A 122,077-nucleotide genomic window follows, 5' to 3' on the forward strand; every position below is an offset into this window, starting at 1 on the left:
TGTACCCTAGAACAACAACATATTGGCGGCAAGCATTGTTGTCTCTTCTTATACATTTTACATTTTGACATATCGGTGCCATTGTGGCCCTCGCCACAACTGTCGTCCAAACCCGGTGTACAATACCTCCACTTGGTTAAAGTGGGTCGATTGGGTTGCAAAAATGATTAACCGCATCCCGTGAGTAGAACGGCCACCAGGTCATCAGGATCCGTTGCAACAGTGCAACCAAAAACAAAGACCAAGGTCAAGAAATCTTTTGCCAAACCCATGCACGGGTGGTGCGGTATTTGGCAAATTCACATGGAGTTCCAAAAACAACTCCAACATTCAGCCGGAAGCAACATTAACAGGTTGTTGATCCAGCTATATGCTGGATAGGCCAGCATCACCAACGTGGTGATTCACGGTTTCAATCAGCCGAACATGCTGTGTCGACGTCATATGATCACCGAACAGATGTGGTCCATTTGCAGCCTACGCACCACTGCTCCTCAGCCCCGTGCATGAATGTATAGCAGGGCCATATGTGGTCACAACACAAATCTACGTGTTTTATTTATATATATATATATATAATTTAAGCAGCCCAAACAGGAATTACAGGTCTGTTTGTGCACCTTGTCGTTGTTGTGTTTTTTTTTTTTTTCAGAGATTCTACCAAAGTGCAATATATACTAAGAACATCATGTTCCATTATTACAAAAATTTTCATGCGAACAAGCCTATAACATACATGTAGGACAGATATATATATATATATATATATATATATATATATATATATATATATATATATATATATATATATATATATATATATATATATATATATATATATATATATATATATATATATATATATATATATATATATATATATATATATATATATATATATACACACGTGAGAGCAAATGCATTCCATAAAAGAAGTGTACACATTCTGATTAATAACTAATGATTGTTATAAAAAATCACATAGACCTACAGAATTTCCAAGTAAAAATCTCATTCCTCTTATTCATAATATAATATGTAAGCATTTTATGCTAATTTCTATTAGGGGCCAAAAACAATTACATGCAGAATAATAGTACGTGTATGACAGATTTTTGACCATGGGTAAAAAAAATGCAGTCATAAACTAATATACTTGAGATGCAACAAAAAAAAGAAAACATCGGTTCAATGAAGAAAAACCCACGCATATATTTTTTTTCCAGTTTCAAATAATGGTAAAATAAAACGTGGATCCCTATTCATGGACTTAATACAAAAATGTTTGGTTGCCAACACTTTGACCGTGGTTTTTTTTTTTTCTTTTTATCTTCCAGATTTTAACTACCAACCATCCACATAACAGATTTAACGTTTTAAGAATAAACTCAGGTCTTCACGCATGACCCTTTACATCACAGTTTTAACGTTTGTAAAGAAGACTCAGGTCTTCACGCATGACCCCTTTACGTAACAGATTTAAATAAACATTATATAGCCTTATTTAACAGAAAAAGAGAGCATTTAATAACTATCAAGATACATATATAAGGATACCTATTTAGGTATATCTATATACGTCTATGCATAACTGTATATATATATTTCTTTTTGACAATCTTGGCTAATAGGCTATCATTGACGGTGGTTGCACTGGCCAACACTTTGTTGGTCGTCCACACTCAAACACTTTCATCAGCCGTTTGGACTGAACTGCACCCTATCCTCGTCACCTAGTTCTTCGCTTAATGATTTTTTTCGTTTTTTATATATATATATATAGAGAACCCGCGTTTAGTCGTGCTTGGTTGGGAACTCATAAACCAACCACGGTGGGTATGGTTTCATACTGGGTTTTGGCGACCACCAGCCTCATAATCGTACCACACGACAAGGAATACAACATATAAGCATAACACAACTTACCTCGTTCGAAGCTTTGACCGGCAATGATGGTGGTTTCTTCTTCACGTTGGAGCCCACTACGATGCCAATGGAGTCCAGTCGTACAACAATAGAGATTCACACTATCAGCAGCAATGGAGGTTGACCCTCACAATGGAAGAGAAGGAGGAATAGGAAACGTTGAGAGAGAGAGAGAGAGAGAGAGATGGGTAGTCTCGTATGGCTCCCCATCATAACTTTCTCATTTAATTCCCCCTTCTTAGGGGAGTTTAGGTTTTTCAAAAACTCAACTTTCAGCCCACCTTTTTAGTGGGTTCTTGGAATTTCCAAAATCGCCCCCTTCCTCTCTTTAGAAAAATTTTCTCAACCACCTATACTTGTTGCTTTATGGGTACCCCTTCATCCCATTTGGTGGGATTCCACTACAAATGTGGAAACGTGGAATGAAGAAGCCTAAGTAGTAGGATTGGCTAAGATCCCACGTTTTTACCCTCTTCTTTATTTATTTATTTTTTTTATTTTTTTTTTCCACTAAAGTAAAAATTATCACTTTTCTTGTGCAAAAAGGAAAAATCCGTGCACAGAGGGTTTTGAACTAGGGTCTTCAACCTAAGAGGTAATGAGCCCCACCACTTGTGCTATGTTGTTTTCATTGCAAAGGGCGTGAATTAAATTGTATATAACCCTTTCAATTTTGTTCTGGATTTCATAAAAAAAATAATGTTTTTCACTTCTACGTGGGCGCACCATGAGTTTTGAACTTGGGTTGTGACTCTAAACAACCATGTGCCCTACCACTACACCACACCATCACTTGGTGTTTACTTTTACAAGAAAATTTTTTTTATGTCATATTTGGACGTTTTACCTTGTTGATGGATTTCTTCCATTTTCAAGTGGGTTTTTCACCCGTTGGTTCTAAACTTGCACTCTCGCACCATAAACGTGCTTCGGATCTCACGCTATTATCTCGAAACCATCGGATTTCTCCACTTGGCCTCGTGAACCGGGTCGGATCATCAAATCTCACTAAAGTCCGGATCCAAGTACCCTTTCTAGTATTCGTTACCGGGTTCGCTCTACTGGCCTGCAAGCCTCAAAAATCACATTGAATATTTCATAAACCATATTATTTCCCATAAACACACGTTTTTATTTCATTGAAAATTCCTTAAAATTCATGGGTTTTACTTTCTACCCTCCTTAAAAAGGATTTCGTCCGCGAAATTACAAATATCAATCGACACAAAAGTTATGGTATTTCTTAGTTAATGGCACGTCTTTTCTTTCAATGGAGTCGAATCAGCTTAAACTAAATTTTTCAGTAGACTTCTTCGGGCAAAACTTAGCAATATGTTCTGGTTGCTCACATTTGAAATACTTGCCATTATAAAGAGGGCAAACTCCAAAGGGATGATCCTCATTGCACCGTCGACAAATTTGTTGAACCTTTGGCTGTTGCGATTTCCTTTGTTGTTGGCGGTTCGGGTAGCCTCCTTGCCGCATTTTCTTTTTTGTAGGTGGTGTGAACTCCCTTTCATTAGGATTTTTCTCATTAGTACTCACCTTGATCTGTTGCTTGGGTTTATTCCATTGACTCTTTTGCTCTTTGACCCAGTCTTCTTCCAATAGGGTCGCTACTTCGATGGCCTCATCGAGTGATTTTGGCCCTCGGGTGAACACCTTGTTCCTCAAAGCTGGCTTCAATCCACGAGCAAACTTCATTGCTCGATCCTCTTCCACGGTGTATACATTTGGGCAATATCGTTCTAGACAACGAAACTTAGTGATATAATCCGCCAGTGTTGTTGCCCCTTGTTGTAGGTCTAAAAATTCTTGCATCTTCTTACTACGTTCATGCTTAGGAAAATATGCAGAGTTAAAAACCTCAACGAACTCGTCCCAAGTAACCTTTTCATTCTGGAACTTGACCGCAGAGATCGTGTTCCACCACTTCTCAGCGTGGTCCTTCAAACGATAAGTGCCAAAGTTCACCTTGTGTTCCTCTGGAACATTCAGAACACGAAAAATACGTTCTATCTCGCGTATCCATGTCTCTGCAGCTTCAGGGTTTGTCTTGCCTTTAAAAGCAGGAGGATCCATTTCCATAAAGCGCTTGTAAGTGACTGCACCTATGTTTTGCCTATCTTGGGCCACCTGTTGGAGGTTTGCACCCACTTGTTGCATTGCAACCACCTGCTGTTGCACAACCTCGGCAAGGTTGTTCACAATGTTCATGATATCATTGCACCTGGCCTTCCATGCCATCTATCAGGACAGAAACATAATAATAGTTAATCGTTAGGTTACACAATTATGCTTGCTAAGTAATATCCCTAGCAATCTTTCATAGTTCTTAAATGCACGATGTGCAATTCAATCAGTGCCACAATAAAATTTATTGGTGCAATAACTCATTCTATACATATATTCTTCAAACAACCTCAAGCGACACCGCATAAGGCCGCTATCGTCAGAAAATCACCATTCTAGATGACCCACGTTAGAGAATTTCCACTCTAACACACTATCAGGAAAATTACCACTCTGATATCATAAATAAGGAGTCATCACTCAAATGACATCGTTAGAAGATCATCATTCTAACGGCATTGCTGAAGAATCATCATTTCATTAGAGAATCATCATTCTAATGACATCGTTAGAGAATCACCACTCTAATGTCATTGTTGAAGAATCACCACTTCAACAACATCATTAGGGAATCACCACCCTAACGACATCGTTAGAGAATCACCACTCTAACGGCATTGCCGGAGAATCACCACTCCAACAACCTTCACTAGAGAATCACCACTCTAATGGCATCGTTAGGGAATCACCACCCTAGCGGCATCGTTAGAGAATCATCACTCTAACGGCATTGTCGGAGAATCACCACTCCAACAACCTTCATTAGAGAATCACCACTCTAATGGCATCGTTAGGGAATCACCACCCTAGCGGCATCGTTAGAGAATCACCACTCTAATGGCATTGTCGGAGAATCACCACTCCAACAACCTTCATTAGAGAATCATCACTCTAATGGCATCGTTAGGGAATCACCACCCTAGCGGCATCGTTAAAGAATCACCACTCTAACGGCATTGTCGGAGAATCACCACTCCAACAACCTTCATTAGAGAATCATCACTCTAATGGCATCGTTAGGGAATCACCACTCTAACGGCATTGTCGGAGAATCACCACTCCAACAACCTTCATTAGAGAATCACCACTCTAATGGCATCGTTAGAGAATCACTACCCTAGCGGCATCGTTAGAGAATCACCACTCTAACAGCATTGTCGGAGAATCACCACTCCAACAACCTTCATTAGAGAATCACCACTCTAATGGCATCATTAGAGTATCACCACCCTAATGACAACGTTGGCATTACCAGGAATCACCACCTGAGCCAACACAACTCACCACAATCCCTTTCGACTGTGGTTGGGAAACAAGAATTCCCACAACGCTCTCTCAAAAACCATAACACCCAGAAGTCTGGTGTTATGTAGTCCCCAACTATGACCCTCTCAGGAGTCGATTGCCATCATCGGCAACCCAGAAGCCATTTGCTAAGCATATAACATCATTTATGTTCTCATCACCAAGAACAACTGGGGATCTACAACATCCTGCTACGAGGAACTCAAAAGTTCAACGAGCACAGACAAGGCTTTTGCCTTCTGTCCGAAAGATTATTCGAGAAGGTACCCTTCATCAATGATAGGGTCACTAACATCTCCAACGAAGTTGGAAAAGGAAAAACATTAACTTAGAGCCTAATCCCATGACTCTTATCAAAACAATCATCGTTTCTAATGTGATTGGGATAATAATTTTGAGACTCGTTACGATTCACCAATCATTTTTGAGACGGTAAAATACACAAGCAGTCTCTGAGTTTCGGTCCAGAACTTCAACTCTCACAGGAGTTTTCATAAAACTAGCTTGGGAAGCTACGTCCTCAAGCGCATCCATATTTTCCATCCAGAAAAAAAATATCTATACAATACATTAAGTGACACTCATCTTCTATGTATCCTCTAATGGGTCACAAGATGTAAATTGTCGCCCATCAGCTGCATTGCAGCAGCCTGCCGGCCTACCACTTCGGCTAGATTATGTCGCATCTCCATAATATCATTGCAACGGTTTGCCCAAGTCATTTGTTTGGGCAAATAAAAAGGCCGTTACAACCTTAGTTATAAATTTATGAAAATATAATATACAATTATATGTTTTTATCTCTACATTAAGAAAACAACATTTCTACATACTTATAGAGCCATCGCGGTCGCTGGAAGAGTCAAGATCTCATATTTTTCAGTCCTGCTCTGATACCAAAGCTGTAACGCCCCAACTTTTTATAGTAAAAATTTTGGAGTAAATATATATATTTTTTTTTAAAATAACGGAAGTGACAAGTCCAAGCGTCGGGCGAGTTACAGGTAAGCCAGAGAGGTACTGAAATCATTTCATTCATTTATTAAAGCATTAAGTACATCTCATTAATGGAAATACAAATCTAACTATTCAGAGTTTAAACAGGAAACACTGAAAAACTGAGATCTCTTGACTACTTCCAAATACGACGCCACGATGCTCCAACTATGCATTACCTGAAAAATTTTAATGCAGAAGGGTCAGACTCCCCTGTCTGCGTAAGAAGTATTATATTTATATGTTGTGCTCAGTGTCCTGTGTACAAATATGTGCAATATTTGCAAATATCATAATTGTAAAGTTTCAGGCAATATAACTTGCTAAGAAGGAAAATTCTACTAAAATAGGCATGCTTTCTACTTTGCTATGAAACTAGAAAATACCAAGTGTGTGTTCATTTTTACATGCACTATGTGTTTTTATCATCTACAAGATCCACTACAAGGATTACAATATTTATTCACAAACATCTACGAGAACAATGTAAACTTTTTATGTTTATCTTTTCCATTACCCTATGGGTACGCATAGGCATTCGACATCGTATCCGACCCTCTCCAAGGTAGATCATGGGTCCAGTAACATACACCGTTCTCTCAGGTGTACCCAGAGCCCAAAGAATCCAGTAACATACACCTTCTTTCAGGTGTACCCAGACTCCCAAAGGTTTTTAATATTTATGTATACTTTTAACATTTCTTTAAAACCAGGTGCGAGCTATCACACTACGAGGGGTCCGGTAACATATACCTTCTTTCAGGTATACCCAAAGCCTCAATATCTCATATTTGATTTCTCAATTATTTTCCTGTGCGAGTCATCGCACCACAAAGGGTTGTCAAAATCCCGAACCCGCCTTGGGGTTCACACACATTGTATGATTTTTTTTTTTTTTTATAGTCTGGGTGATATACGCACCACCCATGAGTGAAGTTTCCTTGGGATCGGCTCGACCCGAAACCCACGTTCAACAATTTACATTTATGGTGTACTCTTTTGTACCCTAGAACAACAACATATTGGCGGCAAGCATTGTTGTCTCTTCTTATACATTTTACATTTTGACATATCGGTGCCATTGTGGCCCTCGCCACAACTGTCGTCCAAACCCGGTGTACAACACCTCCACTTGGTTAAAGTGGGTCGATTGGGTTGCAAAAATGATTAACCGCATCCCGTGAGTAGAACGACCACCAGGTCATCAGGATCCGTTGCAACAGTGCAACCAAAAACAAAGACCAAGGTCAAGAAATCTTTTGCCAAACCCATGCACGGGTGGTGCGGTATTTGGCAAATTCACATGGAGTTCCAAAAACAACTCTGACATTCAGCCGGAAGCAACATTAACAGGTTGTTGATCCAGCTATATGCTGGATAGGCCAGCATCACCAACGTGGTGATTCACGGTTTCAATCAGCCGAACATGCTGTGTCGACGTCATATGATCACCGAACAGATATGGTCCATTTGCAGCCTACGCACCACCGCTCCTCAGCCCCGTGCATGAATGTATAACAGGGCCATATGTGGTCACAACACAAATCTACGTGTTTTATTTATATATATATATATATATATATATATATATATATATATATATATATATATAATTTAAGCAGCCCAAACAGGAATTACAGGTCTGTTTGTGCACCTTGTCGTTGTTGTGTTTTTTTTTTCAGAGATTCTACCAAAGTGCAATATATACTAAGAACATCATGTTCCATTATTACAAAAATTTTCATGCGAACAAGCCTATAACATGCATGTAGGACATATATATATATATACACGTGAGAGCAAATGCATTCCATAAAAGAAGTGTACACAGTCTGATTAATAACTAATGATTGTTGTAAAAAATCACATAGACCTACAGAATTTCCAAGTAAAAATCTCATTCCTCTTATTCATAATATAATATGTAAGCATTTTATGCTAATTTCTATTAGGGGCCAAAAACAATTACATGCAGAATAATAGTACGTGTATGACAGATTTTTGACCACGGGTAAAAAAAATGCAGTCATAAACTAATATACTTGAGATGCAACAAAAAAAAGAAAACATCGGTTCAATGAAGAAAAACCCACGCATATATTTTTTTTCCAGTTTCAAATAATGGTAAAATAAAACGTGGATCCCTATTCATGGACTTAATACAAAAATGTTGGTTGCCAACACTTTGACCGTGGTTTTTTTTTTTTTCTTTTTATCTTCCAGATTTTAACTACCAACCATCCACATAACAGATTTAACGTTTTAAGAATAAACTCAGGTCTTCACGCATGACCCTTTACATCACAGTTTTAACGTTTGTAAAGAAGACTCAGGTCTTCACGCATGACCCCTTTACGTAACAGATTTAAATAAACATTATATAGCCTTATTTAACAGAAAAAGAGAGCATTTAATAACTATCAAGATACATATATAAGGATACCTATTTAGGTATATCTATATATGTCTATGCATAACTGTATATATATATATATATATATTTCTTTTTGACAATCTTGGCTAATAGGCTATCATTGACGGTGGTTGCACTGGCCAACACTTTGCTGGTCGTCCACACTCAAACACTTTCATCAACCGTTTGGACTGAACTGCACCCTATCCTCGTCACCTAGTTCTTCGCTTAATGATTTTTTTCGTTTATATATATATATAGAGAACCCGCGTTTAGCCGTGCTTGGTTGGGAACTCATAAACCAACCACGGTGGGTATGGTTTCATACTGGGTTTTGGCGACCACCAGCCTCATAATCGTACCACACGACAAGGAATACAACATATAAGCATAACACCCCTTACCTCGTTCGAAGCTTTGACTGGCAACGATGGTGGTTTCTTCTTCACGTTGGAGCCCACTACGATGCCAATGGAGTCCAGTCGTACAACAATAGAGATTCACACTACCAGCAGCAATGGAGGTTGACCCTCACAATGGAAGAGAAGGAGGAATAGGAAACGTTGAGAGAGAGAGAGAGAGAGAGAGAGAGAGAGAGAGAGAGAGAGAGAGAGAGATGGGTAGTCTCGTATGGCTCCCCATCATAACTTTCTCATTTAATTCCCCCTTCTTAGGGGAGTTTAGGTTTTTCAAAAACTCAACTTCCAGCCCACCTTTTTAGTGGGTGCTTGGAATTTCCAAAATCGCCCCCTTCCTCTCTTTAGAAAAATTTTCTCAACCACCTATACTTGTTGCTTTATGGGTACCCCTTCATCCCATTTGGTGGGATTCCACTACAAATGTGGAAACGTGGAATGAAGAAGCCTAAGTAGTAGGATTGGCTAAGATCCCACGTTTTTACCCTCTTCTTTATTTATTTATTATTTTTATTTTCCACTAAAGTAAAAATTATCACTTTTCTTGTGCAAAAAGAAAAAATCCGTGCACAGAGGATTTTGAACTGGGGTCTTCAACCAAAGAGGTAATGAGCCCCACCACTTGTGCTATGTTGTTTTCATTGTAAAGGGCGTGAATTAAATTGTATATAACCCTTTCAATTTTGTTCTGGATTTCATAAAAAAAATAATGTTTTTCACTTCTACGTGGGCGCACCATGAGTTTTGAACTTGGGTTGACTCTAAACAACCATGTGCCCTACCACTACACCACACCATCACTTGGTGTTTACTATTACAAGAAAATTCTTTTTATGTCATATTTGGACGTTTTACCTTGTTGATGGATTTCTTCCATTTTCAAGTGGGTTTTTCACCCGTTGGTTCTAAACTTGCACTCTCGCACCATAAACGTGCTTCGGATCTCACGCTATTATCTCGAAACCATCGGATTTCTCCACTTGGCCTCGTGAACCGGGTCGGATCATCAAATCTCACTAAAGTCCGGATCCAAGTACCCTTTCTAGTATTCGTTACCGGGTTCGCTCTACTGGCCCGCAAGCCTCAAAAATCACATTGAATATTTCATAAACCATATTATTTCCCATAAACACACGTTTTTATTTCATTGAAAATTCCTTAAAATTCATGGGTTTTACAGCAACGATGGGTGGTTCTCCCCTCTCCCTCTATCTCTCCTTAGATTTTGAGGAAGGGGTTTCTTCCCCTTTTCATTTCATTTTTTTAGCCGATTCCGAAATTGTCCGGTGGAGGGAACTCCATTGCTTCCCTTTGTTGCTCCACTGCTTCTCAACCAAGCACTAGGACCCTGTTCCTTTGAGAGCGGTTGAGTGAGGACACAACGGGTGACCTGGTGGCCCTTGTCGAGGCACTTCTTCGGTTTGGGATCCCTCTTCTTAGAGGCGATGAAGGCATGATTCTTTGCCCTACAATGAGATGCTACATGCTTTGAAGCTGCCATGAGCACCACCGACATTGAGATCGACTCTCCTCCGTCATCCACCATCGGGCTCCTCCCCTTCTCCTCCTTCCCTTTCCGTTGAAAGACAGTCGATGGAGTTCAGAGTTCTGGTGGAGCCCTCGTTGTATGAACTCATGGTGATGTTGGCCTAGGAAGCGCTTGAGTTGAAGGTAGTGGCTCTCGAGATTAAGACGATGACGACGTTGACGAAGGTGATGACTATCAGAGATGACAACGATGACGAGGAGGATTTTACTGCACGGTCGGACTGGTCTCTGACTACAAGGAGGTCGACGAAGGATGTTGTCCTCTCGTTTGAGGAGAACTCTTGTTCAGACGAGAGGCCACCAGCGTTTGTATTGTTCAGCCACCGGAGGAGCGTGAAGGTGACACAGCGAAGATAGACACGAAGATACATGCTCACTCGATCTCCCAGACAAGGGCATGAGTTCTAGATTCTTCAGGCAGCAAATCCAGAGTGTTTTCTCAAGTGTTGACAACTGGTAGCACGACAATCAAGGTGCCCTTGACAGATCACGCCTTTTTATGTATCCTCTATTTTACGAAACTGGAGAGAGACAGGGGATTGAATCCCAACTGGATCGTCCCCCTGGTTTTGTCTCCTCATGCCTCTCCTCTGCAGTTGTTGGGTTTCTGCTCATCCATTGGGTGTGTGCTAGCTGTTGAGAATGTCGACGAAGCTCTGGTCATGGCTCCAAGTGTCATCCATCTGGAGGACAGTGCCCAAAGTCCAGCGTTGGCAGGATGGGACCATACCAAGATCTGCAGATGACTTGGTTTGTGGGAGACAGATTGCTCATGGGATGGCAGACTGCCCCGGCTACGCCATCGTCATCCTCTGCTTCTTCTCCAAGCCTGCCATTCTACCTCCGTCGTCTGCTTCGATGACGAGGATGTTGCAGACAAGGCAAATCTTGAATTCAGTGATGATCGTGAAAACACCGACAGCTCCATCCAACTTGTACACCATCAGGTTGGCGCCCATCCCGCACAAGAGCTGCCTCACCACATGGCATATGCAGCAGCGTGCGATCTGGTACAAGGGAGACTCCGACGGGATGAGAAACCGGTCTTGCATCTCAACGTGGGAATTGTCGAGACCGGTGGGGATTGAAGCCTCGACGTTTGTGGGTTGTTGTTGCTACTAATGGAAGCAGTGAGCTGGCCTAGGTTCGTGCACACTCTTGGATTCGGGCTCGAGGAGGCGAGTTCGACATCACCGTTGATGATACCAATGGGGGTTGTTCTTCATCAGGGTCACAAAGGATCGTGATGTAGACTCTCAGTCCGAGAGCGTTCTTTGCTATGGTCCTCCACCCACTCCCCATCTCTCTCTCTCTCTCTCTCTCTATATATATATATATATAAATATTTATTTATTTATTTATTTATGCAGAGCCACCAGGGAAGGGCGCCACCGCCCTTCCTTACACTTCCTCAGTTTCAGTTTTTCCGAAAGCGCTACCACTACTGTCGGCCGAAGCCCCGCTGCTCATCAGTAACTTTAGCGCCCTGACGCTGCAGCAGAGGATTCCCACCCGGGCGAGAAGGTGAAGCGTCGTGACCCATGCAATTTCCTTTACTTTGGCACTGCTTGTCCGGACTTTCGCAAGGGCAACTGCAAGCACAGTGATGCCTGTGAGTTCACCCATGGTGTCTTCGACTGTTGGCTCCACCCGGCGCGCTACCGCACGCAGTCCTGTAAGGACGACACATGTTGTTGTCGTAGGGTCCGCTTCTTCGTTCACACCCCTGAGTAGCTCCACGTCCTCCCACAGTCTCAAGCTGGTGAGACCCATCCACAATCATCCCCTCGTCTATCCATAAGACCCATTCGATAGAGAAGAAACCTTTGAACGTCGAGTCCACGCACAAAAAAAAAAACATAGCTCTGATACCACTGTAAGATCTCGGATCGGGGTGTACGCATGGAAGACTAGGGGAGAAGAGATGCGAGAAGTGATTATCGGCCTGCTTCAGGGAGTTTTCTCGATATGAACATCGAGTCATCTTCAGTGTGTTCTACAGAGGCAGGTCTGAAGAATTTAACCTCACCTAGGTAGTCGTTATCCCGCTCTAACTGTCCCATTGGATTCTCCAACATGCTGAAAATTTAATGTGTAATGGGCTCCACCAGTATCCTGGTGGTGCATATCTCAATAGCCCACTACTCAAGTGGGTCATTGGATTCCAAGTGAGACCCATTTGGCGACATTGGATCCATACTAGGATCGAATAGTCGAACACAAGAATTTGCAAAAGAAGTATCGAAAATACCCAATTCACATAGTAGTTCTCATGTTCTAGTCATTGTGTAACAACCATTGGAGGTATGGGTGGGCATCGGCTCGGCCCGCTAATGGACTCGGTTGTTGATCGGACCGACCCAGTTTTTAATGGGCTCAAGTTTGAAGAGAAGCCTACAGTGCAGCCCATTAGCCCAACTGGCCATTATGAAGGTTGGGCCCGCCCTGGCCCATTCTTAAAATGCATAAATACTTGATTGAAATGATGGGTTAATGAGAGAATAGCAAGTTCTCATGCAACTAATGAGGTAAATAATAATAGTTATCTAAGTTATTATGCAATAGTTAATTTTTAAATATATAACTCAGGCCCATCGGGCCGGCCCGAGCCCAACCCACGTATATAACGGGTTGGGTTTCGGCTCAGTACCTAATGAGCCCGGGCCTAATATCATGGCCCAAACCTGGCCCATGGCGGTTCGGGTCGGCTTGGCCCATCGGAATGTCGGGTCAGATGCCCACCCCTGATTGGAGATATCTTGAAAACATGACGATTTTACCATGATATTTTCAAAAGCACATATAATTCGGATAAAATTGTGATGTTTTAAAAGTATTGACTATTCTGAAAATATCACAATTTCATAATTTCATAATTTCACAATGTTATCCAAATTAATTATAATTTCACAGATCAATAGTTTTTTTACCATCATTAGTACAAAACTATTTACCTTTTTACAAACGTCATAATGTATGTGTGAGAGTGAGAGAGACCAAACCATAGTCTCAAATCTCATTATTGAAATTTTCTCGACAAGGGAAAATGTTGCCATAGGTTAAAAAATATTGTTTCTCTCGAAAAAATATCTGTACATCGAATACAAATATATAAAATATAAAAAACATTTAAAAATATAAAAATATCACATTAATGATGTGATAATATCACCCTAAATCAGAATATCTGCAAAATTGAAAATATTGCCCTTTTCAAGATTATACCGGGTCTTAAAAATATCAAAAATTCAAGATCTTTTTTTTTTTAAATGGTCGATATTTGTGAGTTGTGACGACGGTGCAAGGACATAAAAGAAAAAGCAAAGAGGCATCCCATTGGGGAGGTTGGACTTCTTATTATTATTTATAACCCAAAGAAAAAATCTACCCGGCACTTAGACTTGGTCGTTTTGTCTTAGCTTGCCATACCTACAATTTGTCATGCTGACGGTGTAAAACTTTGAGGCTAGGACCCTCGCCCCAAAGGCATATGCTAGGTGTTAGCTTGTGCAAAGGGAACCCATGAAAATTGAACCTTGATAAACACAACTGCACATGGTTGTTTTGGTCAATTCTATTAGGTAATGGGAAAGCCGAACAGTATGCTGCTAACCCCAATAAAACACAACTGCACCTAGTTCAAATGTGGTTGGAAGTTTTTCCTTTATCACTTGTTTCTGATCTTCTGATTGCATCTCCCACACGACCACATCATTTTTAAACGCGTAAAAATTGTAATTACGTTCAATGGAAACATTTGAAGTGGGGTTCATGATAACGATGTCTTGCTTTATAGTCAAGGAACCCATAAAGTGCAACGCCTTCATAATGAAGTCGCAAAACTCGTTTTTGGACAAATGTGAGTAACGAAAAAAAAAAACCCAAATATTAAACAAAACAGATTTATTTCAAGAAAAACTCTCTCTCTCTCTCTCTCTCTCTCTCTCTATATATATATATATATATATATATATATATGATAACTGGTACCTGCAAAATGAAATGTGTTAAATGAGTTTTTCAGTTTTTTTTGTTTGATTTTTAAATTCAAACCTTACAGATGTGATATATGTACTTAATTTTACAGGGATCCGCTCTTGAAGTGTTCTATTCCCGCATGAGTGGATTTTTATAACGTTCAAAAAATCAACGGTCCAAAATCTCTGTAAATGTTTTAGGCTCCAAATATCATTTTTTTTTATAAAAAACACACGATTCAGAGGTGGATTCCTCATAAATCAATCATGTCCAACACATTTATGGGTCCGTAAAAAAAATACAAAAAAGAGCAAAAAAAACCATTTAGCCTGTTGCATTTAGCACGTACCCATTACTCTCTCTCTCTATATATATATATATATAGAGAGAGAGAGTAATGCATAAGAATGCAATAAGTAGGAGTGCAACTAAAGTGGAATGTCGTTGAGCATTCATTTAGGGATGGCAGTGGACCGGGGGAAAGCGGGGCCCCGCCCCGCCTCGCCCCGTTTGGACCGGGGATGAAGGGTATGAAACGGGGATGGAGGCGGGGATGAAGGTTAAAATCCATCCCCGTCCGGGGGTGGAGGCGGGGATGGACTGGCACGTTCCCCCGCCCCGCCCCGCCCCGCCCCATCCCCGCCCCGGCCCCGCCCCGGCCCATCCCCGCCCCGCCCCCGGCCCATCCCCGTCCCGGCCCCGCCCCATCCCCGCCCCCAACTCAGATGAACTGTTTACTAACCCTAACTCCCTTCCCTAATTTCCTAACCCTGGAGCCGGGCGACGTTACTGTGCACGTAGGACGCCGGGTTCTCGATAGCGTACCGGACTCCGGCCTGGGCGGCGAGGTGCATCACGTGGGTGAAGGCGACGAGGTCGAAGAGCTTGGCCAGGAGTCGGGCGTCATTGATGTCGCCGGCGATGACGAAGACGCCGTGGTCGCCGAGGATTCGACGGCGGGCCTTCTTGAGCGAGGGGTCGTAGTAGTCGTTGAAGTTGTCGAGGCCGACGACACCGTCACCGCGCTTCCGGAGGGCGAGCGAGACGTGGGTGCCGACAAAGCCAGCGGCGCCGGTGACGAGCACGCTCATCCCGCGGGGTCGGGGACGGGGGCGGGGTCGGGACGGGGACGGGGCGGGGGCGGGGCGGGGACGGGGACGGGGCGGGGACGGGGACGGGGACGGGGCGGGGGTGGAGGACATGAAACGGGGATGAAGGCGGGGGTGGAGGATAAAATCCATCCCCGCCGCGGAGGCGGGGCGGGGGTGGAGGATAAAATTTTGAGGCGGGGCGGGGGTGGAAACCTTGTCCCCCGCCCCGCCCCGCCCCACTGCCATCCCTACATTCATTGATAGACGCTCAGCGCTTTTTCCGCAAAAAAAAATATCAATTTTGCCAAAAAGGAGCCTTTACCGGCGATTCTCAACCGCTGGTATTGCCTCTTTTTAAAAATGCTGCTCACATCTCTCTCTGGGGCATTAGCAGCAGTCCAGAACTCTGCTAAAGCCCAAAAAGCATGCAAAACAGTATTTTTTTGCACTTTTTTGGACCATTTAAGCCATGATGGGCGGCCATCCTCATTCAACCCATAGTTAGGTACCACTTTTTCTATATATACATACAGAGAGAAAGAACTTTTCTTTAAAAAACTAAAAATATGATAACTAATGTGCAAACCGTGAATTTCATGAATTTTTTATTTTTTCTCTTGAATCTAACTATTTTCTTGTAACTTACATTGGAACTTCATGAATCCGACGATGCAACACCTTGTTTCTCTGACAAAGGTAAGGAAGACTCAACTATTTTGGCTACAGGACGACCTTCTCGTGATAAAATGGGAATGCATCTTCGTGATGCGGTAGGAAAGCCCCCATCAAGAATTGCTTAAGAAGTGTCATAATACATTAGAGGTCGACCATCCAGTTCATGAGCGGACCTTAGCACACTTTGAGCGTGACTACTATTGACCACAGATGAGAGATAATGTGAAGTGGTATATACGAACGTGCCTCGTCTACCAACAAGACAAGGGGATCAACCAGAAGACAACTGGTCTCCTTGAGCCTCTACCGATTCCAGAACATTCTTGGAAAAACATCTCCATAGACTTCATTGTTAGTTTGCTGAAGGTAAATGACACCAGCTTCATCCTAGTGGTGGTAGATCGTTTTTCAAAGTATGTCACTTTCATCCTAACTTTTAAGAAGAGACCAACAAAGTTGTTTATAAAACATGTAGTGAAGCATTGAAGCATACCAAAGAGCATTGTGAGTGATCACGATGCTCACTTCACAGGCAAGTTTTGGCTTGAAGTATTTCATTTACTTGACTCTAATTTGCTGTTTTCAATAAACTTTCATCCACAGACCGATGGGCAAACAAAGCGCATCAACGGAATACTTGAGTAGTACCTTAGGCACTTTGTTAATGTCAATAAAAAAAATTGGGTAAAGTTCATTGACGTGACACAATTCTGTTACAATCTATAGAAGAGTGAGTCTTCAGGCCACAACCCATTTGAAATAGCCACATGGCAGCAACCGCTGACCCCGCACACTCTTGCCGCGCAAGAAAATGGAAGGTCATCCTTCGCCTAACAGTTTGTTTGAGAATGACATAATCAAAATTAGTTGATGAAGGCATTCCTACACAAGGCGGCCAAAAGAATGAAAAAGTGGGCGGGCAAGCATCGTCGACCTGCTGGGTTCCAAGTTGGGGACCAAGTGTTGGTGAAGCTTTGTCCTGGTTGTACAGGCATCTTTCGCGAAAGGCACCGCGGACAGATCAGAAAGTATGAAAGACCATTCACCATCACAAAGAAGGTGGGCAAACTGACGTACAAGCTGAAATTGCCTCTAGATTTCAAGGTGCACCCGGTGTTCCACGTGTGCAACCGCAAACAGTTTCATACAGATGACAGAGATATAAAACGTAGAGTGTCACAACGCGCTTCCATTATGCAGAGGACCCCGACAACACAACATGCTTAGAAGCACCACAATCAAATCATTCGCCACAAAGGTCAACTACTTGGGTGAAGCGAAGAAATACCTAATGCATTAAGAGGAAACAACGAAACCTACATGGAAGCCAACTTTTCGGATGAACAAACACTATCCAACTGAAGTTGGGGCTTACCATAAAACAGATGGCACTGAGGACGACACATGATTTGAAGGGGAGATCATGTTTCCTTGTGACTTACATTGTAAAGTTGCGTCTAGAGTCTGTTTTGCTTTCGTTGAGTCTGATGTAAGTTGCTCGGTTCAGGTTAATCAATACTCTCGAAGGGGCAGCCATATACTTGAACTATAAGAGGCCTACGAGCTAAATTTTGAATGAATTAAATGCGTTGAACTTTTTTTTGTTTACCCTCGTTGTGATTGCTTCTTGTGATTGCAATTCTTCTTCTTTTATTTTCTCTTGCTCTTTTGCACTCTGAATACAAGCTTCTGCGACTGGCAAGCGAACGATAAAAATACTTGCGACCGTAAAGAATGACAATCACACTTTGTTGGCCTATTGAAAAAAATAAACCCGTGACACTAACCATACAACGTGCTTGGTTTTATAAGAACCCACTCTTGAATCATCCAACTGTGATAACGAATTTCTTTTAAGGCTTTAAAATTATGACTCATAATCATCATAAATATTTAAGCATTCAAAATTTGCATTTTTTCCTCGGTTGATTCCTAGCAAATTCACCGTGACAAATACATCCACATGATTAATTTGCAAAACAGTGATGAAAATACTCATATTTCTAGTTCTCATATTCTATTCACGATTGGTGAGGCAAGCTCTATCTGGACGTTGCCTTAATCTAATATGGACCCGGTTCGCTGGATCGCCGTGTTAAACAAAATGAGTAGGGACAATGTCAAACCTGAACCGTTCATGGCCCCAACTGCTTGAATTCAACTTATATTGAATGTGTAAACCCTAGAAGTCAAACTCAGCCAACCAATGGGCCTATTTGTATGTGGGCTTGAACCTGCTCTCTAACCCACCTAAAGCCAGTCGCAGCCAAGGCCGACTTTATTGAAAAGCATTCTTGAAATTCTACATCTTGTTTTGTTATTCATTCTTTTAAAGCAGATTGAATATAAACACTGAAAAAGTCTTATTGGTGACAAGACTAAGGCAAACTATCGACATTTAAAAATAAAACAACGAACTTTCAAAGAGTTGACGATCATTCATGATGGGTCCCGTGGGGGCATTGGGGTACTTTGGCAAAATGTCCCCGTCAAGGAGATTCAATCAAAGGTACTATTCTCTAATTGAAACTCTGTGTAAAGTTGTTTCGATCAAATCTAACCACATGTATGTTTTCAACATTGTTGAAATAGGAAGAACGAACTATTTAATCATATTTTTATGTAAAAATACTATTTTTTTAGAATTGAAATTTTTAGTACACTAGGTTATTGATTTTTAAACCTCTTTAAAATCTTATATATATCAGGAAAATTGGTTCCTCCGCGTCCATAAATTATGGACAGTGCTGACTTTTTATATGTTTCAACCTATGTTTGGCGAATCTGACTCCCATAAATGTATTTCAATGAAAAAATGTGTTCTTTATGAGTCTTTAAATTTATAAAAATTTCGAGACTTCAATTTTTGAAACATAATAAAAACCTACTCACATTTTGTAACAAGATGATTTAGAAACACTATTTCTATTAAATAGAACTGCATATCACATTTATAATGTTAGATTCTAAAAAGAAACACCAAAAAGTTAAAACATAAGATTCTTTACACCTTCCTGCCTCTAAGAGGAACGAATTACTCTCTCTCTCTCTCTCTCTCTCTCTCTCTCTCTCTCTCTCTCTCTATATATATATATATATATATATATATATATATATATATATATATATATAAGGATGGCAGTGGACCGGGGGAAAGCGGGGCCCCGCCTCGCCCCGTTTGGACCGGGGATGAAGGGTATGAAACGGGGGTGGAGGATAAAATTTTGAGGCGGGGCGGGGGTGGAAACCTTGTCCCCCGCCCCGCTGCCAACCCTATATATATATATATATATAACCGTATCATCAAATGTGTAAAGTGTGACACAAATCATACTTTTTGCGCTGTTGATCAAGCAGGTAAAACAATGATATTTTTTTTATACTTTTTAGCGACCGCCACTAAAAGGTCATTTTTAAAACAAATTGGATGTGCAGCGTGCGTCCAACCCTTGTTCGTCGAAAATCACTTTGATTGATACGTTTTTTTTTTTTGTATATATATATATATAGTGGTAGCTGCGACGACCAGCGTAAAAACTGTTAAAAAATGCTAAAACATGCTTTTTGCACATTTTAGCATTTTTATCATGTCTTTTGACCGCCGCTAAAGGACCCAACGAAAACACAAAAAAAGTGTAAACTGTAAAGGATGAACTCCTCAATGCCTCATCGGACACACGGTCCCGCTGTGGACATCCATTTTGGATGCTTTACTATAGTTGCTGACCGTCGCTAAAGAAAAAAAACTGACGTTTTTAACGCATGCCGTGGATCGCGGTGTCCGATTCGCTTCAAACTTATTGGGATGGTGTAAAAGCATTAGTTTATAATAAAATAATACATAACCAACCACTGCGGGGTCACTCAGCTAAGTCCCAGAGTCTTGATAACATAGGCCACGTACGTCATGAGTTCAATTTTCCCCATGGTGAGACCTGCGGCAGGTGTGGGTAAGCATTCTGGGGCAAGGTTGTTAAATGCGATGAGGCGAAGCCTCTGAGGCATACGCCTCAGGTACTAAGGCGTACGCCTCTCACAACTGGACTGGAAGTGAAGCGGTGGGAGGGGAGGCAGTAGGAGAAGGACCACGCGCCCAGCTGGTACGGAAGCGAGGGGGGGCCGCGTCCGGTGGTCGGAGAAGACTGAGCAGCCAACGGCGAAGTTCGCCACCGGGGAATTTGTAACCGGGGAACTGTGATGAGGGGCAATTTGCGCATCACAGCAACGCCTCAGTACATTGAGCGTGCGCCTCGCCTCTGAGGCATACGCTTCAGGTACTGAGGCGTATGCCTCTCACAACACTGTTCTAGGGGCTCATGTTAAGACTCTGATACTTATGGCGCACGTCAATGCCACAAAAATCACTAAAACTTTCTTGTAAGGGAAAAAAATCAGTTTCTGCATTTCTTGTACGACTAAGTTCATTAATTTGAGCAGAGAATGTCATCAAGAATGAATATATGATTAAAAATGAAAAATTAATATATGTGCAGGTTTAATTTTATTTTAATATTAGAAGTTGAGGTTAGAAACGATATATATATATGTGTGTGTGTGTTTTCTTAAAAAAACAAGTCAAAGTATAGGAAGTATAAGATCCATATCCAAGACTCAACATGATTTGTACCTAAGATTCTATAAACTTGGATCCATGTTCTAGTTTTTTTTTAAATGTATTTTTTCCAATTATAGTTTTCTCCTGTTCTGATATTTTTCTCTCAAAATAAGTTTTTAGCCAGCATTTTGAAGAATGCAGAGCTCAATTTGCTTTTCTCTGTTTTTCAACTTTTCATTGAAAAGCTGCGCTTGAAATGGAGCTTTTATCATTACAATTCATGCTGTGCACCACAGAGGTGGCAAGCGGGGTCCTGTGTCAAGCTGAAGGCCCGGGATCGAATCCCTCTGTCACATTTGGCGCTGTTGTTCTGGTTAGGGTCCGCCTAACCCCAGCCTGCCTTTCAAAAAAAATAAAAAATCATACAGTCAACTGAGAGCAGGTCAAGTGATTTGACATCCTCACCGTCCACAATGTACACAAATGGACGGTGAAGAAGTCGACTCACTTACTTTCTTAAAGTGATCTACTCTCGTGTCAACTGGGACCTATTTTAAATTTCCCAATCTACTAAGTTATAGACAAGTTCATTAACAATAATTTCTAGCATGAATGGATGCACTGAGTTCATGGTCTACACCATCTCGTGCTCATAGGTATAAAATCTGCACATTCTCTTTGGGAGTACAACTAGCTTCCTGTCTTGGAGTATGGGCACACACTTATGGGCTTCGAACTTGTGACATCTCTTCAGCTTGGTAGCATTCACAAGTCGCTCCTACCAGATGAGCAGAACTCTGGTGGGACAGTTACACTACGTTTCAAATGATGCCAATAAACACAAAGTCAGCTAAACATAAATAACTAAGCATTGGTTATTCAAGGACTAGATAATCAATAGAACTGCCACATTTATTTAAAAAAAAATACCCAAAAAGCCGCACCGCGTTTGCATCTTGACCAAGTTACTCCGAAATTGGTGACAATCCAACATGATGTCAAACGTATTGAAAAAGTAATGCAATAAATAACTTATTCCATACTCATCCATGACGAATAAATTAATCATTAACACAATAAATAGTTTATGGCATATTTAATGAATATGAGAAATTAATTATTGAACCCTAATCTCTAAAAACTGTTTTCTATTGTTCCTTGACTATTCAATCAAATAACGTATTCAAAATCGCTTGGGATGGTGCTTTTGTGGCATCTTTTGTATTTGGTGGAGTCAAAAGCCTTAGTATGGCTAGGGTTGGGAAACAAGCCGAGCCGCTAGTGGCTCGGGTCATGTTCGGCTCGTAAAGAGCTCGTTCAAACTTATAAAATAGACTTGGCAAGCTTAATATGTACAATAGGTACTCTGCTCAGTTCAGTTGAAAAATATATTTTAGATATATTTTACATGGCAAGTTGAATATGAACAATTGGTACTCAACTCAGTTCAGTTAAAAAATATACTTTAGATATATTTTACATGTGTTTTTTTGTAACCTTATCTCTTTCAGCTCCAAACAAATGTATATTTTCTATAAACAGGACAGCTCGAACTTGGCTCGTTTAACTCGGGCTCATTATGAGCTCGAACTAGGCTTGGATCGCCATTAAAATAAAGCAAGCTTGAACATTTCAAGCTGGGCTTGTTCAGCACTTTTACCAACCCAAGTATGGCTTTGTACAAATCACCCAAGGATTCTGACTTGGTCAGGGTTGGAGATTATATATGGCCCATGGGGCCAATTAGTCCAAGAGGTGGGTGGGGATTGGACTTGATCAGGTTTGGAGATAACATCATCTCGCAAAAGTGGTGTTGAAATGTAGTGCTGGGCCTACCAACACCAGTCCCAATGCATTGCCAATTATACGTCTGGCATGATGTAAAAAGATAGCCAGGTCCTTGAATATTAAGGGGTGCTTATAGAAACGTCACAATTTCAGTCCACAAATATCACGATTTGTGATGAGTACGACCCCTAACAGTTATGCAACTATATCACAGGGATTCGAACTTGCAACGCCCCAACACAAGGCGACGTGCACTAATCGCTCCTGCCACATAAGCCGAGCCCTCTGGTGAGAATCGTGATATTTCCAAATGCTGATATAACACCAAAAACACACAAACATTGTTTTCAAAATGTCACAAAATATGAAAACATCTCATTTTATCGTGGTATTAGCACTCTAATAACACAATTAAGGCATTTTACAAATAATTTTCTTTAATTTATTTTAATTGATATTTTTCACATACTGTATAATTTTATATATTTTACCTGATATTTTTCCAAATTTTAAGGAGAAAATAACAGAATTTTTTAATATCACATGTTCCTATCCCAGTTCTCTCTCTCTCTCTCTCTCTCTCTCTCTATATATATATATATATATATATATATGTGTGTGTGTGTGTTTTGTTTGGTTCCACGTTGTAGGCTCATCCAATAGACATTGACCAATTTCGCAATGGCCCACATGAAATGGAATATTAAAATTTGCAATCCCACATTCATGTATACAAAATCAAATAACGAAAAAACGGGTGAATACTACATGCTAAGTTCATACAAAAATATAAAAGTTAATGAAGAAAAAATCATACATAAAAAATTTAAAAAAACGAGGAAGCATGTACATGAGTAATGCGTTCCTTAGGCCTCTTTTTTTTTTGTTAGGTCTAGTCAGGCTCCTTCAAAAATCACAGTTTTAAGTATTTTTTTCACATCTAACACTGTAGATGTGATCTATAGGTTTTGTTTAGTGAGAATCGACATTTGGATCACCTCTATAGGTTTTGTTTAGCGGGAACCAGTTTTTGAATCGCCTGAATCTGACCTGTATATAGTTTTTTCTGGTGATCCAAAATCAATGGCTATGAAGGTACCTGTTTTTTTTTTTTGCTCATAAAATCATATTTTATTTCAAAAAAACATGATCCAAGAGTCTATTCTCACTAAATCAATCATGTTAAACACATCTAAGGGTTTAGATATATCATAAAATAATTAAAACATACTGGGCAGAACAAAAAATGAGGCCTAGTATGTTCTATTATATATATATATATATATATATATATATATATATAGAGAGAGAGAGAGAGAGAGAGAGAGGACTTGTTTGGAGCATTTAAAAGGTCAGCAACGCCACTCCCCGCGTGTCCCGCCATAACACGTTCGAACAAAGCAAAAAAAACGACGTGGGCCATCGCTTTTATTGCCTTTTTTACCCTCACGTTTTCTTGATATGATGTTCACGCGGTTGGTTGTCGTAAATAGGGATGCCATTTATGTAAAATAGACATTAAAAGCAAGGAGGAGATTCTTTTCAGTTGATGGCAAACATGTCCCCAGGGTGTGCTGGTCCTCTGGAAATGGTTTCATTGTAGACAAAAATGTTACATCTTCCACTTTCCTTCACATAGAATGACAGAAATACCCTCGTCTGAATATTTGAAAAGTTTTCTGACCTTAATTAGTGATATTTTTTGGATAGATCTTAATGATAATTACTCTCCAAATTTTGCTGTGCGTGTGATGTTTTTTTTAGGGCAAGCACAAGGGTTCAAATCCGGTGGGATTCGAACCGGAGACCAGTCAGTTATGATAATGAGATATGACCATCCTGCTAACTCATTTGACCCTCCAAATTTTATAATATTGATGCTATGTTTGGCAATTGGGCATATGCTGGTCATATTAAGACTTTGGACCAATGTTATTAAAATCAATATTAGCCACTCGATTTAGATTGAATTGGCCCCTTAGTCAAACGAATCGGGAGTTGATTCGCCCATTTTGAAAATCACCCGTTCTTTTGCTGAATTGGTATTATCAGGCTAATTTTGCTTTAAATTAATTCACTTATATATAGGAAAGGGGATGGTCCTACCCCTTTTTTTTGTTAGGTCCTGTTTGGACCTTAAAAAGCCATACTTTTAAGTAATTTTTGTTTGACCTGTGTACCATTAGATGTGTTTATTATCGATTTACTCAATAAAGGATATGCATTTGATTAAGATTTGTATGCTTAGATGTATATTTTAGAGAAGTGAAAAAAAATCAATGATTGATATTATACTAAATTTTGATAATAAAATATTTATATGTTTACATTAATTTAATTTGAAAGAAGTCTGTTTTTTTAGTAAATAAGCAATGATAAACATATCTAATTATTCATATTGAGTAAGAAATGCTTGAAAGTATGACTTTTTAAGAGTCCCCAAAGGGCCTAACATAAAAGGGGTAAGACTATCTCATGTGACTTTTAAAGAGTCCCAAAGGGGCCTAACAAAAAAGGGGGTAAGACTATCTCACTTCATATATATATATATATATATATATATATATATATATAGGAAAACTGAAATATGTTTACCAACCAAATATGTTTGTTGGTATGAACCAAGATTTTTCGTAGTTTTTTTGTGAATCTAACCATGCAAATGCATTTGGCGTGGTCCATTTGCTAAGAATCAATTGTTGGGTCATCATAGTCCCATGAAAAAATGTGATTTTTTATGCTCTAATATTTATAAAAATTCTAAGCCATTGACTTTCAACCCTTAAAAGATCCTTCTTATACATCGTAGTTGGATGGTCTAAGAGTGTGTTTCTGTAAAACCAAATGTTTAGATCACATCCTTACAGTTTTATTTTTAAAAAAAGTAAAGAAACCTACCATTAAACATATTTGGTTAGTATTTCAGTTACCCACACACATATATATTAAAATGCACAACTCCAAATACCCGAATTGGTTATGGTTCCTTGTAATACTCCAACTGCCCCATCTCTTCCACAAGTTTAGTAACGAGCATCATCATCAAGCCTTATCCCAACTACATGGTTTTAAGTTTAGTAATGAGCATAACCGCCCTGTTGTTTGGATGAAGAGAAAAAACTATGACCTATTAAGAAAGAATTCAATTTAGATCAATTTTATCGCTTTTGAAAAGATGATTAACTTAATAAACTGATTTTAACATTGCTTTGGTCTTACTTTAAACTTGAGCCTAGTTTGGAGCTAAACAGCATGCAGTCTGGGTGAATTTGGATAAGTCAACAGGTCCATCATGATTAGATTGGGTATCGAAAAACTGTCAGATATAACCTAGCCTTGATTGATCTGGCTTTGTCATAAATCAACCACAGCCTTTCAGAGCAAGCCATAGTGTTTTTTTTTTAAGGCAAGCTTGTGTTAGGCAGACCCCACCAGTTATTATACAACGTATCACTAGAGTTTTGAACCAGCAACGTCCCACTACAGGGAGACGTGCACTGACAGCTCCTAAATCAACCATGATAAAGCAAGGACAACGCCCATGTGGGGCAGGATTCGATCTTGGGCCTTTAGCTTGACAGGACTGCTAACCACATGGGTAACCAATACTGTGGTAGAGCAAGACAGTGTCAAGAGTGAAAGTGACAATTTATTTATCAAGAGATTTCAAAATATAAAAAAAAAACTCACTTTTTCTGCAATTTGCTCAAAATAAAAAAATAGCATAAAATTATTGAATCTGAAAAGCTTATATTCAAACTATTGTTTTCTTTGGAAATTGCCTATAACCGTACATATTGTTTTTTGTGTTTTAATCATAGAATCATGATCCAATGTATTCCACTTTCATCTCCGTTTTTAGTGTTTCTTAAATGATCAATTTTTTTGTAATATTTTTAAAGATATTCATTTGAGAAGCCAAAGATTATTCTAAACTCGGACACGGAAAGAACTGGTTCTGATTCTTCTGATAATCTTAACCATTTTGAAATTACATATATGCCCTTACCAATAAGTAAATTACTATGAACGTGTTCATCGAGGGCGACACTTCTTAGTTCTTATCATTAGATTGTCAATACTTTTAGCAACTCTAAACTAAAAAGGATATGTCAGTCATTTGAAATTCATAAAAGGATAATAATGGTCATTTCAACTTTGGCGAAGGGCAATATCGACACTGACTGTGGAGCGTTGAGGGGTCGCACGTCTTACCCCAGAGTTCCTTTACCACGTGGCACTTCTCATTCGCTTGTGGAGACGTGGCAAAATTTTAATTTCTTCGATTATTATTATTTGTTTTCATTTTAATAAAAAACAAAAAAAAAATATTTCGTTTGCGTTTAGGTAAAAGTAGGCCAAACTTTGACGGGCGTTATTCTAATCGGTTTATACCGTATCGGTTCAATTGTAGGCGATTCGGCTGAAGAAACCGATATTTGATGAGGCCAAAATAAGCTCGGCTGAGACCATAGTAAGTAGGGCTGCAAATGTATCGGATATGTCAGGATATTCGATGCAAGTCCGATATGTTATTTTCCTATTTGAATCCTATAAGTAAAATCTGAATATGCATTTAGATCAGATTCGGATCGGTATTTGAAGTCATATGTGATGCATTTTTTTACATGTAAACAGCTTGTTTTTGCCCTACTTTTCGGATCCAATATTACCACATAAGATCTCATTCAGATCTGGATCTACTGTTTTGCACTTCGGATCAAATTTAGATCTGAAAATATCTCGCCCGAATCCAACTATTTGCACCCCTAATTTGACTTTTCCCGAGTCCTGCTGCAGTGCTAGCAAGTTGGTATTGTGAAGTCATCCAAACTTAATCGAATGAGTGGATTGTAGCACTCATATACTTATAGTCTGCGTTTGAATTCTTCGGATCTCAAATTTGAGCTTACGCGGACCTTATCCATTTATTCTTAGGTTTAGACTTTTTGAGCTTCACTACCGTTTTTTATGAGAGATCTAGTATCCTTGATAGGGGTTGTACTGCATGACCCTAAGCAAAATTTAGCCAAGTCAAGGGTTCAATCAATCGAGCCTTTATGTAATTCACCAATTATATAAACTCATCTCATATTTGACCAAGTCCGCCATTAAGGATATCTACAAGATTGACCCATACTTCAGCAGGATTGTGGGCCAGTGCAAGTCGCTAGGAGCTAAGAAAGCCTGGGCTTAAAACAAGACATAGCCAACTGAACTCAAGAAGCTAAGCCACGACCGGTTTAGCGTAGAAACCAAATAGGCTCACTGATATGAAGACTGAGCTCACCAAAAACTTTGACAGTTTGACCAGACCACCGAGACGATTCGCACTCAAGCAGAACCGATTCGAGTCGGGCAATCCCGCGGTTTTTTGACCCTTTTTTATTTTGGCATTTAATTTTCTCTTAAAAATAGAAAAGAAAAAGATGCAGAGAGAGAAAGAGATCTTAGAGAGAGAGAAGGAGAGCGTTTGCGTCATACAAAAACGCGGAGAAGAAACATTTCTCCGTGAAGCAAGACCCCCTCGGATTCTGCGACTCTCCTTGTTTTCCGTCCGTTCGCCGCCGGAATCCTCCATCTGATCGGTTTTCCGATCTCCGGATCGATCGGTCCGACGGGATTTCTTCTTCTTCTTCCTCGTTATCAAGAGCAGAAAAGAACGGGGGATTTCGCGATCTCTCTGGTGGAGGATCTGGGATTTTAGGTCATAGTTTGGGATCCGGGGTGGTTTTAGGGCTACAGATGACAATTCCATGTTCCACTCATCCGGCAGAACGATGAAATGGGCGGCATTGCTTAAGGACATCAAGGAGAAGGTAGGGCTCTCGCATTCCTCCGCGTCCTCGCTCACCGCTGCAGCTGCTGGAGAGCCCGCCCGCCCGCCGCGAGATGACTCCTCCGTCTCCGTCACGAGGTACGTTCTCCGCGCGCTATCGCGGGTTCTTGTTCTTATTTCTGCAGAGATTAGAGATTTTCCGTCCATTGCTCCGCTTTTCCTTTTGATGATATCTCGATTCATGCAGCTTACACTTGTGAGTTTTGTGGCTTGATGAGTTTGAAAGATGAATCTGATCAGTTCATCGATTTGAAAAAGCATCTTTTTTTTTTGTAGTTTCCTCTGGTGATGATCGGAAGTTCTGTACTTGATTGTTTTTGGGTTGTTATTAAGGTCGGTTTTATTAGAGAATATTTTTGCCAGAGATTTGGCTGTCAATAATTTAGAATCTTTTGTTCTGGATTTGACCTGACTGGTGGCACGCCATCTCGATGCAACATCTTGAAGAATTTTGAATTGGTTTTGATTAGCTCACTGTAGTAATCTTCATCATAAATGAATTGAACTAACTGGTGGATTAATGTGTCCTTGATCAAGTCGTTTTGATGCAAGTTTTTTGAAAATTGTGAACTGAATTATTTTAGTTTACTAGAGTATTTTTCATTGGAATTGAATTGATTATATTATTGGAGCTAGTCCACCATAGTTAAGAGAAAGGTCATTGCCATTTTGGAAGTGTTTTGATTTTAGAACTTTGATTTTGATCATCTTTTTGGAGAGCATGGTAGAGATTTGAAAAACTGATATTGGTGGCTGTTAAAGAGCTTCTGTTTTTCTTTGCTTTATATGGGACTCAGTAGCATGGATTGCACTTCGACATCTCCAAATTATGCATTTGTAGGTTTGAGTAAGAAGTGTGAATGGTAGATTTGGTTTTGAAGGGCGTGAATATGAGCTGTACTTTATAAGACTTCTAGTATCTTAGTTGTGGTTGGCACTGGGGCTTCTGTTTGTAGTCACTCATCCGAAGTCTCCAGCAAACATGTGGAACACTATGAGAGGCAGCTTTACATATTCTCAAGTCGAGAATATCTATCAGTTGAGTCTTCCCAGTGCTTAGACATCCACCATCAATTTCTCTACAAGAACAGATCTTTACATAGTGAAATTGTCCTAATATGAACATGGAGCCAAGAAAATGTCCTTATGGCATCATAACAGATCCTATGGATCATTATGCTCAGACCCAGCAAATAAAAAATGATATTTAGCGCCCCTCACAGTCACCAAATAAAAGGTTTATTGAATTGGAGCTTGAGCCACAGAAGACATATTTGGAAACTGTGGTTTTGGAGATTTCTTGTGGTGAGAGGCTAGTATAGAAACCAGGAGAATCTGTTTCCATGTTTTCTTTAATTTATTTTCTCTTTCTCGTTCCTTTTCTTTTTCTGTGCATGTGTTGGGAGTGTGTGTGTGTGTGTGTGGGTGGGGGGGGGAGCTGTATTCAGACTTTTTTAGCCTGTGTTTATGTGCATGCACTATGTCCATATGTAGTTTGATCTGTTGTTGGGAGGATTTGATTGTTATTTCTGTTGCGATTCTTTAATTTTATTCAACTAGAAGTTGTACTTTCATTTCAAAATGCTCTTTTTTCATAAACTCCAGGGGCTTCTAGGGCTATTTGAAGTTTTAAACAAACTATGTGAAGGAGAGTTGCTGGGCTTGAAGTTTCTAGATGTAGTGTGACAAGATTTCCATACACATTCCAGTAAACTTGTAATTAAAATTTTCTTTTCATGTCTTATCTTAGTCGCTCATTTTCCATAATTTATGTTTGATGGAAATATTAAAGTTTTAATAATCTATTTAGGTGCCAACTGCCAAAATGATTATACATTTATTTGTTCTTACATTTTGGTGAGTTTCTAAAAACTCATGTTTGTTCCTCTTGTTGGTCTAATAGTCCTTGAGGAAGATTAGATTATGAACATATATGTGTAGTTTCTATATTTATGGCCCTTATTCTGATAATCTTTCCCCAAGGTTTGTTTTTTTACTTTATGCATTAATTGTTCCACATGTAGATGTTATTTGGTGATTTTATATTTGAAAAGTACACTGTACATGTTTGAATTTGTGTTACCTATTGCTCATTTAATTCTATGTTTGTGTTATGCGGAAAACAGAGAAAAACATGAACTGGAGTTGGACTTCAAAAGAAATTGGGAGCTATTTCGCTCATCCAGCTTGGAAAAGGTTAAGAATTGATGATTGTTTCATGTTCTTTGAAACTTATTATTTGTGGTGGCTGATGATCTGTAAATTATTTTATGTGTAGGAGAAAGAAGATGCCCTTGATATGGCTATTGATATCTTCTGCAGATTAGTGAAGCGACAGACTAATGTTCCTCACTTGATTAACATGTATGCAACTTCTTGCCTCATGCTATATTTCATATATACATGCATTTTTCAAACTGTGTGAGGCATGCAAAATACTTGCTTGACGTATATGGGTTAAAGCTAAAGCTGTTCCATACATGTCATGGTTTTTGTTTCTAGATTTTATCTTAGTCAGATGCTTGTCTTCTGCTTGGAAAATTTGAACTTTTGAACTATGCACTACCAATGTTGTTCAGCTTCTTAGAAATAAATTGAGGTTAATGATTTAATTTCGATATGACCAAGATGTTGCAATTACAGTCATGCCTAAAATCAGCGAGAAATAGCCTACGCTCTCAACTGCGAATACACTGTAGTACTGTACATTCCACATGCAAATCCTCATGGCATACAATTGCAAATCCTCCGCTATTTTTCCCATGCATGTTTCAGAGACCTGTTGGTGATTGCATTTACAACAAGCTTGTGATCTCCTCCCCGAGCTTCTTTTTCTCTAACCCACCATGCCCGGAGCCTTGGAAAGTTTTCTTGGCCCTCTTCTCGAACTCCTGCCATCAGGAAAGCCACCTATTCTGGTGCTGCATTTACATCAAGCAGTTTAAGAGCCTTCTTTGTTTTTGTTGATATATCTCAACCTTGGAGTCCTAGAAACTGTTGTGAAGATGCTGCAGACTTTGCCAAGTGGATCTGCAAGGTTCCACATCTTCTTCCTCAGTCCAACAACCTCTTTTGCTAGTTGAGGTGACTTCTCAATGTCTCTCAACATCAAAGTCCCCTGAAAGTTCTACCACATTGCGCCAATACTCCTTGATCTACCACCATATTCTTGCATATGGTGATTCCTTTTTTATGCTGATGGTATGTGAGCCGTTCCTCCCTTTTGGAAGACCCAACTAACAATAATGCCTTTTAAAGGTCCCTCTCTTGAACTAGAATGGAGTCACATTACTCTCCTCCCAACACGTTGATCCTTCTCCTTGTGATTGTCTATGTTCTTAATGTTAGATCTCCCCTCTTGTCAAAGCATTCCCCAGGAATGGGCATGACAGATGTGAGTAGGCACTGTGGTGGGGAGGACAGAGGCCCCTCAATCACTTTGCAATAGGAAAACCTCTAGAGTCCTTGGCTTCTTTTTTTATTTCATTCAAGATGAGCACCAAGATGGCCTCACTAGTTAAAGTAGTTAAACATACCTATAAGCGCCCTAGGGTCAATGGTTCCCCTCCCATGTGTCTCTCTCTCTCTCTCTCTCGGGATTCAATCACTTGTTGACTTGTTTGTGTGAGAAGGGGATACTTCCTCCTTTCAAGATCCTCCCATGTGCTCCACCTTCAATTGTTATAAGTCACCAGGATGCACCCTCGAGACCGAGTTGTTCGAGATTTCTAATCCTAACGGGCATGAACCAACTTTTGTAATTTGGAAAACTTGAGAAAGGTGCTCGTATGATTTCGATTGTTGGAGTTCTTGAAGAACTCGCTAGTGTTGCTTTCACTAGAAAATTCTTATTCTTCAATTTAACTTGTCCTCTTTTAACACTTGTCTTGTTGTGTTTTTCTTGATTGGAATTCCAAAGCTGAGTCCTCGCAAATGCTTTCTTTTTATAGACTCTATTGCTAGGAGTAATGTGTTTTAGCAAGGCTACTATCTGAGTGGGTACATAACTGGACAAAATCTATTCTCATTTGTTAGCTTTGTTAGCCTCCTTATGCCTGTGCTTTATGTTTAGTGTATCAGTCATTGAAGATTGGTGATTCTTTACATGATTTGGCTCGATCCTTTTATTGTCTGTCAAAGAGCTCCTTATATTACTGCCCTTTCTTCAAAGCCTTGAGTTTTGGCACATGTAAACAAATTCGGATTATTAGTTGTCCAAGGCAAGGTTGTATGTATCGTATCGTAACCCATATCGTTTAGGCTCAAAATAAGATACATATCATATTGTAAAAAATCGTAAATTAAAAAAAACTAAAAAAATCTAAAAAATTCAGAAAAAAATTAGCAAAAATTATAAAAAATCACAACACACAAAAACAATTATTAAATGCACAAAATACAACTATAAAATCACATGTGAAGCATTTATGTCTCTATGAGCTACTTAACACATCACCAATCATCAAATCTCACAAGAACAATGCAAAATAATAATATTTTTAATTGGAACATGCCACTAGATTCATCAAAAAACAAAAAACCAAGTTTATGAATACTTAACAGTTACAAATTACAATACATAATCATGTTTTTAAGAAGTATACCATCAATAATCATTATTATCTTCATCTTCTTCTCCTCCTTCGACATTCAAATCATTTTCAATATACGTGAGGTCTTTGTTATCTACGTCCTGAGCTCCCTCCACGTTTATCCATTGAATGTTTTCTTCATTCAGGAGGTCTGCTTCTTCTTGAACCCATTCATCCAATACATCAAAGGTCTCTAAACTGGTGGGATCAAACTATTCTTTGTGCCTCCTTGATGACAAGTTTTGTATTTGCTTACAAAAAATAATATGAAAATTTAAAATTAGTTGAATTTCGTATGCATAAAAAAATATTACATGAACATGACAAATAAACTTTATAATTTCAAAATTACCTTTGTTTTAGTTGTAGGTTGTAACGAATGCACTGAGCCTTTTGTGCTCAAATCTGTTTCTTCGCTTTGTATGAATCTACTCAAAGACACTTCAATTTCTTTCTTATCCACTTGCACTGCATGTTTGACTTAGGATGAAAATAACAAAAGCTCTTAGGTTTGGAACATCACTTTCAAACCTAGTCCACCACATGTTTGAAAAAATAAGAAAAAGAGAAATTAATAAGATAATAATTTATATAAATCATACAAAACATCATAACTAAATAACAACATGAAATTAAAATTGAAATAAACAAATAAATTACCTAGGCGCATCGTGGTACGATTTTGAATTACTATAGGTCTTCCCATATTATACAATGCATTATCGTAAATTTTCATTTCCTTATGAATCTGATCTTGAATTCCATAATCAGGGTTCAACCTTTCAATGCAATCAAAGAGACACTTGTTGACTTCCCTGTCCATCTTAAATGTAGGGGAGTATCTAAATGCAGAATTTAAATAATACACTACAATATAAAGAGGTTGATGAAGTTGCTCAGTCCACTTATGGTCAATGATGTTTCATATAGGCAAATACAATTTTTTCTTTTCATTTAAATTATCTCTAATGATCTCTTTTACCTTATCCATAGCCGCATACAGATAATCTATAGTTGGTCTGTCTTCGCTGTCAACCAATCGAAGCACCTTCACTAATGGTATATTTATTCTCAACAACTTAACACATGAACTCAAAATTTACTTCTAAATACAATATCTACAATTTCTCTTGGTTTTCTTTTTTGGGAATGGGGATATGCATTCTACTTATCTGAAGAAAACATCTTTTTAAGTGCACTTCTATTCTTTACAAGACTCTGCTCTGTCAAAAAATTCATAGCAAATCTTGTAACTGTGCTACGAATCAACTCAACACCACTAATATACTTCCTTATTAAGTTCATAACCCATGTATGATTATAAATACATTTTGTAATTTCTTGGTAGCATTCAACTGTTTGTCGTATCTCATCCATGCTGCCAATGTCCTTAAGCATGAGCTTTATGCAATGGGTAGCACATGAGGTGTAAAATAATGACCCATAATTTTCTGTCAGTTGCCCTATAATTCGCTGCATTATTATTTATGAACTTTACACTGTTTTGAGGCTGAACCTCTTCCACAACCTGTTTAAAACCCTCAACAATACATCTATTATCTTTGGCGTATCAGACAAATCAATTGATTTTAAAAATATGGTTCCTTTGGGGCAATAGACAAGTAAATTTATCAAAGTCCTCGACTTTTTGTGTGTCCACCCATATACCATAATGTTACACCTAATCTCTCTCCACGATTGCTTTATCTCATCACAATAAGCCTTCACTTCATTCACATTAGCATTTAAAATCTTTTTTCTCAAAGCATGGTATGAAGGCATTTTGTATCCATACCCAATACTGGTTATGACATCTGCCATGATCTGAAAATGAAATGAATTTGCCACATTGAAAGGAATGCAGTCATTATAAAACCTTCTCCCAACCGAGACATTTGCCTGTTTGACTAAATGCTGAGGAGTCATAGCAGTACGAATGTCGGGTTGCGCCCTATGGTCAGTCATATGAGGGAAAAAGCTCCTAATAGAGCCTTTAACTTTACCTCCTCTCGAAGAACTCCCTCCTACTCTTCTTTCTTGTCCTTTTCTTTTTATGCCCGTGACAATGCTATTAGCACCGGTCACACCTTTTTCTTTCGTTGTAGAACTTCTTACATCTGATGCTACACTACGGTCTGTAAGATCAGAAGCAAAGAGCTCATCTTCGTCCTCCCAGGGATGCACATACCCCATTTCTGCGTCAATCATCTTTTTTTCTTGTCTCTTTTTTCTCAAACCAGTAAGTAATTGCTGGCAATGCCATTTTACGACATTCGGTTGAGTCCTTGACATGCAAGCCACAACATTTAGATGTGTCCCAGCTAAATAATGCTTCAACAAAGAGATACCACCCGAAATAACATTATGACAATAGTTGCACTCGATTTTTGACCAGTTTTCACTCGAGTGCCCCATTACCACACCGGTTTATTTGATGCAATCTTTAAAAAAAAAAAGCTCAATAAGAAGCAAATAATAGGTTTTTTTACCTTAACATACTTCTTTGAATGGAAAAATGGTGGAAATGCACTCTTGATGAAATCGCAAAAGCCCTCTCCCTTGCGCACGGATCGGCCTGCAAAACGCTCTCATGACTCTTAGGGTGCGTGGATACCTCTCTAGTGGCCTCTACACAAATGAGGGAATTGAGTCTCAAGAGGTCTTTAAAACCCAAAAATGAAAAATTATTTTTCAGCCCTTCTAAGTGCGCTATACTCGTATCATACGATACAAATACGCACTCTTATCGCGATGTATTGTATCATTTTTCTTCATAGTTACGATACGTATCATACCATATTTTATCATACGATATGGTATGATACAGACAATCTTGAGGGAGACATCCTCTGTTTTTTCCTTCTTTTATGTTACCAATACAATTTAATATGTACTAAACTGAAAGGGAGAGAAAGTGGGTTCAAATGTGGTGATGACGAAAGGGAAGGAGTCGGTCTACCGCCGTGCTCAACCCTTTGAGAGAGAGGTGTTGACAGGCCGAGCCCTTCTACATGGGAAGGGGGCCTACCAATTGGGACCTAGTAAAACAGATAAAGAGAGTAGGAGGGGCCACAGGTTGGGCCCACCCCCTTTTGGTGGGGTTGAGGCCTAACAAAACATCTCTCTCTCTCTCTCTATATATATATATATATATATATATATAGAGAGAGAGAGAGAGAGAGAGAGAGAGAGTATATATATATATATATATATATATAGAGAGAGAGAGAGAGAGAGAGAGAGAGAGAGAGTCGGGGAAGGGATACCGTCCAACCAAAGGAAGGTCCAAAATCTACAATCTATGATGATCAACAACATTCCTTCTCTAACTATTGAGTTTTTCATCGATTATACTTTACATATTAGAATTTTATCATATATTTAGTAAGCAACATGTTTTAGATTATGAATTTTTGATATTTTGATGCATTTTTTTAAAGCGCTAAAAATCAACAGCCCACAATACTTTGTATTGTAAAGTTTTAAATGCATTGTGAGCAGTCAATTTTTCATGTTTCGAAAAACTTGTCTAGATGTTGTAAAGTCTTCGTGTAAAGCATATTTCTTACTAAATAATTATAAAGAACAAATATATAAGGTCAAATCGATGAAACTCTCAAACATTGGAGAAGGGGAGCCGTCCAATCTTCTTTCGATGTAGATTTTGGACCTTCCATTAGTTGGATGGTCCCCCTTCCCTCTCTCTCTCTCTCTATATATATATATATAGAGAGAGAGAGAGAGAGAGAGAGAGAGAAGAAGAAGAAGAAGAAGAAATATATAAGTACTTGGTTCTGGCGAGGTTTCATGACCAGGTCTGTTCGACTCTTTGACATCTCCATGTATGAAATGATAGAAATGTAAATCTAAATAAGGTAGACATGAAGTGTTTGACATTGGACACATGCGCCTAAGACACTCAAAAGTGTTGGACACATGGCACTGAATGACCATTTTTTCTTGGACACTTTTACATTAAAAATAAAGTGCGCCCATGTGTTTAGGAGTGTTGGTGTTCAGACATGTGAGACACAGACGCCTTGACCCTCTTGAACTGTCAAGGTAACATAGAACACAGTATTTATTTAATTTTTACATCATATCAGTTTCATTTTTTTGGTGTGAGGCATGCTATTATAAGACAAATTTCTTTTTAATTTTCCAGGTTAAAGTGACATAGTGATATATTTGGCTGGAAGCAAGGTGGAAATTCCATTTTGAAATTCATTAAATAAAAGCACTTTTGTGAAATAGAGTTTTGTGATTGACTGACTTATGAAAGGAGGAGATTTTGGAACTCTTGTGCAGGTTTAGTAATATTTTGGATTTAGATCTTAGAGTGTTCTTTCTAGGGGATTTTGTTTTGATACACTCTTAACTTTTATTCCATGGTTGTCTTCATACGAATTCAGTTTGAAATTTAACCGACTTGGTTAAATTTTGTAGACTTTGAAACTTTGTTTCTTAAAAGGCGCTCTTGAAATTGTAATGCTGGTGCAAACTAGGTGTGACTTGTGGGTTGCTTATGTCAAACATGCACATTACCATTTCTTACCATAAGCCTATGTAACTTGGTGTGTTGAATTGATTGATTATGAATATGATTTTATCATTTTGGATCATCCACATATCTGAATCTGTTGTTAGGATTTAGTAATTGTTGTTCTGTCCTGTAGCATATTAGTGATGCAACATTTTTCTGTTCCTTGCTGTGTTTACTTTCTAAGATTGCTGTGTTTACTTTCTAAGATTCAATCTTTGGGATCTTGCAGGCTAGTTGAACCGCACATATTCTCTTTTGTCATCGGAAGAGCATTTGTTGCAGATGTTGAAAAATTAAAGATCTTAAGCAAGACCAAATCATTGCATGTTTCAAGCATATTAGATTTTTTTGCCAACATTAACAAGGTTCCCCCCCCCCCCTTTCCTGCATCTGCTATCTATGTTTTCCAATATATTCTTGCTCTTCTTATCTTAATGGTATAATTTTGACAGGAAGGCATCAATCCTGGTTTAAATTTATTGCATGCTGTTCAGGCTCTGGTTTCTGGGGTAAGTGTTTGTTATCCACTAGAATACTGGATTCTTATAAATGATTTTTTCAATATAATTCCGTGCTTGAACATTTCATACTTGGTATTATGCCATGCAAAGAGTCCTTCATTGAATGAACACAAAAACTTTCAGTGGCCATCATCTTTAAAGATTCTTTTGTCTCCTGATGTGGTATTAAAGTGATGCCCTAAGTTTTCAATAATGTGTATTATCCTTCTGTACTTTCATTTATCTTATCCAGGAATATGTAAAAAAGTTGATAAAATATTTCTTAATATAAACAGGATATGCTATTGAAGTGATGTTCTAAGTGGATTATTCTTCTATACTGTCATTGTCATGAAATACTAATGAGAAAAGATAATGTCACTAAGTGACTAAGAGATGCCCAAGCATACAAGCAATGGGCCACTAATGGGCAAAAATACAATAAGCCACAAAGTGGCAATGGACAAACAAAAATGAGTGAAAGAGAGCTACAAAATATGAGAACTTTTATTAAGAAAAGCTTAAACAAGCTTAAGAATTACATGGGGCAAAGCCCCTTATTTATACACAAAAGGGACCCAAGGAGGGGCTCCCATAGAGTCGTTGGAGCCCCTCCAACATCTCTATGGTGGACCCCTCCTGTTAGGATAAAAGGAAAAAGAAAAAGAAAAGCATATCCCTAATGGATATGCATGTTACATGTGAAAAAACTATTTTACCCCTAGTGGGTATTACAATATATATATATATATATGTATATGTCTCTCTCTCTCTCTATATAAATATATATGTAATAACAATATATTTTAACATATACTTCCATTTATCTTACACAACAAAGATGATGAAGTAATTTATAATATAATTATTGAATTATGAATGTCTTCTGCAGATTCCACCTCTACATTTGTGACTGTATGGGCATACTTCATGAGTATGCTTTTATTTTATACTACTACCAAATTGGAACTGTTCTTGGATCCAAAATGAAACCATGGTGTGGATCTTGAATCACCATCATTCTTTGCATCCATAACTGAGTCTAATTTATATCTCGGCTTCCTCTTGTTTTTCCTGTTCACAGCCTCTTGATAAGCAACCTCTTTTGGATTCTGGAATTCTCTGCTGTCTGATTCATATTCTCAACGCTCTTCTCAGCCCTGATAATGCAACCGATCAACCAGATACAGTTGTCTCTGAAGCATCGATGTCACTGGATATAGCTCGTGATGCAAATGCCATGAAAAACCACCAACTTGAGGTATCCAAAGTACCAGTTTAACCATCATTAAATACTTGTTACCCATCTGCATTTCTATATATTTGTTGTTGTTTCTGATAGTGCATTGTCTGAGTTGAGCAAATATTGGACAACTTTACATACGAGAACTATGTCTATAGGGAAATTTGTTTTTTAATTACATTAGAACCTGCACACGCATTTATAGAATTAGTAGGAAGTTCTAAAAACCGTGCCACCTATATATGGGCTGGGATAAACATGGCTGTGATGGGGTCATGGTGACCCTGCTTGGTCTAGGTGGGGTGGACGGGACTATTTCAGCTGGAGCATAGGTATTGGGTGAGTGGATACTCTATTGTGTTGATGACCCTAGCCAAGCTGTCGGCTACTTGGTTTAAGAAAAAAATGAAACAAAAACAAAACCGATAATAATCCATCAAGTTTAATTCCTTTTTGGGAGTTCCATTTTCATTAGGGCTTGGAACCTTAATTAGGGGTGTATTTGGGTTGGGTATACACACCCTGGCGGCCCAAACCGATTGGACCGACCCGACCTGATTTAAATAGACCCACGGGTTCGGGTCGGGTCCAAAATATAGACCCATAATGAAAATGAGTCGGGTCTTGGGTATTGCAAATGGAGTCCTGAACCTGTTTGGACCTGACCTGCTTTTTATACCCGACCCAACTGGTTCCCCATATTACAAAGCCCCAATCTGATTATGTACCTGAACCCGTTTTATTCTTGAACCGACCCGAACCCGCTTTGTACCTGAACCAGAACTGATTATGTACCCAAACCTGTTCTAAAATTGGTAGTATGGGGAAATAACTAGAATAATTGGTAAATATTTTGTTATATAATCTTTTAAATATTTAAAGATGTTGATAAACTTGAATTAATATGCATTTCCTTTTAATAATCAAAAGTTTAATTCATTTTTTTGTAGATACATCCTATTGCTCAGGTTGAAGTGAAGCCCAATTCTGAAGAATAATACTCAGGAACTCATTTATTTGATACATTTTGAATATGCTATATCATTACTGTCTTTTATTTCAACTTGAAATTATTGGTTGATATAAAAATATTCTTTTTTATATTTAAATTTTGGTATTATTTATAATGGTTAATACACTTCTCATTTCTTAGCATATAATCTTTTTAATGAATAGTTGATTCCATTAATTTACATATTTTTTATTGTCTGAAAATTAGGTCTAGGATACCAATTATATCAGGACCCAAGCTGAAAATTGAACCCGTTAAGACCTGAACCTGTTAACCCATGTGGGTCTACTTTTTTCAGCCATACCCAGACCCGAACCTGACTCGAATAAAAACGGATATATTAAAGACCCGAGGCGATGCATACCCGAACCCATCAACCCATATGGGTCCACAATTTCCAGCTGTACCCGAACCCAAAGTAGGTTGGGTCTGGTTTGGATCTTACTTTTAGGCCCAATTCAGAATCACGTCTCATAAGACCCAAACGGAACCTGACCTGATTACACCCCTAACTGTAATGACCATAAATGGCTTAAAATGAAAATGATGTGGAAAGATGAGCACTTTCTCTCTGCACCCAAGGCCACCTTTTATTATGTGGCAAGAGAGGTGGCCACGGATGGAAGAAACAGTAGCAACCAATCAGGTGGGTGGTTTGGTGGTATCCAGCCAAGGAGTTTACTAGGCTTGGCTATGTTGGGTTTGAGCATCCCTAGAACCTGACTAGGGCTGTCAATGGTTGGGATTTGTTTTGGGTATATGGTAAAAAAGAACACTAATCCAAATATATTTAGGTCTACCCAAACATGAGTCCGGGTAACATGATGGTTGGGTTTGAGCTATGATTTATGTTGCATATGTGACCCAACCTACCTGACCGAGTATATGTATTTTTAATTAAATGCATATTTTTAATACTCGAATTATACGGGTTAGATTTGGGATTCCATTTTTGCATTCAACTGCAGGCTACAAGAGAATAAAATTTAAAAAGGGAGAATGCAAGCAAAACAAGTTCATGCACATATTCTGCCCCTAAAATCTGTGTCAATGGATACTCTATTATGACTTCCGTTCCATATCCCCTTATATACTTCTGAGATTGGAAACTTCATAAAAATAGCTGATTTCCCATATCCATGTGACATAGCCTAAAGTTTATTGAAATCCCTTGTTGATGCTTTACACTAATTTTTACTGAGGGGTACTTAGTACTTTTCCAAAAAAAAGTTTAATATAGTTTAACAAAAGGTTTTTTTTCCATCAAATTACATCTATGCTTTAATTGTTTTGTGAAATTGCAATAAAACCATGATGTCATCTTCACCCAGGCCTTAAAAGGTTGTTAGACATCAACATTTTGGTGAAATCACTAACATGTGCTGAAGGTCTAATCCAAGACTTATGGATCCCATGATGCCCCCCCCCTCTCATTGCAGTAAGGAAAATGATTGAAGTGTGAAGGAGCAAAAGAGACTTTTTACATTGTTTTTGTAAGAAGATGAGCTCCTTCAAGAATGTTTGCTAGATCACCAAGAATGGATACTCAAAGAGTTCCAAAAAAAGTACCAAAATGAATACTCACAAGAACCAAGAAAGGTTCATACACAAATATCCAAAAATGGGTATTCAACAATAAGAGGAAAAAATAATGATATTATTGATTGTAATCCACACCAAAAATCCATACAAAGAGGGGGCAATGCCCCATATTTATACATAATAGAGGAGTTAGAGGAGAGTCGTTGGGCTCCCAACAACTCTATTTAGAGCCGTTGGGAATCCAACGATTCTTTGTATTTGACTTAGTCAAATGTTGACTAGTCAAATATAAACAAAAACAGAACTAAAAAGAAAGAAAAAATCCTATACAAACTAAACTAAAAAGAAGTAAAAATTCCTAGTTAGCCTAGTTATGATACATTATTTAACACTCATCTTCAAACTTATGGTTGGATAATCGAAAGTTTGTTCAAGAGAAAGTGAAATCTAGGAGCTGCGAGAGGTTTGGTAAAGAAATCTGCCAATTGATATTCTGAAGAAATATAAGAAAGATCAATAGTGCCGTGTAGGAATTTCTCTCGTACATAGTGACAATCCATCTCAATGTGTTTGATTCGTTCGTGGAATGTTCAGTTGCTGTCAATGTAAATAGAACTTTTGTTGTCACAACATAGTCATGATGCTCCTGTACTTTGAACACCCATGTCATGAAGCAATCTCCTTAGCCAAACTACTTCCATAGTGGTTGTAGCCATGACTTTGTACTCTGCTTCAGCTGATGAGAGAGACTTTTTGTTGCTTCTTGCACCTCTAAGAAATCAATGATTCACCTAAAAATACACATAAAACAATAGTTGAGTGTCGATTATTCAGATCTCCTCCCCAGTCCGTATCAGTATAAGCAATTAAATCTAAGAAGGAAGAAGCAGACAAAAAAAGTTCTTGAAAAATAGAAGTTTTAATATATCTAATAATACGTAAAACATCAATCATATGAACAGTGGTAGGAGCATACTGAAATTGGCTTGCTGTGTGGACGACATGCACAATGTCAGGTCTTGTAATGGAGAGATATGACATGTCCTGACAAGTTGTCTTTAAGGTGTTGGATTTTTAAGTAGTTCTTCATCATCAATCTTTATTTTGACATTTACAACTTTGGGAGTGTCAACCTTTTTCTCATTTGAGATACCAGACCTGTCAACAATATCTAGAGCAAACTTAGATTGAGTCAACAAATAGCTTCTAGAAGAATAAACAACTTCTATACCAAGATTTTTTAAAAAAAAACCCAAATCACTCATTTTAAAATATATTTTGAGAAATCTTTTAATGTTTTCAACTCCTTAATTATCACTTCCAGTGATGATCATGTCGTCTACGTAGAGAAAAATGATAATAATACCTGCATAAAAAATCTTAACAAACAAAACTGTGTCAGGAAGACAAGATTGAAAACGAAAATCAAGGATAACTTGACTAAACTTGCCATACCAAGACTTTGGTGCTTGTTTAAGGTCATACAAAGCCTTATTTTAACGAAGAGTCTTTCCTTTAGGAATATCAATGCTAGGTGGCGGTTTCATATAAACTTCTTCGGCTAAGCTTCCATTGAGAAACACATTTTTGACATCCATTTGATATGTAGGCCATTTCTTTACAACGGCAAGGGCTACTAAGGTTCTAATTGTGTTCATTCTAGCAACTGGAGGAAAGGTCTCCTCATAGTCTATTCCATATTTTTGAGAATAGCCCTTGACAAGTAATCTGATCTTATACCTTTCAAGAGTTTCGTCACTCTTGGTTTTAACTTTATACGCTCATCGACAACCTATTGGCTTTTTGCCTAGTGGAATGTCTTGAATAGTCCAGGTATTCGCCCTTTCTGAGGCATTTAATTCCACTGTTATTACTTTTACCCATTCAGGATGTTCTTTTGCTGCAACATAGTTGAAAGGTTCTATATAAGAATGTATTAGTGCAATGTAGGCTTGATACTTTGGTGAAAGACATTTTTTCTACGGATTTTTGACACTCTAGATGACCTTGTTTGTATTTCTTTCTGTTTTTCATTACGGGTATATTTTTCGAGAGCACATGGATGTTCTAAATTACCACACCTAGAGTATTAAATTGAATCTTCATTATTATGGAATGATTACACACTTATCATATCATTTTTATCTTCTTGGTTTTCATCAATATCACACTCATCAATCTTTGGAACTAAATGTAATAAAAAAGAATACTCATTTATTTCCTTAGAGTTCTTACTTTCAAAAAAACACTCACAAGAACCAAGAAAGGTTCATACACAAATGCCCAAGAAAACCCAAGAAATGGGTATTCCACAATAAGAGAAAAAAATAATGATATTATTGATTGTAATCCACACCAAAAATCCATACAAAGAGAGCAGGAAATGCCCCGTATTTATACACAATAGAGGAGTTAGAGGAGAGAGTCGTTGGGAGTCCAACGACTCTTTGTAGTTGACTTAGTCAAATATTGACTAGTCAAATACAAACAAAAACAGAACTAAAAGGAAAGGAAAAATCCTATACAAACTAAACTGAAAAGAAAAAGTAAAAATTCCTAGTTAGCCTAGTTATGATACATTATTTATCAGTTTCAACTACAACTGCCATTTGGAAGAAAATTATCTATCCCTGGGTGCACCATTCACTGATTGGAATTTGGAATTTGCTTTTTACATTTGAAAGGGTAGGCCTTAAGCATATTTTAACTTCTGATGACGCTGTGCTAATGTGTGGATGCTGTATTTTTATAGGTTGAAGGAATCATAGTGCATGTCATGAAAGCTTTGGCAAGCCAACCTTCAGCTGCACAGAGTTTAACTGAGGATGATTCACTGCAGCTGCTGTTTCATATGGTTGCAACTGGATCTTTAACTGTCTTTTCATGGTTCAGGATGGGACTCATTCCTTTGCATACTATTCAGCTCCATCGACATGCTATGCAGGTGCCATATTTTTATTATTTTTAGCTAGAACTTTGTATAACATAAAGCATTGTAAGATATTTTTGATCTACCTCTCGATCCTATTACCTATTGTTTTTACAGATACTTGGTCTTCTTCTGGTTAATGACAATGGAAGCACTGCAAAATATATACACAAGCATCATCTGGTTCGTTTTATTCCCATTTTCTCAAATTATGGTCGCTGTACACTTACAAAATAACATTTTAAAATATGGCTTTGCACAATGTAGTTAATGCAATTCTCTGTTCACTATTTATGATGATTGCTTAATAATGATTTGCTGAAAGATACTTTTGTTGGTTGGCTGGTTTTGATGTATGCTGTTATGGTTGATGCAACATTAGTGGATTTATATTTGCATGATTTTGCTTCATTAAAATGGACAAAACCTTCATTTCATAGCGGTGCAGTTGTAACTTGTGATCACCCTAAAGTGGTTGCTATTTTGCCTTATTTACTGATGGGCAGTTTGCAAAGTGCTATTTTCTTCCAGTAACTCCATTTTTTAATCTGAAATAACAGTTAAATCTCTAGATTGAAATGTTCAAAGATACTTGTCAGAAATCTGCTAGAAGTAGCTTATTTGATCTTTCCAATTGAACAAACTGAAGAATTCTATCATTAATGAGTTGCCATTGATGGTTAGTGGAAGAATATGACAAGGTGCTAGTATACCCTGATGCATGAAAGAAGAATAAGAGTGCCCATGTTTCGATGAGTTTCCTTGGATAAAAGGAAAAGTATAGGAGAGTGGAGGGAGTGGGAGAGACTGAAAATTGCTTGGATTTATTTTTTTAAACACATTCATCCATCTCTCTCAAGTAGGTGTAGAAAGATTCTGAGTGACTGGGACACTGTTGATCTTTTTGTTGCTTGTTTAGCAATGATACTATCCTTTCTATTGTCATTTCTATATGCCCAGCATTAGTTGCTCTTAATTGTGGCTTGATATTTATCAGTTATGTTTTAAATGGATGGGATGAAGTAGTCACTACAAGCACTTAGCTGCTTGTTTTGTCTGTTTGATCTGCTCCACCAACTCAATTAGGAATCATAGTAAAAAAATCATACTCTGTTTGCTCAGAGATTTTCTGTTGCTAGAAGTTTGAGACCTAGTGAAATTGCAGTTTCTTGGGTAGTTGTTTGTTCTAAGAGGTGCATTGCCATCACTGTTGTTGCTATGAGATATGTTTCATAATTCCTTTGTTGCTTATATGTTCAAGCTATTACTCTCCTAAAATTGTTTGTGTCCTTCACAATTGATTTGTTCTTTTGAGTTCTGTTCCATGATTTGTATGGGAGAAGGGATACATGAAGGGGCGTTTGATTGCTTGGATAAGATTGTGTAGAACAGTCATGTCTGGACATGTATGGTTGGGCACAGAGTTGTCTTGTACAAGGTGAGTGCGATGGTCCTTGTGTCTGGTGTTTGTCTTGATCAGACAAGCGCACAATTGTCCACATGTCTCACATTTGTTTGTTCAACGTGAACACAAGCACAAAATACAAGCACAAAATCCACAAAACCTCAATCTTAAAACCTAAAATCCATTCACAATGATCAAACCCTAAATCAAAGTGTTGGCCAACATGAAAACTACATGTTCATAAGCAAAATATACACAATGGAAAGCAAATACATGCATTTTCACACAAAAACCCTCAATCTTAAACCCTAAATTCCATTCATAAGCACAAAACCCTAAATCAAAGGATCAACTAACATGAAATTTGTATGTTTATGAGCAAAACATAATCTTTAAAGAAAAATCCGACCATGGGTGTTCACAAAACAAAACCCCCCAAAATTTTACCCTAAATTGTGCACGTCCAAAAGACAGCATAGGAGAATCATCAATCGAGAGAGAGGAAGACATAGAGGGCTACAGAGAAAGAGGTTCGAGATCGATCTCCCAATCGAATGAGAGAGAGAGAGAGAGGCGTCAAAGGCCGGGCACAAGGGTACGGGAAGATGCGAGATAGTCGGTCAGGGTTGGGGTTGAGGTTGAGTTGAGCGGTTTTCTTCTTCTTTGAAGCCTGTCCGCGGTGTTTTTGACACCGCTGCTCCAAGGGGGCTTGGTACACCCCGGGACACCACATTTCGGGTGTCCTGTGTGTCCATTGTTTGTGTGGGTGTGTGGGCCCATGCAAAGTGCAGACAATAACATCGTATGGATGCTGCTGTCCACACAACCAAATGCCCCTTGAAGGATTTGTTTCTTGTGATAGATTCCCTGATTTTTCCTTTTTATGCTGCTGAGTACTTCTGCAATCTAATTGGGTAGAAGTGTTAGCCTTATTTCTTCTAATCATTCTACATTCTTGATGTCTAATAACTTTGGCATGACCATAAACCCTCAAACTTGTTAATTATGCTTTGATATGTGCTCTTCTGTAGTATGATAGTATGTTTTCACTCTTCCCTTTGCTATTAGAGTCCATAAGTTTCTTGGTAAATTTTCCATATGCATAATGCACTCTCCTTTTATGAATATATTGTAAAAGTATCTTCAACAAGATACTATGATCAAGACCTTAATATTCTTGATAACAAATATGTGCACACATGCACAATAAGAACACTTAGAACACTTGTGCATAAAAGCAAAAAATCACAAACTCTCACAAATGCACCAAAGGCATAAAAATAAATATTCGAACTTTATTAGAAGCTTGGGCTTTGACTCAAAGCCATAACAATACAAGAGGGGAGAGGCCCCTATTTATAACCAAACAAGGAGCCACATAGGGGGCTCCCAAGAGAGTCGTTGGGAGCCCCCAACAGTCACATATGTGACCGTTGGAGGCTCTCCAACGACTCTTTGGGGAGCCTCCCTATGTGGCACAAAATACAAAAATAAAAAAGAAAGAAAAAGAAGAAAAATAAAAGAATTAAAAAAGTTACAATCATATTCCAAAATGGAATATGCGTAAAATAAGTATTTACAGAAATACCCTTTTCGGGTGAACAATGAGACAAAAAAGATATATATATATATATATATATATATATATATATATATATATATATATATATATATATATATATATATATATATATATATTTAACATATATATCCTCAGGTTTTCAGGTGTTTATATATATATGTATATCCTCAGGTTTTCAGGTGTTTACAAATACACATCAAACTTATCCTATTTTACATAATAGCATGTGGGTTAAGAAAGGGAATATCAATTAACTGCTGGTCATGGAAGATGACGGAAACCACCAACTATGAAGTTACTATCCTTAAGTTGTGACATGTCAAAAATAATCTTTTTATATTCTAACATGGCAAAACCACAAATTGTGAATAGTCAATTGCACATAGAATTGCCCATTGTCCATTTAATCTGTAATGAGAAGCAGCAAATTATGTAATGGTGCATACCTCTTTCCTACATTTAGGAGTATGACACTCTGGCGTCAAGTTGCTGATTTCCCGTGGTTGCCATGTTATCCACGGCATTAAGCACATATGCAAGCATTTCTTCTTCGGGTTAGGTCTCTTGGAACCACATTAGAAATATATTGGTGGGGGGATGTTCTGTGCTATGACAAAAGCATTACCTCAACCTTGATAATGTTTAGGTCATTCATATAGATGACTTATTGCATAAACTTGTGGTCCAAGTGCTTGTGGCCGATTGGATGACCATATTGTGATTCACAACATATTCCATTTAGGATGTTGGTGATTGAAACTATTTCTTGTTAATAGCATGACAACTATTTGTCCTTATTCCAGGTTTTGAGGGAAGGATGCTGTGTAGAAAATTGCAATTCCTTCCTCTTCTCCGTTGCTGAACATAATGAAAAGAGGTAGCATCTAGGGGTGTACCATGTAACTAGGTCGGTTCGGTTCGGGTTTGGTGAGACCTGATTCTAAATTGGGTCTAAAAGTTAGACCCAAACCCGATCCAATTTGATTCAGGTCCGGGAATGGCTGAAAATTGTGGACCCATATAGGTTAACAGGTTTTGGGTATGTACGAGGTCGGGTATAATTGGGTCAGATCTTGATAGACCCATTTTTTAATCGAGTCAAAAAATTAGACCCAGACCTAATCCATTTTGATTCTTGTCCGGGTTCGGGTCTTGGTATGGCTGAAAAAATATAGACCCATATGGGTTAAGGGTTCGAGTATGATCGGTTCTGGTGGGTTTTAGCTTGGGTATTGGTATGATTGGTATTCTACACACAATTGCCCCCTAGTAAAAATTTAAATATGTAAATCAATGGAATCGGCTATTAATTAAGAATATTATTTGCTAATGTTGCTTAACAAAATGGGTGTGAACCCGTTCCGAATTTGAACCGGTCTAATGGTGGTTCGGGACTAAATAGGTTTGGTTTCAGGTCAGTTCAAATACGAAACTGGTTTGGGTACTTAATCGGTTTGGCTTCAGGTCTGTCAGGGTATGAAACAGGTTTGGGTATATGTGAGGTTCGGGTTCGGGTTAGTTCAGTTTTACAATTTGTAGAACCGTATGAATCTTGTCAAAATGAGTTCGAGTTTACATTCATAGTACCCAAGAACAGACCCATTTTCTCTACGGGTCTATATTTTGGACTCAACCCAAACCCATGGGACTCCAAATATCGGGTCAGGTAGACCCAACCCATTACACCCCTAATAGCATCCTGAGAATATCCCCAATATCTATATTGTTGAATCACCACCAATTATACCAGTACCTTCAACACCCCAATAACAAGGCCTATTCACACCTTGACACGGTGTATCAATGTGTGAGATAGTCCTGTTCTTCTTCTTTCAAAGTGTTGGAGGTGGCAGAGGTTGAACCTTGAGGAAAAAGGGGTGAACAGAGGAGAAAAGAGGATTACAAGCTATGTCACAGGGACTCGGCCAACTGGGTGGCGCACCCGCGTCGATGTGACGCGATGCGGGTGCGGCACCCGGTGCGGTCAACCTGACCCTGGGTGTGGTCAACGCACCCATGTGACATAGATTACAAGTGAAATGTATTACTTTGATAAAATTGATTTTGTCTTTTGCTTGGTTAACCACAAGCTAAACATTAACTAACCGGAGATAGAGCGACATCTATTTGTTATAATAGAGCAAATTTAAGCTGGTGATATGTAATATTAAATAAGATGTGTGTGTATTTGTAAATACACATAACTTGAGCATGTATTTATAGTTTGCTCTTCTGTTTTCATAGTGTTGTTAATTTCATTCTACGGATAAGGGTGAGCAATGAGCAGAGCCTCTTGCTAGATGTTCCGCTTAGCTCTGTAAGAGTTTGGCTTGAGCTTAAGTAAGCAGTTTGAGTCAGGACCCATTAAGAGTTTGGGAAGCTCATTCAATGAGCTATAAGTTTTGTATAGTTGCAATATGTAAGACATTTGTGTATTGACTTCCTTGTGTGGCTTGCACTTCGGGTGGCTGGTTCATTTCCCGTCCCATCTCATCTACCAAAAGTAATCAAAACACATGTTTGAGCCTGGTACATGTACGGTGCTAGCTGAGCCAAGCTCGATTTAGCTAAGCTTGAACAGAATAGTTGAATCTTTGCTTGAGCTTGAGCTAAGTTTGAGCCTGGTACAACATGTACTGTGCTGAGCTGGAACACCCCAGACTCTGATTCTACTTGGCAGGGGTGCAACCTTAATAATAAAGTAAATTATATTTTGAATTTCATTTCTACTAGCTTATTTTCTTTGGCAAATGTTATTTAGGAATGTCATCTTATTTGGTGCTTTCTTGAAATGCTTTTCAGATAAAAGTTTTCCTGATGGCTGTGAAGGATTTTAATCCTGAGACTGGTGATTCTGCATATACTATGGGGATAGTAGACTTGCTTCTCGAGTGTGTGGAATTGTCACACAGACCAGGTCTGTTGATTGAGTCTGATTGTTGTTAACTGCCACATTGGAATTTGTTCTTGTATTCAATTACTTATATTTTAAGGAGTGTACCTTTCTTGAATTCTAATTGTTATTGACTTTGTCAATATTTAATTTCCTCAAACACTTAGATTTTGTGTAGAAGACATTATTTTTCCTGAATTGCCTCTTACTTTGGTTTGCTACTTAATTTTGTAGAAGCGGGAGGCATCAGGCTCAGGGAGGATATACACAATGCACATGGATATCAATTTCTTGTACAGTTTGCTCTGATATTGTCTGTCTTGCAGAAAAATCAACTTCATTCAGTTGATTGCAAGTTAACTTCTGATGGAAACTGTGCTTCAGATGGTGTACATGGATCTGATAGCATAACAGGGCAAGATTCTGGTGGCAGAGGAGATCTCTCACCACCCCATCTTTCACCTTCTCTGTCTAGGTTGCTTGATGTCTTGGTAAACCTTGCACAGACAGGCCCTGCTGAAAGTACTACAGTTGGAGGGAAAGTTCCCAGATCCTTAAATAGCAAGGCCACTGGACATCACAGTCAACCTTCTGCTGAGAGAATTGAAGATGCACGAGAGAGAGGCAGTACCAGAGTGAAAGATTTGGAAGCTGTGCAGATGTTACAAGATATTTTTCTCAAGGCTGACAGTGTAGATTTGCAGGCTGAAGTACTGAATAGGATGCTTAAAATTTTTTCTAGTCATATTGAGAACTACAAGATATGCCAGCGGCTGCGGATTGTGCCACTTTTCATTCTAAACATGGCGGGGTTTCCCATATTTTTGCAAGAAAAAATCTTGAAGATTTTGGAATATGCTGTGACTGTTGTTAATTGTGTCCCTGAACAGGAGCTTCTTTCTCTTTGCTGCTTGTTGCAACAGCCCATAACAACAGATCTTAAGCATTCAATTCTTTCCTTTTTCATAAAGCTCTTGTCTTTTGATCAGCAGTACAAGAAAGTGCTGCGAGAAGTTGGTGTTCTGGAGGTTTTATTGGATGATATCAGGCATCACAAGTACCTCTCTGGCATGGAGAGTTCTAGTCTTCATCAGAATATGTCTAGTTCAAAAAGTTTCAAAAAACGCAAAGACAGCAAAGATGCAATCCTTTCTTCACCAAGGATAATGGGACCTGGTTCAAGGAAGTTTCGAGTATTTGAGGATGAGGGTACAGTTACTGCTGCATGGGATTGTCTCGTCTCTTTATTAAAGAAAGCAGAAGCAAATCAGTCATCTTTTAGGATGTCAAATGGTGTCACTCTTGTTTTACCATTCTTGGCATCAGATACTCACAGGAGTGGAGTTCTGCGGTTGCTGTCCTGTTTGATAATGGAAGATGTTAGACAGGTTTACTGCTCTACTTTTTCTTGTTTCTTGGTTGATTAGACTTTTTTGTACTGCAAGTCTGCAATCATGCTTATTGTATGATGAACTAATATATTGATTTACATACCAAATGCCTAATATTGCTTTTCTTTTAAAGAGATTGAAAATTTGAAAAGTCTTGCATACCCTTCTTTTCAAAATGTTTCGAGAATGTTTTCTCTTTTAGTTATCCTGTTTTGTTCTATTACATTCTAGTTTTGTATTTTAAACCTTTTGTAATGATGCCATATTTAAATTCATTTTCTTATTCTTAATAATACAAAAGAAATGAATAACTGGTTGTTTAACTACAATATTGTGCCCCTCTAATTGTGTGCTGGTGCATTTAAAGGTTTGCCAGTAGTTTTTATGAAATTTCTTATCCTGATATGCCACCATATAGCCCAGCATTGCACTGAAATGGTGATTTTCAGGTTCTACCATGACCTTCCTATCGCAACTCTTAAGCATTGTGTAGAATATAGCTTTTTGGGATTCCCTTTTTGTTGTTGTGGGGTAGGGGTGATGGTTTTCTTCTTTCCAACTTCAGGCCAGATAATTAAAATAGATAATTTCATTAGAAAAATACTATGGAAAGGTCAAACTGGAATTTGGTTTCAAATACAGTTAATATGCGGCTTTGAACTTATTTTTTTCATTCTAAAAATTTAGTTCAAATAGTGTGCATGTAGCGAAAACATGCATATGTATTCACATGCATGCACGAGAAAACAAAAAAAGGAGCTTTTAATTGCAGATATTGTTTAGGCATGCCTTCGAATCCAAGTTTTTCATTTTCTTTACCTTGGAGTGCTAGCAGTCCAAAAGTCTCAATATGCAAGAATTTTCTAATGTTGAATATTGGTGACAAAATCTTCGCTAGTTTTATGCTTAGTTTTTGTGTGATTAAATATTACTAGTTTTACATTTAAAAGACTTTTTGTCAGACTGACTGATATGGGTCGTTACAGGCTCATCCTGAAGAACTAGGTGCTCTCATTGAGATTCTTAAAAGCAGCATGATTACAAGCATATCAGGATCTCCATACAAGCTTCATGACGATGCAAAATGTGATACATTGGGAGCCCTTTGGCGTATTTTGGGAGGTAGCCATTCAGCACAGAGGGTTTTTGGAGAAGCCACTGGATTTTCACTTCTTCTCACGATGCTCCATAATCTTCACAGTGGAGCAGGAAATGATGACGGTCAATCTTCTTCAATGATTCGCATGAAAATTTTTTGTTTTTTGCTGCGTGTTGTCACAGCTGGAGTGTGCAATAATGCTGTGAATCGGATAAGCTTGCATTCAATCATATCATCACAGACATTTTATGATCTTTTATGTGAATCTGGTTTGCTTTGTGTTGATTATGAAAAAGAAATTATCCAGTTGTTGCTGGAGCTTGCCCTTGAAATTGTGCTCCCACCCTCGTGTGCCAATGTGCTGCAAGCAGAAAGTGTTCCATATGAAATTGTTGAAGCTGGGTCATCTGGCTATCTTATCAGTTCATCATCTGCGACTTTTAGGCCAGAGAAAGAGCGAGTGTATAATGCAGGTGCTGTTGTAGTGCTGATCCGGTCACTATTGCATTTTACTCCAAAGGTGCAGCTTGAGTTGCTAAATTTTATAGAAAAGCTTGCTCATGCTGGCCCCTTCAATCAGGAAAATCTGACATCCGTTGGTGCGTAATAGTGATCTCCGGTTCTCCTTTTTTGTATCGATTTATAACAGCTATGTCTTTCTTTTTTCTTCCCTACCCTTCTGATTTACATCATAATTAGGTTGCGTGGGACTGCTTCTGGAGACTATCCATCCATTCCTTTTGGGTTCATCGCCATTGCTGTCACATGCTTTGAGCGTTGTACAGGCACTTGGCTCATATAGGTACTCTCCTTGGCTGAAATAAATTGTATTATCTATGAAATCTTTCAAGTTTTCCCAGAAGTGTTACTTCTGTGCTTATGTAATGTCGTAATGTCATTTCACTGTGACAGATTGTCCTCAGCAGAGCTCCGAATCCTTGTTAGGTACATTTTACAATCAAAGCTGATAAATTCAGGTCACAGTCTTGTGGGGATGATGAAAAGGTTGATCGATATGGAGGAAATGACTTCAGAAAATGTTGCAGTAGCACCTTTTATAGAAATGGATATGAGCAAGATGGGGCATGGATCCATTCAAGTATCTCTAGGGGAAAGAACATGGCCACCTGCTGCTGGATATTCATTTGTATGTTGGTTTCAGTTTACTAAGTTCATGAGAAGTCGTATGGAGGAAAAGGAATGGCTGCCTAAGACTAGCAGTGCTAAAAGAATGGCCACTGCAGGAGGTCAGAACATGGGAAAACATGCTCTCCGAATCTTTTCTGTTGGCACTGTTGAAGATATGGATACATTCTATGCTGATCTCTACCTTCAAGATGATGGTGTTTTCACTCTTTCAACAAGCAACTCTTGCTCTCTGTCATTTCCCAGTGTTGAGCTGGAAGATGATAGGTGGTATCACCTTGCTGTTGTACATAGTAAACCAAATGCCTTAGCTGGACTGTTCCAAGCCAGTGTTGCATACCTTTATCTCAATGGAACACTGAAACATACAGGGAAGTTGGGATATTCTCCATCACCAATTGGAAAACCTTTGCAGGTAACAATAGGAACTCCCATATCCTGCGCCAAAATTTCCGAGTTATCCTGGAGGCTACGGTGCTGCTATCTCTATGAAGAGGTTCTTACCTCAGGTGGAATTTGCTTCATGTACCTTCTTGGAAGAAAATACAGGGGGCTTTTCCAAGACACTGATTTACTGCAGTTTGTACCCAACGAGGCTTGTGGTGGAGGTAACATGGCTCTCTTAGATTTACTTGATACGGAGTCTCCTGTGGCATCTAATGGCCAAAGGCTTGACAGTGTTAGCAAGCAGGGAAGCTTTAAGGCAGATGGCAGTGGGATGGTCTGGGACCTGGAAAGGCTGTCTAACCTTTCATTACAGCTGTCTGGAAAGAAGCTCATCTTTGCATTTGATGGGACGTCTGAATCCTTTCGAACATCTGGCACACTATCATTGCTTAATCTTGTGGATCCTATGTCTGCTGCAGCATCGCCAATTGGTGGTGAGCACATTTTCTGAATTTCTGTGTTTGGCTTGTTTTACCAGTTCCCCCTCTCAATTAATTTACATTGTTAAGGTTTTTGAAATGGACATCTGCAATTTTTCTTACACACGATATTTGTCAATTGTCAGGAATCCCACGCTTTGGCCGTCTCCATGGTGATATATTTATCTGCAGTCCATGCATAATTGGAGACAGTGTTCGAGCAGTTGGTGGCATGACTGTTGTACTTTCTCTAGTTGAAGCTGCAAACACTAGGGATATGCTGCACATGGCTCTGTGTTTACTTGCTTCTGCTCTCCATCAAAATCCTCAAAATGTGCTAGATATGCAAGCATATCGAGGATATCACCTGCTTGCTCTTTTCCTGCATCGTAGGATGACATTGTTTGACATGCAATCACTTAATATCTTTTTCCAAATTGCTGCTTGTGAGGCTTCTTTTTCTGAAAAGCAGAAATCTCAGCAAACTCAGTGCATTTCATCCAATGGCATAACACCTTCTGAAGCCACCTATGATGATGGTGCTATGCCAAAATTTTTAGATGAACTTTCATCAGTTGGGTCTCATGGTGATCTTGAAGATTTTGTGGAACAAAAGGATCTACTCAGTAATATATCAGAGCTTGAAAATGCTGATCTGCAGCAGGAAAACTCAAACTGCATAGTGTTGTCAAATGCGGACATGGTTGAGCATGTTCTCTTGGACTGGACGTTGTGGGTCACGGCTCCTGTTCCTATTCAAATTGCTCTTTTAGGTTTTTTGGAGCATCTGGTTTCTATGCACTGGTACAGAAATCACAATCTTACAATCTTACGGCAGATAAACCTTGTCCAACACTTGCTTGTAACTTTGCAGAGGGGTGATGTTGAAGTTCCTGTGTTGGAAAAATTGGTGGTCTTGCTGGGAGTTATATTGGAGGATGGGTTTTTAGTTTCTGAACTGGAACTTGTGGTCAGGTTTGTGATTATGACATTTGATCCACCTGAATTGACACACCGCCATCAAGTTACTCGAGAAGCTATGGGGAAACATGTCATTGTCAGGAACATGTTACTTGAAATGCTTATTGATTTACAGGTGACTATAAAATCAGAAGAATTGCTTGAACAGTGGCATAAAATTGTTTCATCCAAGTTAATTACATATTTTCTTGATGAGTCTGTTCATCCTACCAGCATGAGATGGGTCATGACACTTCTTGGAGTTTGCCTTTCTTCTTCTCCTACATTTGCACTTAAATTTCGCAATAGTGGGGGTTTTCAAGGTTTGGCACGTGTCCTTCCTAGTTTCTATGACTCTCCTGAGATATACTACACACTTTTCTGTTTAATATTTGGTAAGGCTGTTTATCCAAGGTTACCAGAAGTTCGCATGCTCGACTTCCATACTCTTATCCCCAGTGATTTAAGTCACAGTGAGTTGAAGTTTGTGGACCTTTTAGAGTCTATAATTGCTATGGCCAAAGCTGCATTTGATAGGTTGAGCTTGCAGTCTATGGTAGCATACCAGGCTGGCAGTGCCTCCCTAGAAACTGAGCTTATTGAAGGAACAAAAGACATGGGAGGAGAGCTTCAGGGTGAAGCTTTGTTGCATAAGACTTATGCAGCTCGCTTAATGGGTGGGGACGCAGCGGCTCCAGCAGCTGCCACTTCTGTTCTAAGGTTCATGGTTGATCTGGCAAAAATGTGTGGCCCATTTTCAGCCATATGTCGACGAGCGGATTTTCTTGAAGGCTGTGTTGACTTGTATTTCTCTTGTGTGAGGTAAGTCTCAGATAAATGTATGGGCTTATGGGTGGGTTAGGGTGAATATCTGGTTTCCTTCTAATTTGCCCTGAAATTTTTGCTGGAGATGCACAATCTGAATGTTGTGATTTTATTTTTCTTGTTGCTTTTCCTCAACTGATTAGAATCTGCCTTCCAGGGCTGCTTCTGCATTGAAAATAACAAATAATATGACTCTGCGGACATTGGAGGACAAGAACTTGACTGATTCTGATGACACACATAGCTCTCAGAACACATTCTCCAGCTTGCCTAATGAGCAGGAACAATCTGCCAAGACATCCATAAGTGTTGGAAGCTTTCCTCCAGGCCAGGTAAGTACCAGTTCAGAAGATTTGGTTGGAGTGCAAAATGTCATGTCTGAAGATGATGGTGACAAAAGAATCAGTCTTCCCAATCTTAATTCAGGCTTGCCATCTGTGGGTGGTGATGAACATGACAATGGATGTATCCTTAAGCAGCCACCTAGGATAACATTTAACTCTCAAGAACTTGTTATACAGCTGAATGATGAGATACATAGTCCCATCCTGCCAGGAGATTCATTCAGTTCTTCATCTTTAGTTGTGCCTGATTCCCCTGCTTTGTCTGAAAAATCTAATTTCAAGATTGGTAGTTTCACACCAACTTCTTCACCAATAGTTGCATTGACATCTTGGTTTGGTAGTGCTGGACTTTCAGATAGTAAAGCACAGCTTACTGCTACTCCATCTATGGGTTCTTCTGGGAGTGAAATGGAATCATCACAAGACGTCAAATCTAGCTTTCAAGGATCCTTGGTTGTGAATATGCTTTTTACGGTTAATCCACAGCTTTTGTTGGAAATGGATGATGCTGGTTCAGGAGGAGGTCCATGTTCTGCATCAGCTAGTGCAGTTCTAGATTTCATTGCAGAAGTGTTTGCTGATATAGTGACAGAGCAAATTAAAGCTGCGCAGGTTATTGAAGCCATTTTGGAAACTATTCCTTTGTATGTTGATGCAGAGTCTGCACTTGTTTTTCAGGGTTTGTGCCTGAGTAGATTGATGAACTTTTTGGAGAGACATCTCCTACGTGATGATGAGGAAACAGAGAAAAAGCTTGATAAGAGCCGCTGGTCTGTAAATCTTGACACCATATGTTGGATGATTGTAGATCGTGTATATATGGGTGCTTTTCCTCAGCCTAGTGGTATTCTGAGAACTTTGGAGTTTTTATTATCTATGTTACAATTTTCCAACAAAGATGGACGCATTGAAGATGCTACACCTCCAGGAAAGGGTCTCTTATCCATTGGAAGAGGAAGTAGGCAGCTTGAGGCATACATACACTCACTCCTAAAGAATACAAACCGCATGATAATGTATTGTTTCTTGCCCTCATTCTTGAGCACAATTGGAGAGAATGATTTCCTGTCAAGAATTGGTTTCCAAATTGAACAAAGAAAAAATGTTTTGACAAATCCTGCAGAAGATAATGCCACCAGTATTGATGTCTCCACTGTCTTACAGTTGCTAATTGCTCATCAGCGACTTATAATATGTCCTACTAATCTTGATAATGATTTGGTTTGTTGTCTCACCATAAACTTGATATACCTTCTTCGAGATAGAAGACGAACTGCACAAAACATGGCAGTGGATATTCTGAAGTATCTGTTGTTGCACCGCCGTGCTGCCTTAGAAGAATTGCTTGTTTCCAAACCAAACCATGGGCAACACTTGGATGTTCTGCATGGAGGTTTCGATAAACTATTGACTGGAAGTTCTTCAGCCTTCTATGAGTGGCTTCATAAGTCTGAACAAGTTGTCAGTAAAGTCTTGGAGCAATGTGCTGCTATAATGTGGGCGCAGTACATCGCTGGGTCAGCAAAATTCCCTGGTGTTAGAATAAAAGGCATGGAGGTGCGCCGTAAAAGAGAAATGTTACGGAGATCGCGGGAGGTGTCAAAATTGGACTTGAAGCACTTTGAACAGATAAGTGAGCGGAGATATGCACTAGAACTGGTTCGTGAGGCAATGTCAACTGAGCTGAGAGTTCTTCGTCAAGATAAATATGGTTGGGTGCTTCATGCTGAAAGTGAGTGGCAAGCACAACTTCAACAGCTTGTACATGAGAGAGGAATATTCCCAATTCAGTCATCCTTCTTTACTAAAGAACCTGACTGGCAACTCTGTCCCATTGAAGGACCATATCGAATGCGTAAGAAACTAGAGCATTGCAAATTGAGGATTGACACCATCGATAACATTCTGAACAAGTTCCAAGATGTGATAGATGATGGACCGGCCAAGGAGAATGATGTTGATTTTGAAAAGAATCCAGAGCCATTTTTTCACATTTTATCTGGTGATGCGGAAGAGAAGTGTTTTGATGGGATAGACTATGATGACTCATTTTTTAAAGAAGCAGAGAAATTTGATGAAGGGGATTCCTCTTCTGCTCAAATTGGATGGAATGATGACCGTTGTAGCAGCAAGAATGAACAGAGTTTGCACTCAGCTCTTGAACTTGGTGTCAAGTCAAGCTCATTTTCTGTTCAAATGACAGAGAGTATTAATGCAAGATCTGATCTAGGATCTCCTAGACAATCTTCCTCAATGAGAGTTGATGAATCAAAAAGTGCTGAGGACAAAACAGAGAAAGAACAGTATGACAATGGTGAGTACTTAATCAGACCTTATCTGGAACCACTAGAGAAGATAAGGTTTCGCTACAATTGTGAACGTGTTGTTGGACTTGATAAACATGACGGCATCTTTCTAATTGGGGATCTTTGTTTATATGTAATTGAGAACTTTTACATTGATGATGCTGGATGTATATGTGAGAAGGAACGTGAGGATGAACTCTCTGTGATAGATCAAGCTTTGGGTGTGAAGAAGGATGTTACTGGCAGCTCAGAGTTCCAGTGCAAGTCTCCTGCCTCTTGGGAGATGACAGTTAAAGCATTGGTTGGAGGAAGAGCTTGGGCTTACAGTGGTGGTGCTTGGGGAAAGGAGAAATCATGCAATAGTGGGAATCTGCCTCATCTGTGGCGAATGTGGAAGCTTGATAGTGTTCATGAGATTCTAAAACGTGACTATCAGCTGCGTCCCGTTGCAATTGAAATATTTAGCATGGATGGTTGCAATGATCTGCTGGTTTTCCACAAGAGAGAAAGAGAAGAAGTGTTCAAGAACTTGGTTGCAATGAATCTCCCAAGGAACAGCATGTAAGTATATGTGTTAACTTATTCCTGTGCTTTGCAGAATCTGGTATTGAAACATGGACATCTCAAGTATACTGGTTTGATGGATGCGTGTAATGAAATAGGATAAGGGCCCACACACACCTCACAATAGGCACAAACATGAGCCAGAATGAACACAAACACAAGGGCCACTAAGGGCCAATGAGAGGGTACACACAATCTTTAAAAAATAAATATTTTATTGAATGTCAAATGCACAAATAATGCATAACACAAAAGGGACAAGAGATCCCATCTGCAACAAGGAAAAAAAGATGCAAATATAGCCGTTGGGAGGCCCCGATGGCTATATTGGTCAAATGACCAAAAATACCCTCAACAAAAATTAAAAACTACCTCAGCCTAAAATGCATTCTAAAATAAATAAATAAATTTATATATATACATAATACATATGGTTTCTCATACATATATATGTGTATATATATCTTAACACCTCCATCAAACTCAATATGTCACTAGGGAAGAACCTTGGTGAAGAAGTCTGTTGATTGATACTCAGATGTCACATATGGCAATGAAATGGTCTTCTATAAAATCTTTTCACGAACCTGGTGACAACATCTCTATATGCTTGGTTATCTCGTGGAACATATGATTGCCCTGGGATGTAAATTGCACTTTTGTTATCACAACATAATCAAGGTCCTGTTGTGTGAACTCTCAAGTCTTATAACCGTTGCCTCAACCACACTAGTTGAAAAGTAGTAGTCACTAGGGGTGGCAAAACCTGACACGACCCGCCAACCCGACCCGTTTAATAAACAGGTTCGGGTTGGGCTTAAGCCAACCCGTTTAATAAACGGGTCGACCCGCGTAACCCATTTATTAAACGGGTCGGGGTCGGGTTGGGGGTATGCCAACCCGCCAACTTGGCTGACCCGTTTAATAAACGGGTTAGGCGGGTGGGTCAACCCGCCAACCTGACCCGCGAACCTGAGAACCCGTTTACCCGACCCAACCCATTTATTAAATGGGTTGGCGGGTCATGTCGGGTTACCCGTTTATTAAACGGGTCGGGTTAGTGTTTGCCACAACCGACCCGTTTAATAAACGGGTCGGGTTCGGGTTGAGGTATGCTGACCCGCCAACCCGTAGGGTCGACCCGCCAACCCGACACGATTGCCACCCCTAGTAGTCACCATAGCCCGATACTATGCTTTTGTTGAAGATAAGGACGCATTTTGTTGTTTCTTGCATTTTCACGATATTAAGGAGTCACCTACAAAGGCAAAAACATGTGGTTGAACGATGATCATTTACATATCTTCCTCAATGAGAGTATATCTAATAATTCTCATTACAACACTAATGTACTGTAGTAAGAGAATGCTGAAATTGACTGACAGAATGAATGACGTGCAATATCCGGTCTGGTGATAGAAATATAAGTTAGCACTCCAATTATCTGTCTATATGGAGTTGGATCCTCCAAAGGTTCTCTATCGTTTTTCTTCATTTTTGCATTTATAACCTCTAGAATATCAACCCTCTTTTCATCAATAATTCTCGACCGAGCTATTATCTCAATTACATACTTAGTCTATGACAAGAGATAACTACGAGGTAAGTATGCTACCTCTATACAAAAAAAACAAAGAATAAAACAACGAAGAAAAAAAAAGATTTGTCATATCAAAATTAGCCTTAATGATATCTTTGATATAACTAACTCCTTGCTTGTTACTATCAGCGATGATCATATCATCAACATAAAGTAAAAGAATCACCATACTTGTGTCAGAAGACTTAATAAACAATGTCGTATCAATATAACATGATCTAAATCCTAATTAAACCATCACACTACTAAAACAGTCATACTAGACCTTAGGAGCTTGCTTTAAGTCATAAAAGGCTTTACACAAGCTAATGACCTTTTCATGTGCCAATTTTAATCCTGGAGGAGGTTCCATATAAACTTCTTTATGAAGTATCCTATTAAGTATTACTGAGAAAAAAATTTCTTCATAGGTTATCTCATATTCTTGACTATATCCTTTGGCTACTAACCTTGCTTTGTACCTTTTCAGCATAGTCACAAATATCAGTATCGACTATATCTCGGAGAGACTATTTCTTGCTATTATAGGTTTGGTGATAAATCTCGAAAAAATCTTACAGCTTAAAAAAATAAAAATAAAAATTAAAATAAAAATAACAAACATAAGTAAGAAAATATCATGTTTAGATAATACAACAACAACTACGCCTTCATCCCAAAACAATTGGGGTCGGCGATATGAATCATGTTTAGATAATAAAATACATATATAATAAAAGAAATAAATAAAAATGCAAAATAAAAAAGAAAAACACATTTAAGATATAGAAAATAAATAAAAAACTAACAATAATTTATAATATCGTGATATTATCATGAGAATATCATGATATTCTCATGATAATATCACAATATTTTCAAAATATCATGATATTTATCATTTGCTGAAAATACAGCGATAATATCACAATATTTTGAAAATATCACCGATATCTGACTATGCTTTCTAGTGATCCATCACATTTTGTCTTGACTTTGTAAACCCATCTACATCCAGAGAGTTTCTTTTCTAAGGGTAGTGATTGAATTTTTCAAGTTTTAGCCTTTTCTAGGGCTTCTAATTCGTTGTTCATGACCTCAATTCATTCTTGGTGGTTGCTAGCCTTATTAAATGAAGATGATTCAAAATATGAGTGAATGACCATGAGACATAATCTATATTTTATTTCAAAAGATTCACAGGACATAAATCTACTGGGAGCTTTGGATATCCGTATTGATATTCTAGTGTTAGGTTGATCTAAGTCTTGGTTTTAAGAATATTTCTCTAAGGCACATGGAGGGTGATCAACAACATGACATGTATAAACTTGTATGTCATTATGAGTTTCATCCACATTTTCATGAACATCATTATCTTAAGTATCATAATTATCATTCTCATGCATATCATTATCATGAATGCTATTATTGACATTCTCATGTATATCATTATCATGATCATCATCAATATTGACATCATGCTTATTGACTAGATAAGAAAGAAAGGAATACTCATAATTTTCCTTAGACTCATTTTATCAAATCCATTTTCGTTTTTAGGAAAAGAAATGTTTCTTGAGACATAAAGTTTATCCCTTTTAATATCATAATATCTATATCCTTTTTTAATTTCTGCATATTCCAAAAGCACACAAGGGATAACTTTTGCAAAAAGTATATCATTTTTATAGGTAAAGACAAAGTATTTGCAACAAAAAACTCTTAACCTTTTGTAATCGAAAGAGATTTTAAATTTTTTTCGATGGGTGAAACATTTTAAAGTGTGGTTGAAGGCATTTTATTGATTAAATAAACTGCCATAAGAGAGGCATCAACCCAATTTTTTTTTGGAACATTCTTTGAAATAAGCAAGGTCCTTGTAGTTTCACTAATATGTTGATGTTTTCTTTTGGTTAAGACATTTTGTTGTGGAGCATTGAGACAAGATTTTTGATATGATTCCTTGATGATCAGGGTAGTTTTTAAAATCATTAGATAAAAATTCTCCCCCAGGGTCGGATGGAATTTTTTTTGAAATTTGCTTTGAATTTATTTTTAACAAGTTTGAATTTTTTTTTGAAAACAAGTAAATACTTCAGATTTGATTCTAATTATCTCCAAGTGTGCGTATTATAATCATCAACAAATATAACATAATATGAGACTCCTGTTTAGACATTACCGGCGTCGGTCCCCATTCATCCGAATATACTAATTCAAATGGTTCCTTAGAAACAAAATTGCTAGATCTGAAATGTAATAATTTTATTTTTCCAAGAATGCAATCTTTATAAACCAGATCTTTTTCATTACAATTTTCAAGAAACACAAACACGTATAACTTTGACATACTTGAATGTCTTAATCTCCTATGACAAATTTCTATATCTTTCTTTTTAACATAACTATAAAAAGTTTGATTTGGTAAGAATAAGTTGTCCATGAAGTAGAGAACCCCTCTTTTATGTCTTCGCCCAATCGGCTTCCGAGATAGGAGATTCTACACCAAGAAATCACTAGGTGAAAATGTGATCTTACATCCATGGTCAATAATTTGAGAAACCAATAAAAGACCAATAAAAGATTTAAATTCAAGTTTGACACTACTCTAACATTTGGAACATAAAAGTTTTGGCTATTTTTCGAAAAGTCATTTAAAGTACCAAAACTTTTGATTTTTAAGGAAGTTTCATCAACAGTAGAAACATAGAAATCAGTCGGATGATTATAACATTCAGATAGTATGAACTCATTAGGAGTCATATGGAATAATGCGCCAAAATCAAGAATCCAAGAATACTTACCAGGATCAATGCATGTGGACACCGTGCCACTGGATAGTGAAGATGATTGATTCTTGAAAAGCGGTTATAGGGTCCCTATCAGTTAGGAAAGAGGCATTAATGCAATGCTTTTGGAGCCTTCATCAACACTACTTTTCTCAAATGAAGGTCCCACATATGCTACTTTCCTTTTTTTTCCCTCTCCAGGCAAAAATGTTTGATGTGGTCTGGTTCATTGCAATAGTGGCACACTATCTTCTTCTTGGTCTCTTGTTCATTGGAGGACCTCTAAAAATGAGGAGGCTTGTAAGTACGTGTGTTGGTTCCCGACCTAGACATGGCCAACACAGAATCCTCCTCTTTGGTAGCATGTTTCTTTAGTTTATTCTCTTCTATAGTCAATTCTTTAAGTGTTTCTACAATAGAGGGAACACCTCTTCTATGGAAAAGGGTGGACTTAGTACCATCAAACTTGGGCCTAAGATCATTAATGAATTGATAAAAGTGCTTTGCCTTTATTTGCTTCTTGCGGAGCTCAATGTCCATAGGACAATGCCACTTGGGCTCAAGAAGGGCTAGTTCATCCTAAATGAAGGATAAGGCATTATAGTATTTGCTAGAATATATATATATATATATATATATATATATATATATATATATATATATATATATATGTGTGTGTGTGTGTGTGTGTGTGTGTGTGTGTGTGTGTCCACAGTTCAGGGGTATTTTGATCTTTTGACCATTGTGTTGCCCCCTAGGGAGCCTTTTTTTGTTTTTTATTTTTTATTTTTGTGTATATTGTTGTATTGTCAAGGGCATTCTTGTCCTTAACAATTACAATAGTCATATAGCTGTTGGGGGCTCCCAAAGACTAGATTTCTAGCCGTTGGGGTGCCCCCGACAGTTATATATTGGAGCTACTCACTCTCCTTTGTGTATAAATATAGGCCTTTGACCCTTCTTGTATTTTAATGCATTTTATGTGCAATTCCCAATAAAGACATTATTATTATATTGTGTGTTCATTTCTCTAAGCCCATAAGTGGCTAATGTGCTTGTGCTTTTGGCCCTTTGTGTGGGTGTGTATTTGCCTCTTGCTTTATGTGTGTGAAAAGTTCGATATTTCATTACATGGTATCAGAGCCATTGTTTTTTTATCGTGGTAAAAGCGTACTCGTGTGGACGTGAGATCGTGGACTCGTGGTGCCAAAAAAAATTTTTTGCTCATTTTTTTCATCTCTATTTCTTGCTCTTTCTCTTCTTTTACTTATAGAAGATGAACAAGAAGTGACCACCACCATACCCGTGAGGCTCAATGACTCAAAGTATGTGATATAGACATCCATAGTGAAACACAAGATTTGGGAAAATGGCTTATGGGGTTTGGTGGATGGATCCGAGAAGAAACCAAAACTCGTGCTCACCAAGAATAAAAAAGGCAAAAAAATTGCACTTTAAGGAGATGAGATGAATAACGATTACTGACTATGAAAAGAGATGGAAGGAGTGGAAGGTGGGTCATTCCAAAATCATGTAATGACTCATTAATAATGTTGAAATAAAGAAGTGTTCTAGCTTAGCAAAGTTTGAATTTGCTAATGATGCTTGAAAATATCTTCAAGATATATATTCTTTAAGAGATGTAGCCCATATATGTAATTTCCAAAAGAAAGAAAGATTCATGACCCAAGAAGATATGAGCATAAGAGAATACTACAATGGTCTCTCTCTTTCCTTTGTAATAAATTGACTCTCTTGAAGCCTAAGTGGCATTGCCCACTTGACATTGAACTTCGAGAAAAACAAATCAACTCAGATCCTTTTGATCATTTCATAAATGGGCTTAGGCCCGAGTTTGAAGGAACTAAATTGACCCTTCTTCGTAGAGGAGGTGTTTCTTTCATAGTAGAAACTTTAGAAGAACTTGTAATGAAATATGCGAAAAAGCAAAGAGTGCACTAGGCACTTACAACATCCACTAATGAACAAACAACAAGGGCTAATACCCAAACCCATAAGAGACAACACAACATAAAAATATAAATGTCTCTTATTGAAAGAGAGAGAGCTCTCAAGAGTGAGAAATACAAGAGGGGTTCACCCCTATTTATACACAAGAGAAGGAGAGGGGAAGGGCCAAGAGGCCTTAAAAGGAGAGCCACATAGGGGGCTCCCCATGTAGTCGTTGGGAGCCCCCAACGGTCACAAATGTGACCGTTGGGGGCCCCATCGACTACATGGAGGGGCCCCTTTTGTGTGAGCAAAAAAACAAAAAACAAAAAATATGATTTACAAAAAATAAAGAGAAAAATAAAATAAGAAAAACAAGTACCCCTATCGGGTACTTGTGAAATGACAAAAATACCCCTATCGGGTATTTTTTATATATATATATATATATATATATATATATATATATATATATATATATATATATATATATATATATATATATATATATATATATATATATATGAATTACATGTATTTTAACACCCTCCCTCAAGCTTTACGGGGATATAACCGAAAGCTTGTTAAGAAGAAACAAAAACCGAGGAGCCGCAAGAGCCTTAGTGAAGAAGTATGCCAATTGGTACTCTGATGTGACGTAAGGTAGTGCTATAGTTCCTCTTAGGTATTCATCACGAACGTAATGGCAGTCCATCTCAATATGCTTAGTACGCTCATGGAAGGTGTGATTGCTTGCAATATAGATTGCGCTTTTGTTGTCGCAACACATCTTCGAAGGAGTAGAGATGACAATGCCCATATCACTGAGGAGGCTTCTTAGCCACACAAGTTCCATGGTTGTAGTGGCCATAGCACGATATTCTGCTTCCGTCGAGGACAAGGATACTTTGTGTTGCTTCTTGCATCTCCACGAAATCATAGAGTCACCTAAGAAAACACAAAATCCGGTAGTTGAGACTCGGTCATTGGGATTTCCTCCCCAATCTGCATCAGTATAAGCAATTAAATCAAGTGACGAGGCAGAAGAAAGAAAAACTCCCTTAGTTATGGTATTTTTGATATATCTGACAATCCTTAAGACTGCACTCATGTGCACGGTTGTAGGTGCATGTTGAAACTGACTGACAGAGTGGACGACATGAGCAATGTCTGGCCGTGTGATGGATAAGTAGGTTAGAGACCCAACAAGTTGCCGGTAGGGAGTGAGATCCTCGAGAGGTGTTCCATCTTCCAACCTTAATTTTGCATTGATGACTTCTGGGGTTTCTGTCTTCTTATCATCGGAGATACCAGATTTGGAACAGATGTCAGCAACAAGTTTCATCTGAGAGAGAATGTACCCTCGAGGAGAGTACGCCACTTCAATTCTTAAAAAATATCTTAAGAAACCAAGGTCAGACATATCAAAATTTTCTTTCAAAACCTTTTTAATATCATTAATGACTTGCTCATCACTTCCTGTGATGATCATATCATCAACATAAAGTAGTAAAATAACTACTGAAGACCCTGCACTTTTCACAAACAAAGCAGTGTCAGTATAACATGAACAAAAATTCAAACTTGTCATTACATTACTAAATCTATCATGCCAAGCCTTTGGGGCTTGTTTTAAACCATATAATGCCTTTTTAAGTTTGAGAATCTTATTTTTACCAATACATACTCCAGGTGAGGGATCCATGTAAACTTCTTCATTTAATTCGCCATTTAGAAATGCATTCTTAACATCGAGTTGATAGATAGGCCATTTTTTCACTGACGCAATAGCAATAAGAGTCCTAACACTAGTCATTCTAGCAACAGGTGCGAAGGTTTCTTCATAATCTATTCCATATTCCTGAGCATATCCTTTAGCTACTAACCGTGCTTTATAACGTTCTAATGAACCATCGCTCTTGGTTTTAATTTTGAAGACCCATCTACATCCTATTGATTTCTTTCTGGTAACGAAGTTATTTCCTAAGTTTTTGCTTTTTCAAGGGCACTAAGTTCTAAGTTCATGGCTTCAACCCATTGAGGAATATCTTTGGCCTCATTATAGTGTGAGGGTTCATGAAATGAATGCAACGCAATTAGACATGCTCTATATCTTGGAGTTAGGGACTCATAGGAAACAAACCTATTAGGAGGATTGGAGATCCGACTGGATCTCCTTAAAGAGGTTTCTTCTATGTTGGATCCTTGAGAGTATTTTTCTAAGGCGCTCATCTGAGATTGTTGACCACGTCTAACATATGTTTGGATTGGTCTATTATTCTCATCTATAACATTATCAAGAGGAATTTCCTCTAGGTCATTCAAAGACACATTAGAGATTTCCTCTTCTTGAGGAGTCTCATCTTCTTGGGATAGAAGATCAAATAAAAAAGTATATTCACTTTCGTCAATATCTTTAGTTTTCACAAAACCATTTTCATTTCCCAAAAATGTTACATCTTTGGATACATAGAGTTTGTTATTTTTCAAGTCAAAACATCTAAAACCCTTTTGATTTTCTCCATAACCCAAGAAAACACATTCAATAGCTTTAGGAGATAATTTGTCCCGTTTATGAGTAAGGACAAAACATTTACATCCAAAGACTCTTAATCTATTGAAGTCGGGTGTTCTTTCAAATAGTTTTTCGTATGGAGATGTATTTTGTAAGGATGGAGATATCATTCTATTTATTAAGTAGGTTGAGGTTAAGGCCGCTTCGGCCCAAAAATTCTTTGGAATTTCTTTGGAAATAAGGAGTGTCCTAGTGGTTTCCATGATGTGTCTATGCTTTCTTTCGGCCAAGCCGTTTTGTTGGGGAGTCCTAGGACACGATCTTTGATGACAAATTCCATTTACTTCTAAATAGTTTTGAAATTCATTTGATAAATATTCTCCACCCGAATCGGATCTAAGAGTAGAGATATTACTTGAAAACTGATTTTTAACTATCATATGATTTTTTTTTGAAAAAGTCAAAGACTTCGGATTTTAAATTGAGGAAGTAGATCCATACATACCTAGTGTAGTCATCGATGAAAGTGACGTAATAAGAGTACCCTCCTTTAGACATGACGGGAGAAGGACCCCAAACATCCGAATGGACTAACTCAAAAGGTCTTTTGGACACAAAGGTTCGGTTTGGAAAAGGAGTAGATTTCATTTTGCCAAAAATACAATTCTTGCAAACAAAATGTTTCTCATTACAAAATTTCTTTCCAAATGGAAAGGAGTACATTTTTTAGAAACTTGGATGTCCAAGTCTTTGATGCCAAATATCAATATTTTTATCTTGGACATGGTTACAAAAAGAGTTAGTGGGGAGTTTCAAGTTGCTCATGTAATAGAGATCTCCCCTCCTATGGCCTTGCCCAATCAGCTTCCCGGACCGGAGATCCTGTATAGAGTAATCCTTAGTTGAGAAGGAGATTTTACATCCATGATCACATATTTGAGCAACAGAGAGGAGATTTAAATTAAGTTGAGGTACAACTCTCACGTTTGGCACAAAGAAATCTTTTGAAAAGTTTAAGGTTCCAAAACTTTTTACTTGTAAAGATGTACCATCGGCAGTTGAAACATAGGAGTTTTTATAATTATTACATAAATCGGAAAGCTCATTTTCAAGAGGGGTCATATGAAAGGAAGCTCCAGAGTCAAGGATCCAAGACGACATACCTGGAGGAGAGGAGGAAGCTACGGCGGCACCCGAAGTTGATGGAATCTTGAGTAGAGTTTGTAGTGCTTCTGATAGTTGAGCAAGAGAAAAAGAGTCATTTCCTTTGATTGATTCCTCTTTCTTTTGAGTAGCTTCTTCAACGGAAGCAACCTTATTTTTCGGTGCTTCATTCAACTTAGGGCAATTAGGTCTTATATGACCCGGTTCTTGACAATGATGGCAAATGACTTTTCTATAATTGCTATTATAGTTATTTTGTCTTCCAAAATGTGGAGGTTTGTAAGTTTTCATGTGGTTGCCGGGTTTTGATACGGCCAAGACATCATCTCCTCCTTTAATCATGCCAAGACGGGTTTCTTCTTGGCATATTTCGGCTATGGCATCTTCCAAGGGAAGAGGCTTTGATCTATGTAAGAGGGAGGATCTAACTTGCTTATATTCGGGCCTAAGCCCATGTAAAAATTGGAAAAAGTGTTCTTTTTCCATTTGTTCTCTCCTTAATTCCACATCTATACTAGAAACCCATTTTGGTTCTAGTAAAGATAGCTCATCCCATAGAGGGCCAAGAGTGCTAAAGTAGTCCCTAACACTCATTTCTCCTTGCTTGATAGTCCGGATTTTTTCTTGAAGAAAGAATTGACGAGCAAGGTCTTTTTGGGTAAACATACCTTTCATGAAGAACCATGCTTCATTTGCCATCCGAAATTTGGCAATGTTGGCGCAAATCTTGAGCTCCACATTGTTCATGAACCAAGCAAGAATCTTGGCATGCTTACTTTCCCAATCTTCTATTTTAGATTGATGATCTTCAATGGCCTTCATGCGGGCATCTCCTTCAAGAGCTTTCTCTTGATCACCTTCCATCTTAGTTAGTTGAAGTTGCGGTTTCGGAATAGTGCCCATAACGTATCCCCAAAGCTTTTTCCCCTTGAGGTTGTTTTCCATGGCGGCGGCCCACATCATGTAGTTGGAGCCATTGAGCTTGAAGGAGAGATCAATCTTTTGTTCTCCTTCCATAATAATCACTTACAAGAGGATGAAAAGAAGAGAGATATAACAAGAAAAAATATAGCTACACAACTAGCTATATTAAGAAGAAGAGCATACACAAGGCTCTGATACCATGTAATGAAATATGCGGAAAAGCAAAGAGTGCACTAGGCACTTACAACATCCACTAATGAACAAACAACAAGGGCTAATACCCAAACCCACAAGAGACAACACAACATAAAAATATAAATGTCTCTTATTGAAAGAGAGAGAGCTCTCAAGAGTGAGAAATACAAGAGGGGTTCAACCCTATTTATACACAAGAGAAGGAGAGGGGAAGGGCCAAGAGGCCTTAAAAGGAGAGCCACATAGGGGGCTCCCCATGTAGTCGTTGGGAGCCCCCAACGGTCACAAATGTGACCGTTGGGGGCCCCATCGACTACATGGAGGGGCCCCTTTTGTGTGAGCAAAAAAACAAAAAACAAAAAATATGATTTACAAAAAATAAAGAGAAAAATAAAATAAGAAAAACAAGTACCCTTATCGGGTACTTGTGAAATGACAAAAATACCCCTATCGGGTATTATATATATATATGAATTACATGTATTTTAACAGAACTAACTATGAAAGAAAATAGATTGAAGAAAATTTATCTATCAAAGAAGAGAAATTGGTGCTTGCTATGTCAAGACTCAGGAATCATACAAAAGCATATAGGCCTCCTTACTTTGGAAGAGGCCAAAATGACTATATAAAGAGCTCAAGTGATCATGGGAAGAACTCAAATAACTATGAAAGAAATTCTAGTGACTATGAGTATAAGAAAAGTGATAAGATAATATTCTACTTTTGCAAGGAACAAGGCTACATCAAGTTGCCCAAAATGAAGAAATGAAAAGAAGGTGCCCTCTATGGTAGCATCAAGTGAAAAGAGTGATATGGATGAAGATTCCAAGAATGTCTCATTTGCTTAACTCATGAAAATCTTTCAATCTCTAATCAAAGGTCAATCTTTCTCTCTCTTCGATGTGGTCGTATCAACATGCGTGGACTCCAGTAAGAACTCTTGGATTCTTGATTCCGGTTTCCTTTTCCATATGACTCCAAATGTTTAATTAACTTAAATGATTTTTATGTTTAAACCGCCAATGAAACATCTTTAAGTACTTCTGAAAATTCTTCTAAAAATAATAAAAAAATTTATGTTCTAAACATTAGAGTAGGACCCAAACTTAACTTAAATCTCTTATTAGTTTTTCAAATTACCGACCATGGGTGTGAGGTCACCTTTTCATCTAATGATTGCTTGGTATAAGATACCCAATCTAAAAGTTGATTGGGCGAGGCCATAGAAGACGAGACCTCTACTACATGGACAACTTAGAACTATTAAATCAAAATTTTTGTAGTTTTGTTAAAAAGAAAAGTATTAAACATTGACATAAGAGATTAGGACATCTGAGTATGTCAAAAATGCATTTTTGCCTTTTCTTGAAATTGTAATGAAAAGGATTTGACTTGTGAAGATTGTATACTTGGAAAAATGAAATATCTACCTTTTGGAAATAGCCAATTTGTATCTAAATAACCTTTTAAGTTAATACATTCGGATGTATGGGATTGGCACCGATTATGTCCAAAGGAGGAGTTTCTTATTATGTAATTTTTGTAGATGATTATAGTAGGCACACATGGATTTACTTTCTTAGACTCAAATCCGAAGTATTTGAATGTTTAAAATTTTTTCATAATTATGTAAAAAATCAATTCAAATCATTCATTAAAATATTTAAATATGATTCCGGAGGAGAATTTTTGTCAAAAGATTTCAAAAAATTTCTTGATTAATAAGGGATTACTCATTAAAAATCTTTCCCTTACACCCCACAACAAAATGGGTTGTCCGAAAGAAAGCATCAACATATTATTGAAACCACTAGGACTCTTCTAATATCAAAAACTGTTTCAAAAAAAAATTGGGCCGATTCCGCTCTTAAGACGATTTACTTAATCAATAGAATGCCTTCCACTATTTTTGAAAACACTTCTATTGAAAAACTATTTAAAATTCTTCCTGATTATTCAAGATTAAGAATCTTTGGGTGTAAATATTTTGTTCTTTTCAATAAAAATGATAAACTTTTTGCTAAAGCCATTCATTGTGTTTTCCTAGGCTATGCCGAAAAGCAAAAAAGATTATTGAAAATGACAAGCTTTACGTCTCAAAAAATGTAACTTTTCTTGAAAATGAAAATGGTTTTGAAAAAATTGAGTCTAAGAAACCATACGAGTACTCTTTTTTGTTTGATCTAATGAATGAGCATAATAATGATAATATTAATGAAAATAATTATATTCATGATATGCATGAGAGTGTCAATGGTAACACTCATGATGATCATGAAGATGATATGCCTCTTGTTGAACTCACAATGATCTTCAAACATATTCTCGCCATACACAAAGCCAACCACCATGTACATTAGAAAGGTATACACAAAGTCAAGACATAGATCAATCAAGTCTTTAGAAGATCTGCAAGGATATCTCAAGCACCTAGAAGTTTTGTATCATATGAGTCATTTGAACCCCACTATAGGGCTTGTCTTATAGCCATACATTCTTACGTCGAGCCCTCTTCCTATAATGAGGCTAAAAATCATCATGAAAGGATTGAGGCCATGAATAATGAATTAAAAGCCTTAGAAAAGGCCACAACTTGGGAAATTCAATCATTACCTGTAAGAAAGAAAACTATAAGACATAGATGGTTCTATAAAGTTAAAACCAAAAGTGATGGAACACTAGAAATGTACAAAGCTAAGCTAGTTGATAAAGGGTATAGTCAAGAATATGTGATAGACTATGAAGAAACCTTTGCCCTAGTAGCTTGGATGACCACAATTCAAACTCTCATCACCATAACATCTATTAAAAAATGACCTATCTTTCAAATGGATGTCAAAAATGTATTTTTATATGAAACCCTTAATGAAAAAGTCTATATGGAACCTCTACCCGGGTTAGGTTTGACATATGAAAAAGTTCTTCGATTACGAAAAGCCTTGTATGGTTTAAAACAAGCTCCTAAGGCTTGCTATGATTGATTCGGTGATGTGATGGTTCAACTAGGTTTTAGATCTTGTTATACGGATACTGCTTTGTTTGTTAAGTCTTTTGATGCATGTATAGTTATATTACTGCTTTATCTGGACGATATGATTATCACGGGAGGTGATAAATAGGGAGTTAGTCATATCTAGGGTATTCTCAAAAAGAACTTTGATATGATAGATCTTGGTTTTCTTCGATATTTCTTGGGATAGAAGTTGCTTACTCACCCCAAAGGTATTTTTTGTCTCAGACTAAATATGCAGCCGAGATAGTTGAAAGGTCAGGCCTTACAGATGAAAAGATGGTGGACACGCTAGAGGTCATCAATGTGAAAATGAGAATATATTATAGAGAATCTCTGAAAGATCCCACTCTATATCGCTAAATGATTGGCGCCTTATCTTATATTTTCATTACTCGTCTTGATATTGCGCATGCTATTAATACTATTAGTCAATTCCAACATTCTCCTACTACAGTACATATGAGTTGCAATGATAATAGTTAGATATGTTAAAAATACTATTAATCATGATTTATTTTTGTCATCCTTATCTCCATTAGATGTTATTGCATATACTTAATTTGATTGGGGAAGAGATGTAAATGATCATCGTTCAACCACTGGTTTTTGCGTTTTTGTAGGTGATTTGTTGATATTTTTGAGGTGTAAGAAACAATAGAAGGTGTCCCTTTTCTCCACAGAAACCGAACATCATGCTATGGCCACTACGACTTTTGAATTGGTGCGGTTACGACAATTACTCGAAGGCTTGAGGGTTTCCATATTTGCACCCTCAAGATTATGTTGTTATAATAAGAACGCCTTTTATATCGCGAGCAATCATACATTTCATGAGCGAACAAAACATATCAAAATGGATTGTCATTATGTCTGTCAAGAGCAGCGTTTTGGAAGCGAGAAACGTTGCGCTTCCGAAACGTGCGGGGAAGCTTCCCTTTTTTTTGGCAAGCGCACTTCCCTTTTATGGAAAACACGCTTCCCCCACGCTTCTTCTTTTTTTCATTTATTTATTTATTTTTTCTTCTTTTTTGCTTCCTAGGTCGCTTTCGGTTCGCTTTCTAGGTCGCTTCCGAGACGGTTCGTGATTCACTTCTAAGTCGTCCCCCGCTTCCCGCTTCCTAAAATTTTGAAAGTGCCTCGCTTCCAGCTCCCGCTTTCCGTATCGCTTCCCGCTCCTGCTTCCTCGACTGACAACCATGGTCAAGAGTTTCTAAAGAAGACCATCACTTTACCATATGTGCCATCTGAATATCAACTGACAGATTTCTTCACTAAGGCGCTACCATCTCTCAGATTGTACTTTCTTCTTGACAAACTCTTAGTTGTCGTTCCGTGATTTTGAGGGGGGATGTTAGAATATAGGTAGTTGTTATATATATATATATATATATATATATATATATATATATATATATATATATATATATATATATATATATATACATACATTCATACATACATACACATATGTGTATCCATAGTTTAGGGGTATTTTGGTCTTTTGACTATTATATAAGTGTCGCCCCTAGGGAGCCTTTTTTTTGGTCTTTATTTTTCTTCTTTTTTATGTACATTATTATATTATCAAGGGCATTCTTGTCCTTCTCCATTACAATAGTCACATAGCTGTTGGGAGCTCCCAACAACTAGATTTCTAGCCATTGGGGAGCCCCCAACAACTATATCTTTGAGCTCCTCACCCCCCCTTGTGTATAAATATGGGTCTTTGACCCTTCTTGTATTTCAATGCATTTTATGTGCATTTGATTCCCAATAAAGACATTTTTATATTGTGTTCATTTCTATGAGCCAATAAGTGGCTAGTGTGCTTGTGCTTTTGACCCTTTTTGTGGTGTGTATTTGCCTCTTGCTTGAGGAGTGTTAAAAGTTCGTGATTTCATTATAGTATTCACGTATGCTCATATCCTCTTGGGTCATAGTCCTTTGTTTTGAAGATTGCACATATGTGCAATATCTTTTAGAGAATACATGAAGGTATTTGCATGCATCACTATAATAGTTTTGCCAAGTTCGCATAAATAATGGTTGTCATTTTTGGTGAGGACAAACTTTGGTTCCTTTTCGGTACTATCGACCAATCTTCATAGCCCTTTGCCCCAAATGTGATGTTTCCCAATAGAAGCTCACATTAGATAATTGATATCATTGAGCTTTACAAGAATGTCGGTGATAAACTCACGATTTTTCTCCATGGTGAAGAGCAAGATAGTAAGCAAAAAATGAATAGATGGTGGATGGCAACACTTTTTAAACACACGATCACAAAAGCACTTTGGTTATAAGAATCAAGAACTCAAGGCTCTAATACCATGTAATGAAATATGATAAAGGCCCACGGACACCTCACAAGAGGAACAAACACAAGACACAATGGGCACAAGCACAAGGGCCACTAAGGGCCAAAGAGAGGGCACAAGCACAAGGGCCCATAGTTGTGCAACCCATGACTTGGGCTCGGATCGTCTGACCCTTGACTTGTGTCCGTGGATCGACTCAATAACTCGGATGGGTTAGGACCTAAATTTTTTTAGTGTTTTTTTAAATAGTACTTTAAATATTGTCAGAGAGAGAGAGAGATCCTGGTTGTTGACAATGAAGGAGGTCGTCGGCAGGGAGAGGTATGCTAGAAGATGGATGGGAGGGGAAAAAGCTTCTTCGGAAAATGGGGAAGGAGGGGAAGAGTCGGCCGACCCCCCTTTTATACATTTTTAATAGTAAAACTGGTTCATCTTGGAATGAACCGGTACGAATATCGATTTGACTCTATGAATCGGGTCAAAACCGGTTCGACGTGTATCAGTCCGATTCAGGACTGACTCGGCGAGTTGCCGAGTTTGGTGATTCCTGCTGATCTACGCTCGAACCTGACTGAAACAAGTTTGTGCTGGATCTGTGGCCCAGTCACTGGGCAATCTGATCTGACTCAGACGATTCCTGAGTCGGATTGCCGGGTTTGCCAACTGTACAAGGGCCAAAGAGAGGCCACACACAAACAATTTTTTAAAATTAAATATTTTATTCAATGTCAAATGTACAAATAATGCATAAGCAGCATAACACAAAAGGGACAAGAGATCCCATATATATACAAGGAACAAGGAAAAAGAGAGGCCAATATAGCCATTGCGGGAGCTCCCAACGGCTATATTGGTCAAATGACCAAAATACTCTTCACAAAAATAAAAAAACTACCTTAGCCTAAAATACGTTCTAAAATAGATAAATATATAGTTGTATTATATACATAATACATATGTATTCTCATACATATATATGTGTGTATATATATAACTATATATGTACAAAAGTACATATCTTAACAATGTGTAAGCCAGCACTGTTAAAGTAGTTGGTTCTAAATGTAATAAGTAGGGAAAAGAACCGTTAATAACTTGTATGGCTATCTGCCTTCATACTCGAAAAATTTGTAATCAAATTATTATTCTAAGTAGGAGTATAATCAGTTAGGTGGGGTTCAGTTCTGTGAGACTTGGTTTTGCATTGGGTCTCAATTTCGGAGCTGGACCTAAAATATTTTGATCTGGGGACCCCCTTTAAGATTTATAGTAAACTTGTATAGGTTATCAGACTCAGGTTTATGATGGGCTGAGGTTTAAACGGTTCAGCTCTATGTTGGGTCACATTTACATCGGATCATATACACCAGGTTGTCTTGGGCGTTGAGTGTGACATCTGTGTGTGTGTGTGCGTGCTTGTGCAAGGTGTATCTGTGTTGTGTGTGTCTTGTGTAGTCACAGGTGTATTATGTTAGTGTATATAGTGTACATTATTAGTGTATATCTCTTGTATGCTCATTCCTTTAATTAATTGAGGTTGTTTGCCTTTTATAATGTATATAGTGTTTATGTACTCCCTTTTGGTTTATTCTCGAGAAAGATAATTAACTGTGAGCCTTTTCAGCTTGCGATATGTCCTTTTGGTTTCATTTCTATATGCATCAATTGGGCTTGAATTGTGTTGAGTCTGGAAATGGTACACCCAAGAAGGCAAGAACTGAACTTTGCAACCAGGTCAATGTCATTGGTCCATCTGAATGGGCTCAGGTCAGTCCAAAATGAGCTGGTTTGTTGGGTTGGACCTGCCTATTAATCCATTCTTACTTGAAATCAAGTCAAGGTTTCCTCTTAGAATCAATGATAGTTGAGCTGTTGGTATACTATATATTTCTATATGTTATTATTTACAGGAAGGCACCATAGGGCATGGTTGGCAATCTCTGAAGTGGAAATCTTTTCAATCTTATAGTTATCTGGTTCTTATGATTCACTGCATTTGTGTTTGTCTTTATACATTTTGTGGTACCTCCTCTCAGACCATATTATTCAAGTTTAGCGTTTGTCAATTTTTTTGTGGCATTACCATATATTTATTGACCTTCAATAGCGTTTTCTAAGTATCTGACATTCTGTTATTAAACAGTTTGGACACCACGATCTCTGGTTCTTTGAAGCAAGATAATAATGAGCGAGGCCGCCTTTTCAAGAGCATGGCCAAGTCATTTTCCAAGAGATGGCAGAATGGAGAAATTAGCAATTTCCAGTACCTTATGCACCTTAACACTCTTGCAGGACGTGGATATAATGATCTCACACAATATCCAGTTTTCCCTTGGGTTCTTGCAGACTATGAAAGTGACACCCTCAATCTTTCAGACCCCAAGTCATTTCGTAAGCTTGATAAACCTATGGGGTGCCAAACAGCAGCAGGAGAGGAGGAATTTAAGAAAAGGTTAGCTTGTCTTTTGCTTTGATGATATCTCAAATGCAGGTTATGGATTTATATATCTCGATTTCAGTGTAGCACTTTCAGTACCTTTAAAATGATTTCTCTGTGAAGCTGTGTTTAGCAAAGCCATTTATGTTCTTCCAGGTATGAAAGCTGGGATGATCCAGATGTTCCAAAATTCCACTATGGATCACACTATTCTAGTGCTGGAATTGTGCTTTTCTATCTTTTGCGGTTGCCACCGTTCAGTATGGAGAATCAGAAACTACAAGGAGGACAATTTGATCATGCTGACCGTCTTTTTAATAGCATAAGAGATACATGGTCAAGTGCATCTGGTAAGGGTAATACATCTGATGTCAAGGAACTCATCCCAGAATTCTTCTACATGCCAGAATTCCTGGAAAACAAATTTCATCTTGACTTGGGTGAAAAGCAATCAGGAGAGAAGGTGAAACATTTTCTACCTCAGTTTTTGTACTTCAATGATGTAAACAGCACTGTTAAGATGTATGAGGATGATGGTGCTCCATTGTGCAGGTCGGCGATGTGTTGTTACCGCCTTGGGCAAAAGGCAGTGCCAGAGAGTTCATAAGAAAGCACAGAGAAGCACTGGAATCAGATTATGTTTCTGAAAATCTAAACCACTGGATAGACCTTATCTTTGGATACAAACAAAGAGGGAAGGTTTGTATCCATATTTTCAATAGATACTTTTTGTTTCAGTATTTCCAATAACCTTCCTCTCTTTTCTTTTTTGTTTGTAAAATTTCCTTATCATGCTACATTTTATGTCAATGAATTGTAGGCTGCAGAGGAAGCTGTCAATGTTTTCTATCATTACACATATGAGGGTAGCGTGGATATTGATGCTGTATCAGATCCTGCCATGAAAGCTTCAATCTTGGCACAGATTAATCACTTTGGTCAGACGCCTCGGCAGCTCTTCCTCAAACCACACGTGAAGCGTCCATGTGACTGGAAACCACCCATTCAAATGCTCCGATATTGTAATGACTTGGTTCCTCATGAAGTACGCAAGGCAGCATCTCCTATTACCCAAATTGTCACCTTTTATGACAAAATCCTTGTTGCTGGTGCAAATACTCTGCTAAAACCAGTAACATACAGCAAGTACATTGCATGGGGATATCCTGATCGTAGCTTGCGATTTATAAGCTATGACCAGGACAGGCTCCTCTCAACCCAAGAGAACCTTCATGGAGGAAATCATCTGCGGTGTGCTGGAGTTAGCCATGATGGCCATACTCTGGTGACTGGTGGCGATGATGGTGTTGTTTCTGTTTGGCGAATCAGCAAGGATGGGGGGAACCGAGCACAGCGCCGATTGCAGTTGAAGAGGTCTCTGTGTGCCCACACAGCCAAGGTCACATGTTTGTTTGTCAGCCAACCTTACACTTTGATAGTGAGTGGATCAGAAGATCGCAGTGTTATATTGTGGGATCTTAGTAGCTTGGTGTTTGTAAAGCAGTTGCCTGAATTTCCTTCACCTGTTTCAGCTGTATATGTAAATGACTTAACGGGTGAGATTGTCACAGCAGCTGGAGTTTTGCTTGCTGTATGGAGCGTAAATGGTGAATGTCTAGCAGTGGTGAACACATCTCAGCTGCCATCTGATTCAATCATGTCTGTAACAAGCTCCATCTTTTCAGATTGGCTGGAGACAAACTGGTATACCACTGGACACCAGAGTGGAGCCATCAAGGTCTGGCGCATGGTCCATTTCTCAGACGAAGTGCAGGCAAGCAGTGAGGCAAATAGCAAGATCAAGTCCCCCAGCAGTAGTGCTGTTATGGGAGCGGGTCTTGGGTTGAAGGCTATAGAGTACAGATTGGTACTTTGCAAGGTTCTCAAGAAACACAAACATCCTGTGACCGCCCTGCATCTGACTTCTGACCTGAAGCAGCTATTGAGTGGAGATTCTGGTGGCTACCTGCTGTCATGGACATTGCCTGACGACAGTGTGAGGAGCTCTTTTAACCATGGCATGATGGCCAATGAAAGAAGTGTTGCTTCCTGATCCTTCCATGTCTGATTGTCAGAGCTTGGTTCCTATCTGCTTTTAGCTATCCTTGCCAAAGGCATGCAGGCGGAGGATGCATGCTGCCACATGTATGGACTGGTTTGACAAGTGGTAATGTCTGGCTGGTGATACAGATTTCATCAGCTGGTGCAGACCAGTACAATCGGCAAGGATAAGAATCCTAATACACTGAACTTTTCAAAGAGAATACATACAGATTGACATACATCATGCAAGCAGCAGGGAGGCGAGGACCTAAACTGAGAAGACACAGAATTCTGCTTGCATTCCTGGCTGGCACTGGGTAGGGAGTTAATAATGGGTCAGCAGCAAAGCTTCTATGAATACATGTGCCGACTGCAGGTATTTTGTTGGTGTAAATAGTTGCTAACATATGTATGGTTGTATAGAGTGGCTTGAATAGGATCTAAGTGTCCTACGCTCCACTATTAGTAAGACTGGCAGCTTTAAGTTTTGCTGATTCTTTGTACGGGTGCACAAGAGGCACCTCTTGCACCCTGGTTTTGATCTCAGGGAAAAAAAAGAAGAAAAAGTGTTTTTTTTTTACCTTTATGTGTACCTTGCCATGTTTTCAGTCTGGATAGTGTGGTCATTTTTTTAATTCAGTGTTTTTTTTCTTCATTTCTCTGTTTTTGTTCCTCCTGTTTTCTTTTTCCATATGAGATTTGCATAATTGGATTCAGCAATAGTGCCGTGTTAATTCCATGATATTTGGAAGTTCTCTGTAGGATCTGTTTGGATGCATTTTAGGATGCTGAAGGTTGTTGGAACAAGTTTTCTAATCATACAGGATGCTGCTATCCCTTGCCTGCAAGCAAAATTAGCATGCATTCATTTAAGCTCTGTTTGGGAGCGCCTTATATTGGGATGGAAACACTGTTTCCTTGTGTTGCCAAAATATGGTTTTGTTTTAATGTGGTGTTGAAGATGGAATTGCAAAATCCGTTCTCTTGTGAATGGTGTTGAAATGTGGTATTGGAGTTGCCAACTTCATTCCCAATGCAGTGTTTTGGCAACAACACAGCTTCCAAACATCATAGGGTTTTGGGGAAACGACGACTACACTGGTCCCAAATGTCTGGGAGCATTGGGAAACTTCAACATATATCCAATTCAAGGGTCACAAGAGAGCCATAGACGCCTCTTGCTTCCCTGTTATAGGTGAAAGTTTGTATCCATGTTGCGATCTCCAACGAACACTGGCAGCTGGTGCAGTTTCTCTTCTCCCTAGTGCTGCTCAATATCCGAGCATGCATTATGGGCACGTTTGCTTTGGTCACAGGTGAGATGAGCAATCACAGCTGAAATTCCATAAGCTGTGGTTGTTGGTCACAAGGGGTTCAGTTTTGTGTCCAACAGTAACTTTCACAGAATTCAAGCGTGAAGATTTCTCAAGCGACAATCATAATTGCAACTTACAGTTTCTCATGTTTCACTAGATTGAGAAAGTGTTATGGTTGTGATTAGCATTCACAGGAAACTGAGAAAATCCAAGAATTACAGGGCATTGGAAACGTGCCTTATGTGGGAAAATTAGCCCAGAGAATTGTATCTAGGCTGTAGATGGATCCAATCTAGATCTAGTTTGGTAAAAACTAGTTCTTGTAATTGTAATAAGATTTATTTATGTCCAGTCAGGTTAGATCAACTTGGATATGTCAGGTTAAGAGAATCACTCGTTCTCAGAATATCTTGATTTAAGCCCTTTTCTATATCACAATTCAGGAAATTGGGTACACTTCAAGGATCTTGATCTAAACAAATTTTGAGATGGATGCACTGTTAAAAGTTCCGTATGAAGAAAGACATCTAGTCTCACGGCAGGGATATGTATCCCATATTTTATCTCATCCTCCATGTATTGTACCATGGTAGCATGACGCTGATGACTGAAAAAAAATAGTGGCTTGTGTCACATTCACATGGGGACATCTTAATTTGCATCCCTTGTTTCATGGTGACATGACATATGACATGCAATGACACGTGTTAAGCACTCAAATCAATGTTATCAGTATCGGCAGTAAATCGATGCAATACTAACCTGAATCAGCAATTTTTTAATAAATATAAAAAATGCTTTAATTTAATTTTTTATATTATTTTAATGGTTTTTAACACGTCATGTTCTGATCGACATGAAATATTTTTTAATTATTTTTAGCCTATTCAAAACGATTCACTTGAGAATTGGTATCGGCGGATTCGCCTCTGATTCACCTGAATTCGTTAGCCAAACGATTCAGGGCCTACACCGATACTGATAACATCGATTCAAATATTATGAATATCAGTCAGTACCAATGGGTCACGTACACGCGCAGACCCACAAACAGATCAAACATAAAGTAAAAACACAAGCACATATATGGCATGATGAGTAAAACTAAATCTAGTAATCTCTACATTTTGTATGGCAAGTGGAAAGCCTCAGGTTGCAGACCAAAGTAGAGACTCAGAGACTTGGGCACTTAGCCAAAGCTAGCATCTTTAGTTAAAAGGTCATTATCCAGTGTAGTCTTCTACTCTGAAGTGCTAAGAAGGGCTGACTGCGTCACCTTGTGGTGGGACGTTGCAGGTTCAAAACCCAATGGTATGTTGTTGAATAACTGGTGGGGGTCAGTCTAAACCTCAGCTTGCCTATCTAAAAAAAAAACTTCGTCAAAAAAAAGGGTCGAACTGGTGGTGGTTCTGACCACCTGCTTTTTGTATGAGTGGCCATTCATATTGCACGCTGACCGCTTGATCACTTTTCCATTTCGCTAAACAATGACCTTCAAGCTAAGCATCTCAGTTGGTGGTACTTAATTAGTAGACAATGGTTCCTAATTAGGGGTGTCAATGGGTCCTATTAGAATCAGAATTGGACATAAAAGGTCCGATTAATATATGGACTGGGTATGGTTTGTGGAATTTCATACCGAACCTGGGTCCGACTAAGATCCACAATTTTTCAATGTAAAAAGGAAAAAAAAAAAGGTAATCAGATGTGGATATAGTTTTGATTTTTTGCTACTGAATTCAACGGATATCCAAATCTGTTTACATGTAAAAAGCGGATCTAGTATAAGGCTTTCACCATCCAAACTGGAATCTGTTTAGCCAACATCTGATTAGTCGAATATGGTATTGGTCACATCTGATCCAAATCCAAACCGTTTACATCCCTGGTATGCTTAGGCTGGTTTAGAATAATATAAAGGGCTATTGAAACCCAATATCTTGGAATGGAAAGGGTAGTGAATGGAAAGTCATCTATAGACATGGAATTGTCATATGCCAGATAAGGGTAATTTACACAGGCGGCAAAACACAATGAATTTACATTTGGTTGTCTCAGTTTTTTAATTTTTAAGATAAAGCCTACTTTTTCAAGAAATTGCTTAAAATGGCTGCCTGAGTTACTTTTTTATAGGACCTAACTCTAGTTAACTCTTTGAAAATGACACGCTTAACCTTTCTCTTTTTTTAAAATATTGAATGCCATTTGTGTAGCTCCATAGTTTTGTTGCCGTAATGAAGGGCAAACAAGAGCAATTTTGTAAAAAAAAAAAAAGAGTTTTATCTTAAAAATTGTAAATTGAAGCTGCTAGACTTAAAAATTTCATATGTTAGGTTTTTTTTTTTAAAGGCGAGCTGGGGTTAGGTAGACCCCTACCAGATATCTCTTAAGCCCCATGTGGCAGAGGGATTCGAACCTGGGCCTTCAGCTTGGCACAGGACCCCGCTTACTATATGGGATACCACGGTAGTATTTTCATATGTTAGGTGTCATGCTGGATTTGATCGTGGTTCGAGAAGTTGTGTTATTCTTGATAACGGTGAGTTTAGACTTTAGTTTCCATGTTATAATCGAGAAGTTTGATTCTTATCTAATAATAAATAATATTTTAATATAATTTAAAAATACATATTTATTTTACACTACTTATTTGAAAAAATAAGTGTCATCACCTTCTAATTTTCTTTGACCCATCCCTAGCAAAGGTCGAATATGAGAATGACCCAAAGGCTATGTTTGATGGCTTGTCCAGGGTTGGACGAAATGAACAAAAAAAATGGAACAAAATATTGGTTCTGTTCGTTCGGTAACAACTGTTACAAGTTCAACGTTTGTTTGGACCGTACTCAAATGCTATGTTCCAAATGTCCAAGTCTCAATCACCTCTCACTTGAGGCTATCTTTCCTGACAATAGGAGTAGCTCGAGAGCATTAACAACCCTAGATCTCTCTTTCTCACCCAGTACATACAGCTTCATGTTAGTAGAGAGCTGAGAGAATGGAAGATGCTGTTTTTTTAGATACAGGATGACTGCTTGTCATTCGGTTTCGATGTACGCAACATGTTGAAACCCGTGTATATGTAAATTAAAAAAATATATAATAATGTGAAATGGGTCCGTGCTAAACCTATTTGGTGCTAAATTGCACTGACCATTCATCGCGCACGTTGATGGACGGTCGGTACGCAAAAAAAAATACATCGAAAACCTTTTATCGGCACATTAAAAGCGGCAATAAAGGTCCTGCTAAAGGTCTGAGACCTGGCGCTTTTAGTGGGCTACTAAAGACATTTTTAAAAAATGTGATCGGCTTTTAGTGCGCCACTAAAGGTCTTTTTGCCAAAAAATTTGTGTTTTTTGCGTTTTTAGACAGCTGACCATCAGTCAGAACGTGCGATGAACTGTCAGTGTTGATTTAGCGGACCCCTTTACTCTATATATAACATTATTTGACTTTCTTATATAAAAAAGGGATTACATACAGCTTCAGTCTCATGGCAAGGGTTGCACACCCGTGGATTTCAAAACTAGTGACATTCCTTGAGCTTGTTCATGTGCTGCTCCTTTCAGATGAGCAGAGCTTCCATAGGCAACTACAAACCATAGTTTTTTTTATTACTTGAAGAATTTGTCATCCAGCAGGAAGACCTGGTCACACTGACTCAGCCTGTTATACCTACAACTTGTTGGTGGAGTAAATCTCCTAGGCTAAGACCCATGACCCGGAGCCTACGCTGGGTGTCGGTGTTAGCCAATATTATGAACCGGACCCGGATCCAGAGTTCAGATCTGGTACTGCATTGACGTCTTTTACAGATGGTAAAAGAAGAAGAGATAATGATGGCGCAAATGAGAAGTTGTTAAAATATGAAACTGCGGAAGATAATTCCTATCATCGTGTAAATCTCTCATTAACAAATCGCTTGAATCAAGGGATCAGAATTGTATTGTGAGCTATCAAATAAATGGAAACCCTCTCTCATGATGTCGTGAGAGAGAGAGAGAGAATCGTGGATGTAGGCTCTCATTCTGAGGCTGAACCACGTTAAAAGTTTCTTCTTTTATGGTATCAGAGCGCAACAATCATGACATCGAGTTCAATGTCATCCTCTCAATCCAGTGGCATCGGGAATCAACAATCTTCATCAAATGTCAACGGTTTGATTTTCCTTCAGGTTTCCACTACTCTTCAGGACTTCTTGTCCATCAAATTAACTTCAAAAAAATATTTATTGTGAGAATCGCAATTCAAACCCATTTTGATCACATAAGATCTTAATTATGGGATATGTCGATGGTAGCAAACCATGTCCTTCTCGCTATGTCGAAGGATCAACAGAGTTAAATCCCTCATATATTGCTTGGATAAAACTTGATCAACTTTTAATGAGTTGGTTGATTTCCTCATTAAGTGAATCGGTTCACTGCCAAGTGATTGACCTAAGTTCCTCCTTCGAGGTTTGGAACACCCTTAAGGAGTCATATGCGGCATATTCAAGATCTCGTGTAATGCAATTAAAAGGACAATTTCAAGATCTCAAGAAAGGAAGCAAGCCTAGTCTATATCCCATCAGTTGACCATTGCATTTAAACCAGTCCCTAAAGAGGATCTGGTTATGCAACTCCTAAGAGGACTTCCCTCAGAATTTCATGCTTTTAAGACCTTCATAGAAACTCGTCCAGATCAAATATCTTTGAATGAACTATATAGTCTTCTCCTGATTCAAGAAAGATATCTCATTGGCATCAACAACATCGAGATCGATCAACTTAATGCCTCTGTAAACACGACACTCAAACCTAACCATGAAAACCAAAATCAAGGAGGATTTACTCCAAGCGGGCATGGCAACTGAGGACGCTTTCGCGGTAGAGGTGGTCGATATCAAAATGATAAACCGCATATCATATGTCAAATATGTGAAAAATGGGTCATTTTGCCCGAACATGTTATCAATTGCAGTCGTATGTTCAAGACAATCCAATGTCTTCTCCCAGTGCTTATCATGTGACTCCTCACAATGACTCAAGCGATAACAACAACCGATACCCAAACTCAGGTGCATCGCATCATGTCACAAGTGACTTGAATAATTTGTACATTCACTCAGAATATCACAGTGATGACAACGTTAGAATCAGAGATGGTTCAAGTTTGAATATCAAGCACATTGGTTCCTCCTTTTTTGATAAATTCATGATGAATGACATATTACATGTACCTCAAATCTCAAAAAATTTTCTATCGATTCAAAAATTTGCTAAAGATAACAATGTGTTTTTTGAATTTCACCCAAGTTGTTGCTATGTGAAGGATTGCAGTACAAGAGAGAACACTTATCCAAGGGAAAAGTGAAGGACTCTACAAGATGACACTTGGAGGGATAAGCATGCATGTGTCTCAGAAAAAGATTCCACTGATTTCTGGCATAAGTGTATGGGCCATCCTGCTCTTGATATAGTGGTGAAAGTATTTAATAAACTTAGTTTGCCTTTTCAAGATTTCATTAAGAATAAGGTGTGTGAGGCATGTCAGGTGGAAAAAAGTCATCATCTACCATTTGAAGATCCCACCACCAGTAAGCGGTTTGCTTGATGTTATTTATTCTGATGTTCGGGGTCCAACCCCAATCACTAGTATTGACGGTTTTCATTATTATGCTGTATTTGTTGATGCTCACTCCAAGTACACATGGCTACATCTCTTCAAGCAAAAATCAAATTTATTTCAAAATTTTCAAGAATTTAAAGCCCATGTTGAATTAGTCACAGGGTCTAAGATTAAATTTCTTCACTCAGATTGGGGAGGCGAATACCAAGGACTCTGAAAATTTCTTGAATCTAATGGCATTGGCCACCAGATATCCTGCCCACACATGCCCGAATAAAATGGGGCTACTGAAAGACGTCATCGTCAATTGTTGAATGTGGTCTTACTATGATGGTTGATGTTAGTATACCTCAAAAATTCTGGTCTTATGCTTTTAGTGTTGTCACATATCTTATGAATAGAACTCCAACTAAGGTTTTAAAAGAGAAAAGTCCTATTGAAGTCTTCTTCAAAATGGAACCAAATTATAAAATTTTGAAAATATTTGGTTGTGCCTGCTTCCCGTGCTTACACACTTATAGAAAACACAAAATGGAGGATAAATCCGAAAAATGTGTGTTCATGGGCTATGCTCCCAAGCATCATGGTTATTTTTGTTTAAGCCTAAAAACTGGAAAAATGATTATCTCCCGGCATGTCATATTTGATGAATATAGTTTCCCTTTTAGAAGTGGAAACAAAGACAATAATGTGGAGTTAAATGGAAAGGTAAATCAAGATCCCATTGTTTTAAGATTTCCCTTCTCGAACAAAGAAAAATTCAATGACTCTATGATTGAGTTCAACTGAGATGATTTTAGATTTGAAGGTGAGGACATTCAGTCCATGTCACCCAACAACCAAGAGCTCGCTTAGCCCATGATGCCCGAGAATCAAGTTCGTGATGACCCAAACAATATTCAAGTGATTCCTACACGCACTCATCACATGATAACTCGGTTTCAAGATGGAACCTTTAAACCAAAAGTATATGGCGTGTCAAAGTACTCATTACCAAGTGTTTTACTTGCCTCATTATTTTAAGACAAAGAAAATGTGACGTTTGAAGAAGCCATAAGAGATCCAAACTAGACCTCTGCCATGGAAAAGCAAATTGAGGCATTGAAACAAAAATCACACTTGGATCTTAGTCCCTAGATTCAAGAAACATCACATTGTTGGATGCAAGTGGATCTATAAAATCAAAAGAAAGGTTGATGGAGCTTTGGAAAGATATAATGCCAGACTAGTTGCAAAGGGTTATAGCCAACAAGAAAAAATTGATTATTTCGAAACTTTTAGCCCTGTCGTGAAACCCCCAACTATTAGACTTGTGCTTTCTCTAGCCATTAATCAAGGTTGGTATATGCAGCAGCTTGATGTCCATAATGCTTTTCTACACTGGTATATTGAGGAAGAAGTTTATATGAGTCAACCTTAAGGTTTTGAAGACAACAAACATCCTGATTATGTTTGCTAACTCCAAAGAGCTATATATGATCTTAAACAAGCGCTACACGTGTGGTTTTCTAGAATCAGTACTTTCTTCAACAATTGGGCTTTATAGGGGCAAAAATAGATAATTCTTTATTTATTTTTAAAAATGATAAACATATTGTTTATGCTCTCATTTATGTTGATGATATTATAATAACTGGAAACTCGAAAGATTTTGTTCATCATCTCATATGCAGGCTTGGACAGAAGTTCACTCTTAAAGATCTTGGAGATCTGCATTTTTTCTTGAGAATTGAAGTAAAGAAAAACTCTCAAGGAATATCTCTGTCTCAAAAAAAGTACATTGGAGATCTCTTAAATAGAACAAAATTGTTAGAAGCCAAGACAACAAATACTCCTATGGTCGTATCCCCTCCTTTATCAGCAAGGTCATGCTCAAATTTTAAAGACCCAAGTCTCTACAGAAGCATCGTCGAAGCTCTACAATATGCTACTCTTACCAGACCAGATATATCTTTTGTCATAAACAAGGTATGCCAATATATGCACGCCTCCACTGATGAGCATTGGAAGGCAGTCAAACGAATTCTCAAATATCTCAAGGGAACTATTGAGCATGTGTTTGTTTATAAGAAATCTCAAGATTACTTCATTAATGGTTATACAGATGCTGACTAGGCAGGAAACCCCGATAACAGGCAGTCTACAAGTGGTTATGCTATATATGTTGAAACAAATATGATATCATGGAGTTCCAAGAAGCAGTCGACAGTCTCAAGATCTAGCACTGAATTCGAATATCAAGCCTTAGCAAATATTGTTGCAAAAGTCACCTGACTGAAGTTTCTATTAAAGGAACTTGGAATCACTGAGTTTAGAACACCTCTAGTATGGTATGATAATATTGGAGCCGCCTATCTAGCATCACATCCGGTTTTTCACAATAAGAGCAAACACATAGAGATTGATCTTCACTTCATCATAGATAAGCTTGCAAAGCGAGAATTGTGTATTAAGTACATCTCAACTCATGATCAAATTGCAGATGTTCTCACGAAACCGGCTGCCAAGGATCTACATAACTTTCTAGCCATCAAGCTCAACGTGATAAAGGAAATGTTGAACTTGAGAGGGGGTGTTAGCCAATATCATGAACTGGACCTGGATCCAGAGTCCAGATTTGGTACTGCATTGACGTCTTTTACATATGATAAAAAAGAAGAGGGGATAATGATGGCGCAAATGGGAAGTTGTTAAAATATAAAACTGCTGAAGATAATCCCTATCATCGTGTAAATCTCTCATTAACAAATCCCTTGAATCAAGGGATCGGAATTGTATTGTGAGTTATAAAATAAATGGAAACCCTCTCTCATGATGTTGTGAGAGAGAGAGAGGGAATCATGGATGTAGGCTCTCATTCTGAGGCTGAACCACATTAAAAGTCTTTTCTTTTAGTCAGCTTGCGTAGAGAGGAGGCTCTCATGAGAATCGAACCTTGACCACCCACCTAGCGACCAAGGCCCCACCCATTAGGCCAAACCCCCTGGGGCACTACAAACCCTAGTTAGCAATACTTGAAATAACAAAAAATCCTTACAAGAACGAGAAAAATGTCTAAAAATGCTTTGCGTTTGAAAATATGGATGAAAAATGACAGGAAAATAAAAGAAGAAAGAGGAAACAGATACATTAGGGTTGCGGAATGGAGAGCCATGGGTGGAGAGGGAAATGGATCTGTACTGTTGAAAGGTGGTTCATCCCTTCCATTCCTGGGTTTGCGGATCGTGGGTCAGAGAATAACGAGGTGAATGCATGATCTAATCCAGGGAGTCATGGATGGAGAATCAAGCCTTTGAATCGATCTCCCGTGATATAAAAAATTTGGCAAATTATATATATATATATATATATATATATATATACAAATGTAATTCGGTTTTAATTATATAAAATGAGATAAAAAGCATACACATATATAATATTTTTTCTTGAAAACTAAGTATAAGGAAACTAATAGAAAAAACATATATGTATGAGTTTTCCTTGAAAATTAAGAGTAGAAACTATGGGTTTTGAACCTAGCATGATTGAAAAATGTTAGTTTTTCTAAAAGTATTTCTAGAATTACAACTTTTTATGTTAGTAATGCTTCTTTCAAAAGCTATATCACATGGATACAGGTATGAACACAGATATAATACAGACGTGAGATATGTGAATACATGATTTTAGTGAAAAAGTGGGACATGAGAATATCTTCTTTTTTACATATTTAACATATAAAATATATTTTTAACAATTTTAATGCACATAAATACATTGATTTAAGTGTATATATTAAAAATAAAGGATTAGAAAAACACAAAATTTAACTTTAAAATTAACAAAATATAAAAACTGTTCTAAATATAATCGTTATCAGACACGCATTATAATGTCACATGGCATGTCCACGTGTCGTGTCATATCCCTAGGCACATTACCGAAATAGGATGTCCATGTGACATAGCTCAAAAAAACTATTTTAAAACAAATAAAGAGTTACATTTTTTTTTTCAATGTTTTATTGAAATGAAAGTGATTTAAAACTAGGGATGCAAACAGTTCATATTCGGGTCGGATATGGTCAAATATCATATCCGACTATTTGGAGTCAAAGTCAGATTCCAAATCAGATGGAGAAAGACTTCTACCGTATCCAAATGTTTACATGTAACCGGATCCGTTAATCCTTGGATGTGCGGCAACAAAACTTAAAACTGTATCCGAATATGATTATAATCAGATATGGTTTTACTTTTAGCCCACTGATTTCAATTAAACAGGGTCCAATTCGGTTGGATATTGGATAAAATCTGATCCATTGATAAAATCCGATCCATTAACATCCTCGTTCATCATAGTTCTTAGAAGATTAGGATAGTTTGGTCATTTTCAAAAAGGCCATCAATCAAGTGAACTCCATGCAGAGTGATCTCAGTCTTCCTCACAGATCAATGGCTACCATTCTCAATCTTGGTATAGGTGCCACCTCAACCGTCCATCATCTCAACGTGGTAAAGCCCATGCAAATCCAGCCTCTGGGACGCGCCTCTCTCTCACTAAAGCCATTGAGAGTCCTTCCCTGTAGCCCTTCTTCTCCTTCTGATGTCATGAAACTGTGCAGGGAAGGAAGACTAGAGGAGTCATTTGAAGCGTTTGGCTTGTTACTTAGAAACCATGGTGGTTCTTTTCAAATGGGTGTTGATATTTTCTCATGCATGTTAGAGCTGTGCCTCTCATGGTGCATTGTTTCAAGGGAAGCAAATCCACGGACGTATCTTTTATCTTCATGGTAACACTATGGATGCTTTTCTAGGCACCAAACTTGTGTTCATTTTCTCAAAGTGCGGTTGTTTGGATGACGCACAGCAACTGTTTGATGAAATGCCTGAGAGGACTGTATTTACTTGGAATGCGTTAGTTGGAGGCCTTGTGACACATGGGCAATTGATGGCCGCACTCGAATTGTATGGAACGATGTGCCAGGATGGTGTTTCTCCTGATGCTTGCATTTTTCCTTGTGCTCTCAAGGCTCAGAGGCGGCCCAAGAGAAGTTTAGGCCCTGGGCGAAGCCTCCAAATGAGGCCTCTCTTATTTGGACTTGAGTGGCAATAACTTGACCAGTGTACCACTTCAGTCTTCACTTCTTTGGAAATTTTTCTATGTTGGCAACTCTCAAGTTAAGCTACTGCTTGGCTTCAAGCCCTTCCTCGTACCATCAACAACTTCACACATCTGATTTCACTTGACCTCTCAGAGAAATTTTCTATGTTTTTGTCCTTTAATGCTTCAAAACTCACCCTTCTCGATTTTTTTGAGAGTGGTTTGACAGGTCCTATCCCTCAATAATATGGTGAGTTTCTCAATTTGAAAGAAATATATCTTCAATTCAACCTCATAAATGACAATTCCTTCCAAGCTTCTCCTTCTGCTATCTCTCAAACTTTTGCTCATCAACGACAACCATTTAACCGCTCGTTGCCAAGTTTCTCATCGAAAATTTCATCCTTGGAGATTATTGAACTTAGCTACAAACAGTTAAGTAGAGCCATACCAAATTTTGTAAGAACCCTCTCCCAACTTTGAATCCTTGATCTCTCCTCTCTAACAATTTCAGTGGCAAAGTTGACCTTAAAATATTTGAAGGCATAAAGAACCTTTCTGTCTTGCAGCTTTCCTAAAACAAATTAATTGTAGAGTTTTCTAACTTTGCCCGTATTTTTTCTCGGCTATGGATGCTAGGATTGGGCTCATGCAATATTGATGGATTCCTCAAAATCTCACATAACCATGAAAGGTTGAAGATCTTGGACCTTTCAGGTAATATCCTCATAGGAAAAATTTGAAGTTGGATATGGCCTAAACTAAGTGCACAACTTGACCTATCCCACACCATGCTAATAGGTTTTAAAGAAACAACAATTATTGTTGATGGATGTTTACGACTCTGCACTCTAACATGCTACCAATTCTCTTCGTGAACTTCCTAATTGCTTAACGACTCTTTATGTATCGGATAATCGTCTGAACTTTCTTTGATATCGAGCATGGAAAATTATTGTTCATCAATAAGAAAATTCTCATTTGACATGCCAAACAATGCATTGACTGACCCCATGCCCAGTTGTCTTCCCAAACTGACCCGTTTAAGTGCCTAGGGCCTCATTTGGAGCCCCTTCCAAAATAAGAAGCCCTAGGCGGTGGCCTCAAGTTTCAAAGAGGCCAGTCGGCCCTGTCAAAGCTTGTGGTGAGTTGAAAGATATTGGTTGTGGGAGGGGTGTCCATGGGCAGGCTATAAATGGTGGTTTGGATCATCCGTCTTTGTTGGCAATTCTCTAATCTCTATGTATGCGAGGTGTGATGAGTTGGATTCGGCATCCAGAGTGTTAGTGAAGGGATGTAGTCTCATGGAACTCGATTATTTCAGCAAACACAGAGTGGGAACTCTGTTGAAGCCTTGAGGCTCTTGAGAGTTATGCAGAGTGATGGTGTTCCTATGAATTCATTTACCATTGTTGGCATTCTGCAAGCATGTGCTGATCTATCTTTGGTGCGGTTGGGTATGGAGATTCAAGCAAAACTTGTAAAATCAGGTTCAAATTCCAATTTATATGAATCTAATGCACTTGTTATGTATGGAAGATCCGGATGTATGGGCCATGCTTCTCTTGTGTTCAGAAAGATGAATGAGAAGAATGATATATCATGAAATTCCATGCTCTGTGATTATATACAGAATTCCATGTACAATGAAGCACTTTTTCCGTGAAATGCAACAAAAGGGTCAAAGGCCTGATAATGTCTCTATTATCAGCATTCTTTCAGCTCGTGGACGGTTAGGCAATTTGTTTCATGGCATGAAGGCTCATGCTTATGCAATAAAATTTGGGTTTGATTATGATAACCCGGTAGAAAATACAATGTATGCAAAGTGTTCTCGTATGGACTATGCGGATCTTGTTTTTCTTGGGATGCCAGAAAAAGACACCATATCTTGGACAACAATCATGGATGGTTATGCTCAGAACTCTTGTTATGTTTCTACCATTAAATCATTTGGAGAATTTCAGATTCTGGGGATGACTATAGATCCCATGATGCTTGGGAGTGTTCTTGCTTGTAGCGGCCTGGAAATAATTTATGTGAAACAAATCCATGGTTATATACTTAGGCATGATTTATTTGATCTAGTTTTAGCCAATGTTATTGTTGATGCATATGGACAAATGGGAAATCTTAAATATGCACTTCATGTGTTCAAAAGTATTGCATAAAGGGATGTTGTTTCTTGGACCAGTATAATTCCTAGTTATGTGCATAATGGGTTACCAAATGAAGCCCTTGATCTATTCCATGAAATGGAAGAAGATGGTCAAGAACCTGGTGCAGTGACCCTCGTTAGCATGCTCTCCGCAGCTGTTGCTTTATCTGCGATGAACAGGACCAAAAAATTCATGGATACCTTATTAGAAGAGGTTTTAGCACTGATGGAGCAACAGGTAATTCTCTAGTGGACATGTATTCAAGATGTGGGTCAGTGGCTACTGCATATAAAATATTTCATAGTATTCATAATAAGGATTTGGTCTTATGGTCAAGCATGATAAGTGCTTTTGGCATGCATGGTCGAGGAAATGCTGCCATGGATTTGTTTAGCAGAATGCAAAACTCCAATGTAAAACCTGATCATATTGACTGATTGACAATTTTGTATGCCGGTAGTCATTCAGGTCTAGTTGAAAAAGAAAAATGTTATCTAGAAGCCATGTGAAAGAATCACCATCTTGAGCCATGGTCTGAGCACTATGCATGTATGGTTGATCTTCTTAGCCGTAATAATCATCTACACTATGCATGTATGGTTGATCTTCTTAGCCGTAATAATCATCTACACTATGCATGTATGGTTGATCTTCTTGGCCGTAATAATCATCTAAATTTAGCTTATAAGTTTATAGAGGAGATGAGTGTTGAACCTACAGCAGCAGTATGTGTGCTTTGCTTGGCATGCAGAGTTTACTCTAATGCAAAAATAGGATCGCTTGCTGCTCAGAAGCTTTTAGAGTTAGAACCGGAAAATCCAAGAAATTATGTACTGGTATCAAATTTTTATGCTGCAATTGGGGAATGGAAAGATGTGGAAGAGGTGAGAGAGAAGATGAGGCAGCGTGGATTGAAGAAAAATCCTTCATGTAGTTGGATTGAAGTGGGTAATAAAATGCATTCTTTCATTGTGGGGGACAAATCCCATCCTCAGTCAGATGATTATGCCATGTTAGCTGAAATTAAAGTTAAAATGGAAAGGGTTGGATTTGGGGCCCAAACGGAGCTAGTTTTGCATGATGTAGGAGAAGAGGAAAAGTTAAAAATGTTGTATAGCCATAGTGAGAGATTAGCTATTGCATTTGATCTGATCAGCACAAAGCTGCCTATGCCTATTCGAATCACAAAGAATCTTCATGTTTGTGCTGACTGCCATGAATTCACTAAACTTGTCTTGAAGATACTTGAACGAGAAATCATTGTGAGGGATGCTAATAGATTTCATCACTGCAGAGATGGTTCATGTTCTTCTGGAGACTTTTGGTAATTTATGAGAGGCTTGAGAACATGTTTAAAAGCATATGAGCAGTTTATCTGACAAGCACCTTTCTATGGGGTCAATTCCTTCAAAACTGAACTTTTCATTTGTCTAGCTCTTATCCAGACTTCATGGAACTAGTTTTCCATCAGTTGGCTGTCATATCCTAGATTTCATATGATTAGTTTGAATTTCTTCCTTTATGAGAAAATTAAAAGTAGGTTTCAGAGAAGAGGTGGATGTGTTAGTGGTGGTGAAGGTGTTGGTAATGGTGCCAGTATTGCATTGCGTGTGGAGATTCAGATGGCAGTCAAAATTGTGTTGGCATAAATGCAGGTGAGGGTGTTGTGGCAGCTAAAGTATAGAAGTGAATCAAGGATTGGTGGTCAGAGAGGTGTATAACTGTGGGTAGCAGTAGAGCTAGTGATTTGGACTTTTGGCGGCTTCAGTGACAGTTGGGCATTGAGATGCTGGTCTTGGTTATAAAGTGGTTGTGACCTAGCTGATGGGAATGGTAATATTGGTGGCAGTACCAATGGGTGTTGGATTGATGTTGGCGGTGGAGATTCATAAGAAATTGATGTTTATGATGGTGGTAATGACAATAATTGCAAATGGAACTTGAAGTGCTGGTTTACATGTTTGTCAAAGTACTCATTATGTCAGTGTTGATGATCTTGGTGGTGGAAATGAATTGGGAATTGGTAGTGATAGTGATGATCACAATCATGTCACTTTGTTTAAAAAAAAGGTTAGCTCTGATTGAGACTTGGGAACTGGTCTTGGAGCAGAGATAAGAGGGGTGATGGGATAAGAGAAGGAAATAGGTGATGAGATTGGAGTTGTCAACTACATCCTTTTTTTTATGTAGCTGCAATGAGGATAGGGGAAGTCATCTCCATTTTTTTTTTCTATTTATAACTTAAAGAAACTGCACCCAACACAAAGACCTGGTCGCAGGGTCGATTGACTTTTTGAAATTTGAGGCCACCGCCTAGGGCCTCTTATTTTGGAGGGGCCTCCAAATGAGGCCCTAGGCACTTAAATGAGTCAATTTGGGAAGGCAACTGGGTATGGGTTCGGTCAATGCATTGTTTGACATGTCAAATTTTTTTAGGAAAGTGTATTTACAAATAGAACTTGAAAATTCTCTTGTGATTATGTTGTTGGCAATCAATGCTTTTCTTATTGATGAACAATCATTCTCCATGCTCTACATCAAAGAAAGATTTGACAACAATCTGTTATCCGATACACCAAGAGTCGTTAAGCAATTAGGAAGTACAGGAAGAGAGCTGGTCAACATGTTAGAGTGCAAGTTCAATCGTAAACATCCATCAATAATAATTGTTGCTTCTTCAAAACCTGTTAGCATGTTGTGGGATAGGTCTAGTTGTCCACTTTGTTTGGGTCATATTCAACTTGGGATTTTTCTTGTGAGCTTATTACTTGAAAGGTCCAATATCTTCAACCTTTCATGGTTATGTGAAAATTTATAGAATCGATCAATGTTGCATAAGCCCAATCCTAGCATCCATAGCCAAGGAAAAACACCGTTAGAGTTGGAGAACTCTACAGTTAATTTATTTTGGAAAAACTGCAAGACAGAAAGGTTCTTTATGCATTCAAACATTTCAAGGTCAACTTCATCACTAAAATTGTTAGAAGAGAGATCAAGGATTCGATGTTGGGAGAAGGTTCTCACAAAATTTGGTATGGCTCCACTCTACTGGTTAATCCTCTCCAATGATGAACTTTTGGATGAGAAACTTGGCAACAAGCCTGTTAGATGGTTGTCATTGAGGAGCAAAAGTTTGAGAGATGGCAAAAGGAATGATGTCATTTATGAGGTTGAATTGAAGGTATAGTTCTTTCAAATTGAGAAGCTCGCCATATTATCAAGGGATAAAACCTATCAAACCATTCTCAGAGGGATCGAGATGGGTGAGTTTTGAAGCATTACAAAATAGAAACATAGAGAAATTTCCTGAGAGGTCAAGTGAAATCAGATGTGTGATGTTCTGATGGTATGAGGAAGGACTTGAAACCAACAATAGCTTAACTTTTGAGAGTTGCCAACATATGAAAATTCTCAAAGAAATGAGATGGTACACTGCTCAAGTTATTGCCACTCAAGTCCAAATAAGAGCGGCCTCATTTGGAGTCGTCATGCTGGCAGCATAAAAAAAACTCCAAGCTAGGATCCTCGCCTGAAGCCATCTCCATTCCCATCTCCCAAGTCTGGGCTACCAAACAGTAAGGTGGGTAAGGGGTTCAGTGAATTTCCATCTCCATCTCAAATACGTAGGTGGAGGTGGTGGTGTTGGGATCCTGTATTTGATGAGAAGAGGAAGGTGTAAAAGGGGACCTTTTTTTTTTTTTAGATGATTTGCATGGACACCCTTTCTTTCAAGGAGTCAATTGCCATGGGAACAAACAAAAAGCACTGAAAATAATTAACCAGAGATTCCTTTTTGAAAGATTTATTTTGTTTCAGCAGAACTCTTTAATCTTTTGTGATGGAAGTGTTGTCAATGCTCCTGCTTTGTTTTCTATGAGATACTGTCACCTTTCAAGCTCCTGCTATCAGTTCCTCCAATTCTTACAAGAGGATTTAATGTAACACCAATCTGTGTTCTTAGTGGGGAGGTTCAATTCTTTTTTATTTCATTAGTTTTTTATGTTGGTCAACCATAACAAAGATTGTGAAACTCCAAAATGGTAATAGTGTCATGTAATCCTTGGCCTAAAACTTGAAGAATGATTCATTCAGAATACCATGTGCCAGCATTATTGAGATCCATCCGAATTGCTCAAATGGTTTCTGACTTAAGAGAGAATTTACTAGTGTCGCCGTGAGTCTACTGTAGTGCTGAAGATATCTAGGCAAAACTGCAAAACACATGGCAAAGAGAGGGTGGTGTATGTTCGCCCCCGATGATTCACTGAATCACATGTCTGTGTTCGGGGCTTTGAATGAGCACCACGTATACAAGCACATGGGGCTCGTATTCCCGTGTATGTTGACATAACTTTGCATCGAACTCTCGTGTTGTTTCAAAGACTTAAGTACCCTTTCTTGCTATTCTTCTCATAAAGTGATGGTTTGAGAAAATGACAAAAATGTCCTTCATTCAAAAAAGAAAAAACAAACAGTTCAAAAAAAGGACAAACATGTCCTCCATCTAGAAAGTCGAGGATGATGTTGACTCTTCAAAGTCTTCTTCTTCTTTCTCCGTTCAAAAAAAGGATAAACATGTCCTCCATCCAGAAAGTCGAGGATGATGTTGACTCTTCAAAGTCTTCTTCTTCTTTCTCCGTAAAACACTGTAAAACCCTCTCTCTCTCTAGAGAAGAAATCAAGGGAGGCAAAGAGTTCTCCCTGGAGAAGGCCATGAACATCAACCCTCTCACTCTCTCTACTTCTGTGCACATCCACCAAACGATCCTACATTGCTCCATCGCCATCTTCTTCTTCTTTCTTCTTTCTTCTTCGTAAAACACTGTAAAATTCTCTCTCTCTCTCTAGAGAAGAAATCAAGGGGGGCAAAGAGTTCTCCCTGGAGTTCTCCGTAAAACACTGTAAAACCCTCAACCCTCTCACTCTCTCTCCCTTCTCTCTCTACTTCTGTGCCTGATTTAGAGTTTTTGCCCTTACAGGAGGGGGGTTTGGGGGCTCCCCCCCGGCGCGGATCCCCTGGCGGGGGGCTCGGGGGGCAGCGCCCTCCGAACTAAAAATTTTTTGGGCCTTCCAACAACGATTTGTAGTATTATCGGACTTTTCTACAACAATTTGTAGTATTTTTGGGTCTTCAACGAAACACTATAGTGATTTGCGGAAGACACTACAAATCGCAAATCGTTATAGCGATTTGTAGTGTCTTCCGTAAATCGCTATAGTGATTTGTAGTGTCTTCAGCAAATCGCTATAGCGATTTGTAGATTCTTCCGCAAATCGCTATAGCGATTTGTAGATTCTTTCACAAATCGCTATAGCGATTTGTAGTGTCTTCCGCAAATCACTATAGTGATTTGTAGTGTTATTCAGTAAGCAAATCACTGTAAATCGCTACCTGAATTAGGACAAACTTGTCAGGGTCATATCTCTCTAACCGGAGGTCATATTCCAAATCCGTAAAAAGTGGTGTCTTCGTTATTGAGTCTAGTTTATTTCTGTATATTTCCAGCGATTTCTATTGTCATTTCAATGATTTTTCATTGATTTCTTACAATTAGGCTCCACAACAATCAATGTGCAGGTCAGCCGGTGCTTGATGGAGCAATGTAAGATCTTTTGTTGGATGTGCATAGAAGCAGAAAGAGAAGGGAGAGAGAGAGAGTGAGAGGGTTGATGTTCATGGCCTCCTCCAGAGGAGATTTCTTTCTCAGATAATCCTGCATTGTAGAGACTGTGTCTTAAATAATCATCTTCGGGGCACAAAAATATGTCTTTCTCACCACAATACCCTGTGCATTTTTTGACCACGACACCCGGGACCCGTGCCGGGGGGAGCCCCCGACCCCCCTCCTATAAGGGCAAAAACTCTAAATCAGGCTCCACAATGAATCAAGTTGAACGATTTTATCCACGTTGGGAGGAGCCCTCAAACCCTTCTCCTATAAGGGCAAAAACTCTGAATCAGACTCCACAACTCATCAAGTTGAATGATGCTACCTACGCTGGGAGGAACCCTCAGACCCCCCTTTCTGTAAGGGTAAAAACTCTGAATCAGACTCCACAACTCTTCAAGTTGAATGATGCTACCCAAGTTGGGAAGAGCCCCCAGACCCCTCTCCTGTAAGGGCAAAAACTCTGAATCAGGCTCCACAACGAATCAAGTTGAATTATGCTACCCACGTTGGGAGGAGCCCCCAAACCCTCCTCCTGTAAGGGTAAAAACTCTGAATCAGGCTCCACAATAGTGAATGTGAAGGTCAGCCGGTGCTTGATGGAGCAATGTAAGATCTTCTGTTGGATGTGCATAAAAACAGAAAGAGAAGGGAGAGAGAGAGAGAGGGTTGATGTTCATGGCCTCCTCCATGGGAGATTTCTTTCTCAGATAATCCTGCAGTGTAGAGACTGGGTCTTAAATAATCATCTTCGGGGCACTTAAGTCTTTACAACCACTCCTTTTCAAGAATCGTCATTTTTTTTGGCACCAATGGAGGAGAGGGTACTTAAGTCTTTGCAATCGCATCGAACTCCAATGCTAATTAATGCTGACAAACATGGGGATACGAGACGCACATGCTTACATATGTGGTGCTCTTTGGGACCCCGAACATGAAATCTAGCTAACTGCCCTGTTGGGGGGAACATATAACCTGCTTTGCATGGCAAATCATAAAGCTGCCGAAGGAACAAAAAAAACCAGCAGCTAAGGCAAGGCTAGGAATTTCAAAAAACCAATAATGATAGCCTTTTTGTACAGCCAAAGAATGGTACATGTTACAACTAAATGGATAAGAAGGTGGCTTGATAATGTTGCTCCAATTTAATATGGTTGGAACTTGATTTGTTTAGGTTATATTAATGACAACCCACATGACCTTGGATTCTTGTTGCTCTGCCCTAGAACAAATGGTCAAAGTTGTAAATCCTTTCTCCCAACTTTTTAAAAGTGGCAGCCCATGTGCCCCCCCCCACACACCTGGTTATGAGGCGACTTGATGTGTCCTAAGATGAAGGGACATCTTGGGTAAGGCTCTCTATGGGAGTTGAGATCAAAGGAGAGCAAAAAAGTGCCGACCACACATTTTTATTTTTGCTGTGTGGAATAGTCATGGCACTTAGCCGCTCTCTGAATTCCTGCACTTAGGATCAGAGACCTAGTCGTGCTGGCTCTGCTAACCTTACCTACTGTCACTGTCCTGATAGTCTAAAACTCCGCAAACTTAGCTTATGGTGGTCCTTGGGAGTATGAATGGTCATGGCAGCCCATAACTATCACCCACTTGCAAGTTGCAAGTGCACATTGAGCAGGCCAACTCCTTGAACTGTGTGCTTGCCGAATTCCATTTCAATCTTCACCACCCATTTTTTCAGCTACACAATGGAGCTGGGACCCACCCCAGTGCTTAGATGGTGCAAGCCAGAGAGACTATAGTTTAAGCAAGTCTGTCACTAATTTGTTCTATCAAGAGGCGCTTGGAGGTAGTTGGTAGGAGCTGTCAGTGCACGTCTCCTTGTGGTGGGGGAGGTTGCAGGTTCAAACCTCAGTAGTACGATTAAATAATAACTGGGGGGTCAGACTAACCCCAGCTTGCCTTTAAAAAAAAAAAAATTGTCACTAATTGGATAAGTTATATTTGCCTCAGATCCACAGCACAGTGACAAATATCATGAGATTTATGAAAATCGTGCGATAATATCATGAGAAATTGCCTGAAAGTTTAAAATGGCAATTTCTCACGAGATTTTCAAAATATCGTGAGATTTATGAAAAAACATAAATACCTTGATTTAAACGTGATATTTATGTTTTAAATGGCTATTTATCAAGAAAAAACCATGTGTGTTTATTTTTAAATAATTTTTATTAATATTTTCTTATAAAAATATTTTATATTTTTAATTTATTTTTTTATTGACAAGATTTTTGCCAAAAAATGCAAGATTTATGAAATTTTGTAAAATTCTTGTGAGTTTTTGAAAAACGAGATTATGCCGGTTTTAACGTTTGTCACTATGATCCACAGTGAATGTGGGATCAAATCTGGCTTGGGGCAGACCGAATTGAGCCAGGGCAGGACATGATGCAGGTTATGTCACAGGGATACATTATATAGACCCCTGCGTCCAAGTCACATGTCACGCCGGGTAGACACGCTACATGACAATTGTAACACTATTTTAATAATAATAGATATAATTTTATATGTTAAATTACCAAAATTTTTAGAAAAGCACAATATCCTCGTCCCTTAGTTTTTTTAAAGAAATTTAAGCATTCGTACCTGTATTGAGTCTATGTGCATGTCCATGCCTTTGTAATATAAGGGGGCAGGTCCGTGCAAATTCATGTTTTATGTGTTTTTCCACAAGGCAAGACACACACATATATATATATATATATATAATCACTAGAACATGAGAAATGAAAATATGAGAACTAATTATGAACTACTATTTTCATGGATTTTTTGTCCTTTTCTCTTAAATCTAATGGTAAGGATGTGATCTACATGGATTTATAAGAACCCACTCTTGAATCATTGGATTTTGATGAATAAACATGAGTTTTTTAAGGTTTTAAAATCAATGGCTCATCATCTTCATAAATATTCATGCATTCAAAAATCACATTCTTTTATTAAAAATACACGATCCAATGGTTGATTCCTAGCAAATTCACCATGTCAAGCACATCCACATGGTTGAATTTGCAAAAAGGGTATTAAAAATGCCTAGACTTCTAGTTCTCATATTCTAGTTACTATATATATATATATAATCACTAAAATATGATAACCGGAAATATGAGAACTAATGTGTGACCATGATTTTTATGGATTTTTTGCTCTTTTCTCTTGAATCTAACCATTCGGATGTGATTTGCATGATTGGTTTTATAAGAACCTGCTCTTGAATAGTTCAATTTTGATGCATAAACAAGATTTTTTTAAGACTAAAATTAATGGCTCATAATTTTTATAAATATTCAAGCATTCAAAAATAACATTTTTCATGGAAAAACATGATTCAATGGTTGATTCCTAGCAAATTCACCATGCCAAGCACATCAACATGATTGAATTTGTTAAAAAAATGTTGGAAATGACCGTATTTCTAGTTCCCATATTGTAGTTCTCATATTTCAGTTCTTATATATATATATATCCGTGTGTATTAGCAACCAAATATGTTTATTTGTATGAATCAAGATTGAGGCTTTTTTTTTCAAATTTAACCTGTAGATGCATTCGGCATAGTCCATTTGCTAGGAATCAACTGTTGGATCATTGTAATCGGATCAAGAATCACCCAAGCGTCTGTTTTTATAAAACCAAGTGCCTAAAAATAGTAAAAAAACCTATAAAAATCATGGTTCATATCAGTAAATATATTTGGTTGGTAAACATATTTCAGTTAGCCATATATATATATATATATATATATATATATATATATATATATAGAGAGAGAGAGAGAGAGAGAGAGAGAGAGAGAGAGAGTAATGGGTAGGTGCAAAATGATACATGTTAAATGAGTTTTTTTAGAATTTTTTATTTTATTTTTAAATTCTAAATATAAAGATATGTACTTGATTTTATAGGGATCATCTCTTGAAGTATTCAATTTTGACAATGGGTAGGATTTTATAAGGTTCGAAACATCAACAGTCCAAAATGTTTGTAAATTTTCAAGGCTCCAAATATCATTTTTTTATTGACATGTTCCAGGTGTGGATTCCTCGTAAATCGATCATGCCCAACACACCCAACACATTTATAAGGTCAAAACTGTGAAAAAAAACACCTAAAGAACAGAAAAAACCATTTAGCATGTATCAGTTAGGACGTATCAATTTTGCACCTACCCATATATATATATATATATATATATATATATATATATATATATATATATATATATATATATATGCTTGCCATGGATTTATGATGAATCTCATTGTGCTTACGAGTTGCATAGGACTTGAACCAATTGAATGGGCCCATAAAGTGTATGCAGCACTCAAACTAAAGAAATTTGAAACTGGATTTTTTTATTACACAAAAAAAAATTGCACTCTATTCTTAACATTATATACCTACGGTTGATGTCTTAATAGCTTAAAATTCCATGAGTACCAGGTCGACCCCCAACAAGCCTCCTGCTTCACCTTGTGGAAAAGAGCACTCACAGGGGAATTTGAACTCAGGGTAAGTGGAGACCTTCTTATCCACGAACTTGAGACCATGTGAGCAACCCCTTGAATTCAAGATGTTTGAAACTAGATATGCTAACTCGTTAGATGCTTTTAGGATCATATAAATATTGGCAACTTGTGGGTGCTGCTTATATATGCTAAAAATATCACCAGAATGGTGATAACCAACCTCTTCATCACGATCAAAGCACTCTTATGACATCATGAGCGTGGAAGATGCTGGGAAGAAATCTGTCAGTCAGCATCACATATGTGCTCATCCTCACCTGCTTAGCGCATCTCAAGCAATGTTATCAGTATAGGTTCATAGTATCGGTAGAAAATCGATAAACAGCTATTTTTTAATAAATATAAAAAATACTTAAAATCATTTTTTAGTAGCTTTAACATCTGTCATGTTCTGATTGACATGGCCGAGTCAGAACGATTCACTTGAGTATCAGTATCGGGCCAATTCACCTGAATAGTTGGCCAAACGATACAGGGCTGATGCCGATACTGACAACATTGATCTCAACAATAAAAATATGCTTTTGTAAATTGTTTAAATTCGGGTACATATAATATGGACATGATGTCAATATCAATGTGAGAAGTGGGGACACAGTTTCTTTATAATCATTTTTTTCATTCCCCAACAATTGAGATTTCTTTTAGGGGGCATCTGTTTTGCCCCTAAAATGCTGGAAAAATGCCTTCTTTCATATGAAAGAGGGTTCATTTCTCATGGGTGGGGAAAAGAATGCCCTGTGGGGTTCATATGGTGGGACCCACATTATTTCTTACAAAAAACCCTGTATTTTTGTATGGTTTTGACCAAGAAAGGGTCTCTCTCTCTCTCTCTCTCTCTCTGTAGATATTAAGTTGACTTCAAGTATTTTACTCTAAAAGGCAGGCTAAAATAGCGTAGGTGATCCTTATATCATTTGGGCCCATATATATCTCTGTCAAGATAGTGCAATTACACATTAAAAATGGAAGGGGAGATTTTTTTTTCTTTTTTCATGACGTTAATAAGGGCATGATAAATAAAAATATAGATTGAAATTATGATATAGAAATAGAAAAAGTAAGGGTCGAACTGGTTTTCTTTTATAGGATCATCACTCAAGACCAGATTAGCAGGCCATTATTGCACTTCTTAATGTATTGCTGACATGACATCTTCAGTAAAGAAGTTTTGATTCATTTACATTGTGTAGTCCTGCCACAGTGTTACACTGCCTCCTATGTGAGACATTAAGGGCAATAAAAATTAATGAAAATTAATAGGCCAATAAAGCACTATTTAGGCTTAACTTCGAATAGTTAACAATGCTAGATCATAGGCCAAAACAAGCTCATAGAATCCATTTTTACAGGATGTTTACAAAAAAGAAAGAAAATTTTTGTTAACTAGGGCTGAGCAACAAGCGGACCAAACCTTGCTTGAGCTGCAATTTGGACATGCTAGCTGGGCTGCTAGTCAGGCAGAGCTTGATCGAGCCCTGCCCAATATTCGAGTTGATGGGAGGTCTTTGACCCACCTGTTAGGCCCATGGGTTTTATATAAAAAACTTATCTTTTATTAGTCTTTATATATGTTTGGTTGTGTTTTTCAAAATTAAAAATAAGTCGCATGAAATTTTGAATCTCATGAGATTCAAAATCATGTGATTTGGAATCTCATGATATTTCAGTTCTCATGTTTGTTTAACATGAAGAATGAAATCTTAAAAAAACATAGAGAGAGAAACGTCGGGCTTCACATTTTAACCCCAACGTTCACATTTTTTGCTGTGATGGTGTAATTTAATTTGAAATTACACATTTAATGTGAGATTTCAAATCTCACGTTGGAGAGAAACTGAATCATATTTAATTCTGTTTTTCACACCATCTACCAGTTTTTGTTTGGTTGAGCATGTGATTTGGGGCCACCTGAGAATCACTCTCAGGTTCAAGTGACAGAGTGATGTGATCCAATCAAACATGCCCTTAAGCACATTCTAATATGCTTTTTTTTTATCTCTCTCTCTCTCTCTCTCTCTATATATATATATATATATATATATATATATATATATATATAATATATATAGTGGTCCATCCTTGGTTAATTTAGGTTTAGTCTCCACAGTTTTCAAAATTTCAAGATAATGGGCTATTTTTTTAGGAAATTTCTGATGATCACTTGTATTATTTTCTCTCCATCATTACTTATTCGCACCTAGTATTAGATGCAGAAAAGAAAAGACGTTCAGTAATTTAAGGAAAAGACAAAAAAAAAATGTATTTTTTTCTAAGCTACCCCACAAAAAACAAAACAAAACAAATCAAAGAACTGTATTTTTTTCTAAGCTACCCCCAAAAAAAAAGAATGTATTTTTTTAGGTGTGTGGGTCATCTGGAAATACTATTTTTGCATGTGACTATTTATTAATTTTCAAATGTTTTGGACATTTTGATGATATTTAAGAGTCAAAGCAAAACATGTCGAAGGCTGCTATTTTAAAATTGTATAAGGTCGTGTTTGGCATTATATAAATTTGAAAGTTGCATCACACACGTGGCTGCAGAGTGATTGAACAGCTTGTTCTCTTCTCGTTACTGCAATGTAGAAGAGGTTTGTTTTTTTCTGTAATTAAATCAATCTTCTAGACGGATAAGGAAAGAACTTCTACACATTTCTAAATAGCACCAGAAAAGACAGAAATAACAATACTACCCTTCTCTTAGACATTCTAAACAGATAATATTATATATTTCATGGACAAACACAGGAGTAGGCAGTAGCTGCTTACCACTGTTTTGGCAGCCTATAAGGTTTTTTTTTATGTTTTCTTTAATTTGACCGTACATATATAATCTTGATTTTATAATAATCTCTTCCGTATGGTGATGTTTAAATTTTTTAGAAATATTAAAAGTTAAAATTTTTATATCGAAAGCATTATTCAAGTGACATTTCCTAACAAATTGTGACAACGCCGAACATATCTGTAGAAAAACAACTTAAAAATGACTAATCACTTTCGGTAGGCTGCCAATAGTGATAGGCAGCTACTACTTGTCCTAAACATAGAATTCTTTTTCGCCAAGCCAGAGCTCGTGTTCAGTCTACTTACACACATGTCTCCTTAAAAAGATAGTTAAATACAAACACGAGTTGAGTCCCAAGTTCAGTCCATTGGTAAACGAGTTGAACCCGAACAGTTTGTTCGGCTCATCTGCCAACCCTAATAGATTTTTCTCTTCAAAAGAAAACCTCACAATAAATTAAAACATTACTTGGTAAAATCTTTAAAAAAAATAGTTTATTTAAATTTCAAATTAATATATAAAAATACATAAAAACATTAGTCACAATAATTTGGTTTTTTCTTCCATTTCGTATATGTTTGAAGGATATGCATAGCTGTGAATTTATGTGTTATTTATCTCTTTTTATATTTTTTATTCCAATGTTTGTAATTGGAAATAACTCTCTTCAATTATTTTTCTTAAGAATGATGGGAATGGGCCTTGCATTTTATGCAAGAAAAACCTTCACACACATAAAAATATATACATTTTCTACAATATAATATGAATATAATGATGCGAGTTGTTTTGACTCAATTTAATCTAACGTGTCTTGCTTTGTATACAAGAAAAACATGTTGGCATAAAACCAAAAGAGAACGCTACTTATTGAAAGCTGTCATCGTCGCTCCAATCAAAGCTTACATAAGCATGGGTGATCGGTGTTCTCTTCAGCATATCGACGCCTTCGATGAGCTCAAACCATCAGGTCGAAAGGTGAGTAGAGCCCTTGAACCCAAAGAGAGAGATCACCTTGGTTGCTCCCATCAAACAACCATGCATCTCTTTATATAGGGGAGAAGAGTAGGGGGTTACATGCATGTGAACCACTCACATTCCCTTGAATGTGAGCGCTTCGCATTCATGTAACAACCCCTCCACTCTCTTGTGTCTCTTAGTGTACCCCATGTCAAACCGGGTCACATCTAGTTAGACTCGCTCCAAAAAGTCTAACATTCTCTCACTTGACCCATGAACACGAAAAAATATATAATTGAGGTTCTTTTATCATTATCTCGATTTAATTTTCATGTGGGTTCATATGTTATCCTATATCACAAGAATGAATCATATACGTCATGGAGATGAACACCTCTATACGAGATGTCATATTTTCATGCACTACAATATTATTCATTTTTAGTGTTTTAGCATGTTAAGATTACCTTTATAAATAGGTCGGTCTCTAATCCATTCTATTGGTCTCTCTTAATATTGTTATTATGTTATTCTTTCTACCCAAATGAGAGATACTTTACACAGAATCAACAATGCATAAAATCATATAGAAACAATTTTGTTTCATAAATGTGATCACATAATGTATTGTCATACATTAGAAGGAATCAGACAGACCCACCCATTACATGTTGAGAATATAATTCTGATGCTAGCCCGTTAGTAAGGGGATCCACATTCATTTCTTTTGTACCAATTGTATCAATACATACTAAATGATTTTCAGTCATTTCTTTAACAATAAAGTACTTTAACTTTATGTGTCAAGATGATGTGACACGACAACTTTATTATCACACAAGATCTTTAGTGGTCTCTCAATAGAGTACATAATACCAAGACCCATAATAAAGTTTCTTATCCAAATAGCCTGAGATAAAATCTCGTATAGAACAATAAATTTTGCCTTCATGGTATGAGTTGCAGTTGTAAACTGCTTTTCATTTCTCCATGAGACAAAATCACCTGCTAGTAGAAAAATATATATAGTAGTAGACTTTCTACTGTCGAAACATCTTTTTAAATCTGTATCAGAGTATCCAATGACTTCTAGGTGGTCAACCTTTCTGTAGGTCAATATATAATCATTCATTCCTTGCAAATAATGCATGGTCTTTTTCATTGTCTTTCAGTGCCCAATGGGTCAATTAGACTGATATCTACTAAGTATTCCAACAACAAACATAGCATCTGATCATGTGCAAGTCTGTGCATATTGCAAACTCCCAACTGTTGAAGCATATGAGATGCTTTCCATCTGCGCCTTCTTATTATCATTCTTAGGACAATTCTTTAGGCTCAATTTATCCCTTTTTACTATGGGTGCAAATCCAGGAGATCAATTTTTTATCTCATATATTTTAAGAACCTTAATGATAAATAATTTCTAAGAGAGGTCAAGTACGCCCTTAATTCTGTCATGACAGATCTCAATTCCAAAGATATATGCAGCTTCACCCATGTCTTTCATATCAAAATGAGAGAAAAGAAAATCTTTTGTCTCATATAGCATACTCAAATAATTAGTTTTAAGAAAAAAATTATCAACATACAAAACTAGAATTATAAACTTACTCACGCTAGCCTTAAGATATATGCATTGATCAACAATGTTTCCAGTGAATCTAAAGTTCAAAAGTTACCTGATTAAACTTTTTATACCAATGGTGGGAGGCTTGTTTAAGTTCATAGATTAATTTCTTCAATTTGCAAACTAAATTATTTGAGTCATCTATACTGAAACCAGAAGGTTGTTGCATATATACCTCATCTTCTACATCTCTTTTAATGAAAGTCATTTTTACATTCATTTGATGTAGCTCTAAATAAAAATGAGATATGATGATCATGATTATTCTCAATGATTCTTTAGTTGAGACCAAAGAAAAAGTCTTATTATAATCAATGTCCTCTATTTGTATGAAACTCTTTGCAATGAGCTTAGCCTTGTACCTCTTCACTTGCCCTTTGGAGTCTGTTTTGGTCTTAAAGATCCACTTGCAACCAACAAGTCTTACTCCATCAGGTTGAGGTACAAGATCTCATACTTGGTTCTTTGTTATAGAGTTAAGATCTTCTTTTATGACATTGATTTAATGTATCGATCTTTCACTTTCAATATTTTTTGTAAAGGTTAAGGGATTGTCATCAATGTCTATAAAATCATTAGGATCTCTTAAATATACCATATAGTCTGAATGAATAGCAAATTTTTTAGTCCTTGTGAACCTTCATACATATGCTACAAGTAGTTTAAATTGAACCTCTGCATCATGTTGTCATTGTATATCCTTATCAACAACTTGTTCTACTTGGAATTGATATTCATTGACCGAATTTTTCCTAGCATCATCGAGAAATAGAAAATGATAAAAAAAATTAGGCATTTTTTCTTCACAAAATATAAATTGAATCATGTGATTCCTCAAATTCAAAGCATTGAGATACATATAGCCCAATAAAACTATTTTTAAAAAATCTTGTTTTATCTATTTTTACTATCTATGGTGTATGAGATGACCAATAAAACCTAAAGACCTTTGATATTTCTAGATAACCAATGAAAAAATTACTAGTCATTCTAGGATCAAAGACTTTTATATATGAGTTATACAATTTAGCTTTAATTGGACATTCTCATATGCACATATATCATAAGGAGGGTTTCCTACCAATTCATAGCTCATAAAGAGTCCTTTTGACAACCTTCATAAAAACCTTGTTTAATATGTGCATTGTTGTCCTAAGAGCTTCACCCAACAAGGTCAAGGGAAGGTTTGAGTGATTTAATATCGCTTGAACCATTTTCTTAAGCGTATGGTTTCTCCTTTCAGTTATATCATTCTGATAAGGACTATCAAACATAGTATATTGAGGCACAATGTCTTCTTCTTTTCGAAACTGTGCTAGTAGCCATTTCTTTTGTTTCATCTCAGTGAAATGACCATAATATTCGCCACCTCTATCAGACGTAACCACTTTTATTATTTGATCGATCTATTTCTTTACTTCTTTCTTAAAGTTCTTAAAAATATAAGACCTAAGTTTTCTCAAATAATAAGTAGAGATACATATACCGTAAGTAATCATCTATAAATGTGACCAAATATTTTTTACCTGTGCAACATAAAAAAATGGTCTGCAAACATTTCTATGCACAATCTCTAATTTTCTATCGCTATGTTTATCATTTTTTTTATATGTGTTAGACTGTTTAGCCTTTATGTAGTCAAAACATGGTTCTGTATTCATGAAATTAAGGAATTCAAGAATCCCTTCTTTCACAAGTCTTTGGACTCTGTCTTTCGAGATGTGTCATAACCTTCGATGTCAAAGCAAATAGGATTGATCATCCTATAAGCGACGTTCATTGTCAATCATTGTATTCTCAATGGAGTGAGATACCCAGATTTGGAATTTGGTTTTTAAATGATACAAATCATTACACACATATACAGAACCAATAGGAATAGAGTTTTTAACATTTATAAGTTTGAAATTTTCAAAATTGAATGTAAACCCAAACTTATCAAGTTTTGAAATAGAAATGAGGTTTCAATTATAGGATGAAACATAAAAAATATCAACCAAATAAAAAATAAATCTAGACTCCAACACAACTCTGCAGGTCCCAACATTCTTGACATGTGAACGCATCTTGTTACCTAAGAAGATGCTTCTTTCATGCTATGTTGGTTCTCTTTTGTTCAGAAATGCTCACAAAGAGTTGCCAATGAGCATTGTGACACCAGAATCAATCCACCAAGTATGTAATGGAACATGGATTAAATTATACTCATGAGAAACGAATGACTCGTTACCTTTCTTTTCAAGTCATTTCTTATAATACATACAATCCACCTTCTTATATCTCTTCTTTTTGCAGAAGAAGCAATTTATAAAAGAACCTCCTGCCTGGGATTTGGCACTCGCCTAAAAGTTAGAACTCTCCTCGGATATCTTCTTCCTATTTTTTTTTCTTGAAGGAACCCTTCTTTGCCTTTGACCTATACTTTTCCTTATGAGAAGTCATATGTGCACTTGACACCTTCTCACCCTTCAATCTTTTTTCCTCTTCAACACACTTGGTCAAGAGTTCATTGAAGAATCACTCATATATTATGTGTATTGTAAGAAATCTTGAAGGGACCATATTCAGTAGGCAACGAGATCAAAATCTGATGGACTAAAAAAGATTCTGAAATAACAAACTTCATGTCATTCAACTGAGATGCAATGTTTCTCATTTCTAAAATGTAATGTCGAATGTGAGTATTATTAGAAGATTTTATAGACACCAACTTGGACATCAGGGTATTGACACTAGTCTTATTAGAATTGACAAACTGAGCCTCAATGGCTCTAAGAAATCCCTTCACTGTCTTATAGTGAGGATGACACCTCAAATATTCTTAGCTACTCTGGATTGTAAAACCAACCGGCTAAGTCTATTCGATTACTCTCACTTTTCATGGGAAGGTACTTTGCTCTGTAAGAGCAAGAGGTTCATCAATTTTAAGAGTCAAATCTAGGTCTATGTAACCAAAAGTGAATAAAACTATTTCTTTACAACGTAAAAAAACGAATATGTCTAGTATGAGGATATTACTAGAACCATCAATGATCAATGCACCTAATATTGTAAGAACGAAAGGAAAGAAGCATATAAATTTTCAAATGAGGCTCATGTTGAAAATATAAAATTGAGACCATTTATTATTCACATTTTTTGAGACAAGAATAATAGGGTCACTATCATTCTACTTTGTTGAAAACAATAATACTTAAGGCTGCTTTGACTTCTTAATTCTAAAGTAATTGACTTTAATTGGTGAAAATAGTAGATCACGTAACTAGAGACAATTCAATACTATATATTTGAGTACGAATATGCTTCATGGGTTGGTATACACACATACTATTACACCTTGTGTAGATTTAGAACATAATGACATTCCTTTGGGTAGAATCATTATTTCATAAAGTCACACACAATCATAATATTGAATCTTAATATGGTCCAAAGAATCATCAATCAACACAACTCAGATCACTTTCATGATTGCATGAGTCAGTTAATCAAAATCTTTTACTGCAAACATATTTGTATTATAAAGCATGCCTATGCATTCATGATAATGATGTATATTCATGACAAACTATATATAATAATATAAAAAACACAAATTCATGCTTCATCTCATATGTATAAAAAAATTTGATGAAATATATCATATATGTCATGAATTTATTCATAACTCATGCTTACATATCATGGATAACTGAAAACAACATAAATGCATATAAGAGTCATGAATTCATGTTGATAAATACACGTAAAGCATAAGAAAATGATAAAGACATGCTTTTACAGGTAATACCCAAGGTCCCCGTTCTAGAACATACCAAATAGTACTTTGAACTAGTCTGAAACAACCTCGAACCAGTCAAGAAAGACACTGAAATGGTTTGAGAACTATCAAACTAGTCTAAAATATATAATGAAGCTTATAAACCCTTAAAATCATATGAGAAAACCCTTGTTCTTTCTTAAATACAAGAAAAAAGGTCTCCTTATGCATGAATCGATGAAAAACCAATTGGAACCGGTCTGAAAGGACACTGAACAAGTCCTAGAATGCACTGAATTAGTTACTAAACCAGTTTTACACTTCAAAAGGGGGTAAATAATGCATGGATTCAGTTTCGACCCTTATCCCACCTAGTTCGGATCTAGATCTAGTCTCAATAGATCTCAAGTCAAATCACACGATCCAGACCTGATAGAGATCTAGACCCAAACAAAAATGGATCTTGAATTAGATCTCACAACCCAAACCTGGTCAAGTTCTAGACCGTGTCCAAAGTGGATATCGGGTTGGACCTGGATCTTGAATTGGATCGAGTTTAGACCCAATCCACCAATTCCAACAAGGTCTGTGTCAGATCGGGTCCCTGTTAGGTTGGGTCCCTAAATTGATCCATTTAGAATATGCCTACTAGGTCTAGGTACGAATCGGGACAGGCGTGGATATGGTCCACTCGAAACCCAAACGGGTTTGGGTCCTTGACTAGATCCACCGAATCAACTGAGACCTGATCCACCTGAAAAAATGGATAATGGATCCGGTTCAGATGGATTGGGTTTTCACAGTATCTTAAATGCTATAGTGAAAACCTGACATTTCACAAGAGTCAAACATCAGGTTCCCCGCCCCCCTACCCACATGTAGCCACAGCTATTGTACAACGGTCGCCACCATCGGTCGACCCCAACCACTAACGACGATGATTGCTGTAACACCCCAAATTTTTTTATCCCAAAAATCGAGATTTTTTTTCAAATGGTATTAGAAATCACAGAGGAAATTTAAAAATAGATAAAAGCTTTGGGAGAGTTACAAATTCATCACATCATTTATATATAAATTTAAAATTCAATATCCACATTTAAATAAAGTCCATTACAAAATTTTAATAAATAATATCATGGTCTTCTCAAAATCTATAAAATAAATGTGAATGTTCACAATACAAAACACTAGCATAATTGAAAAAGATTTGGCTCGGTTCCCGCCGCAACCTCTCACCATCGCATTCGTCCTCTATTCGCTACCTGAAAAAAAAAACTTTCATAATTGGGTCAAACATAACAAGTCCTCAGTAGAAAAATGTCTGTCACTGCACTGGTATATAGTGCACATCTTGTACCATCTCCCACCAACTCTTGGTGCTGCCCTGAAGTCGGTAGGTAGCAAAGGTAACCTACCTCTCTACAGGAACCTCGAGGATGTCGAAGAACTCGCCTATGAAGCAGATCTACTTTGTGGCTGCGTCAGGGTCCTCCTTCCCAGTAAAGGCTGAGGGACTTAGTTCCATGAAACACTTATAGGACACCCTATGGTTCACTGTATTTGGTGCTCCATTGCCATGAGGGTGATGGTCGTTTCTATAGTCATTAACATCGTTATTCGTGAGGTTCTGGCATGTATTGGTCAAACTCGTGAGGGCTTTCAGGAGAAAATCCCTCTGCGCAGTCCAACCAATTGGCTATCGTGTGACCATCTACAAGAAATTTTAAATTTTATATGAATTCTAAGTTTGCATAACTAAATTTTTCTACTGATATCACTATTTAACATCTAAGTTCAAAATTTGCACGAAACACAAAATGTAAACTTTTCATGAACAATTCATAACAATGCATAAAATTAAAAAGGAACACACTCACCAAGTGATGTCGTTTAGTTGGACGAACTTTGAGCCAAACTTTTTCATCTGCTATGATACCAAGTTGTTACACCCCAAATTTTTTTATCCCAAAAATCATATAATTTTTTTTAAATTGTTTTAGAAATCACAACGAAAATTCAAAACTGGATAAAAGCTTTGGGCGAGTTACAAATCCATCACATTATTCACATATAAATTTAAAATTCAATATTCATATTTAAATAAAATCCATTACAAAATTTTAATAAATAATATAAGAGTCTTATTCAAAGTTCATAAAATAAATGTGAATATTCACAATCCAAAATGCTAACATAATTGAAAAAGATTTAGCTCGGTTCCCGCCGCAACCTCCCGCCATCGCATTGGTCCTCTATTCGCTATCTGAAAAAAAGATTTATAATAGAGTTAGACAACAAGTCCTTATTAGGAAAGCGTTATTCAATACACGTAAATTAAAGAAAGCATGCAAAAGTATATTCCAACACTCACACATATAGATATCAGTCAACACTTTAAATATACATATGATACAATGCATACACAATTTTCAATCATTTACATTTGCATATTTCTTTCAATCAGAAAAATTTACATATTTATAAACATTTAAACATGCATGAGCAGTTAATGCATGCACTTACCATTGCAGGATAATCAACCATTTGCGCATGAGTGACTTTATTGTCTTTAATTAAGTTTTCTTTTTAAATGATGCATGCCATGACTAACTAAATACATAGTCAATTTGGGTTTCACTTTTTAGCCCGGTGGTTACTAACACAAGCTTAAACCTTGATCATGGCCATGTCGCAATAATATTTTTATATAATTATGGCTTTGGCTTGGCTAAACACTTTTCACCAGTGCTACAAGAGAGAGACAAGCAAATCAAAAGAGTACTCTTAACACATTCATCCCAATGCATTAGTTTTTCCCTCATGAGTTTCTATTCTTCACATTCCAGTCTAATATGGAGGGTTCTCCTATCTTCGTGGCTGGGGAGGAGTAACCTTTCGTAGTAAAAAATAGTATCCATGAAGTCAGAAGTACCGCTTACCCTCTCCTTTAAAGCATCATATTTTAGTGTCACATGGTTAACCTTTTTAATTTATTAGTTTCATGCAACACACACCATGAATCTAATTTAAGAATGCAACCTCTTTCTATCCTATAGATGCACATTTTTAAAAATGCAACTTCATTAATCATGTATTATTGCACATTTTTTTCATTTTTGGCTTAAGCACTCATTCATTAATAGGAAATGATCATAAACAATTAGATGCATCTAAACATTCACATTTCATGCACACTTTATTTACTTTAATACAAATTTACAATGTAAATCATTTGTGCCACAAGCACCATAATCATATTGTGTCTCTAATTGGACACCAAATACTTGCATATAATCAATAAGGGATTACATATGTACTGCGATTTATTTCACATAAAAATATGTTGGAATACCGACAAGGTATTCACATACATTGCTAACCTGATCCTTAATTGGTTTGGGATCCGTCAGACCTCTAAATTGTCTGACTGTTATGACTATCACAAAACCATGCACAATCTTTGAATAAAGCTGATTTTTTGGTAGAATGTAGAAAATTTTGCTAGCTTTTTAATGCCATAAATCATTCATAAAAATTTCTCTGTATGACATAGATTTGATCGGTTTAGTATTTTCCTAAACTTTTCTGTTTCGATCATCACTGTTTTATGCTCAGTTGAGGAATATGGTCCAAACTTTCACAGATTTTATAAAATTTTGTTAGCTTTCCAATGCAGCAAACCGTTCATAATAAGTCCTATGGTCAATGGAGATACAAATGATTTACCAGATGGATGTCAAGCCAAAAATATGAAATAACGAAAAACATGCATTTGGGTGAGCAGAAATTAAGCACCCAAATTAGAATTTTCATAAACTCTCAATGACACCACTTTATATACTATTTTAAAATTCTCAAATCATAGCAATACATATTTTTCTACCATCAAAATTTATTTTCATAGCTATTAAACTAGAAAATCGATCCGTCTTTTTGAAAACTATTTTCTTAAAAAAAATCGGTATTTTTCCTACTTTCATGCATAGATCTATATTTTTTTTCACAGCAACATGATATATTTTTAATTGACAACATACGACATGGATAAGAGCATTAAATGAAGCACTCTAACCGAATTTTACATAAAAAAACTCAATTATATATCTCTCTATTGCATTAAAAAACCAATTTTGTTTCTGGAAAAACCCATCCTATATGGTTGGCTTAAAATCTCAGGTACTTAAATCAAACATTTTTTTAGGGATTGAACCGACCCCCCACTGAGAAATCTGATCAGTCCCTTCTTAATTAACATTTTTTTTTTATTCATGAAGGTTTTTTATTCAAAAATCCTTCATGCCTCAAATCTGAGTTAATCGGCTATGCCCGATTTTCTTGTATTCAGATTCAATGCAATGACATGTACATATCTAAATTTTCTTTTCTAAGACTCGAGACTAGAGTCTTTTCTCACACGTATATGCATGTGTACACATATGATTCATAGTGTATACATGCATATGTGTAAAAAACTCAAATATAGTTTAACTCCCTAAAAACCAAATTAGTAAAAAATGATTTTAAGAGTGTTTTCAATATGAAAACCGTCTCTACTTTAGATATGATAAACTTGATGTCAAATCCTCACATGAGAGGTTCAGTACATGATATATCTATTTAGAATCAGAATAGACTCATGCATATGAGATTCGATCGACATGTAGAAAATATAACCCTTTACTTTTTTCGAGAAAACACTTTTGCTTGTCAAAAATTTTGATTTTCCTACTCGAACCGCCTCCTTCTCTTCGTGTGGTGGTTGCAGTCTGATGCTCAGCCTCCCGCCAACATGTGGTACAATCCTCTTTGTAGTGTAAAAGAGAAAAATCTCATACAAGGGAAAGAAGAAAAAGAAGAAAAAAGCGGTAGAGGAAGATAAAGAGAAACAAAGAGAAAATTTCTAAATTGCAAAAATAAGGGGAGCGTGAGCCCCTCTTCCCTTTTTATAGGCTCTAAGCTAGATCAAGGTGTTGGGATTAATCTCAACCCTTGATCTAAATATCCTTTATCTTTTCTTTTTTCTTTTTTCTATTTTTCTTAAACATGTATTTATATATATATATATATTATACTTTACCTTACATTTTTTTACTTAATTAACTAACCTAAGTTATGTATCCATATAATGTACTATTATGTATATTATATGACTTAAGATCATACAAGGGGGTCCACAAAGCTGGACGTCTCCCTCTTATGCGACTTTCTTTCCTTTTTTCAAAACTAGTGAAACTTGCTTGCTTGACAAGCAAGTTGACTTAGTCTGTTTTTTTTTGTTTTTTTTTCTTCCTCTATTTTTTTCACATCTTATTATTTTTTACTACTCAGCCAATCCTAGAACCTTCTAGGATGGGACGACTCCCTCTTGAGAGGGTCTCCCTTGGTTTTTTGTTACTTTTGACTTAAGTTTTTAAAATTTGATTTTTGGAAACTTTTAAGAAACATGTATTTTAAAGTTTTAAATTAGTTTTCTCAATTTAACCTTGAGGTACAACATAGGATGAGCCCCATAGAAAATGACCCACATGTGGACCTCTACTCTTTTATAAAATTGGATTAAATTCATTTTTTTATTTCATAATCTCTTTATTTTATTAATTGACTCCATTTAGTATTTTGGATTTCAAAATTTCTAAAACTACATTTAAAATTTTAAATCAAATGTCTCTACATGTAATCCAAATTATTTCAAATTCATATGAAATACTTTTAAATACTAATTTATCTTAATTATCTAAATTTTCTTCGAAGAAATTCCATTTAAAAAAGAATTTATTTTCGAGAGCGATTTTCACTAGGGTCAGCAGAACACTTAGTCGATTAAATTTTTTTAAATCCATTCTATTTATTTCATTCCTCTTATTTTTAGTATCCATTTATTATTTATGAGAATATTCATGAAAAAATCATAAAAAAATCGAAGGTATTATATCTAGCCTCCGACGACCAATCGTCGTCATCCATGGCCTCTCACTAATAATGGATAAAAAATGAGATTTATGCCCCCCTCCCTTGCATTCTTCCATTGCCAATAGCCGCCACCATTGACAATCCATGGTGGTCGACGACGACTGCCCGACCCAGTCGTTGTCTGGTCACTGCAGTGGACTCTCGAAATTGGAAAATAAACACTGTGGTGTGTGTGTGTGGGGGGGGGGGGGATCTTCTGTCTTTGACATCTGTAGCTGACATCGGCAGTGGCGGCCAACCACCGACGTGCGAGGCCATTTTTTGGTGACGACAGCCATCCTGCGGGCTCAACATCGACCAAGCTAAGGTGTCAGAGGGCTTCTTGTAGGAGAGCTCTGCTTACCCTATTGAGAATCAGATTCTGGTGTCCCAGCTTGCCGCCAATGACCACCGCCATCCTCCGCAGGGAAACAATAGCTATTGTTGTCGATCTGCAGGCGGTGGATCACCGGTGGATGCCTCTTCCCTCGCTCTCGACTTCTCAAAACCAAACAGGAGTCTGACGAGGGAGAATAATGCCAACGAAAAAAAGTTGGCAAGCTCGGCATGGAGGCCGGCACACCCTCACCTCAAATGTGTGTGTAGCGGAAGCATGGTGGGCCCATAATCCAATGTTGGCGTAAAACCAAAAGATAATGATACTTACTGAAAAATCACCATCGTCAATTTGATTGAAGCTTGCCTAGATGTGGGTGGTCGGCGTTCTCCACAACCTATCAATGCCCTCGATGAGCCTAGGCTGTCAGGTCCAATGGTGAGCAGGACCCTTGAACCCAAAGAGAGACATGTATCTCCTTGGTTACTCTCATCATGTAGTCATGCATCTTTTTTATTGAGGAGAAGAGTGGGAGGTTCCATGTATGGCATTTATTCAAATGAACCAGTCACATTCCCATGTTGAATGTGAGTTATTAGCATTCACTTAACAGCCCCTCCGCTCTCTTGTGTCTCTTAGTGTGCCCTTTATCAAACGGGGTCATATTTGGTTGGACCCACTACAAAAAGTCCAACAAAACCTTAACACATTCGTTAAAAACATATATATTTTTTACAATAAAATAAAAATCTCGTTGTGAGAGTTGTTTTGACTCAATCTAACATCATAGATGGGTTAAACATGACCGACTTAGTAATAATCAACTATTGGATTATGTATGTGGATGAAAAATATTTTTTTATGAGTCCAAAAACAAAATTGATCCTTTCATAAACATTGATCGTTGGATTGCCG

The 122,077-nt window shown here is 37.7% G+C and overlaps 2 protein-coding genes across 2 annotated transcripts; both read left to right on the forward strand.

Moving 5' to 3' along the window:
• The first annotated feature begins 28,279 nt into the window (after nucleotides 1-28,279).
• LOC149827743 (protein SPIRRIG-like) lies at nucleotides 28,280-81,993 on the forward strand. The gene is made up of 19 exons (XM_090019592.1): nucleotides 28,280-28,741; nucleotides 30,790-30,859; nucleotides 30,942-31,027; nucleotides 38,028-38,163; nucleotides 38,251-38,307; nucleotides 39,383-39,559; nucleotides 44,848-45,039; nucleotides 45,142-45,207; nucleotides 50,814-50,928; nucleotides 51,139-52,292; nucleotides 53,282-53,993; nucleotides 54,094-54,196; nucleotides 54,307-55,421; nucleotides 55,553-57,188; nucleotides 57,349-60,402; nucleotides 79,002-79,310; nucleotides 79,452-79,758; nucleotides 79,848-79,994; nucleotides 80,116-81,993. The coding sequence occupies exons 1-19, from the start codon at nucleotides 28,581-28,583 to the stop codon at nucleotides 81,346-81,348; spliced, it is 10,830 nt and encodes a 3,609-aa protein (XP_089875718.1). The 5' UTR covers nucleotides 28,280-28,580; the 3' UTR covers nucleotides 81,349-81,993.
• Nucleotides 81,994-94,998: 13,005 nt separating this feature from the next.
• LOC149827744 (pentatricopeptide repeat-containing protein At3g63370, chloroplastic-like) lies at nucleotides 94,999-97,160 on the forward strand. The gene is made up of 4 exons (XM_090018567.1): nucleotides 94,999-95,512; nucleotides 95,588-95,748; nucleotides 96,753-96,835; nucleotides 97,052-97,160. Exons 1-4 carry the CDS (start codon nucleotides 94,999-95,001, stop codon nucleotides 97,158-97,160), a joined length of 867 nt encoding a protein of 288 aa, XP_089874693.1.
• The last annotated feature ends 24,917 nt before the right edge of the window (nucleotides 97,161-122,077 follow it).

This window comes from Nuphar pumila, chromosome 10, assembly GCF_984573655.1.
Source record: "Nuphar pumila chromosome 10, dmNupPumi1.hap1.1, whole genome shotgun sequence".
Lineage (NCBI taxonomy): Eukaryota > Viridiplantae > Streptophyta > Magnoliopsida > Nymphaeales > Nymphaeaceae > Nuphar > Nuphar pumila.

What these genes read in the sequence shown, in the direction of transcription:
- LOC149827744 (XM_090018567.1), top strand. Translation starts at nt 94,999, where the DNA reads ATGAAGCACTTTTTCCGTGAAATGCAACAAAAGGGTCAAAGGCCTGAT. An exon ending in TGCACTTCATGTGTTCAAAA is followed by an intron (nt 95,513 to 95,587) that starts GTATTGCATAAA and finishes TACCAAATGAAG; the next exon opens with CCCTTGATCTATTCCATGAA. An exon ending in TAGCACTGATGGAGCAACAG is followed by an intron (nt 95,749 to 96,752) that starts GTAATTCTCTAG and finishes CTTGTCTTGAAG; the next exon opens with ATACTTGAACGAGAAATCAT.
- LOC149827743 (XM_090019592.1), top strand. Translation starts at nt 28,581, where the DNA reads ATGTTCCACTCATCCGGCAGAACGATGAAATGGGCGGCATTGCTTAAG. An exon ending in TCCATCGACATGCTATGCAG is followed by an intron (nt 45,040 to 45,141) that starts GTGCCATATTTT and finishes TTGTTTTTACAG; the next exon opens with ATACTTGGTCTTCTTCTGGT. An exon ending in ATATACACAAGCATCATCTG is followed by an intron (nt 45,208 to 50,813) that starts GTTCGTTTTATT and finishes AATGCTTTTCAG; the next exon opens with ATAAAAGTTTTCCTGATGGC.